Here is a 144,179-nt window from a genome sequence, read left to right as displayed (position 1 = left end):
AGCCAGGTATCCTAGCCACTAGACCATACCGGACTTGGAAAATACGACTTGATGTAGTCCTGAAAAACAATTGGATTGCTATTAAACGTATTGTCTTTCCATAAAACGCTTACAATTAGTTTGATATTAAGTGTTACCGTTTAAGATCGCGTAGTACTTCCCGTATACATTTATATATTTGGATGTTTTGTTTATAATTAGCATAGTTTATTGATTAAATTTTATTTATAGGTAGAGGTAGTCAGAGTCGTAAGTAATTAGATGAGCAGTAGTGAAGCTTATCTCTCGGTAGGCTAGAGAAATTTCACTTCGGTCTGTCTGTCAGCAAGGTAATTTAAAAACCAATGAATTGACTTTGCCTGTAGTTTCTTTTAAATCTCTGGTATTCAAAGTGACCAGACGTCCGGCTTTAGTAGAACATGTCCTCTTTTTTAATGTTTGTCCTTCTGTCCTACAGGCTAAAAAATTAAGTAAAATGTCCGGCTTTTTGGGGACTTTAAAATGTTCCAAAATTATAGCATTACATTACAAAATTCTTCCGATTTCTGAAGTCCCAAAGATAGACCAAAGGTTATTGCAGCGCACACGTAATGCCATGGTATGTGAACTGCTGTTAGATTCAGTTGTATGTTGAGTGTTGTCTATAGTGTCACCCACTCACTTATTTCTATCGGTTCGGCTGCACTGGCGCTACTACCCCTTGATTTTCTATTTATGTATTATGAATGATAGGTTAATTTTGTTGTAATACTTTATATATGTTTTCTGTTATAGTGATAATATCTGGTATATGTCTGTTAGTACAGTTTGCTAACAATGTAATGAATCAATGCAATGAAGTAATTCCAATCATTTCAAAAAATTATTTTCAATTTAATTTTAATAATTTGGGTTAAATCAGTTCTAAACTTTAAGGGAAAATTATAACGATAATTAATTATAACCTTATGAGACAAACAAAATAATAGCCTCAGATAATACTTTTATCCACCAATATATTCTTTAATAATATTTCGATTTATATTCCAAAACGAATTCAATTTGAGCTTTTTATGTACATTATAATATGCTTAAACATAGTACTAATTTAAAATGTGTGTTTTTTCAATAATGCATAATACATTTTTTCGCAAAGTTTATATGATTATTTAAATACTGTCCTCCTTTTTCACACCCAAAAGACCTCCTTTCAGGAATATCTGTCTGGTCACCCTGCTCATGGCGTAGATTCCGTGATGGTGGGTGTCCGTCCGCCTGCATAGGGAATGGCTAAGCGTTAGCGAAGCCTAATCTTTCGCAGGATATCTTAAAAACAGAATGAACTCAAGGGGATAACTCGATACTGAATTGAGCTTTAGGCTTGAAAGTTTAATGAAACTTTATTTGCGGACCTACGACGGTTCACGTGCCTTCATGGTATTTGGCTGAGCGTCAGTGAATCATTTTACTAAGATAGTATATCCAGAACGAAATAATCTATATGGGATTAAACTTGGGTGAAATTTTATTTCTATATAGGCAAGATATTTTTCCTCGCCTGATCAGGCCTGGCATGATTACAAGGAACTTTTAGTCACTTATGGCAGTAGTCAGGTGAAGACCAATGGGATGAACCATATCTAAACAGAATGTCGTTGAAATAATTCCCACAGCATCGAAACTTAGCGAAGCCTGTTACGCGGCTTACGGTCTGAAGTACAAGAAGGTAGAAGAAGTACGCCACTCTAGGTGCCGTAACGGCTTGATGAAGTGGCAAGCAAAACTTTCAATCTATAACTCATTTCATAAATATAAAATGACGCACCATAAAACTCATTCTTGTAGAAACGAACTTTCATGCAAAATTTAAAGTCTACATATAAAACTTTCATGACATCTCTTATACCACATTATACATTAACATTTCAATAAATTTATTGTTTAAATAATACAATTAAACACTATAAAATTATGTAAGTGTAGGTATGTTAGGCTAAATGTGTTAATGTCACGTGTTTTATTCCCTTATCGGTGTATTGAGTTTTTTTTTTTATTTATTCAGCTATTCTCTCGTTACCATCATAGTTGCCCACAAGACCAGTGTTAAATAATTCGCTTACGCTCAGCGAAATTCCATGGAGTAACATGCACTATCATCGAATTTTGGGTAGAAATTAAGCTTCATGCACAACTTCAAGTCCATGGTCATAGTAGGTTTTCGAGATTTCATGCGGACTGACAGACATACAGAAATTAAATCTTTTCAGCTCCACAAGTGATAGGCTTCGCTAACGCTCAGCCAACAATTAAAAAAAACTGACCCATTTAACAATTTAGTAAAAAAATAAATATAAATATATAAACAATTTGAAGTTGATACGGAGTCCTATGTCTCCTTGGTGAACCTGTAACTACTAAAAACCTGTACACGAGAAGAAACTATACTTGGGAGTATAGTTCGCCAAAAGTTTACCTTTTCTTGACACTGCATAAACGTTATTTTATTAATCTTGATTAATTGTTTTTGTCTAGTGATTTACGTAAGAATTTGATGCCTATGATCATGAAAATGTAAATGAAATTTGAGTACCGTTAGTTCGAAGCTGTGCTTTCAATCACTGAAACCTGTAAAAAATGTTTTTGCGTCACCTGGTTGAAATAAATAGCATTCAATACAACAAAATGTATCACCTGACTGTGAGTACGATAACAAATCTCTTTAAACAACCTCATTAGGAAAAGTGCTCTTAAGGAAATTTCGATTCAATGTTTGTTTACCATCATAGTGAGTTCGCTGGGATTTCTAAAAAGTCCACTACTGTGTTTTGTATTCATCATTGTCCTCTACTGAGTTTAACTTAACATTCCAAGTAGCAGGATCTTCTATAGAAAATGAATTAGGTAAGGTTACCTCAACCTGTGATTGCAAAACTAATTTCAAACGGCTGCTGAAGAACTTCAGGCTCATCATTCAGGTTAACGTCGATGCAAAGCTGATCAAAGTGTATATCTAGGACTAGTAATTCTTCTTTAAAGTTATACGAGGTCGATGAAGAAGGTCATGATGAGTCATCTCAGCATTCACAGGTAGGCGTTGAATTAGTAATGTATGTTTCTATTTGAGGCACTTTCTTAAATCGTTTAAGTTGACACCCTGCTTTTCAGGAGCGCGTTTCTTGTATTCAGGTAGTAATTCCACAAGCCAATTAGAAGTGTAGGTGAAGTTATTTGATTGATGAGAGGATATGCAGTAGTGATGATACAATAGGCTGTAAATCAAAGTTTATTTATTTAAGATGTTGTTGATTATTATTTGTGTTTACGCATGTTCCTGATTATTTATCTTTTCTTGCATGTTGCTAGTTATATATTGTTACTTTTGCATTTGTCATATTTTTTATTACTTAGTTGTTATTTAGTTCTTATCATACACCACACATTTATTACTGTTGCTCGTTTTTATATTTAACTATTTATTATTTTCTTTGTTTTTTTTACCTTTTTGTTGATTATTTGTTAACTTACTTATATTTATCACTAATTCGCTGTTTTGTTGAATATTTATTTTTAACACTGTTTGTTATTTAATTATATATGTAAACATTATTAGTGCTATTAATCGTTTATACTATTTTTAACTTATTACGTGTACTAGTGGTGTAATTCCGTTGGAAGAATGAATAAATAAAGTTCCGGCTATAATGGATTTTTACCTCGCTAAACCACTCTGTTACTACGTCTTTTCGTGGCAGTACAACATCTGGATTCTATGTTTACTGGTAGTAGGGTGTAAGCCGAAACGGAATAAAAATGCATGGAAAAGTTAAGTATATTGGCTGGGGTTGCAAACTGAAATAAAGTTCTGATTCACTAAACTGATGCGGTCGTTGTCAAGGACGCCGTAGGTCCTTTCGTGGACCCTTGGTCCTCTGACTGGAAAGGAACCTCTGAAACATGGCCAATTTAGTAGTAGCTGTTCTGATTTTGCTGAAACAAAGTTACAGTATTACCAAATTATGTCCCTGGTTGCGATGGCGGGCTAAGATTTTGCCCGGTTCAACCGTGGGAATATTTTATAATGATAAAAATTCATCCAAATAATGATGCCTCACAAATATCTCTGCGTTTGTTGAATGCAAATTCAATAATTTTCCCTATTTGGTGGTCACATTGATGGTAACTACCATCAATATTAACAAGAACTCTTGAAGGGATGTTTTATGGTAGGGTCTCTTGACAACCGTATGACACTAGTATCTGAATTGGTTTATTTATACTGGGATTTTATGGATGAAAAACTATTTGTTCTAAGCTCAGGTGTATGCTGGCGACAATCACTGCCCAAATAAGTTAAGTTACATGTTCTAAGCTTAAAGATAAACAGGATATGTGATTATTTGTCACAATAACACTGTAGATTTTATAGTTATGTAAGGGTTTTTACCATCCAGTTGAAAGTTTTCAGTTATGCCTAACACGAAGACCTATTCTTCAATAAACTAATTAATAAATAAATATCAAAGATATTCATATTGTAAGCCTACTATGATTTTATAATAAAAGAAAGGAGTTATAGTTATTCTTAAACTATATTGATATTTTATATAATCTAGACCAGTAAACAGTGGGATTTAAGAGAACATTTTTATTGTTATACTATACATTAAATGACAGCAAATAGTGAAAATTACAATTATGAAGAGCTAGAGACAGAATGCAGGAAACTTGAATCCATTAATCAGCAACCCCAGTGACTTGTGTTCAACTGTAAAGTGTAGAGGACGGGCAATAGTGCAGCGGCTGCAAGCTGGAATTTAGGTACCAGATGTGTGTCTTCAATAGGACTTCAGATTGGGTCATCAATAGTGCAGCGGCTGCAAACTGGAATTTAAGTACCTGGTGTGTGTCTTCAATAGGACTTCAGATTGGGTCAGAAATATTGCAGCGGCTGCAAACTGGAATTTAGGTACCTGGTGTATGTCTTCAATAGGACTTCAGAGTGGGTCATCAATATTGCAGCGGCTGCAAACTGAAATTTAGGTACCAGATGTGTGTCTTCAATAGGACTTCAGATAGGGTCATCAATAGTGCAGAGGCTGCAAACTGGAATTTAGGTACCTGGTGTGTGTCTTCAACGTGGATTCAGATTAGTTCAGCAATAGTGCAGCGGCTGCAAACTGGAATTTAGGTACCAGATGTGTGTCTTCAATAGGACTTCAGATTGGGTCAGCAATAGTACAGCGGCCGCAAACTGGAATTTAAGTACCAGATGTGTGTCTTCAATAGGACTTCAGATTGGGTCAGCAATAGTACAGCGGCCGCAAACTGGAATTTAGGTACCAGATGTGTGTCTTCAATAGGACTTCAGATTGGGTCAGCAATAGTGCAGCGGCCGCAAACTGGAATTTAAGTACCAGATGTGTGTCTTCAATAGGACTTCAGATTGGGTCAGCAATAGTGCAGCGGCCGCAAACTGGAATTTAGGTACTTGGTGTGTGTCTTCAAAGAGACTTCAATTGGGTCAGCAATAGTGCAGCGGCTGCAAACTGGAATTTAGGTACCTGGTGTGTGTCTTCAATAGGACTTCAGATTGGGTCAGCAATAGTACAGCGGCCGCAAACTGGAATTTAGGTACTAGATGTGTGTCTTCAATAGGACTTCAGATTGGGTCAGCAATAGTACAGCGGCCGCAAACTGGAATTTAAGTACCAGATGTGTGTCTTCAATAGGACTTCAGATTGGGTCAGCAATAGTACAGCGGCCGCAAACTGGAATTTAGGTACCAGATGTGTGTCTTCAATAGGACTTCAGATTGGGTCATCATAAATAGTGCAGCGGCTGCAAACTGGAATTTAAGTACCAGATGTGTGTCTTCAATAGGACTTCAGATTGGGTCAGCAATAGTGCAGCGGCCGCAAACTGGAATTTAGGTACCTGGTGTGTGTCTTCAACGGGACTTCAATTGGGTCGGGAAAAGTGCAGCGGCTGCAAACTGGAATTTAGGTACCTGGTATGTGTGTGTTCAAAGAGACTTCAATTGAGTCAGCAATAGTGCAGCGGCCGCAAACTGAAATTTAGGTACCTGGTGTGTGCCTTCAACGGGGATTCATATTGGGTCAGCAATATTGCAGCGTCCGCAAACTGGAATTTAGGTACCTTGGTGTGTGTCTTCAAAGAGACTTCAATTGGGTCAGCAATAGTGCAGCGACCGCAAACTGGAATTTAGGTACCTGGTGTGTGTCTTCAACGGGGATTCAGATTAGTTCAGCAATATTGCAGCGTCCGCAAACTGGAATTTAGGTACCTGGTGTGTGTCTTCAAAGAGACTTCAGATTAGTTCAGCAATAGTGCAGCGACCGCAAACTGGAATTTAGGTACCTGGTGTGTGTCTTCAACGGGGATTCAGATTAGTTCAGCAATAGTGCAGCGACCGCAAACTGGAATTTAGGTACCTGGTGTGTGTCTTCAACGTGGATTCACATTGGTTCAGCAATAGTGTGCAGCGGCTGCAAACTCGAATTTAGGTACCTGGTGTGTGTCTTCAACGTGGATTCAGATTAGTTCAGCAATAGTGCAGCGGTTGCAAACTGGAATTTAGGTACCTGGTGTGTGTCTTCAACGGGGATTCAGTATCCGTGTTATAACTTCCAAATAATCAGTAGTCCAGAGGCTGTCAGGCAGGAATTTAGCCTTAATTTTGATATTCTGTTGAACTGATTTGGGTATAGATGTTTGTGTTTGTCTGTTTTGATATACTCCCTGGGGCTTTTGATTCATTTTTTTTTATTTCCATTCTTTTCTCTTCATATTAATTTTCAGTTAGTAGCAGTAGCAAATTTTAATAAACTGCCTTTATTACGGCTTTTTGAATTTATTATGGTATCTCAGTCTCTGTTATCCATATGTTGCACTTCAGATTTTTTTTCTATTTACTAACAAATTTAACTAGACGTGCTTCTTATGTCACTTACAAATTTGAATGATTTTGACTATATAATTTCTATGGTTACAACATTGTCTAATTGTTGATTTTGAAATGATTTAGATATCGAGATATCGGCATGAATATTGTTCATTTGTTAAAGAGTTCTACCCTTAGTAAGACCCGTAGGAACAACTCCAGTTATAGTAATTATGGAATAATATAAAATACTAGATTTCGTTACTTTAAACAAAATTTACAGCTACTCTTAGATGAGAGTGATAATTCATAACAAAATGTTTCCATGAGTACAAAATGCATTTTTTTAATGATAATTATTGTGATAGCCAAATTATTAAGAAATATTGAAATAAACTATTAATTAAAAAGATTTAGATGGATATAAATTAAATAATTATTGCCGCAATAAAATAAAATATTTTCCAGAGGGCATTCTCTCTTCAAAACATATTAAAATACAGCTACTTTTTCATGGAAAATGTTAGTTCCCTTTTTAAATACTTTCATAAATAATGGGTCTCAAATATGATTTTATAAATAAAAAAGGTTATTTTTAGTAGAATAATAAACTAAATTTTGATGTATATCTCTATGCAAGGATTCCTAACATTTCGTTTGCGGCAGGCGCATTAGACGTAGAGTCAGAGTAAAAGCAGTCAAGGTTAATAAGTATAAGCCGCAGGGAACGAATTAAACACTAAAGATTATATTTAGAATATTAATTTACAAAGACTCAAATTTAAATTAACAATACTTTATAAGGAACTCCGTGGTTTCGAAAAACGGCCACAAAACTCTAAATTTCACACTAAAAGTTTTTTTTTAAGATTACAGATTCTTATTAAATTTTAACCACACGAATTATTTACGAATACATTTAGAACAGTTATAAAAGAGCGCAGAGTAATTTGTCCCTTTTCCTGTCGAACTGTCTTATTTGCGTTCGACACAATTGTGTGCGATGTGTTTTCTTCTTCAATTCTATAATTATATTCTTTGACTACTAAAGCAACATCACATACATTAGGCGACGAGGCTGCTCGTCGACCAGCAATCTGATTGCTGGCGAAAAAAGTGTCCGAATATCGCTCAATTTATGGGGCCGTTTCGGTCGGATTTCCAGCAACTTGGAGTTCACTCGGCGATCTCGAGATCCCACTCTATTCCTAGGCGATCGCTGGCGATATGAAGATCGCTTGGCGACCTGATTGCCGAGTGTATGGTGCCAACCGACCATCATGAGCGATGTCTGAACTCCGCGCATGCGCAATACGGTCTCAGAATAGCTAGAAGGCGTTATCAGTTGCATTGAGCGAGTGACTTTTTTCTTAATGAGGGACTACACCAAACTAAGAAGGTGACGAAGATTACTTTCAAACATTCTCAGATAGTTCTTGAAGTTTTTCTTTCGTAATGTTCTTAAAACAATGTAAATAATTTTCTAGTAATATTATAATTTCATATATTAAACGCTTTTGGTACGAACATTTTACTCCATTTTGACTTCAACTAGCGCGGGTTGACCATTGAATTCTTTCTTAGCGGAAATTTCTCCTTGGATTTCAAGAAGATCCAGGTTTCTTGTTTAAACAACGCTAAATAGCTCTCAACGCCTGGAATTACGTCTTGTTTACGTTTAATAACTTTGAGATTGTATTGTTAAAAGGTTTTGTCTTTCTATTTATTGTCATCATGATTCGACACTAATTCAAAACACTCATGTCGATGAGAAATAATGATTATTTGCTATAAGAATACAGATAAAAATTACTATTTGAGATTTAACAATTGGTTGTAACAGTTAGATGAAGTTTGGCTTGAATTTAATAACTTTAGTCACAGGACAGAAGTCGACCAGTTGTGACACGTCAATGGATTTAACAAAACCGAGTGTTATCAGTCGCACCGCATCACCACATTCAATAATCGACTTTTAGTGATAACAGGATTTGTGGAGTTTATCACTGATCAAATAGCGGACATTATACAATGTTGGATTTATTACATTTTCTGGGAGTGTACTGATAAACGTAAATAAATCTAAGTTAGTTGATTATCTTAATCCAATATAAAAGAATACATTAATTTAAATTAGTATATTAACTAATTTAGCAATGCGTATGATTGATACAAATATGAAATGGATTGTTTAATGACTGATAACATAGCTCTCTGGATTAAACAATCAGATTTGAGCAGCGATGTAAAGATACTTGTCATTATATTATTATATTGTATTATATTATATTGTCATTATGTAAAATTTTGGACCATTTATAACATGTAAGCTATGTATAAGTTAATATCTCATTTAAACTATAAGGAAATAAAAACGCTCGGCACTCTCCCCGAGTGATAAAACAGAAATTTCCACTATGTTGAACTTATACAGCAATTACTGCATATGTTTTGCACACATTACATTATTGCCTGAATGTGGGTGTAGGAACCAAAGGATCCTCTCTCTAAGCAATAACTAATTATTAATAACAGTGTCTAATTCCTACGGCTATTCTCTACACGTTTGTAAGGAGAAACCGCGAAACTCTAGGACGATTTCAATAATGTATTAAATCAAGACAAAATAATTGGTTTTTAAAATATGTGTATTACACAACAAAGATAGGTAGTTCAATAAAAGTGAGTATGAATTTTTGGAATATTTTAACATTAGCTAAGTAAAAGAGATAGGACCTCATCACACCACGAGCCTCTCAACAGGATTTGCTGTGGTTGGATGTAAAATATCAAGTCTATAGATCATTTAGTTCTTGAGATATCCTGCGGACATACAGATAGGCAGACATAGAAGAAATGTTATATTCCGAGCAGAAAAAAGAGGAATTATTGTGCCAGCATACTGAGTGACAGGCTTCAATGACGCTCAGCCAAATTCCAAGGATGGACATGCACCAACTTAGAACCAATTCTTATCCATGTAGAAAGGTTTCTTGCAAAATTTAAACTCTACAAACAATATATCATCAACATATTTACGGGTAGTTAGATGTTTTACGTGTTACTATGAACCATGTTGAAATGTCATAGATTGCATTCATTTTGTTTACTGGATTATTTACTGCGCTATGGTCTTGCTCATTGCATGGTTACCAATAAGACGAACGTAAAAATGTTCACTAACGCTCAGCCAAGTATTAGCAGTGTTGGGATTAATATTTATGTTTATTTTAATATGTTTCCATTCTTGCGTTGTGTCAAAATGGGTGGTTTTTCAGCTCAAAATAATAGTCGCTATACAGCCAGGCAAGCATGAGCGACTGTATTGATGGTTGTGAATGTGTATATGACATCTTGGGCATACCAAAATATATCAAATCATTTGTTCCACTTCATTGCTGAACTGAGAACTGTGTGTGTAACCAGTCTTGTTTCGGGCATCGTTTAATCTATTCAGCTGCATTTTCCCCGCAATCTATTGAGTGGGATTTTAATGGAGACACTCATTATATAATCTTATTATGGATGGAGAAAATCTAACTAATTTTAAGTTTTCTATTTATCTTTAATTATTTTTTTATTTTTATCCAACCAGTGATTGTGCTAGTTGGGTTCATTTTTTGCCAATACATTGTAGGTGTGTTACATGAAAGAGCCTAGTCACATTCAGGATGATGTATCTAAGTGAAAACATGCTAATTGAAGGATTAAAGAAAATTTTTTGTTTTTTTTTTTACAAAAAAGTATTAATACTTGATAATGTACATTATAGTACAATATCATTTTTAAATTGTAGTAACTTTTACATTTTTGTGAAAGATCTAATAGCTATAAAGATTTGAATTTATAAAAAGTTTGACACAATAGAATTTTTTATTAAATCTAATTTTTTGGTGATACATATGAAATAATGTAAAAAATAAAGACAGTTGCATTTAGGAATTTTAAAATTAATCTTGAGTGTAAATATGACTGACAGTATACCCTACAGTCTGGTCATGTTAGTTGCTTACAAACATCCCATACATAGCTCTAAGACACAATCACAAAATATCTTTTTCGAATTCCAACATTCAAACTCCCATTTACTAGATCGCCACAATGTTTTCGTCTACAACTGATTTGGGAGTTTATACAATATATTACTTATAATTAAGTCAGATTAATCCTTGAACAGACAACGGTGATATTTTGGATAGAGTTTAAAAAATAACAAAAAAACCATAAAAAATATACTGTAATCTTTTTTCACGCACTCAAACCTGGTTAGTTAAGCCACGGGATTTCTAAAGGTGGATTTTAAATTAATGAAATAGCGTTTTCTAATAATTTTCAACGTATAAGAAAGAAACGTAATCTATAATACTTGTCCCCCGTACTGATAGAATTAGGACATACTTCAATACGTACAATCTGATCAAGTAAGTCCTAAGGCTGCAGAGTGAAAGGCCACTCAGATGAATGATGTATTGTTGTAGAATACTTGGATAATACCTGGCCCAAGACCCAATATATATATATATATATATATATATATATATATATATATATATATATATATATGATATATTATTTTACTCTTTGCAGGAGTAATAATATACAGTATCTATAACCTACTCTTTATGTGGACAATAATAGTGAATAAATTAAACTATAATACTCGGTTAATGTATGTAATTTAACTAAACTTGCTCAAGAGAATTGATATTTCGTTATAAAATTATTTAAAAATTGTTTATATTTTTTTTAATTATAATTTTGTAATACTAAACAGTATTTGTATCCAATAAATTACCCTTTTATATTTATTACCAAATGCAGTCTCAGCCTAGTTCAAATACTTTTTTGTCAGATACATACCAGGGATAACTCTAACGTTTAATAAATATAAAAATGCTTGAAACAAGGGTACGATTATAAAAGGTAACATATTTTATATCAAGAACTTTTAAATTATAAATATATATATATATATATATATATATATATATATATATATATATATATATATGTATGTATGTATAAAATTTTTAAATATTAAAATGCTAAAACAAATTGGGGTTAAGTAAAGAAAAACCCCGTGGGCACTTGTTATTATCATCAGCCATAGCAAATAACTGTCACTGTTGTTATTGACAATAATAAACTTTAAAACGATGACTACCGAACAACGCTCTGATAAATGTTGACAAATCAACAATTATTGGTTTGGAAGGGAACACAAAGCGTTTAGCTGTGTTATGCACATTCAGAAACCATAAAACATTTACCTTTAAATATAAATAAATGTACCCCTAATATTCACAGAGATATGGCTAAAATGTAAGACGACCTGAAATACTTTAAAATTTGTGAACTATAAATTATTAGTTTTCTATAAATTAACGAAACAATTTTAGTACTTTAATTATTAGAACAGGATTGTGTACACCTTAGGAACTTTGGTTTTAAAAGATTATCAATGTTTGAGAATGTCTAGCAAAAGTTTGATAATTGACAATTCATTATATTTATTATGAACATATCGATTCATCTTCTTTATTCATCAGATCATGAAAGATTCTACATCGATTCTTAACATCAATGTACACTCGTTTATTAATTTTATTACAACGGGATTTTGTACGTCTTAGTCAATTTGGCTTCAACAGATAAACAATGAGAATGTCTTGCAAAAGTTCATAATTCATAATATTCATTCATTACTATTCGAAATCCAATTGACTCTTTTTTACGTTGAATAAAACGTCCTTAAATTGAAATTAACTATTATCTTTTCGATTATTAGATATGGATAAACCACTAAAACGTCTTGCCTGACGTTAATAATTTTAAAATATTGTATTTAATCTGTCAAAGAAAGTCGTGTCTATTGTTACTTAGGTATAAGTAAATTATATAGGCAATAGATGACCTTGAAACAGGTCCTATTTCCAGACACTCGCGTCTATCTCGTACTGCGTTTTTGTTTTTCAACACGACCAGGAAGGTTCTACTTCCGTGATAGCATTACGCTTTTACATTTTTTTCAATTTAGACACATGAAATGTTTAAGGTTTTTTTAGGGAGAAGCCTATCCTCTTTTCAGCCTTATCCTAACACTGGCAACAAAGGTTGTGGTGACAATTTATGTGACAAAGATTGAGGTAAGGTTCTTCAAGTCAATACCTCAAGGTGTGGGAGTACCTCAAGACAGCTGTATCGGACCAATTATGTTAATAGGTTTACGCCTATTAATAGTTTTATTGAACACAAATTGTAGCAATCGTCATTATAATAATAATTATTGACCGTCAAGTATTCTTATCCAAATCTTAGGTTTATGCATTTTCAAATTTTTAACGGTTATTTAGAATTTATTTATATATACTACCATTTACTTATACAAATAATTACTGCACTGTATTTTAAAATATATCTTCAAGAATGTAATCACCGTTGTATACAATTTTTAACAGTACACTATTTTAACGAGTGAATTTATAAGTTTTTCACTTTGCACCACACCAAAACGTTGCAACCAAAATTATAATATTGAGATATTTGATGCAGAAATATGTCAAGATTGTAACTAAGCTAGCAGTATTTTTTTTTTTTTTTTTTTTTTTTTTTTTTTTTTTTTTTTTTTTCATGGAAACCGGGAAGCTTAGAATAAATGCAAGAATAAAATACCTCTGTCTACAGTATTTTTACGTAAGGGTAAATTATAGATTCTGCAACTAAACTTTAATTTGTTTGGAAAAATTTGATTTTTATTTTATTTTTTTGCAATGCTATATTTGTTAATTATTAGTACTGAAGTTTGTATCTAATTCTGAACAGGATCTTCACAACAAGATATAGTGCATTGTGTTGTGCCTAATTAAATGTACTTTATTGTTTTATGCTGAATAACTTAAATTAGGTTAATAAACTACATATGCAGACATAATAGTGTTAGTGAAATACGTTTTTAAAGATATCTTAGTGGTATTTACTTCACCGTCATTACAAAACCGTTTCACTGTAGTGAGTTGGTATTTGATTTCTGCAAACTTGAATGATACTGATAGATGATGGTTTATTTGTGGCATCATACAAATTTCCCTGCACGTAATGAGTTTCAAAAAGTAAATGTACAAGGTTTTGAAACTAATAAAAGAACAACCTCCATTGTTTTTTATTTGCGTGAACTCATGTATCTTCATGCTCGAGGCAATTATAATGCTAATAAATAATAGTCCAGTCAAGTAATTTGAATATCTTAACACTTGAGAAACAACTTTACTAACATGCTACGCGTAGCGTAGCTACAAAGAAGTGATTTATGAGAGTCAAGAAAGTACGTCAAGATCAAAGGCACACATTGTATTACGCTTACCAATGCCGCCGTCCACATGTTCATATTCATTAAAAATGCCATAGCACAAGGTTTCCACCCTCCTTTGTATAGCATTGGAACAGTTCTGCCGCGAGTAACACCACTTACAACACTTTCCTCCAAAAATATTGTTTGAGATAAAACGTATTCACCATTGCTGGTTTGAAATCATCACATTAAATAGAAAGAAATCAACATTATGCACCTCGAGAAGAATATTTCCAAACGTGAACAATTTTGTGAGGATTCATAAATACAAATATTATATCAACCAATCATTATAAAAAGAAAGTTAACGAAGAGACATAAATAAATTATAAAAAGTAAAGAAATCTGGGCCAGTCAAATTCTATTACAGACTATGTTCTATGATGAAAAAACAAGAAACGTAAGGGCGAAGACGTATGCCCTGTCTTCCCCATCCATCTTCACATTCTCTTTGTCTCAGAAGACCGCGATACCACAGGAAGTGCAGATATTGATTCCGTTCCCTAATCTCTCGTCATTCCTGGTGCAAGCGGATGTTTTGAGTGGTGCGTCTGGTTCTGGGCAGTAACATGGTTTGGAATTATTCTTACCGGCGTGAACAAAAAGGTACATACTTGGTTTTTGAGCATACACTTGTTCTGTTGAATTAGTTTGGCTGCGACGATTATGGGTTGGTATGAAATGGGTTAAAAATGGAATGATATATTTTCTCAGATTATATTTTTCTTAACTTGCCAAACCTGAAACCAACCGTAAGACACTTATATTAATGTTAAATCGGCGTCAGCTAACCATATACATACCCGCAAATTGGTGACTTTCAGTCTCTTTATCTAGCTATCTGACGGTGATAGAACTATGGTATTTGTGAGTCTGCCTCGGTTTTAAGTATATGAAACTAAGAAACAGGACAATCTGAAGTAAAAATTATCGTTTCACAATTTTGATTTTTTTATACCTTTTCATTTTAAAGTCCACCAAAACTGTAAAGGGTGACAATTTGTTTCTTAGGAAAAGTTCCTCCATCAATTATGAATGTACCCGCAGGATGTGTTGTTAAGAGCAAATTATCTCTCGGTTCCTAGACTATACTAAGTTATACAAACATGATAATTTATAGTTAATCTCATTTACTTTCTGAACACTCAGGACAAATAATTAACAAGTAAGAATGTAACCTTGTGGATATGTCTTGGAAAGACAATACGAAGCTAAAACGATTTTGAGGTTAAATTTGTAAAGAAGTCGAATTTACAACACGATGTGTACAGAGCGTGTATGGGTAAGGACGTTAACTTTGTACCCGTTGTTTGCTTGCCTTTAAATAGTCTTTTAGTCTTCTTTGTGTACACAGTGTAATTCTACCTCTCCTGCCTATAGCGACATATGAAATAACACGCTCTCTACCGCGTTTTTACGTCAAAACATTGACAAAATCGTTACTGGCGTTCCGTGTAAATGTTGATTTACAACTCTTACTCTGTACACGCTTTATATATTGGAGGTGGGAATGGTAGGGGGATTGAGAACCACCTCCCATAAACTACAGACGGTGACTGAAAATTTCCTTTAATCTTTTTTGTTCAATCTGAATCGTAAATAAAAATAAGTATTTTGTGGACCAAAAATAGATTTTGGAAAATCTTATCGATATGAATATTTTAGACATGTAAATCTTATAACTCTATGAGTCTATATGGCTTAAAAGTCTCCCATCACGTCCAGGCTTCGAGTTTTGAAAGAAATGTTGAGTTTTGAGAAAATAGAGTTTTAAAATCTACGAAATAGTATCAAGAAATAATCGACAATTTCACTGTTATTATTTTACACAGATAAAAACGTCTAGATTGAAATAAAAGAGATTGTATAAATGTCTGAAGAACACTGAGAGACTCGAATACAACTGATATCAATTCACTGTCGGCTTGAACAGTACTTTACGCTCAAGACAGACGCGTAAATTGAATTTATTCAAACTGAGCAACCGTTTTCATCTGTTCTGAACGCGTTTTTGTTTGACTTTTACTTATTGAATAGTGTATTGAGCTTGTCCGGATACAAATTGTGTTTGATTTGCTAATTAGAATATTACAGGTTGAAACTTTGAAAGATAAATGTCTTCACTGAGTACCTTCCCAATTTTTAAACTAAAATCTATTCACTCTGACTCCATGACTTACGAGCGGAGCTAAGAGAAGGCTAAGGAAATCACCAGTTCTTTTTCCGGTTGAAATAAAAACAGACTAAAACTGCAACGTTTTCATTTTTAAGTCTTGTAGTTTCAAACAGGTTTTCCCTTACAATTACGAATGGAAAATTCATTTAACCAATGTTTTCTGTTAATTTATCACGAAGTTTATTTAACTTAAGATATCGGTTCATCCCAAGTAAACTCTATATAAATTTCATTTTCTATAATTTCATTATATCCCATAAACCACTTTATCTTTCCTATTTCGCTATCAAAATTTTACGAGTTCCTATGAAAACTGGAACCATCTTGTATGGTATCATTTTAAAACAGCAATTAATTAATTGAGAACATTTAAATTGTAACGATTAAGTTACAAAACACATTAGTTAACAAATGGTAAGCATAAACATTATGACACTTGTGTCAGATATTGAGATACGTTCTATTAATGTTTCTATATTTATTAAATATGCCTTTTCCTCCAATTCCATTCTAAATATCTTGAATAAACAAATATAAATTTTAGCAAGAGACCAGGAGTTACAGGAACTTGAAAAGTGGAACAAATCATTCTGTTGAAAACATTTCGTCACTTATGAGGAAAAATTATATTATAGATATACGTTTCCAAGGAATAATTTCAGAAAAAGCACTTAACGCGTGGAAACCTAAACTAATAAGATCAAAGGGCAATAAAGTTAACTTTCCAGTCAGTTGTTACAATCAGATCGGTTAAGATATTCATTAGGTTCTGTCGGGACTTTTCATACTGGATTTTATTAGTTTGGTTTGCATTTGTTGTTTCTTACGAATGGATCCTATATGTTAGTGTTTCATATTTTAACCTTTTTTTTATAACTATATTTTGGAGTTCAACGTGTACAGTGGTTCAGTATTCGCTATTACGTTGATAATTGTATGGCATTGTGTTATCATTGCAAATTATCCATCGCTTCTTTTTCGTGGGTTGCTAAATGATGTTTTAGTGTTTAGTGCTTTGGTTTTGGTATGGCAAATTTATGTCATTCTGTTATCCTTGAAAATAAATTATCCATCGTCTATATGAAGCTAATAAATGTGCATCTTAATACATCCACAGGCACCTTCATGTTTTGTTGAAGTTTATCTATGATCAATGCCAAACATGAATGCGATGTTGGTTTTTTTTCAGTTAAAGCAAATCTAAAGTGCCACGAGAATACTCTCTGGCCTCGAATATACGGGGAAATTCGTCTTCATTTTGTTGACGTTTCCCTCCTGTAGATCACTCCATGGATGGAAGTAAACAGTGAATTATCATGGATTTCTTGTTTAGGTCCAGTTGTTTTCTACCGAGAATTTCAACACTCTCATTTAAGTTTTAGTTAATCATAAGTTTAATTTTACTTCTTTATATAATAGGCATTGACTAAATAAAACATCTTACTGATGTTTAATGTGAAAGTGTGTTTCAATGCTTGCGCTGATACCACATAATAATGCTTAACAGACTGAAAAAGTCTATAACAACAATGACAACCAATAAGACAATAAATTTTGATTATTTGCATAAGTGAAAAGTTGCGGTTTTAAACCTGCAATTATAGATGTAACCGCTTAATATTACCATAAAATGTCACCAACAGCAAATAAAATTTTACATAATTATTAAATTCAAGTAAAACATAGATATACATTCAATGAAATATATTTGTCCTACAATATGTTCGATAACGCTCATCCAAATGCTATAGAGTGATATGCAGCACCATCGAACTCACTTGTGCTTATTTAATAATGAATATTCGTGTGAATGTTATGTCAGTTCATTCTCTAGACATTGTGCGACCAGACAGAAATGAAATTTTCCAAACCGTCGTGTGATAGGCTTCGTCAACGCTCAGCCAATGACATTACGCTCACAGTAAGTAGTGACTGTATCAAATAGGCTTTACCAACTAACCTATATTTTCACTAAAATTAGGTAATTGGAGCTCTGTCCGTTATAATGATAGATTGCAGAAGAAAACAAAACGTTTCAGTCTTTACTCCAATGTTTGACAATCATATCCGAGCGTAGTCCTACTTAAATATTTGGGCATATTATATTTACTTTGATTGCACACAATGCATCAACATTTCCGTGCAACGACTCACCTTCATGAGATTTCTTTCACAAGGTTTTTATTGACATGTAGACTGTGCTGGTCTAATACGTACTGTAGACTTTCTTGTCACTAAAATAACCCCAAGTAGTATTCTGCAGGAGGTTTCAATCAACCATGGAATGTAGAGACCCGTAAGAAAAAGGCCGTCACTTCATGGTTTATAGGGAAAACCATCGATCTACTTCAAAACTGACGTCTTTAAACTTCTTTATTTGAAGTTTGTTTTTGATGATGGAAGTATTGTGAAGGAAACAGGAATTTTCCAGACATTTACCATCGTTTAGTGATACAAAAAAACCAGTAACACTACGTTTCGAGATCTGCAACCTATTCCTTCCTTAGGTGAATAACTAACCTAACACATAACTATAGTCTGATTAAAATAAACAAATCATACCAGAGCGTTGTGACATGCCAAAGTCAGAAATCATAGCAACCATGGTATGTGTTAATTCCACGTAGACTAACTCTACAACATGTGTTTAGTAATAGCAAACACTACCTATAAATGAACCACAAAATGCAGGTCAGAATAGGTTTGCACTCACCGACCTACCACATAGAACTGAAAATCATTCAGATTTTTTATATCACTGAACGATGGAAAATATCTTAAAAATCCTGTTTCCTTAAGCTTGTAAGCTTTCATAGAGTTCCATAGACTTCATAGTCATTAATTTAGTTAATTTCAAAATATCATTGGCCAAATTATGTTTTTTTATGTATAATAAAGATTCCCTTAGATGTTTTTTCTCCTAGTTATTCACACAGTTTACATACGGCAAAGCGGAAGGAAAGGTTCTCCCAGTCATTGATCCCTATACGAGTGGGAGTACTTCATTGGCGAGTACTGTATCGGACCAATTCGTTAACATTTTAGGCCTCAGGGATTGAAAACGAATTTATGCAATCTTCATTACTATATTATTTTATACATGACTGTAAATTATTTTTATTTTAAACTTAAGGGGTGCGCGAATGCATTTTTTAACTATTTTTTAACATAAAAACCGCCCTTGATGGTCTACTGTCACGTTAAATATTAATTAACATCCATATGCTTAACGAAATATGTGAGGACCGATTGTTTAGTAAATACGTTCTAATATGTTTAAAATATTCGGCTAAGTAGCTTATATAAAACTTTATATAATTTATTTGTACATTATTTTAATTTTCAAATCAAAATGTAATAACTAAAATACACTTTAATGCATTGCTGTATACAGGTATAACAAGATTTTATTTTACAATTACAACGTAAAACTAAAAAGCAGAAAATAATTGAACTGATAAAATACATGTTTGTACATTCTTAAATGGAACATAATAGGTTAAATAATGTCTCCTGTATGCAAACAGAATTATAATCTTATTCAGACTGCACTAAATAGCGTAATATTTAGTTGTAATTAATATAAAGGTTCTTATAAAAATAAAAACAAAGACTTAAATAAATAACTTAAGCTTGAAGTTAGTTATAATTTATGCATCGATTATCCACGTTTTACATCTCATTTTTCATGGTTTGAATTGTACAAGTAGCCTATTTTCATATATAACAAAATTAACTATTACACTTGTATTACAATATAATTGATATGTTTAATCTTTTCGAATGTAGGATATGTTGTTATTCTTTTTTTTTCATTGTGTTTTTAAATATTGTTTAATAATATTATTACATAATGAGTAGTATTAGAATATAACACGATATTGTGCAATTGTTTTCCCTGATTGTGCATGCTTTAACTTTTTGTGCCAAATGATTGGGTTTAGTTTAATCAATTTAAAATAAAATAAAAGAGAAGAGAAAATTTAGTTAGCAAAATATGTTTTAAGGATACCTTAGTCAGATTAATCTTTTGATCAATAAAAATTAATTTCACTGTAGTGAGTTGGCATTTAATTTATGCAAACTTGAGTGATACTAGTGGATGATGGTTTATTTGTGGTCTAATGCAGATATTTTTGCACGTAATGGGTTTCAAAAAGTAAATACGACTTTCATTACTCGTATACAAAGTTTTGAAACTTATAAAAGAACAATCCCCGTTGCTTTGTTTCCGTGAACTCATGTATGTAGGCAATTATAATGCTAATAAATAATAGTCCCGTTAAGTGATTAGAACATCTTGACGCTGGAGAAACAACTTTTCTAATATGCTACACGTAACTACAAAGAAGTGATTTATAACAGCCAGGAGAGTTTACAAAGACCCAAGACACACACTGTAATACTCTTAACATGCCCGCCGTACACCTGTTCTTTTCTTGTCCGTATTCATTAACAATATCATGGAACAAAGTTTTTATCCTCATTTGAATAACGATGGAAAGTTTCTGCAACTAGTTTACAACTTAGAGTTTACCACGAGAGCACTTTCACTTTCAATATAAAATATATTGTTAAAAGAAAAAATTTTGATTATTGCTGGTCTGAATATAATTAAATGAAATGGGATGAAACCAATATTATACACCGCGAGGAGAATTTTTTAAACTTAAACTAATTGAAACTCCATGCATAAAATGGTAGATCAATTACAAGGTCAAACTTTTGTTGAATTTAGACCACTTAAACTACCAACCTTATGAAATGGATTAAAGATTGAACCAAACTGAAATGGTTTTATCCAACTTAAGCTACATTTAGATAAATATATTTACAGAAAGTAAACAGTAAACATAAATATCGAGGATAAATAAACAGTTGTTTTAAGACAGGAAAGATATAGCAATATTACACCGGCGTTTAAAAAACGAATTACCTGGAAACCTTACAAAATTTTAACAATCAACTCTAAACTTGTAAAATACGCATTAAAACTGGTTGCCTGGATTCTAAGTTCAGTCAATTTCTTTATACTTTTAAATGTAAAAACCGTTAAATTTTTAAATAAATTTTTACGATTTATGAAATTTAAAAACTAGAGCTCTACAGCTAATTCAGAATATTTTACAAACAAAACTTCAAACGTTCCTTCACATTAAATTCCAAGACACTATGAATTACAATTCTGTTCAGTTTTTAAAAAGTGTACTGTTTTTAGTTTTAAGATATTATCTTTCGAAATAGCTGTAACGATTTCTCGACTTTGGTTACTGTTGGAAATAGGTACTTACATAAATTATCCAACACCGGTTAATGGTCTGTTCACAAGCAAAGTTAAGAACCACTTCTAACTATAACTTAAATATTCTCTCTGAATAAACGTTTAGCTGTGCTCACACGAAGGTCGTGTACTTCCTTTATCAAAATATGATGTAATACTCTACGTTTAAAATCCATACGCATTAAGTACCCCTTTTTATATACACCTTTGTATGTACACAAAACACTATTATTTTGAAATGAAAGTGTTTTGTTAATTGATTTTACTTACTTAAATTGTTTGAATTTAAAATAAGATGACAAGACAAGTATCCAAAAACATTTTTCCATTAGGAACGGCTCCTATTGCGAACATTTGGAAATAAAAAATATGCACTATGCATTGTCAACACTTGCAACTTACAAGAGTTGTAGTTTGACCACTGCATGTTTCGGAACTGAGACTCCGCCATCATTACGATTAACAGCATTTTCAGACAATATAAGATTAACGTATCATTAGCTGATAAGAACCCAATCGATAAGAATACGCCAGAAAGCACAGGAAGAAGATTAACGTAAAATCAGCAGAACGGTCCATTGTCGACCGAGGTGTGGTCGTGAATGTGTGGAAGGCTTACTGTTCATGCTGATTTTGTTCATTACTTTTTCTGTTAGTCTTTACTGGTATATATTTGTGTAAGTATATGTTGCTCTTTTTTTACGAAAACAACCCTATGTGGATTATTATCGTGTTTTTAATCAACTCAGGAATAGCACTTGGAACTGTTCCGATAAGTTACAATACCATGTATTATAACGATTCGTTAATTCAGTAACTACGTACCTTCGTCAAACAGTTCAAACTGTAGTCATACACTACTATAGTTTTAACTTTTAATAATTCATCTTCTGGTATCGGCGTCAATAAATATTAAAAGCAGGGATTATCCATCTGGAGTCATCATAGTTTAAGATGTCAATTAAAATGCCATTATCGTAGGAAGAATTCCCTTAAAAAATATGTTCAGCAAAAAGTGGTATCTTAACGTGGGAAAAATTAAATTAATTTCGCAAACTCGGCCGCAAAGAAATAATTTATAAGGTAGTGGAAAGTTTGTCAGAACATTGTTATGACCCAAACAACTTAAACACTTGCTCTTTCTTTCTCGTCTTTTCCCTGCAAATTTTATCTTGTGTCTCGCTTTGAATAGAGCCTTCTCTTGGTATTATTTACATCCATTCTACATTGTTTTAATTTAAAACATATCTTTCTACTCGATTCCAGTGCGTTTTTGTAATTAACCTCCAGAAATATTATATGAGGGCATAAACTGATATAGCAAACAAAATTAAATTAAAAACAGCAATGATGATATACATTTGCACCGAATTCACATTATGCTTAAATGTAACATTAAACACAATTTAAATAAAAATAAAACTAGTAAAATTAATTTATTATTTTAGTGAAATTATCATTTATGTATGATTAGAAACGCTTCAGTAGATTTATGATAAGGAATTATGGATAGGATGACGTAGCCTCCTTCTTTCTCTTTGTAAACAGCAGCAATTTTTTCCAATTCGAAAAACCTAATTAGATTAAAAAAGGAGAAGATTACGGCAAAAAGTAGCAAAATACGAATTAAATGTGTATGTGGAAGAACAGTAAAGAGCTAATACGAAACTAGTTTTAAATTAAACAGGGTTTTAAACTTCGTAAAAAGGATTTAGTCAATACGATGAAAGTATAAAAGACAAGTAAATAAAATTGTAAAATAATAAACAGTTGGTTTCTATATGAAACGTATGAAAGGCGTGGTACAATGTGCTAATTAATTGGCTGAGCTTTAGCGAAGCCTATCTCTCGCTGGAAAAATCTAATCTCTGTCTATCCGCACGGTATCTTGAAAACGAAGGGCACTATAGACTAAATTGTGCATGATTGTTCGGTTCCATATAAGGAACACTGAGTTCGATTAAGGTACATGTCACTCCACTGGATGTAGCTGAGCATTGGCGAAAATGTTTAGTCTTATGGGTAACCATGATGGCAACGAGAGAGTAGCAGTATAAATTATTTTGTAAACAAACTCAATATACCCATAAGAGAAACATGTGACATATTAACACATTAGCCTCTATCCCAACACATACAGTATCATTTTATAATGACTTGGTGTGATATAACACCCAATGTAATTTTTAAAATCTGAATATATCACACATGGTATCATGTACCACAATTACAGCAAGATATTTGGAGAAAGATGTCACATGTAGACTTTAAATTTTGCATGAGACTTCATTTCTACAAGAATAAATTCTATGGTAATAAATTATTTTCGAGTCAATTTCTTGTTTGTATGATTGTCTAAATGGTTGTATGTATGTCCGTATGATTGTCTATCCACAGGGCATCTCGAGAATTAAATCAGCTATAGATTTCAAATGTTGCATACAACATCAGTAAACCCTCGTAAAACACGTGGTGTGGTGTACTTCAATCTGGTTAAATATAATGATAAAAAAATCAGTGTAAGTGATATTAATATTATTTATTACATTTTATTACGAGATAGAAAACTTTAATACGAGAATCTACGTCAAGATGGTGTGTTGATGGGGGGTGCGTGTCCATAAAGGTGCAAATGTTCGATAGGTAAATTATGGAACGTATTGATTATATTATTATATATAAGGTTTAAAGAACCGACAGCCTCTGTAAAGGCTTTTGAAACGTTCCGGAACGGTTAAAAAAAGGTTAAACCATTTGCATAAAAATAAAACATACGTAACCATCGAGAACTATTCATTCCTCAAGGATCCCACGAGGCCGTGGAAACCCTTAAATGGAGGCAAAGGTCAAATATAATTCATTGTCTTAGCTCCCCTATTCTTACCGCCAGATATGTTAGCTATCATTTAAGTTTTCTGGTTCACACAGCGTCTAAACATTACTAACACAATTAATGTATTAAAATATATTGGCCTCTCAGTGGAGGGACATTTTCAGTCAATAGATACCACACCAATGCTGCCAATGAAACAGCGACAAATTTAAGAGAAGCTAAAGTACGGAGAGTTTAGACGAATTTTACAACACATGCCATAACCATAAACCATAAACATTCCAACACCATACAAGACTAATATAACAACTTTGTCCGTTTATGGACGTTATGACAACGACAAAAAACTAGACCGCAAAGGTAACATTCAGTATACTGTAAACCAACACAGATCAATATTTATGTACTACCTGAACGTCAAATCCCACAATTATCCAGGTTAGCAGTTTGGAGTATTGATCACATTAATTGATCGTGCAATCAACATATCAGATCACTGGAATGCAGGGAAGAAGACACTACACAAAGCATTACACGAGAATGTATACTTTAAAACAAAACATCATTAAAGACCGAAAAAGAATTAGGTAATTTATATGTCACAATAAAATCATGATCAAAATGAAGAACGTCCAATCTTGTGAAGAAGGTGATTTCGTGAATTCACTGATGATGCGATCATTGATTCCGAAAGGCCTTGCAATAATAAAATATATTGGAAAATATTTGTATTCATTTACCAGTGATAGTAAATTAAATTTTTTTCCAATGCTCTAAGATTCTTCATTAAACTATGTTACATTGCTCGACTACAAGTATACTTTCAGTTTAACGCAAGTTAAAATATACCTTGAATTTTATATCAATGGGGGGGGGGTAAAAGCTGTTAAACACCCACCCACCCCTCCCCCCCTGGACAGGCTATGACTGTGCAAAATGAGAACAACAAAAAATATAATTTACAAACATGATAACATATGACAAATATGATAACAAGATTATATCATAAAATAAAGGACTTTTCGTAAAAATAACAGCCTTGTAACAAGCATTATACTATCAAAGAAATTACATGGCATAATCTTGAAGAAAGTTAACATTAATTAAAGACATAACAATGTAATGATAAAAAAGGTAAAACCCAAATGTGCTGTATAATAGCAATATAATGATAACAAATCCTATTAAAAAAAATAGTGACCATATGAACAAAGGCTTCTATATGCAAGGATGTGACAATAATCATAACAATACATTACGATCAGCAATGACAAGTAACAATAACTAATTTGGAAACAATAAATCATCTCATAGCACATTCTATATATTGCTACTTGATCGTTATTTTATTAATTAGTAATTTCTAAAAGGTTCCTCAGACTACTATAATGTGAACATAATTATAATATATTGATGGTTTAGTAGATTGAAACATATCTAAACCATACACAAACATCTGGAGAAAAGAAATAAGTTACAAGAAATCCAGTAGAGATTAGATAAACATTGACGTGTATTTAGCAAGCTAATTAAACTCTTAACAAACAGGCTTCAGTAGCTTTGAAATATATCCGAATTATGTAAATTATGTTCTCTTGACATAAAAAGAATGCTAATTTTATTAAAAGGGAGAAAGTACACCGAGTGCGTAATAAGGTTGAAATTATTATCTTTACAATACGCTCCTTTACAAATGAGTTAAAATAAGATTATCTTTGTCATTTCCATTTCATAGTGAGACCTTTTTCAGAAATGTAACGATTACATTAAAACAATTTAAATTATCAAAATATGAAAATTATAAGAATGTTATGTTTTAATTTAGACATTTTTTAATCTTAGCAAAATGTTTAAACTACACATGTCATTCAAAGATTTTGGGAGATACGTTTTTAACTTTCTGTATAATTCATAACATTCGTGGTTTTGGTGTAAACGATAAAATTGGTTTAAAATACCTCTAGCCATCTCGATTTATTGTTCACCTTCTATATCCTAATTAAATCATCTTTAAAAAAATTAGTTTCATCTATATAGGTACATAAAGTCGAGTTAGTTACACCATTTGCAGCTTAATATGTTTACATTAAATAGTCTTGAAAACATAGGATAAGCTTGATAGTAACACTTCTTATTTCAACCTTTTCTGCAACAATTAATGTTGACCACAGAGTAAGAAAATATCCAGATAAGAAAATTAAGTTTTAGTATTTAATATACTTTTAACTGTACATTTTAACAAATACTAAGTAGGGAGTGCTTGGGCAGTACTTTAATGCAGATATCTAAGACAAAGTTGTATCTAACATTTACTATAAAATTAAAGACTGTTATAAAACCCATCTTAGTTGCCTTTAGACAGAAGTAGGCTTCTCAGACATGTTTATCTATGTATTTTTCTTGAGTCGGGGAAACGAGGCAAAATCAGCAATGGCACACAAAATACTATGGGTGTAATAAATTACGATGGCCATAAATATATACTGTTTTACATATTTTCTTGATCTTGGCAACAATGGCGTCAGAAATATAATTTTCCCGAGCCAGAAGTGCTCGTACACGTGTACGCCTGCAAAAAATGCGTGCAAAGCCGCGGAAACAACTCCGATCGAACCCCATCTCAATGTATGCTTTCTAGAATACTCTAGGCGGCTTGGAAGCAGTAAACATAATGTTTACAGTGAAAAATAAATAATTCATACTAAGAAATTATAATAATATGCTTAATTTCCACTATATGTTGAAACTTCTCAGATGCACAAAAGGAAATTACTAAGTGTATTTTAAAATTGTGTTAACAACGCGGAGGCAGTAAAGATTGTAAGAGTAGCCTACTATCATATTCAAAGTGCTGAGACAACTTTGTTACGAGATAAGAGAATTATGTAAATGAGAGAAGAAGAAACAGGTGCAATCCAGGGACATAATGCATGTTGTGGTTAACTTCCCCGTGCTTTATAAATCACATACCTTGTTCCTCGGTTTAGCATATTTTACACTAAGTACCTTAAAATACACTATGGAAATTTCTATTTACTCGTAATATTGTTGGCTGCTGAAACTTCACAGGACTCAGGAAGTTGATCATTTTCAAAGCACATTATAGGAATTCTTAATTATATTTCTAATACACTTAGTGTTTGGTTAAGAAGCTAAATTGCTAAATTGGTTCAACAAAAGGTTTTTTTAAGGTGATTCAGTCCCTGCGACGTACGGCAATGAACTACAGCACTTTTAAATACAGAGATGAAAGCGATTTGTTAGGTTTTGTTGGTTAGAGACAATTATAACCTGACTAACCGCAAGAATTTTGATTCTCACTGTTCAAATATATGTTATCAGAACCTCTCACTCCATAGATGCAAGTCTGGGCGCACAATTTTCCTATGTCTTAATTTATAGTATTGGATGAGTTATCTCTTGTGTAACTAATACAATCAAGTACTATTACCAATCACTTTCAATTATGATTTAACAGTTTTGCCGTTTGATGACGTCAAATTGCACAGTGTGGCAAAATTGCAAAAAATCCAAATTAATGTTTCCATAATATTAGTACGTTGGTTTGAAATGTATTATTAAGGATTTATTTAGTGCACTCGATACAATATTCGATAATTGTTTGTTACTTCTTTCTCGTGCAATACAGAAAGAATATTTCAATATTTTTATTTGTAATCTAAAGTGTCCTTTTTTAGTCAGACTAATATGCTACCTGATTGATAAAACGTATTTAAGACAATATTGGGCGTCTTCCTACCGGATTTGACAGTTTTGCGGTTCGTTCATGTCTTAGGCGCTGAATCAATTTAAAACCTCTTGTCTAACCAAATTAGATAAGTTAAGTCAAGTACATTTAAATTGCGTTAAAAAAAATAATTAAAAGTTAATGTGATGTGCTTTAATTACAGACATTTAAAAATAATTCATCCGTTAATAATTCCTCAGGAATTTTTAAATATTTACAGACAATTTTACTTATTATAAAATTAATTAGCCCAATAAAAAATATAAATAATTCCTTTTCATCATACAATTTAAAAAATGCAAGCCTCAACAATTACGTTTTTAGGCCACTGTTAAACTAATTTTGTTTAGAGAAAAAACAAATCATTTTTATTATTCCTTCATGTATTACGAAAATGTTAAGTTTTAGTCAATTTGAAACTAGTTTGTATTATGAAAAGATACAAATTTGAGGTACTGTTTGTTGGCTGAGCGCCAGCGAAGCCTATCACTCGATGGACTTAGAAAATTTAAATGTTGTCTGTTGATCTTTCTGTTGTCATTCCAACAATACCTCAACACTAACTAACCAATAAACTTAAATTTTTCATAAAGCTACATTTCTATATAGACAACATTGAGCACGATGATGGTACATGTCACTCAAAAGATTTGGCTAAACATTAGCGACCATTTTTACATTGGTCTTACGAGTAACCATAATGGCAACAAGAAAATAGTAGAATAAATCACTTTGTTAATGCAAATAAACGGAGTATAATCATATGAGATTATATTATCTTAACTATCCACAAGATATCTCGAAAAAGATCAAACTTCATTTCTAGATAGACATTAAAAACATTTAAGATGATCAAAATGGGAAAATTATAAGAAGTTTATGTTTAATTTTAAACATTTGTTAGTCTTAGCAAAATTTGTAAATTACACACGTCAATCAAAGATTGTGGGAGATACTTTTTTAGCTATCTGTGTTTTTTTTTTTTTTTTTTTTTTTAAACACAAAAAAATCGTGTTTTTGGTGTAAACAACAAAATGGATTTAAAATACATATAGTCATCTCAATTTATTGTTCACCTTCTATATCCTAATTAAATCGTCTTTAAAAACATTTAGTTTTATCTATATACATAAAACAAACTCGCGTTAGTTACACCATTTACAACTTATCTGTTTACATATATAGTCTTGAAAGCATAGAATAAGTTTATAGTAACACTCTTATTTCAACCTATTGTGCAATCAATTTTGACCACAGAGTAAGAAAATGTCCAGATAAGAAAATTAAGTTTTTTGTAAAAATATCCTTTTAACTGTACGCCTTAGCAAATATTAAGTATGCAGTGCTTGGACCAGTACTTTAATGCAGATATATATGAAACAAGTTATTATCTAACATTTACTATAAATATAGAATGTTATAAAACCCTTAGTTGCCTTTTGACAGAAGTAGGCTTCTCGGACATGTTTATTTATAACTGCTAGTTTTTCGAATAAACATCCAATAAAAACAATGCGGATCAAACGACAACTCAATCTACTCGTATGCTTTCTAGAATACTGTGGCGGCGTGAAAACAGTAAACGCAATGTTTACGGTGAAAAATAAATAATCCATACTATGTGTATGACTTGGACACATCCATCCATGAGATTTAGCTGAGCTTCATGGAACTTTTGGCACAATTAATTTCACGTTTGTTTGCCTGGAGGATGTAAAACCTTTTTTATTGTCTAGCCCTCTTTTTCCACAGATCATTTCAAGAATACAATGAGTTATAAACTAGAAATTTTGCATGCTACCTCAGAAGAGCCTGTTTCGCGACACGTGGTGTGGCTGATTAAATACTAGCGCAACAATAACATCTTAATTTAAATATAATGCGTAAGATCTTAGACAAAATCCAAGTCTATATTATATCAAATACTTGGATGAAGGTGGTGAGGCATACTACTCTTTGTTTTTTATCTAGGTGACAAAACGTAAATTCGGTTACACAAGAGTTCACACTTCAATCACTTCACAGCTAAAGAATGGCAATAGTAAAAAACAACAACAAAAACGCAGCAAAAAGCAGATGATAGCATCGACTGGTGATGAAATACACCTAACCTTCAAAACACTGATGACTCAGTGAGTGAATCGATTGTTTCCCAGCTAAGGAATGCGAATTTTTAAAAACCCCAACTGTATCAGTATTTGCATTTAACACCTGAAGAGTTAGATTCCATATATATTTAATTTTACTATACAAAATCTGGTAAAATTAATGATTGCACACATTTCTAATGCTACCAAAGTTGTCTTTTGTTTAATCTTATTGCTAAACTGATAGAATGATCAATTCTGACAATCAGATAAGTGTCCACACAATGAACTTTAAAAAAAAACAGAAATAACGATTGTTTCATGATTCAGACCAATGATTTTTATTACTGTAGTATTTAATTAGCACTTGTTATTATTTATTGTTTACTATTGTTCTTAGGTATAATTTACCTAGTTGAACTCTCTCTCTTTTGTTTACCTCAACTATATGTTTTCTAAAATAACTCATTCATTCATTGGTCAAAAACAACAATGTAGCAAAAGTATGCTAAACCCCACTTTGAAAACACACAGTCATACATACATTCTTTTGTATGTATGTACAAAAAAAGCAAAAATGTTCCAGAATAAAACGATGTTACACGATGGGAACAAAACACGTACCAAACAACGGAACTTATAGTGTTACAAAGAGCAGAGCAACATTGTAACTCGTACTTTGTAACTTATGATTTGTAACTTGTACAATGTGGAGACACAGAGAGGGAAGAATAATGTCCAGCTTTGTTACGGTGCCTTGGCTCCTTCTTCTCGAGAGTGGCTGTAGTTAAACATCCCTTAATGTCTCTGCTACAACCAAAACTTTGTCAACAATGTTCTACTTTCTTTATTTATAATGTCGTTAAAATTACCAAAGCTTAGCAGCTTTATATATTTTATGTTTAACAAAGACAATAAAATTAATACTTTGATTTATTTGAAATTTTTATTTCTCACTATCAAGTAATTAGTTTAGAATGTTTTCATTGTATAAATCCATGTTTACAACAGCCACGAAAATGTAATTTTAGACAAAGATATACTAAATATAGTACGAGGGGTATTAGAAAAATAAGGTTCCCATGATTTTTTTAAATAGACAGCTCTATATTTCTACTTAGTGTTATACATCAATTTAAAACTTAAAAGTTAAGCTATTTTTCCACATAATCACCCTTTCTGTCCAAACACTTTTGTAGACGATGTTCCAACTTTTCTATCCCCATGTTGTAGAATTCTGCCGCCAATCCTTTGAGGAATCGAGTAACCTCTTCCTGGACTTCATTATCGGTACTGAAGCGTTGGCCACCCAAGTGTTCCTTTAATTTTGGGAATAAGTGATAATCACTTGGGGCTAGGTGTGGGCTGTAGAGGGGATGGGGCACAATAGTCCAGCCAAAATTTGTCAGCAGTTCTTGAGTTTGACGTGAGACATGAGGTCGAGCGTTGTTATGGAGAAGCCATCACTGGACAATCTTCCTCTCCCGCGGTTCAAGATCGCGCGTGTTGAACAGTTATGAAGTTTTCCCCATAAACTTCGATTAACTGACAATGAATTTCAATAGGTGAAATCAGTTTTGCATTTAAAAAACATATCACAGCACGAAATTCGCATCTGACGGTAACAACGATAGGGAGCTCCATCTTCAAAGGCAGCTAGGCCGGCACTGTTGGACTTAGCGAGCGAGGCGCGAGTGGTATGGATAGAGAGAGGGACAGCTGATGAGTAAGACAGTGTTGCCAGATTTCTCCCAACATATCGCATTCTGTCTCGGCGGCATAGGGAACCTTATTTTTCTAATACCCCTCGTACTTTACTTTGTCAAAAGTTTACTTTAATTTCGCTTTTGTAGAATTCACACTACAAGTTTCAGGACGAGTCCCATCGTCAGGTGTATAAAAACACGGAAATCGAATAAGTTAAAAATACATAATATAAGATACAATTCAATAAATAAAACATACACACGATAAATATTTGACGAAACACAGTTGGTAGGACTACCGCTCACTCACAACCACGGACACGAACCGACCTGAGAACTGAAGGTTATGTCACTCCTCTTTCCCTACTTCCTGGCCCGTCTTTATCAACTAGATTCTTATCGGTAGTTAATGGTCTACTCTTTTGACCAAAGATCGCGTTAAAATACATAATGGGAACTGAATTGGAGCTTTTTCTTTCATATTTCACAATTTAGATTTCTTATCCTTCCAGGATGTCAAGTTTCCAACCCTTATTGCATACATCCAAAACCTTCAAACTATTATCGATGTCATTCATGTCATGGTTATTTTCAAAAAGGTGTTGAGCGAACGATGATTTTTGTTTATCTGCTCGTGGATTCGGGCGATGTTCCGAATGAAAAACAAACGAGTAAGCCTGTAAGTCCAATTCATTTTTTCGTTAAAAACCTATGAATTTGAAATATAAAATCGAAAACTTAGTCAATTTTATCAGATACCATCTGTAACTGTTGCAATTGATTGTACCCATATTGAAATGAAAAACCAAAATAATTTGGTGACTGTTATTGTAATAGAAAGACGTAGGTATGCAAACATAAGTATTTTAAATACATGTGATGTCCAAAAATTACCAGTATCAATGTTTCATGGCCTGGAATCACTAGTACCATAAAGTCTGTATAAGAAGAGAAAACATGGTACAGCATGCTTTCTGGAGTGGCATACTATTGCTCTATGGTTACCACGCTGTACTATTGCTCTATGTTTACCACGTTTTACTATTGCTCTATGGTTACCACGCTATACTATTGCTCTATGGTTACCACGCTATACTATTGCTCTATGGTTACCACGCTATACTATTGCTTTTTGGTTACCACGCTAGCATTGTTTGAGATTGCATTTAACAATTACCACAGTAAGGAAAGGGTTGTCAGTGAACGAGTATTTGAGCAATTGAAACAACCTGTAATCTTCAATCTTATTATAATAAACCTAGACGAAATTTCCAAATGGTTTGTGGCCTCTGCTGTTTTGCACAGTATTACAAACATGTTAATGATGTTATAGATTATACTTAAGTGGAAGGGAATGATGTAGAGAACATAGAAATTGATGACGAAAATTATTTACCATTACGCAGAAGAGGACACCAAAATAGGAATGAAGTTATGGACCTTCTTTTTGAAATTTTTTAAAAATCGAAATCTTAGAAATGTGGGTTTAAAACTGTTTCAATTCTCAAATAACCTGAATTAAAGTATTCTGTACCTAATCCACAAAGCGTCTAGATACATTGCTCCAATTTATTTTCTTATAGAAATAAGTATTCTTCGTCTAGCTGCTTTGGAAACAACCTAAAACTGTGAATTAAATCATTTACTACACCATACAAAAGTAGATACATTTTCGTTGATTTTTTTAAACAAAACAATTTGACTGTTTTGAGTGTGTTTTCAAGAATATCAATCTCCGAAAATGAATTGACACTATGTTTTCCTCTAGCAGCAATAAACAAATTAATAGATCTCAACAATTTGTGTGGAGTTGAACAGATAAATAAAACTCAACAATTAATTTAATCTATTCAATCTGAATGAATGAATAATTAATTGTTCACATTATCAGTGTCTGAATTTCAGTGGGTTTCCCTTATAAATCCCACGCTGTGACAGTAATTTGTCAAGGTCGATGTGTGTTTGTGACACTGATTAATTACCCTTTATACTTATACTTTCTAAATATATCTCCATTTTAGTTTAATTTAATGATAACATACACATTATTTAGAGAAGTTTAGTTAAAATTTTAACATTACATATTATTGTAAATTCAGGTACATTGAAGGGCAGTTGTTCAAACCAATGAATGTGTGTATTTATTTCTTATAAGTAGAAATCTTTATGCTTTCAACACTTAACAATCGATATTGATTTACATAACGTATTTGAGTAATTTAAACGTATCATTTAATTGGCTGCATTTGCATACACATTTTTTAAATCATTCAAAAATAATACGTTAATTATTTAAATACTATATTGGAGGGTTGCAACAAGACATTTTGGCTAGCAAAATAATCTTACATGTCAATATATAATAAATGATCTATTCCATACAATTTATAAACAACAAGGAAAATTGTCTGTTTAAAGTGAACACTAGCCTTAAATAGAGCAAAGTATTCAAATTAATGATTCTCTTCAACCATAAATCTCAATAGTACAGGAAATAGACCAACACGGACAGAACCTTGTATGTTGCTCTGCTCCTATAGTACAGAATAATGTAAAAAGTTTAAAAGTGTAAAATATAGATTATTAGCATTTTTCTAACTTTAACAACTCCGCTCCACTCAAACATCACTACTATATTTCAAGCAGTGTTGTTGCAAAGCTCATAGAATTCTTTTGTTAGAAGTATTAAAACTACCAGGCCCATCAGGCTAAAGTGAAAATAATAATTTACTGTCTTTTATTTAAAATTTATAATTATATGACAACTTTCATTAAATAAAACTTAGGAATTTTTTTTGCTCGCTTTGGACAAGGAGCTGAGGAAACTCCTAATTGCACTTAGCCCTAAAAGGGCCTTTGTATTTGCTTCTGGAATCATAGAATATTTAGGGTGGTTAAGGTTTGTGGTCTGGGGTCTTCTGTTGAGATCCAATGAGCACAGATAGCAGGCTCTATACCACACTCATATCAGTTTGGTAGAAAAAGAGGCAGAGCTTTGTTCCAGTCTCCTTCAGTCAAAGCAGATAAAAGAGGTACTCCCTTGTGTAAACACAATACACTAGCAATAGTGTTTAACACCAAGGGGGCTCCATCCACTCCAACAGTCATCCTCCACAGTAGAATACATTTATCAATTCATCCTCTTACTTGAATATTTCACCATTTGCAGTTAGTGATGTGCCTGGACATCCATAGAGTTGCCCAAATGAAAGTAACACATTGGTTTTTGCTGTACCTAGTGTAGGTTCAACTTGCATTTATGAGCCATCCAATAGTGAACCCTCCTGAGGAAAACTTAATTTGAAATACATTGTGAAATCTACAATCATTTTTCTTATTGGTACTCCAAAAAAAATTGAGTTTTAAGAAGTACCGTTAATGATCTAAATTCATCACAGTTTGTTTTCAGAGAGATAAATGTACCATTGATGTACTTTATGAACTAATTAGGGAAGTTTTTACTTTTCAGAAATATCAGTTGAGAATGTTACTAAAGCTGTCAAACTATTTAAAAACTCAGTAAATTAGGATATTTAAAATCTATCTAACAGTATGTTTATCATACATTTAACAATATGTATTAAAAAGTGTACGAAAGAGGGTTATTTTAAATGAATTAAAGTTGTTAAGACTGTCCAATTCTTAAGAAAGGCTCTAGAAATCACAGTGAGCTATCACCCTGTATCAATTATACCAGTACTCTCTAAAATTACAGAAATTATAGTATATGATCAACTTGTAACCTATTTAGAGAATAGCAACTATCTAAATTCATAACAGTTTGGTTTCAGAATAGATTAATATACCACTGATGTAATCTACGCACTAATTAGGGAAGCCCTAAATGATGTAGAGAATAAGACCTTTGCTCAAACTACTCCTTCGGACTTGAGCAAGGCCTATGACTGTGTGGAGCATGATATGATGTTAATCTTAAAGTTAAACTATTATAGTAATACTGGTATTTCTAGCAGCAAGACTATTTAACAAATCTTAGAAAAAATTTCTATTTTCAATGAAGACTGGTTCAGTGATTTAGAGGTTGAGATTGGAGTACTTCAAGGGTCAATCCTGGATCCCTGTTTGTCCTTATATAAATGACCTCCCTAGTGCTGTTAAGACCAAATCTGTATTATATGTAACATGACTTTCTTAAATATCCACACAGAATTTGACACGTTACAAGAGCTCATAAATGAAACAGTTAAGAAGCCTCATAGTTAATATAAAATGACCTTTTACTAAATAAACCCAAAACATTTTGTCCAGCTTAAGACAAACCCCTTCTTTCTGCAAGTCAAATTACTTTTTACTTGTTAAATTTCTAGGAATATTTATTGACAATAATTTAACATGGCACTCCCATATTGAATACATTTCCAGAAGATTATACAGAGAAATTTTTTCCTTAAACGCATTGTGAACTGTGTACCTGAGAACTATGTAAAATCTCCATGCCATGCCTTTTTCAATCTATGATCAGTTATAATCCAGTCATATGGGACAGTAACGTTAAAATTAATTACATTCTTATCCTAAAAAAGGCCATCAGGGTAACAACAGGATCACAGTCATTGGTCTATAGCAAATAAATGTATAGTGCGTTTGGTTTTATACTTTATATTTATCCTTTTTACTTTTTACATTGGAGCATTTTACCATTTTAATTTTATAAAATATATGTATTAAATGTTTGACTCTGTCTTTTTGATGCCCATGACTTTGTTAATGCTTCCATTAAAATGGCAATAAATTACAAAGGTCACAATGTCAATGGAATGACGTCAAACATTTCTTTGTTCCTAGGTAGCAACAAGATGCAAAACAACCATTCAGTAAACCAACGATAATATTAGTGTAAATAGACTATTTCATGAGCAGTCAACAAAATTGCCATATATTAGCAACAAAAAGCGAGGGAGAAGATAAAGGAGATTCAGGTGAGGCTCCCTGACAGAATGCTATTCAAGTAATTGACCAGATGGAGGTTCAAGAAAAAGATAACAATTTCCATTTAGAAGGTATTTTCTGTAAAATTTAACTTTTGATTAGTACAAAAAGTGGTCCACTGTATTCAGAAAATACAATCTACACCCATAGTCCAGATAAATAAAATGAAGGAACATTGTGGCAAGGAGGGGGAGAACAGGAGGGAGAAGCAAGGATAACAGTCCTCCCCTCTCTCCAACCCTGGCACGATTGGCTAATTGGTTAACACATATTTTTAAATCTCTTAAAAGTTATGTCCAAACGAAGAATGTCTTGTTATGTTACCAGTAGCATGGATAGAGGCAGTACAGAATGTTGTATTGACATTCTTACAAATACGAAATTAACTTTTTCGGATAAAATTTAATTGGAAGCACCTTGGATTGCTTGTCTAAAAACCAAATATGGTAATATTACTGGCCTCTAGCTCGCCTCTAGTTTCAAGTACCATATATAACAGCACAGATAAAAACTCATCCCACAACTATTCAGGCTGACAGAACATCCACGTAGGTTCAAGGTAGAAAAGCGAGTGAGGTGATAATAAATCATAACATACTGTATTCTTTAATCCATATTTTTGGTATAATCAGCATCACACAAGTTGTGAATAGTTGGCTACAGCAGGTTGTCAAACGTGTCCATGAGTCCTCCCAGCGCCTTCACTATCTTGTCATTGGACTTGGACTTGGGCGGAGCAGGAGCAGGTGTCACGCCAGTCTCACACGGAATACTTTGGATCTGCCAGCCTTGCGTGGAGAAACCCTGCAACAGTTTTGTTTATGTCAAGAAATTAATTATACTTTTCAAGACAGGATTCTGATAAATTTATCACAAGACATCATAACAGTGAAGGAACACAACCTGGATTGCACAATTTTACGATGGATTAAGCGGATATGTGATAGAAAATATTAAACAAACGGTAATACCATACCAGTATGAGTGTCAGGTAGCAGGCACTGTATTTAGGCTTCAGTTCTAATCTTAGTACAACCATTAGACTTTGCTAATACTTCAACTTTCTTAGACCCGACAGTAATGTCAAACCAGCTATAAATTTGTTTGGGCTAGCCAATTGAAAATCAACATATACATCCAATAGAGAAATAAAATAACATTGTTATACTCAGGTAAAAAATTTAGTATACCTATCAAGAGGTATCTGAAACAGCAGACTAGAAGGTCGATGTTTGTGAGACAATTGTACAACAATTATTTTTATTCCCTTCATTTTTTTATTATAACATTGCTACAATAACTTTTCCATTGTATAAAACAAATGCAGGATTTTCTCTCTTAGATAACTTTAATGTTGCAAGATAAGACTAGGATGAGTACTCCTTTTCTCTGAGTGTATTTTTTATTTCAGGACTAAAATAGGTTTCTCTCAATTACTGATGGGCTGATTCCAAATAATTCAATACCAACACCAAAAGAATATGGCCTCGATTCTCAATTCTTAATTCAATTCCGATTCATGTATTATTTGCTACTAAGAATTAATAATTTAGCATGATTCTATGCAACTAATATTACCACTTTCCTACGACTTTTCAAATACTACCACATGTCAATTTTAGATGCTGAACACTAGCGAAGAGTAAATTATAGTATCAAGTACACAAAACACTACCACATGCCAATTACAATAAGAGAGGCTCCCAAACTGTCATTAATTTTAGACCAAGTTTTGTTGGATATGTTGTTCCAAAGATATTTGACAAATTACTAGCAGTTTTTCTTTGCAAGACATTTTGTTATTTTATCTCAGGATCACAAAAGATTATTTGGCTGCCAAAAAAGTCTTGCCTTGTCTTCACTTAGTCTATCAGAAGAATATCTTTTCCTCCCCAAATAACTGTGACCATAACTAGACTGTTCTCCGACATGAACATTTGACCTTCCTGCCCTAAAATACCTACACCATTTCTCCATATTTTAACCATTTATTGACTTATTAACTTCAGAAAACTGCTGTGAAGAATTTCAGAAGAACAAACCCTTTTTGGTTTTATAAACTGAATAACAGAGCACATATAAAAATCTATTAGATTGACAACAAACATAGCAGTATATCACACAACCAGAGATATGTCGGTGTACTGGGTGTGGTATATCAATTCCAGAGTAAATGATGTATACTATCACACATACCTGGTACTCAGAGGAGGCTGGCATCGGCTTGAGGGGAGAGGGGAGGGCGTGACCTGTATCTGAAGGTGACTCCGACTTGTCCAGCAGTGACGTGTGAGCCGCCGTCTGGTCGGTAGAGGTCACCGGTCTCAGGGCAGCTGACACCGAGAAACTACAAATCATAATGTTTTGTGAATTCACAAAAGTGAAGCAGTTGAAAGATGCTTTGTGAACCCAAAGTTAATTGTTTGCACATATAAACCAACTTAAACTAGTTACATATCATATTTAGATGCCAGAGTATTAATTTTTTGTATGGGAACAGTTGAAACCCTTTGAATGAAACAAATATTGCATAGTAGGACTCTTAGGAGTGTAAATAACCAAACTTGTTTCCTGACTGTATCTGAAATCTACCCCATCCTGAAAAAAGGTCATCAATTTAGAAAAACTAAGTACAACTTAGCTATAATAAAGTTTTTTTTATAAAAAGGAAGAGAGGTCAATCCTCTTTCAACCTATAGCTAGCATTGAAAACCTCAGTGCTTGACTCCTGGAGACTGGAGTTATTTGCAGGGGCAGAACAGAATAAAGAGGAGAGTCCATACAGTACAAAGTCAGATAAAAGTCCTATGATCACAAACGGGATTTGACACTAACTCAGATTTAAAGTCGAACATCTTCGACTGCTGAGCCATTGGCTTGTAGTTCAGTTATCAGAATACTGTAGATGAGAGCAGTAGACGACTACATACCACATATACATATTGGTTTCAAACAAATTGGTAGAGACTAATTCCTGACTGAGGCATTGTAAGACACCAAACTGTACCTCAACGAATCCTGACAAAGTCATGCTACACACATTGTAAACAGGTAAATGGCTTGCAAAGATAGAACACCTACAGTAAAGTTTAAGCAAAAAATTTGTATTCAAATTACAATTTAAACTTTTTTGAAATGAGTAAACGTTTTTAACCTTTAACCTTTTTCTAAAAATAATCCTACTTTAACGTTTTCTTTTTTAGATCACAATCTGGAAAATAAATTCTTGTTTATTAATGTTTTCCCTGCAGACCTTGATGCAAACTGTTGGCTTCATTAAATGCTTGCATCTTTTTGTAAACTGTCATATTTTATATTCCTCTCAGTTTTACTCAGTCACTATGTGGTCCTCCAATATGTTTAAATAAGGCCAACAAATCAAAGTTCAATACCTGTGCTTGGGCTCAGTGCCAGAAGGAGGTTCTGTAGGATGGTAGGTGTAAAAGTCCAAGGACTGCAACGAGGCTGTCTCCACAGAATGTAATCCAGAAGGTTGGAAATCTCCACTAAAATCAAAAACTTTAAATTAAAATGCTATAAATTTAGTAATATTTTCAACTTTCAATCTCTCTCCTACCCCACCAACAACCACCTATCCCCTCAATATTTCAATCATTTGAATAAAAACAACAAAATTATAACCTTCACTCATCTTAGCTTAGTCTTGGTTGTATTTTCCTCTGCCAACTTTTTTGTTGTCACATTTGATAGTAACCTAATGAGGAAGGGTCACTAATTTGAATCCACCCAAATACATGGAGCAGCAAGAAGAGCTAAAACTTTAAGTCAGAGCAATTGGTGATATTTAACTCATATGCTCTAAATGTTTTACACTTAAGATTTTCATGAAGACGGCTTATTACCTGACTTTTTATTTACCGTCGAATGTTTTCAATAATAATGGCAAAAAAACTGTAATAATTTTTTTACGTTAAATGTCTAAGTATAACGAGAATGTATGTAGGCTTCACAATTTTGCACAAAAAAAAAATATTTCAATGTTCCATTGTGTACCGCAAGAAATACCTAAAAAATGTATTTACCTTAAAAATTAAACAATTGTGCACCCAAAAGAGTACAAGATAGTCTAAGGTATTTATTTAAGTACAGGATCACATACAACAAACCACCAAGACAGGTGAACAATAAAAACACAATAAGGAAAATGCATAGCAACATGTACCCCATCATGCGTACAATGCGCTTACGATAGCGTGGTGTGTACCCGATTGGGTAGATGACAGCAGTTGTGAAAGATCGTGTGTACTTGATGGAGTACATGTCGTCATGAAATTGTTAAATGTATAACAACATGTAAGGAACAGCATACTCTTATTCGTCTAAAGTCAAAATTATGTTAAATTGAGGCCACCTCACGTACATATCGTCAGCAGCACTGTTGTCTGCACTGAAGTCGGACAGGTCAAAGTCATAGTTGATAGTGTTCAAGGTCGGATCTGGTGTAGCAGCCAGCTGAGCCTCGGGGGAGATCGGTGACAATAAGGTGGGGAACTTCATCGGAGACTCAAGGGTGTCTGTCTTGTTGACGATCTGTAATGATAAATATTCTTCATGTTAACTGAAAATAAAGTGCCCATCATAAAGCTGAAGGCAGAAAAGTCGAATTCTCAAACTATGGTACGCTTATAAGAAAACCGAGTGTGACATCATTGGAACTTATTAATACATTTTACTCTTAAGTAAAGTGGCACAGCTTTAGTTTTTTCAGAGATCTCTTAAGTTCACTACTCCAATGAAAAAGAGTGACATTAATTCATAAACCTGCACACTTAATTCATAAAAGTGCAAAATGCAATAACTAAAAGCTTCAATAAATAACCAAACACATGCCTCAAAACTAAAACAATATTGCTATATAGTAGAACATTTTTTTAAGACCATTAACGATTTCCATGAAGGGCCACAAACTAACCTGAGGTATGATGGGGGGAGGTAGCTGGGTGCAGGCGGGGTCCTCCTCATCCAAGGTCACAGGCTGGGCCGAGGGTCCTAAGCCTCTCAATACAGTCTTCCTGGGCCTTACCACCAAGGGATACTGAGTTATAATGTCCTTCACACGCTTCTTCACTGTCTCCTGTTAACAGTATAACACCTCATGTTTACAGTAGTCAGCTTTTCTTCATCAAAATACCTTAATATTTCAGGAGATAGTCAACACATTATTGTTTGGATTGAAAATTATATCCAGAGTTAAAATTTGACAAACAGTTTTTTTTTTTTATTATTATTTTATTTACATGCTATAAAACAGGATTTACCCTAATAATATTATAGCAGTTTACAAAAATTCCAAAACAGACATCAGTGGCTTGAGTTATAGCTTAAGTCCATAGCACACTTGTTTACTTTTGGCACACAAATAATAATAAAATTTATTTTAAAACATAAAATATGACATTTTGCATTGAACCTCAGTGTTACATGTGTTGCCTACTCCTACCTTGTAATAAGTGTAAAAAACTGTTTTGAGATTGTGACATATGTTGATAGAGAAAATAGAAGATGAGCAGTGTGTGACCATTGAGAATGTTAAGCAAGTCAAAAAAACATATTTCTAGAGAATGGTAAATGGCTTCAAGCCTTTTACGAGTAAAAGATAAACCATATAGCAGTCTAAGCAGTACAGTATATAAATTCATTTATCCTGACCTCAAAATTGTGCATCTCCTCCTTCAGCTGAGCTATCTCCTCCATGAAGACATCCTGCCGGTGATGAAGATCCTTGAACACAGCCTTGTGCTCATTCATCAGGTGTTTACCCTGTGGCAAAATTACATACGCCCTACAGTTGGTGTTAAATATGTCAAATTATGTTTTATGATAAGGTGGAAATTTTTTTTCTGATGAGTTCAGAATTAAAACATTTTTTTATTCTCCTTGCAACTACATCAAACTTGATATAAATAATGATGGTATGCAGAAAGTTTTATTTGAACATGGCACTTTTCAATTGAGTGCTGAAATTTGCACTTTCCAGAAACTGTAATGTTCTTAGAACATAATATGTAATCCATAAACAAAGTAAAGACATAAAATTTAGTTTAACCCTTGCCGAGCGACATATTAAGATAGAAAAGCACTTTACCACGCATATTTTTTTTTATTAAATTTTCATGTTTGTTTTAACATTATAATTACATAACTGCATGAAAAAAAGTATATAAAATGTTTTTTAATTAAATATTTACAAAAATTAATAATTGAAAACTTGATATTTTTCAATCAATAATATGAATAAGTTACAATGCCTATATTCTGTTAGTGAGTAAAATACTTGCATATTACCCATATTTATATGTTTAGAAATATTATTTGTCAGTATAACTCAAATATATTATCTTGAAATGGCTGTGGTGAACGTGTAGTGTAACGTCCTTGGACTGGCGGGGGGTCACGACACCAAGACGAGCGAGGCATGGGAACGGCGCAGCACGACACATGTCCGATATTACTGTCACTAATTTCCTACATTAGAGTCTCTACATTATTTATATATAATTAAAAAACACAACACATAAAACACAGCTGAAATAAACAATGTAAATGTAAGGTTACTTCAGAATCACTGATCACGACTTATTTGTTTTGTTTACTTTACAATGATCGCATTGGAAAAGGCGGGAAAACAAATAACACACAGATTTATTGATACCTGCTGCTACCTACTAAACAGAAAGGTGTACTAAGTGTGCAGGGCTACATTAACAAGTGCTGCTACGTGACGTTGAAAGTAACGTGTGGCGACAGCCAGCTGGAACGCAGCTGGCGGCTGGCGCATATATACGGATGCCGCTCGGCAAGGGTTGAAACAAAATAAGATCTTTTATTTGAAACTACAGTTATTTTTCCACCTTTAAATATAACCTTGTAGTTACAATCCATTGGTTTCTCTTGATACAACTATATGATTATAATTTTTGAGTTTTTCTAGTATTTAAATAGTCTTAAAATTTAAAAAAAAAAACTGTTGAAGTACCTCACACATGATTAGAGCAGTCTCCCATGTGCTGGGGGCAAAGATCTGCCCGGTCATAAACTGCTCAAATTCCTCTTCGTCCATATTGAGGCTCTCGGCTGTGAGATTCTCGATGAAAGACACAGCACAGCACTGAAAACCAACAATTTGATTGTATTATCTTGAATTGGCATTTATTATCAAACTGTATGGATGGTGCTGCAGTACAAAAATAGTCCAGAATGTAAATGATGCTTTGGAATAAAAATATATCAAGAGAAACAAAATGGCATTATAATTTATTTTTTAAATACACATATATACATTATTTTTTATAATAAGTTGAGCTCTAGGCCAAAAAGGGTTAACACGAATTTTGTAGGTGACAACTAGACTACTCATAAATAAAGCACTGGAAAAAGTCAAACATCGAATAAACTCATATTTCCCTGACGTACATAGTTACAATCCAAAGTGAGACATTAATAAACTGTGATATCCATGGTAAACCTTTACAATTCGATCAGGGTAAAACATTACCTGAGATTTCTACAACTCATTCATATAAGTAAAGTTAGCTCTTTGTCACCATGAAAGCATTGTGTTGTAAGCAAAGTCCCTATCACTAGACAGAGATTATTGTTACTTTGCACAAAATCTGAACTGTTAGACCGATAGTCAAAACACATACCATCCAAAAATCATCTCTTAATAAAATTGACCATCTTTCACCAATTAAATTTAATCGATCCCTTTAGTTTTGTACTTTTTGAAGTTTATTGTAGACTCATGAACAAGAAAAATCAAACCCTTTTGATCCAAAACACTTCTTAGTACAAACAACAGGTCTCATTGTCTTTTTGGTAATGTGCAAAAATTGCTTTTGTTGGGAAATTGCATCTCACTACTCTATAAAAATTCTTTTTTTCTAAGAATTGACATGATTTATCCAATCTTCAATCTTCTGATTGCAACATGAAACAATTCTGTGTACGCCTGGAGTCCACAAAAAGTTTCCATCTGACACTACCTTTTTTAAGCAGCAATTTTTCATCTATCTACAATTATTTATTCTGTCAGTTTAAGTCACAAGGTTGGTCACTGTGGTTATCATGAACTTTAATCTACTTTCAGCATACTTTTTATTCATTATGCTGTTCCTGAACACTTCACAAGATAACTTTCAATATTGGTTTTTGGTTTTGTCAAAAATATCATACCACTGATCATATCTCACAAATTACAAAATTTTAAATTGCAGCACACATTCTAAAATGTACCTTGAACAAAATAGAAACAAAACAGATTGTATGTTACAACAGCTAGATGCGTACTATAAGTGGGGTTTCTCTAATGTCAAAATTGCAGCTCCATCTCTGCATATCACCATAGCAGATAAAAACATCTGTTTGTAAAAAGATAAATACTTAGAAAAAATGTTAAAAATTTTACATATTTTAAAATTGCAGCATGCAGATATTTCTGATGAATATAATAACTTTGTAGTACTAATAGTAAAGTATCTCCTTTCAAAAAAGAATATCGTACAATTTTCCAGAATTATGGCAGTTATTCTTGTACATACGTACTAAAAGCACATTCAGACAAATATATAACTTCCTTTTCAAGTTGCATCTTAAATGTTGTCAAAACTTTCATTTATACCTTGCTGCTCTATAACTTTTGAGTGCACATCAAGTCTTGTCCTTCGTATTTTCATCAGTTTTCCTTATTGTTTTCACCATCAAGGCTTGGTTTGATTTATGGTAGCAATGTTTTATTAGCAGATTTTATTATCATCTTGACAAATATTCATTATTAGATATTGTCTTTATGCTACTGATTGATCTTAATAACCTTTCTGTTCTGAAACCGTTTTCTGTTAGTTCTCATTTATGAACTTTGGAGAAAGATTTGGTGAACTTATGGAAAAAGAAATAATTTTGGAAAAAACATACTATTAATTTATACTATGAAAACAATACACATACTTATATCACTATCTCAAAAATATGAAATACAACCAAGAGTACTTCCATTTCACATTTGAGAGTGAAAAAATTGTCAATAGGTAACCTTTAATTATGACTAAATTCCAGCATAACAAACTCAAACAGTCCAAAATGAATCATTTAGAAACTGGACTACAATATTCACTGCAGAACAGAAAACTGTACAAATGGTCAATGGGAGGGGGGAGAGGAATGAGATTGTTTCATCAATGGTGTGTTTGTATTTGTCTTCTTCTTTCAACTCTTAATATACTTCCTGCAAGCAAAATTGAGAGTTTTTATTGGCTAAGTACTAACTTGTCCTGTAATATTGTCAGCTAACAGATGGCAAGCATTTATTTAATATGCTTTAAAATATTACCAACAAGCATTTAAAGGCTTCTTTTTTGAATGGATAGAAAATATCATTACTGTTCGCCATTACGTACATCAAGAACAATGGCACTATGATCTAGATACCACAATCTTATGTGAATAGATATCAGCTGAATAGTTGATCACTTTCTTGTCTTCCTTTTGCACGTCATAACATTCACTAATCACAATAATATTAAGCCTCCAAAACTCAACTACTCAAAATGTCCAGAAAGCAACAACAATTGTGATAAGAGAATATTCGCAACAGATCAAGCACAAAAATCAAGCATTATTCCCAGTTTTTCCGGAACTCCCAGTGAGTGACACATACCAGATTGGTAAAGCAGTAACCACCCTCGCCCGACATGAGTCTGCTAGCATTGCAGAATCGTGTAATGTAGTTGATATTACTCTTCAGACGGGCTGGGTTGGTCTTTAGCACCACAAAGATAAGAGCAGGCAGGAACTCGTCGGCTGAGGCAGGTCCTCCCACCAGCTGCAGAAGCGTGAAGATGTTGCGACAACAACGAACCACGCAAGCCAACTTGTCCTGTGGTGCTCGAGCCGAGTCCAGGCCCAACAGTTCTGTAATTATGGTGCATTTTTAGTTTGTGCCACCGCAAACAGAGTTTTTATAAGTTCTGTAAAGAGCTCCCAGTAAAACACAGTTTGCTTTCCAGCAATGTCCATCGATAGATAAAGGCTTTGAACTGTTCCGAAGAGATTTGACATCAGAAAGAACAGTCAGGAAGAGTACATCTCACAAACCAAGTTCTTCATGTCAGCATTTTCCTTATTTAACTTGCTACATTGATTCACGTTTGATTGTTTTAAAAATTAATTTTCAAGTAAAAGTAATAAACCTTTTTGTATTAAACATTGATACAGTTTGATTTGGTTAATAGATAATCCTCTCAAATAGTTTGGATAATGATATCTGATGTAAAGTTGGACACAATAACGACAACCATAATCATAGTTAGAATGTATTTCAATTACATACTTGTTTTATCAAGACAGTTAATATTGGAAATTACGCATGAAATATTTCATAAATATTCTGTGACCATTCGATGCCTTGTCTCCTGTATTATACTGAATATCTTGTTTTAATAATAAAATTAACCCTTTGCACGCCATAAGCGAGTTTTTTCGCATGTATAAAAGTCCGTACAGCGCCCATAGCGAGTTATATCGCGAACTACATTTTACAACATTAGATAGTTTAATAGTTGTCGAATTTGCCGCTAGATGGCAGAGAAAGTCACTTTTGCTGCCTAGTGCATTAGCTAACGTGCCAACTGAACGTTTGAGGAGTATCGATCGGTAACAGCTGTTTCTTTCTATTCATGTTTGTTTCCCGTACTTCTCGAAACGCCCAAAGCGATTATACTCGCCGCCATTTCGTGAAGCGCCGCCATTTCGTGAAGTTCTATGTCTAGTGTTCCTGCTCACTGACAGTTTATGTTTTTACAGTTTTATTAGTTTATATTACGTTTAGTGCTTGTGAACTATTAAAATTATTACTATAGTAATAACTATTATTTATTATTTTGACGTAACTTGTGAATATATTGCCATAATTATGGCTAACGCAGACGATCCGGACTTAGACGATTTCGTTCTTGGGGTTACATACTTTGGACGATTATTCGTAAAAAAAAACAGAAAACAGTTTTCCAAAATGTGTATTTATTTACTTATCACACATCATATCTACTTCATGTACCGGTCGCTATACGTTTGTAAAAATTATACAGTTTTATCAAAATAACGTTTTCGTTCATTTCATACCTACTGGTCCTTAAAATAGAAAAATATCTATATTTCGTTTTAAAAAAATGCCCATAAAAGCATTTTATGGTTTTTTATTCCTTAAATCAATTACTTAAACAAATAAAAAAATGGCTTTACAGTTTTCAAAAAATTAAATATTCAGTAATTTGGCGCTAGGGCAAAACATAATTAACGTAATTACTTGGCGTGCAAAGGGTTAAGTTCCTTTGTTCTCATAATTTGTCTTATTAACCTCTTCAAATTCAAGAAAACTTACAAATTGTACTAAATCAAAATCACTAATTAATAATATTTGCACAAATCAAATAAAAATAGTTGGTTAAGCATGTAAATGTGACAAGTTAGATTACCAGTGATAGAAGCATAGACTCGGTCCTGAACCTCCGGATCTGTCTCATTGATGCCACAGTCTACGTGGGCAGCACTCACCCAGTTGAGCTGTCTGATCCTAAAAACAAGCAAAACTTAGATAAGAAAAGAGATAAGTTTCTGAACGCTCAACAGTTCATTACAAAGCTTGCAAGCATTAATTGATTATTATACAAGAACTGTTTAAAGATTAACCTTATAAATTCAACACGTCATATCGTAATGTATTTGAGCGCTGTCAAAGCGATAAGTGTGTGAGCTATCTACCCATCCAAGGAATCATGTCAGGATGGCTGTGTGGTGTAAGGCGCTTCTCTCGGACACAGGAATTGGTCTAGAAGTTGTGGGTTCAATTCCCATGCCTGGCATTAAGAACTTTAGCATTCTGTACACACATATGAAATTCACTGGTCTGTGATAAAGCTGGTGGGAGGGCATTGCATTTGCATTTTTTACCACACCATTAAAGTACCACAACATCACCAGTATGGCTCTTTCAATATTGTAAACATGTCCATCTCATAACAAAACTGTCATATGTGAATATCATAAGAGTTTTCATCACAAAGATAGTTAATATACAAAAAGAACATTAGAGCACCCAAAAATAATCCTTATAGTACACCAAAAAAATTTGTATTCTTTTCTTTTACTGATAAACACATTTTTGTCTTTCTAATTAATATTTTATTTGACAAAAAGCATTTGAAATGTACACAGTATTGTGAGAAAATGGAAAGAATGTTAAGAAAAATAAAGCACTCATTGAAACAGAGCACCAAATTTTTAATTGCATCACTGTTACTACCTTCGACTTCTACCACTGCATTATGCTTGAATATTTCTACACCTCAGTCAAAGCACTATGCTACAACACAATGTTAGAAGGCTGCAGTTATCTACTGCAAGATCTTTAGGACAAGCAATATTTGTTATGGACAAGCCAAAACCGGCACTGTTACAAAAAATACCATTGTTGAGCTCAGCTTTAGAGTTTCACATAACTTACTCACTCACTATACTCATTTCAAATCACTCATTTAATTTTTAATTTTAGCACAGTACTTCATTTACTGTAACACAATGCTCAAAAAATCAATCAAAAACACACATCCATGTTCTGAAAAACAAATGTATCTTTTAATTCTTTTGCAGCACAGATTCTAAAAATTCCAAAAAAAAAAACAATATGTTATGGTATACATACTGTTTCAGTTCTGTTTCAGCATCATTCTGTTAAAGCAAACCGAGAGGAGTTATCCTGATTTTTAGGCTTAATACAACCTCTAACACTAAAGAATCCTCATCAGCTTGAACAATCATCCTCTACGTAAACTGGACTTTTCAATCAAGTTATCCCATTATTTCAACATTTGCCATTAGGGATGAGCTTCTTCTGGACATCCATTAGTTTACCCAGATGTGACAACATCAGTTCGTTCTCTAACCAGTGCTGTTTCTACCGACATGTATAAATAAGTCATAAGTAAACCCCCTGCGGAGGAACAGGAAAGTACAAAGAACGCTGCTAATAAATTAAGATTTCACGTGGTTAGAATAAAATATGACACTGAATTCATACAAACCTCTTCTGTATTTGGAGATCTTTGTCTTCATCATTGGTGGACTGTGGGCAGAAGAGCAGCCGGTACAGGCAAGTCATAGCATATTTCTCCAAATAGTCCAGCAGCTGTTCCTTTGTCTCTTGGTTCACATCTGAATATACAAGGCTAGTTACAACACTGTTTTAACTTATCAACTGAAAACCTGTTGAAGTCCCTTTAGGTTCAAATTATTCACATTCCAATGTCCCTCCCAACACAACCTACACTGGACACAGGTGATACCAATGTTGATACTACTTATAATCTGAGAAAACCTATGAATGCACAGGAGTAGCACATCAATAACTGCAAGTGTCGAGATATTGGTATAAAGAGATAACATAACTATGGTGGGAACGGGTGATTCAATGCAAATATTGAGTTTACTTCAATTTCACCTTCTGCCCAGTCCAGCGTCTGAATGACACTGTCACAAACGTCTCCTGGAATCTGGAGTCCACATCCATCTGAAGAGGTCCAAGTCAGTAACAAAGTCATTCAAATTGAACTCATTCAAAAGAGATCTGCCTGGTTACCCAGCAGCCATCCAGTGTTATCTAGATAAAGAGATGTTTTCATTATCTTGTCAGGTACAAGTTCACAAAACAATAATGCTTACTTCCTGCTTATCAGTAGCAAATACTGGAATATCTTAATAGGACACACAAGTGAACTGTCAGCCATTACAATATGAGGCTTCTCTTTTAATACTGTGTATAAATTTAAAACTTTTATATACATGCGAGCTAACTTTTGTAACACACGATTACCTGTTAAAATACTAATAGTTTCTTATGAAAATTCTGAGTTTTAAAAGTGGTGCCACTAAAATTTAAAGCTCTGGTTTTCCAGGATCCAGCCATTTTTCTGGAGTATAATGAACTTTCTCCATTATCTCGTATGGGGTACAAATAAAAATGCTACATTGAAAAAGCAAGAAATACTCAACATCTTACTTTGATAAACTGTACTGGCATCCATCCGTTTCGTGAAGACCTGGTAAAAGTTCTGGGTATGCTCTGAGAGGTCATCAACAGGTACAGACATGTCTTCTGCCTCTCGGCTCAATCGTGCGTACAGCGAGTGTATGCACTTGTGTACATCTGCTTCCACTGCTTTTCCCACCTGCGTGAACAGCTCGGAATGCTCTTGTCGCAACCGATCCACCTCCGGTGTAGCGGGCCCATAGAGTGCCTGTCCCTCCTCGCTCCCACTGCCTTCTGCAACCGTCATGACATGAATTCAAACATAAACAGCAATTGGAAATTTAAACTATTCTATAGAATTCTTAAATCCAATAGGCAAGAATTTTATTTCTATTTTTTTTATCCATCACAATTCATATTTTTACTTATATCCATTACTTTCTTTTTCTATAGGATAAAATTAATTATGATAGCTCAAAAATTCCAAATAGGAATGGAACAGCCTAAACTTGTGAAGCTAATTATGATGTATGCACTATGGATTTATCTGCAGTACAGTTCAGAAACATAATAACGACAAGATGGAATAACCCTTTCATTTGGCAAAAACATAATAATAACGTTTTGTCAAATATATTGCATGTCCTTTGATGAAATTTTCCTAGCGCTGTTGACATCTTGACAAGACAAATCCAGCCCTACTAAATATCAGGTAAGTATCTGAATAATAAAGGTTATCAAAACCCTGGACAAAAGTTCACCCATATTAGTGGAGCACTTAAATTCCAGTTTCAATAATTCTAAAACACAATACTCAACATCAAGAACTGTGTAAGGGCAAGTACAGTTCATTCAGTGGTTTATTTTGCACTGTATAAATTATATAAATTTTGAAACCGATGGAACAATGGACTATTCTAAATGTTTTTTTTTTCTATTTGGTAGAGGAAGGAAATATCATGAACATAAATAGGTGCCAAGTCTATTCATCTCTATTCAAGTCTAAAATTCACCTTATTCTTCACGGGCCTAACCTGGGTCTACATATCACATCTCATCACCCTATGCCTAAAATTGGTTTTGGCATGACAATAGAATTAACATCTTCTCCAACCATCAAAACAAACACAGATGTAGCTGTATCCCAGTCTGAACCAAGCTTCTTGGTGTGGAGAACTCTACAAACGAAATTAAACAAAAAGTGCCAGTATTTCTCTATATGATCTTCACATAGACCAAGTCAATTCACCAAGTATATGTATGGCTTTCATGAAAGAACTTTTCCAACATGGGTAATAGAAGAAATAATGATTCACATAAGTGGGAAATTTAGATAGTGAATCCAGCCTGGTGAAACGATTTGGGCATTCCATACAGATACAAACAAATCTACTCAGTATGCAGATAAAGGTTCACTAAAGCAATTTACAACCTGTTAACTTCTTTATTAAGCACCTTCGCTACATAAAAGAGAATCAAATGGACTACAGTCACCAATTGCCTTCTCCTACTGAAAATGAGACAGACCACATGAGCCATAAGTTCACCGAGAGATAGAACTCATACGGTCTGGGTATTTGTTTATTCCAATCACAGAAGAACTAAGGTACCCGTTTCGTTCCAAAGATGAGTGAGAGACTACGATCAACCATCAAAGGTTGACAATGTGCGTCAATTGCTTAACCTCAGTTGAGCCAACTTAATATATTGAGTTTGTGAAGGGTTGATATATTGATTTATAAAACACAATAAGTAGGCAAGTAGTTTACAATATAATAACCATTATCTACAAAATGTGATATTTACTTTAAAATTTTTCTAAGTGATTAGACCAATATGTAAGTAATTTATTACTTCATGTAGTTTTATAATGCATTGATCGTTCTTTTAATTTACAGTATATAATAATACAAATTTATTGTAACCATTTAAATTTATCAAATAAAAACAAGTAGTAAGAGTAAAAAAATCAAACTAACTTTATTTTGAATAGGGGAAAGATTAAAACAACAACAAAAGTGATCAATGGACATATAAAATTAACAAAATCATAAATATGATATTGCAGAAATTTACGAGATTGGCTGATCATTTTCTGTAATAATGCAGGCACACAAAAAATTCAGAATAAGGTCCTGGTGAATAGAGCCATATATTTCAATTTACTTCATCCTAACCAAAATTACAATCAATTTACAGTTCTTCTGATGACATCAAAATATAGACAAACCTTGTTTTAAGTTTTTAGCAGAAATTATAACCAAAATCCAATGAGTCAAAATACAGTACATAAAAATACAATGTGCTCTAGTCACCACAGCATATTGTTTCTACGAGTAGATAATTATCATTAATAAATTAAAGTAAATACTTTGAATGCTAAATACTTGTGGAGAATACCTTTTGTAGAAGTGGATTTCCTAAAGACATTCAGTTTCAGTAGTGTTTTCTTCTTGTCCGTCTGCTGGCGCTTTTTTTCTTCAAACTTAGAAAACCCTGTAATGGTTGATTTTTGAGATTTTTCACCTCCATCCCTGAAAGCAGATTTAATATAATTTTGAAAATGTAAATGTTCCTGTGTTATCAGTTGCAAAGTTCTTGGATATTGTGGTGGGCAGTAATCTAAAATGGAAAGAACATGTAACACTAATTGCAGCTAAAATAAGTTCAGTTTGTTATTTGTTATGTACTTAAGGTCTTGTACAGGGTTAGGCAGACCACCCATTCACGAATGGCTGAACTGAGGAATCTACTGGATTCATTTTTGGCACAATTTCTCAATCATGCAAGATAAATCCAAACTTTAAATACACAAAATTTTAGTTTTTAAGAGAGCTATTCATAAGTATACCTTGCTATTTGAATTTTTAGGTTTTATGAGTTTGAAATATACTATATTTGAACTATTTAAAAAAATTGGAAATGTGCTGAAAAGTGACCACTATGACATTGACATTTTTAGAAATTGTACTTTTTTGTAATCCTGGATAAAAATTTGGATTTGGTAAAATTTTTAACAAGGTGTAACCGTAAAAAGGACTGAAACATTACAACTTTGACATTTTTACCCTGTGTTCAAGAAAAGAAATAAATTAAAACCTTTTTTCAAAATTATCAGTGAGTAGAGACTTTTAAAATGCGGTATGGCTCGACCTACTTTTATATTACAAAATCTTTCAAAAATTACCTCTAAAGAGAACTGTTCAAATAAAATTTCAGGTAAAGTACAGGTGCAAACAAAATTTCATTAATTTTAATATTACTGTATGATATTGTCTTCCTTACATTTATGATATTCTCTGCCTGTACAAATTAATCAGTCCAAATTTCACAAATGTCAAATTAAAAACAACTACAAACAGGCAGAGAACTCTGTAATACCCAGTCCACCAGTCTACAATATAGAAATTAAATTCGTTTAGTGACTCTGACAGTGCCATAGAACTTAGTTACTTCCATCATTACCTTATAACTGAAACAACAAATGGTTTTCCTCATCCACAGCACTTGGTACCCTGTCTACTAATTTTAAAATGTTTTAAGTTGGCGTTTTTTTTTTCTTTGTTGGAAGCCAAATTGGGAAGGGAATGAATTATGACTAATTTGAAGATATACTGTCTTTTAAAAATAGCCTTCTCAAAAGAGTTTAAAAAAAAGCGGACATGACAGGGAAGAATAGGTCCTGAGAAATTGATGCGATATGACTTTCATACCTGTCAGACCGCTGAAAACTGGACCTGAGTTTCTTCTGCTGCATCTGCTCACGGTGGCATTTTGAGCAGTATCCATCCCACTGGACATTTCCATAGTAGTCACACCCGCTTTTACACTTGAGGTCTGGGCGGTTGCTGCCCTTTATTGCGTACATTTCCTCTGCAACAACAAGCTATGAATTAACCGTGTTCATTGTTTAGTTAAGTCTTCTAGTAATAAACCAGGCTACTCATGAAAAGCATGATATTACATACTCTTATATTAAAGACATACTATGATGTTTGGAGCTCTTTGAAAAGATATTAGTAGCCTAATTTACGGTTTATCATTATTTCTTTTAACTTCCTTAATTATTATTGTTCTTAACTGGTTTACAGAGATAAAATCTTTAAATTTCCGATTACAGGGTAAAGTAGGTATAAAAATTGTTTCATCATCCAAATTTCTATTAGACTACTTATTATTCACTACTCTTGTATAAAATATGTTATATGTATCCATAACATATGCTTTGGAAATTTCCTGGACCTAGAATCATCAAGTTATGTTAATACCATTGTACAAAGATAATAATCTTCAATAGCTATGTTTGTCAAAGGATTACCCTACTAGAGTACGATTAATATTAAAATAAATTTATTTAAAATCTATGATACAAAACAACTCATTATACTAATATTTGGAATTGGACAACAGGAGACCTGTAGGAGGCTTTCACTGACAAAATCCTTACTGTCACTTACCTTTTATATTTTAAATAAGTAATGCATGACATTTTATCCCATAACCAGAAACATAGAATATACTAATCAAATGGATAAGTTCAATTAAGTTACATATTAAATAATGTAAAAGCAACACAAAATTCATTTTTTAAATATTGTTTTTGACCTAATATGGTTGAGGTTTTGTAGATGGAGCTTATATTGGTACTGATAACTTACTTACATTAAAACAAAAAAACCAATCTCCAATACTTTTATTATTTTGTGAGGCCTTTCAATATCAAGGATATATCTTCTTCAGACACATCACAAAATTTTGTGATGTGTCTGAAGAAGATATCCTTGATATTGAAAGGCCTCACAAAATAATAAAAGTATTAAATATTGGTTTTATGTTTTAATGTAAGTAAGTTAAATGGTTGAGGTTGTTTTGATTTTAAATAAATATGCCTAATATTATTAAAACCCTATTTTTTATTCAAACCCAAAACCGAATCTGGGATCCCTTTAGCTCCAGATATTTAGTATAAGAAATTCCAGGTTCGGCGTATTCAGAGAATGTGACAGAATATTCATTCATTCAGACTCATTTCACGAGCTACGTATAATAACAAGAAATATCATGCACTTGTATTTCAGATGTGTATATTGTACTATAAATTGGATTCAAATATCTCATTCATATAGTAAATGACTTCTTCACGGCTAGTCAACCTTTTGCATGGAAACGAAATAATAGTACGTTTCCTCGCAAAAACAGAAATATGACACATGCCCTGGAGAGATCCATAGCATCAAGTTAAAGAACAAAATTTAAAACAGATGCAGCTTTAAAAAATTACAAATCAAAATTAGTGTATTGACAGTTTGGTGCATTCCTCAAATACCACAAAAATACAAACGTACACCAGACCACTTGTTACGTACCAGGCTTTGCTGAAGTTGCATGCAAAATTTCAAATCTATACCTCATTTTATTCTAAAAATGTCCTGGCACGACAGACAGGAGAAAAGTTTTGCCAGCCTATTGAGCTTCAATGATGCTCAGCCTATCTCATGGATGGAATGCCTATGCAGAATGAAGTCACATGCAAAATTTTAAATCCATAGCTCAAAATTTGCTCTTGAGGCGTCTACCAGAAAATAGATACCAAGGCAGATGGACACTTAGGCAAAAGACGAATTTTCTCCAGAAGTCTTAGTGAAAGCTTTGCATAATATATAACATTTCAGGTTTGTCTCAATTCAATCTTGAGTTATCACCTGAGTTATAGACATTCCCAACAATCAGCCAAATCCCATGGAGGGACATCCACCATCATCGAACTATAGCTTACCAATATACTAACAATCAGCCAAATCCCATGGAGGGACATCCACCATCATCTATAGCTTACCGACATCATGAACTATACCCAATATACCAAACCAACAACCACTCAAGGACCATGGGACATCCACCATCATCGACCTAGTTATATCCACCATCATACTACAAATATACTAACAATCAGCCTCCCATGGAGGGACATCCACCATCATCGACACTATACTTACCAATATACTAACAATCAGCCAAATCGAGGGACATCCACCATCATCGAACTATAGCTTACCAATATACTAACAATCAGCCAAATCCCATGGAGGGACATCCACCATCATGCTATAGCTTACCAATATACTAACAATCAGCCAAATCCCATTGGAGGGACATCCACCATCATCGAACTATAGCTTACCAAATATACTAACAATCAGCCAAATCCCATGGAGGGACATCCACCATCATCGAAACTATAGCTTACCAATATACTAACAATCAGCCAAATCCCATGGAGGGGACATCCACCATCATCGAACTATAGCTTACCAATATACTAACAATCAGCCAAATCCCATGGAGGGACATCCACCATCATCGAACTATAGCTTACCAATATACTAACAATCAGCCAAATCCATGGAGGGACATCCACCATCATCGAACTATAGCTTACCAATATACTAACAATCAGCCAAATCCCATGGAGGGACATCCACCATCATCGAACTATAGCTTACCAATATACTAAACAATCAGCCAAATCCCATGGAGGGATATCCACCATCATCGAACTATAGCTTACCAATATACTAAAAAATCGGTACAATGGAGTGTCAAAAAACGCGATAAAACATAACAAACTCTTACCTACTAATCCAACAAAGTAACCTAATTACCACATAATATCACATTGTAAAATGTAAAATGTCTGTAGTTAGTTTGTATAGAACTCTGTTAAATTGATTTTCTTGCTGACATCATGGTTATCCATAAGACCTGTGTAATATAAAGTTCTATTTTGCTATGCTAAATCTTAACTGTGTATTAGGACAGGAAGGGACAAATGCACATGTTACTTTTACATGTTCTAAATATGAAACTTTCAGAAACAAAGAAAGAAATCTGCTTTTGTCATTAAATTGTGGGAGAGACTCTACTAAACCCTCATTTGGTTAATCTTTGTAGTTGCAAATTTTATATTTATAAATGCATTTTTAGTGCACAATCCAAGCTATTGTGACAACACTTTCGTAACATTTTCTTGTAGGCCTACACTAAATTTTCTGTACATATGTAAACACAAACTGAGGTCACTTGTTTTTACAATCATAAGACAGTAGTTTTTTTTTAGAATATCAGTTATATTTTTAGATCTATCAATATAGAGAACTGTAAAAAAATTACAAACATAAACATTTATCTCATCCTGTCCTGGGTTTCTTCAACCTACGTTCCCTCTCTTTCAAACGAACAAGTCTGATGGGCTCCTGGCAGAATATACTTGATATCATTTTCAATCATTCTTGCTTTTAAATCCTCTAAAAATATTTCTGATCTTATAATAAGCCAAAAGTACTGACAAATGTAAAGCTAGTAGGAGAGAAATAAGTTGCCTAAATACACAAACATATGTCGTTAACAGATAAATTGTCAACTAACATTATAGCCTATATCCCACCCATCTATAGAAAACTTTTAACAGTAGTCCTATAGTGTTTTTAATGTGAGTAGCAACAGCAAGCCAACAACGGGGCTGTATGAAATTTAACTCCATAGGCTGCCTACTAATTGGAAAAAGGGAAAAAATCCAATATACTAATTTTTACTAATTTTCAGCCAAATACCATGGACTGACATGCATCATCAACATCAAACTCAATGTTGTATACAGGTATATAGATTGTTTTAATAAATTAACTTATTGATTTTGTTTTAATTCATCAACATGTTTTTTTATCAGAGTGAAGGTATGAGTTTGTCATGCAATGTGTTGTTTTTAAATTATGAAATTGAAAATTGAATCTGGCAGGAAGTTACCTGGTGGTTTGTAAGTGTGGTATGTTGCAACTTACAAGCATATGAAGTTAGAAATGTATGGTTAGGTTAGTTTTGCACATTTTATTAAATTCATTAAATTATAAGGTTTTTTACCATTTTCCGAAGAGTTTATTTTACCGGGAACTTAAAAAAATACATTATTAGAAAGAACAGACTTTATTTGACATACTGTGAAAATTACATTTCATTATGATGATCAGTTCTCATTTTCTGCCTCTCGAAAGAGAGTGGCATCAGCGAGAAAGAGGCCACTAGGTCCCTATCTACTATTTGGTAGACTGTACATACACACATATTATAAATATAAAAAGTTAAGTCGATATTTACGAGTGCTTGCATAATCTGAGCTTGAATTTTGTTACTATCTCGAAGGATATTTTTCTCTTTGTACCAGAGTATAGGGTGACGCTAAAATCTGTACTGATGGCCAGGGGTATTTTTGATCGGTACTTTTCCAACCTCAGATCATGTGCCGTACCAGATTGTTCAACAAGATCTAAAGTCGGAAAAGTTGGACAATCTGTAACATGATCTTAGGTCGGGAAAGTACTGATCGGAAATTCCTCTGGCCATCAGTGTGGGCTTCAGTGGAACAGATCGCTAGACTAAAGACTGCTCTTACTAATAATGTAGTTTGATTACGTACCTAGTAAGAACAACTGTTCCAAATACAGTGTCTTTCTGACAATATAGTACCTACTGCCTGAGATACAGTTCTTAAAGAATAAAAATACCTTTTCCATCTAAAAACCAATAAATGTTGATCATGGAATAATGCAGCTTTTATTTATTTGCACGGTTTTGCAGACGCAATTGACCCAGTTTGAGTTTACTTGTGTATGGAGGATGAGACCTACAAGAAAATGTTGCAAAAATGTATTGATTTAAGCTAAGATCTTGGGTTGTTCCCTAAATATGAATTTAAATTTTTAAAATGTGCCACTACAAAGATTAGCTGACTGAGGGTTTCTTCTTCTTCTATGGGGCGGTCTAATGCCATGCACTTAAGCCTCAAGGGCCTTTTGCGCACCCCAGAAGCACACCATGAGGCCTACCAGTCTATGATTTTAGTGGAGTCCCTCTCGCCATTTAATGACAAAACAGATTCCTTTTCTTTGTTTGTATCCGTTGCATGAGCGATAACTTTGGTGTGTAATTCTAGAGATATTACTACCGTACCATTACATAAAAATTGAAAATGGTAAACATTTATCCATTGAGAGTTAGGCTACTCTTCTTGTTCAAACATTTTCATCTAGGGGAGGGGGCGAATGCTAATCCCCCACGCTTACCCAAAGTGTTAACCTTGTACTACTATTGAATGTAAGTTATATTGCAGTTTTCATTTATTTTAAATATATCTTTTCACCGCATATTAGTCTATGTATTGTATTTTTTAAGGGTTGTATGTGTTTATGAAGCGTTCTTTTCTTTATTTCTACTTATGTCTTAATTTTATTTTTAATTTTTGTATGGTTAGGGCCTACTTTACTATATTTTACTACTGTACTGTTTATGTGTTATCAAATGTCACTTCAATGGTGTATGACATTTATAAAAAGTCCACTATGCATGAATAGGATACATTTTGACCAAAGATCTAAAGACTTACCAATCTAGTAGGTCTAGTGTGGCTACGCAATTAATTTAAAATTTGTTTGTCAAAGAAGAAAGTTGATCCCGTTAACACATTAAAAACTAATACTCTTTAAAATGCTGCCACGACTTCAAAATTCAACCACATTATTAATTATTCTATTACTAACCTACTCCTATTCCATAGTCTGACAGTTCGAGTCATCTGTCAAATTATAAACGAATGAATTGTCAAAGTTTACAGCTGTTGTCTGACTGTAACTCATCACCGTTCCGACCAGACCAGTAGGTACACGACTGCAGAATATTACGGTCAAAACTAATCGATTGTTCCTGCTACTTGTGCTAACTTGTAGCAAATTCGAAATTTTTAATTCAATTCAAAACCGCTTTACTCACTTAGCATATACACATATATACATAGTGTCAGGATTTAATTCATAATTTTACTATATTAAACAAAAACAAGAATACATACAGAAAATACGAGATGTATCACAAGATATAGAAAAAGTTTAAAATACAATTGTTACAGTTGTTTAAAAGGGTTACAATTAAAACAGCTTTTGGCAAAAAAAACTATTAATTATGGAGTACTCTACCTCCAGTATCATCACAGGAATTTATTAAAGAAATTTATAGCCTTGTTCATAAGAAACCTTTTTAATTTTATTTTACATTAATTTATTGAATGTAGCCTCTGACTTAATTTCAATAGGAAGATAACATTTTGATACAATATACTTAGGTTTATTTTTTTTAATTTGTAAGGTATGGGGGCATATTAGTTTAGAACGGTTGTTGGGGTTGCACTAAATGTATTGTTGTTTCCAGGATATGGTAGAGGTATTGTGTCAAACCAGAGGATATGTCTCAAGGTTACTATACAGAAGGTTGTCTCAGTCCGGTAAGGCGTGTGTAGACAATAGCCACCGCGGCACTGACGTCACACGCCGACCTGTGCCCGCGCTCTCTCTGCTCAAGCCTATTGTTTGGGTCGCTAGGGCCAGTTATTTACCGATATATTTTGTATTTGTTCTTGGGATACATTATCCTTTAAATCCTTTTTTTACTATTACGTACTACTGCATGACATAATTGGTGTATTTATGAATATACATTGATCTCAATATTTTAAAAAAAACCAACTTTAATGCATACCTATATTGATTTGTTTTACTTTGAGAATGTTTTATTCCTTTAAGATAGTTTCTACTTCATTTAATAAAAAGTACGTAGCAAACGGATAAATAAATCAATAATTATCAAAATCTCGTGTTTTATTAGAAAATTTCTACAATCAGTATCATAGACTTATGTTAACACTTTTAAGTCGTGAGTTTTTTATATTTCTTTGAAGTTTTCCTGTCTTCACTCACTAGGTCTTTCTTTTAAGAGTCATTTTTTCGTTTAGAAACTTCATTCTAATTATGGTCCTTTGTTTTATGAATACTCTGGCGATCTCTTCCGGAATACAAGGGTATTTCTGGATAACTGACATTGTCATTCGTTTTACGACGCCTGAAAAAAAACCTTTTGTAGTTATAACAGAACTTTAGAAAATACATTTCAACGGGGTTTTCGGTTTAATTTAAATTATATTGCATACTAATAGACGCATCTGTATTTGCTAGCTTGAAAATGGTGAGAAATATTTAGAATATAAATATACATTGAAATAATATTAAAGCTGGAGATGTGAAGAAGTTTGCATACTTTACCTTACTGTAATACATTTATTTGATGTCAATACTCCAAATCAAAGATGATTTAGAATGTATCTATATAATGAACAATAAAACTGGAAACAACAATGATGTACCTACATAAACAAAATTTTAATATATTCTTATTTTTCTTAACTTTAAGTAGTATATATCCTAAATAAAACAAATATAACCGTCCATTTGAAGCCATACAACTAAAGCATTTGAAATATCTCAATTTAAATGTAAATAACACTATAACTTGCTGTAGCTCTTTATTTTATGTAACAAAATTACTACGCCTGCAAATAACATACCATCAAAAAAAATTTATTATTCAATATTTTTCAATTTAAAAAATAAGTTACAAACATGCAAACCTATTTTATTCATAAATACAGTTTCGCTCAGCGCATTGAAAGAAATGAACACTACAAAAGCTTACTTGTTTCTATGAAATATTAGTAATATGGTTCTTTGGAAAGGTATTTTTTATGAAATGATTCAAATTCTTCGTTCATCCACTTTGCTTGGTTGAGCCATTCTGGTGATGGATGAGTCAATCCTCCATATGATAAATGTTTAATCCATGAATCATTCATGCCGATTTCAGGAAATTTTACGTTCTCTTCATCTTGAACTGTCGTAAGATATGGGTAACTTGTTTTTAGCTTCTTGGCCACCCATCCTGAAAGATACTCCAAGGCATCATTTTTACAATCAACGGAGTGGTTGCTTGGTCCTGGTGTACATGGAAGTTTATCTTGTGTCATCTCCACTGAAGATTGACCTGTATCGAAGCAAGGGCATGTAGTTTCGATCACGTTTACTCCTGCTACGCGCAATACTTTACTAACGATTGTTTCTGACGTGTCTTCGTTGTTGTTAGTGTTAGTATTTGCTGTAATAAGCCTTGAGTTTTACCAAGAATGATCATTCGCAGACGGTATATGGTATCTAATGGGGTAGGATGATCGTTTAGTCCTCCTCTCGTTCTAATCTGAGAGAATAGATTCTCTAAACAGTCTTGGTTAAACCTATAAGTGAGAATGTATTTAATGTCGTACGATGTTTTGAGATCTTTTAACAACTCTTTTAGTGATATGATAGATATAATGCACCCATTTTGAAACAACTGTAAGGACTTTTTCCCACAGCATCTCATTGTTGTCATCGTTTTCAACATTTCGTCTAATATTTCATTTTTGAGATGTAGCCTCTAAAAGTGTTTTATAATAATAACATAATATTAATAAACTTTTATCACTTTTAAACATTTATTTTACGTACAATGTTACATTTCGGAATCATTGATTCCATCTTCAGGTACAAATAAGGTTAAGTTAAAATAAATAATTAAAAATTAATTTGTCATTTTAATTATTTATTTTAATAATTATTAAATAAGAATCCTTTCAAAAAGATATCAAGAAATGCATAAAACAAAATTAATCATATTTTTCCGAATAACAAAAAACAGGAATTAAAAATGATGAAACCTTCTGCACCAATCCTCAAAGTTTGCCAAAAAATTCACAAAGAAAACTACCCAATAAGACCATTAGTAAATTTTCAAAATGCTCCTTCTTATAATTTAGCAAAATACTTGGACAGCAAAATTAAAGAACATTACAAATTTAAAACTGACATAAGACTGAAAAACAGCATTGACCTATTAAACAAAATTAATTATATAGATATACCAAACAATAGTAAATTTGTATCCTTCGATATAACAAATTTATACACAAATGTTCCAATCCAAGAAACAAATGCTCATAATTAAAAATAATTTAACAGAACAGAACATTCTAAATACACAAGAAATTGAAGAAATACTTGAACTCACAAAAGTAACTCTAAGACAAAATTACTTTACATTTAACAACAATTACTACATACAACATGAAGGATTACCAATGGGATCACCACTATCCGGATTATTGGCTGATATATTCCTTGACAACATAGAAGACAAATTCATACTAAGCGATAAAAACAAACATCTAACACAAATAATTTATTATTACAGATACGTTGATGATATAATATGTCTATTCAAAGGAAATGAAAGACAAATAGACATGTTCAAAAACTACTTAAACCAAATCCATCATAATCTAAATTTTACCAGTGAAATTGAAGAAAATAATGCAATAAACTACCTTGATTTGACTATAACCAAGATCAACAAAAAACACAATTTCAAAATTTACAGAAAACCGACATACACAGATTTAGTTATTCCTTCCTCATCGAATCACCCATATCACCAAAAAAATGGCTGCATTCAAATCAATGATCGACAGATTACACAAAATTCCAATGACAAATGAAGATTTTTATAAAGAATTAAACATTATTAAATACATAGCCCAAAATAATGGATATAACCAAGCAAGATTGATATATTATTGAAGAATTACAAAAAGAAAGAAAATAAGAAGAAAGAAGAAAAGAAATATCAAATACATTCAATCAGACTACCTCGTAAACATTATCACAAAATTAACAAATCATTTTATAAACAAGGATATCAATTGGCATTCAAAACATCGAACAACCTTGGACTTTTAATCAAAAACAAAAACAATTCAACAAACCAAAATCAAAATTCAAAATTCAACAATAGTGGAGTATACAAATTAAATTGCAACGATTGTCAATCCCCACTATATATTGGACAAACCGGCCCGATCATTCAAAATTAGATTTAATGAACACATAAAAGCATTGAAAACATCATCAAATTCAAAATATGCAGACCATTTAAACAACACCGGCCATACATACACTAACATCGAAAACAATCTTGAAATTTTACACACAAGCAAAAAAAGTCGCTTATTATCTACTTTAGAACATTTTGAAATTTACAAAAGTGCCAAAATTAATCATAATATATTATTAAATGACAAAGATTTTCTAACAAAAAATTTATTATTCGATAGACTTTTAAACAATATACAATGAATGATCTCACATAAAATTAAATACAACAAATTTAGCCACCAAGGTAGTAAAAAACACATGACAAATTAATTTTAATTATTTATTTTAACTTAACCTTATTTGTACCTGAAGATGGAATCAATGATTCCGAAATGTACATCGTACATAAAATAAATGTTTAAAAGTGATAAAAGTTTATTAATATTATGTTATTATTTCATTTTGTTTGCCAAGTCTTGTCCATACGCTCTTTGAGAGTACTCTCCAAATTGTTGAGGACTGTAGGAGTTCATCATGTCAAACCATTTATTCACAAGCTCAATGAAACTGCTTGTGGACTGTGCAACTTCGTAATTTCTTAAGTAATGTCTCAAGGCTGTTGCCGTTGTGTGAGACATTAGTTCACTAGCTTTCCGCACATTTTGACGCTCAGATTTTTGAACAGTGAAATGCGCTGTCGTTAATTTATGACATACTTTTAAATCCTCATTTTCTTCCATATTTAGAATTGTATAAACTGGCTCTTTTTGGACAAATTGATCATTAGAAAGTTCAAAACCAGTATCTAAAAACCAGTTGCGAATTAGTTTCAAAACATGAGGAGCGTCTGCAAATAAGTATACCTTTTCGTTGGAGGAGGGGTTAGGAACAAATTATGTCTTTTTGGTAGTTATTTCTAGCTGTTTCCACAATCCTACATTTCCACCTCCCATGTCACTTACACAAGCTTTTACGGTATAGCCTGTTTCTTTTAATTTCATAATTATTGTCGATAGAATCTCTTTAGTAACTTGTGTGTCGAACTTAACGTAAAGGGGTTGCTTCCAGTTTGCAAAAAGTCCTCGAGCTGAAACAACTTGCATTTGACTGTGCGGACCCACAATTTGGTCGTTCTTGGAGTCGTACTCCATAACTTTTTTGACTTTTATTTCGTCAAATTGCAAAATAATCACACGCTCGTGCTCTTTAAATGAAGAGCTAGCTACTTTGAGATATTTGAACACTGAAACAAACAGCCCCTGATCAATTACAAAACGTGAAGCCCAACGTTGAAGCGTTGAAAGTCATGGGAGGGGAATTTTCATCTTTCTTTTTATAAACAAATAACATCTCTTACTAAGGTACCTTAGAGTAAAAGCCAACGAGATTTCATCACTTGTCCAAGCTACTTGTTTTTTCATGCTAAGCAATACATCAATTTGATTTTTTGTTAAAATTGATTTGAGCACCTTTCTTTAAGTTCACTGTTTTCTTTTAACAGGGTTTCATTCATATCCGGAGCTTCTAAACTGGCTTCATTTTCAGTAGATTCATTGTTTAAAATATACTCTACAATCTGTTTGGAATCCCTGCTCTTAATGCGTTTGTCTCGTTCGCTAGAAATAATTTTATTTTGTTGAATGCTTACACTGTAGCAGTTTCAGAGCATGAAAACAGTGTAGGCACAGCATTTGGCTTTAATAATTTCTTAGGGGCTAAATTTAAAAGTTCTGCTTTTAAACCACGTTCATAACACTCACTTGTGAAATGATCAGAACAAATAACAGAAGTAAGAGGATTAAAATATTTATCCGCCCGTTTACAAAAATGTGCCCACTGTTTTGACAATGACTGATCTTTAGGAAATCTGTGATAAAATACCTTATTACTTTCTTCTGACAACTTACGTGTTTTAACGCGGCTGTTGTTACAAACGGCTACTGCACACCGTTCCCCAGGCATCTCACACACTTAAATCATCCAAACTTTTACAAAACGTGGTCACTAATAATGATAATAAATACATTGAACTGGTTAATCGTAGAGCGTCTGAGCGAACACATGTTAGCGGCACTTGACAGCGGCTAGTGTAGGTGGGGGAGGTCTGAGTGTGACGTGTGCGCCAAGTGTGTGCGCACGCGACTGAGGCAACCTTCTGTATAGTAACCTTGGATATGTCTGACGTTTAATGATTATTCTCAATATATTGACTATTGACTATACCAACTTAGCAGTCAATCCACAGAAACATTAGATTGTTTAAATGTTCAAAGTTATTTTGTGAATTTAAGATATAAATTTTTTGGTAAAAATCACATACAGACAGATAGACGGAAAACTAAACGTTTTAGGACATACCCCCTTATGAAGTTTTTTGCTTATTTTCACGTCTAGAACAAAATACCACAATATTGGAACACCTTTTGGAAACACCCTGTATATCTGTTAATACTTTCAGCTGAAGTTCAAAAAGAGGCAGAAACATTTGTTTACTAGCAAAATCCACGAATGATAGAGATAGAAAATATGGTACATACCTTCATAATGCGCCAAAGAGGCGCAAGAAGGAACGACTATCAATTATCTCAGGAATGTTTAGAATGTGATAGAAAAAGTATACGTAGATATAATAAACTATTTTTCAACAGGAAATTGCATACGAAGCCTAGGGCAACTACTAGTGTGTGTGTGTGTGTTTATATACATATATATATATATATATGATGATGATGATGCATTATTAGTTTAGATATGTGATTAGCACAACACTGATGGGACAACCTTTAAGGTTATCCTGTTAATATAATCATAAGCTTTTCAAACATTTAGAAAGTCCATAATCTTGAATACCTGTTAGACAAAAATTTTAACAAGATAAAATTATGCCCAAATGCGAATGACCACCATTCTCAAACTTGGGAAAGAAACGGTTACATGTTATTTACTCGTTTTTGGCTCGCTGGGGGCTGTGCCCTCAGCCCCTAAGAGGTAGGTTTCACCAAAATGGGGGAATAAGAGGATTTATGTGATAATTTGAATTCGGAGATGGGATTTGCCAGGTTGTTAAATGTAGACCATAGTGTTTATTTATTTTCTGGATATAAAAAAAATTATTTTGAGGGTGTTTAATGACTTATAACCTTTGGAGATACAAAAAGTGACAGGACCTATTTTATAGGAAATTTCACAGTGCACTGAAGTACAATTGGACTAAATTGAAATGTAATAGCCATACCAAGGGTCTACTAGATCCTGGGGGTCATGGAAATCCATCTTCCAGAAAATCTGTCATGACGATGATTGCAATAAGCAAATTTCTATGAAATCTACCTAATAATTTCTAGTTAGAACTTTATACACCCACTATCTGGATACCGTACGTGATATTAAAAAACACAGGTTGGAACAAACAGTATTGTAAATGACACTTTATTGTTTTGCACTATAATGCATAAGAAGTTATGTATAACCATTTCTTTTCAAACTTTTAATGACCGCCATCTTGAAACCTTAAGTGATATTGAAAAAGTAATAGAATAAAATTTGTTTATAATTACTCATTCTGGAGGTCATGACCGGAGAAAATCCAAAATCTCCTAAAAACTCTGTCATGAGGCTGATTGCATATGCACATTTCTACAAAATCTACCACTTTGCTGAATAAATTATAATAACATGTATATAAATTATTATACTAAGTAATTAGGCAGGATGCTGATAATTCTAATTGCTTGTGTGAATCATGAGCCAAAACTGTAGTAGATCGCTTACTCCAGATTTATAAAGGAGAAAATAAAAATTAGAAATAAAATTGTTACAAATTTATTACCTGAAGAACACAACTTTTACAGTCAATTGGCTTTTCTTAATTTAAGTTACTAGGTAATATATTTACAATAATTATATACATTAACCAACTTTTAATTTGTATTACACTATACAAAATGTACAGTTAAATATATACAACATATACAAATTTACAGTTAAATATATACAAAAGATAAAAATTTACAGTTAATATATATAAAAGATACAAATTTACAGTTAAATATATACAAAAGATACAAATTTACAGTTAAATATATACAAAATCCTCACAAAATTACCAGTAGCAAAACATAATAATCTGTTTCCAAATCCTGTTTACTGTAGAAAATTATTTAAATATGTTATTCACAACTCAGAAATAGATGCTAAATTTTACAAAACTCTGACGTCTTGTCTTTTACAAAGTGCTTGGATTAAGGAACACAAATGATTACATAATTATCTGGAAAGACTTATTCACCAAGACCAAATAGCGTAAATGAATGCACCCTAAAATTAATATTTCCACTAAAATTAAAATAGGATACTTTGATCATAAATATACTTATTCAATGTGCACAATTTAAAGCAAAAAATTGCTTTAACTTCATATACATAATTGTATCTCCTGGGGATCTACATCTTTTTCTGCAATTAAATCTAATAAAGCTGCAATCTTTTCTCTAGCAGCTTTTCTTCTTCTATCAGGAATGTTCTTCAATGAAATAATATGGAAAACATCTTGGCCATCTGGACTGCTAGAACTCTTATCTTTGGATTTCTTCAACATACGAAAACGCTTTTTAAAGGTCACATTTGTTGGTGGAGTTGTTACAGCTTTTGCTGGAGGTGGTACAGATGCTAAAAAAAACAAAATGAGCTATTATACAGTTTCAGAATTCATACAAAATTACTTATTTTAAATTATTTCTAAATAAAGTATATAAGTGATTTCAACAGGGATTAATTCAATTGCTCTGCCAAGAATCAAAATAATATCTGTTAATTGCTGGACGAGTATGCTACCACTAAATCATAGAACCCTCAATGTTTATGATTCAATTACTTTGTATTTGGTTGTTTACAGAACATGTTTAAATAACTAACGAGACTTGATAAGAAGACCAAATAACTTGTCAATATTCTTTGAATTTATATAAATGGCAAACTTTAATTGTAACCCTCAAATTGGTAGTGTCTGCTTCTGTACTGGCACCCTTTCTACAGCTGTTTGTGAGCTTTATACTGCCCTGTTATATACCTCTCAATATTCTTCGAATACTCAACTTATTATACACAATATTGTTCTCAAAATATTCCATATGAAAATAATAAATTATCTTTAGTTTTAGTTTCTTATTTTCAAAATATAGTACTTTGGTGTTAAAATGTGCTTGATATGATTTTTTTTATTTGTTTATAACTGCACTATTTTATCATACCTGTGCAAAAGATTTATAAAAATTCAAAAATATAAAAAATATGTACAGTTTTATACTTATATTTTAATAAATTATATTTTATTATTATTTTCTTATCTTAAAATGATTTTGGTATTTAAATATTCTTGATAGTATTTTATTAATTTTTTTTATAACTTTGCATTATCTCATCACATTTGTGTGAGAGGTTTATATAAATTCCAAATTATAAAAAAGGAGCACAATTTTATAGTTACCAATAATAATAATAACTATGTATATATATTTAATTTTAGCGCTTTTATTTTTTTTTTATGTTTAGTTTTTAACAATTTTTGAACTTTTGGGCAAAATTCACTAACATATTTTAGCCTTTTTGTACAATTCTTTACAACACTGATTCAATCTGTATATGACTTATTATACGAGGTCTGTCCAGAAAGTATCCGACTGCCGACCAGTAGGCGGCCGCGGCGTAACCGACCAGCTCGAACCGGTTATTGGGGGGGGAGGGGTGAGCCTATTCCTTCCCATATTAGGCATTGAATACGATCCAATCACTCAGTGAGTCACAGCGCTCTGTTCCGTACAGTACTGCTGTGTGTGTGCGTCGCATTTCAATATGACTGAACGTGTTGAGCAGCGCATTTGCATTAAATTTTGCCAAAAACTTGGCCATTCAGCATCAGAGACGATTACTATGATACAGAAAGTTTATGGTGACGTGTCTATGGGCGATACACAAATAAAAGAGTGGTGTAGGCGGTTTAAAAATGGCCGCATATCAGTGGAGAGTGATGATCGATCTGGCAGGCCTTCAACAGCCAGAAACGCTGAAAATGTTGAACGTGTTCGTGCAGCAATTAATGAAAACCGTCGATTGACTGTCCGAGAGCTGGAAGAAGATTTAGGAATACCAAAATCGTCAGTTTGTAACATTTTACACAAAGATTTAAAAATGAACCGTGTTTCAGCAAAATTTGTTCCTCGGCTGCTGACAGAAGACCAAAAGAACTGTCGACTTGAAATCGCATAGGACAATCTGGATTTGATAAAAAGTAACCCAGGGCTATTTAAAAAAGTTATTACTGGTGATGAGTCATGGGTTTATGGCTACGACCCTGAAACAAAGGCTCAATCTTCACAGTGGAAAACTCTCTAAGAGCAACGGCCGAAAAAAGCAAGACAAAGTCGAAGCAATGTCAAGAAAATGCTGACAGTTTTTTTTTACCAGGCGTTGTTCATCACGAATATGCTCCAAGAGGCCAGACAGTGAATAAGGAGTATTATCTTGAGGTCCTAAGGCGGCTACGAGATGCAGTGCGAAGGAAACGACCTGAACTGTGGACAAGCTGTGACTGGATCCTGCACCACAACAATGCGCCAGCTCATTCCTCAAATCTTATTCAGCGTTTTTTGGTCAAACACAACATCAACCAACTACGACAGCCTCCCTACAGTCCTGATATAGCTCCTTGTGACTTCTGGCTATTTCCGAAATTTAAAATTCCTTTGAAAGGAAAAAGATTTTACGATGTTGAACAAATAAAACAAAATGCAACAAAGGACCTGTTAGCCATTCCGCAAAATGAATTTAAGGAGTGTTTCCGGAAGTGGGAGGAGCGTTGGACTAAGGTAGTGGCTTGTGGAAGGGAGTACTTTGAAGGAGACCAGATTGCCGTTGCCACCGAGTAACGTCAGTTCATGCCAGACGTCAAGGTCAGATACTTTTTGGACACATCTCGTATGTCATTGTTTTCAGGAAAGCTCAAGGAATAATAATATTAGGTTATTATTGTTACTATAGTTTTTTATTTTACAAAAAATAAACCTTGAACTACCTTGATAAGGAAACTGGTTCCAAATCAGCTAACAGTTCTCTCAAATCACTCGATTTGTCCCTAAAATTGAGTGTTTCTTAATCAACCATACTACTAATAACCAATACAAAACATAAACTCAAAATAAATCAATTAGGCAGACACCAAAACACGACACCAGATGTAACTAATTAGACAGTCAGCCCGATCAGCTGGTCACAGTCAGTACAGTTGCTTGTACAAGACGTTTCTTCTAACGATAAATAGAGGAATTAAGTTTGATTTATTGAGTAATAATACATAGTAATAACGATAGCTCGATTGTTCTGCCATCGATTGATACTAGTCTATGTTTTATTATAAAAATTGATTAGTTGATTATATATATATATATATATATATATATATACCGTACAAGGTGTAACAAAACACTCTCACAAACTTTTGAACATTGTTCTACAAACCAAGAGGAGGGAGAGCCTAAACACAACCAATGTTCTAACTGATGAAACTATTTTTATTTAACGTTTGCCATTCTGTATGTGTTTTTTTAGTTTTTATTTTTTATTTCAGACATTAGTCTGAAGATATGAAATTCAAATTTGGTTTACTATTTTTCTTGCAGTCTAAAATCATGGAAAAAGTAATATTATATTATCATATTATGTTTCAAGATGGTGGATGATTTACGTTTTTAATGCTTAACACTGTAAAAACTAAAAAAGATTTGACAAATTTTAAAGAATAATAAACGTTGGTAAATATAGATAAAAACATTTCAATACCTAGATCATAAAAATTGGTCAATAGATAATGTAGATATAAGCTTTTAACAGTTGTAAAGCATGGTCAATAATGCCATAAACGTGTAGACAGTAAAAACTTTGCCATGCATAAAAAAAGTTATAAGTTTACATCTACATTATTTCTTGGCTGATATGTTATTTCATAATTATATTAGTATTTACAATATTAGGCTTTAACATATTCAACCACTCGCCATCTTAGAACGTGATGTGATGGTAATATAATAATAATTTTTTTCTTGATTTTATACTGCAAGAAATATGAAACTACCAAATTTGAGTTATATATTTTTACTGGTTTCTGAAATACAAAATAAAACTGAAAACCACACACATAAAATCAGTAAGCGAAAAGAGGTGAACCATTAGTTGTATTTAGTTTTCAGCTCCTTATAGTCCCTGGAACAATATCCTCAAGTTTGTGTAGAGAATTTTGTTACACCCTGTATAACTTTTCCAGTTAAGTATTTCTTTATAAGTTTTTAACAGTTTTACATTTTCAATTCAGAGTTTTTCATTTGGAATTTTATATCTAATTTTTGTATATCTGCTACTGTAAAAGTCTAGAGAATGCTTTTCTATTATTAATTTGCTTGTGTTTCTTGTAAATTAACTATGATAAGTAACTAGCGTTGGCAGCCTGTCATCATTATTTTTTTCTATTACATTTAAGTGATTAGCATAAGTTTATTGTTTTTATGTATATGTAATGTGCAACCCTTTCTGATAGTAATGAAACAGTAAAAATGCGTCCAAGAATTGACCCTTGAGGTACTCCATATTTCTGAGTTTGTAAAGAGGACTTTACCACTGATAACTGATTAAATTTGGTTACGTACTACAATTCAACATATAATAAATACAGTTCAATAAATACAGAGTAAACCGGAGCCACATCAGATAGCCCAAACCCTATTAATGACTCTAATAATTTATCATGTGACACGTCAAAAGCTTTAGAGGTCTATGATGCTCTTTTTTGAAAGAGCAAATATACGAATCACTAATGACCATTAAATCTTTCAGTCACACTTTCATCAATATAGTCCGGAAACAATTTTACTGGATTTCTTTCCACCCCCTAATTAATACCTGCACTCCCCTTTCCCCTTACCTTTCATAGACCAACTTACCATAAGAGGTCTATTTTCCTCATCTTCTTATTGCACACTTAAATCCTGGCAACTAATTTTGCAGAATTTCTTTCCAAGCCAAGTGTTGTGTGCACTTTCCTCTCTCTTAGCTTTAGTTATGAAAGTAACAGGCTATATCAACTCAACTCCTCACTATTGCTATGGTCTGGCAACTAACTGCACAGCATTTGTTATATCCCATCATCTTGTTATACTCTGGGCTGTCCCTTAATTACCTAACGCCCCAGGGGGGGAGGATTTTGATGCAGTGTTACGTAACTATTTAACTCCAACAATGAATTGCTTAAATTCATTCATAAATTATATCTCCCCCCCCTCCCATGGAAACCAAACAGAATAAAATCTGAATCCTCCATATAAATGTGCCCTTAAATGATAAAGCAGGTAGTTTAAATCTGTTTTGGGCGAGTACAAGTTTTTGAAATTTGAGCCAAACGTTGACAGTACAGATAGAACTTTACGAAACATTGCAGGTAAACATGGTCTATCATGAATCCAAATATACAAGTTGGTAAAAGAGAATTACTTAGTGATCCACCATAGCAGTTGACAGAAAGTGTGGTGCTGTATGGCTGGTGACATGTACAGAAAAGCGTGCGGCAAATGGCAAGCAGACGCTTATCATCTGATATTTGTGCATGTGCATTACAGTCGAGTGTAATAGTATATAATGTAATGTAATAGTATGTGTGTAGTGAGTACTGTGCCGAGCGATGGTGTAGTGATTGTCTTGTTACGTTTTCGTTGCATTTAGATCTAAAAAAGTAGATGTGTTTTAAGGTTTAAAATTCACATTCCGAGAAGAAACAGATAGTTTATATCAATGTTGTACCATTGTGAAATGCTAGTTTTATATTAATAAATCACGTTTTACTTGGGAGTGAAATTTTTTAAAATTATATTACAATTTTTAAAACATTATAATTGAGGGAGGAGGGGGTTTGTGGCAGTTTACGTATTTTTTTAGTGGAGTTAGCATTACTGATACAAGTCCGTTACAAGGGAAGTCTGAAAAGTCTGATTTTAGCATTACGTAATTCAAGGGACGGCCCCTATTCCTAAACTTACTTGATTAACAGACATCTACTTCGATAGATCTCAACTGATTTATGTTTTACTTATATCAGTGTCTATTCACACTGTAATCTTTATAAAAATATTCAAATTTTAACCTGATACTTACAAACATGATGTCTTGATTTATAATGATCCATTAAGTCTTTGTAAGTTGAAAAGCACTGATTTTCACAGAGTTGACAGACTTTAAAAACAGGACGTGTTATATGTTTACTCGTGGTACTTGAAACCTTTGAGTCCGTTAATCCATCAAGTCTCTTCAACGGATTGAAAGAACTGCTAGCCAGTTCACTGAAGTCAACGATGTGCATCTCCTCTGTCTCACCAAGTTGATTGTCTGTCACGTCTTCTTTGGGATGGTCACATTCTCTCATCTGGAAGAAGCATCAGTTGTTATACTTTCACAACATACGAGCGTACCATATCCCTGGATTTACCAACACACCAAATCTAACAATTTGGTTTTTAACTAATCACACACAATAACATAAACACTAATTCTAAAGGTGACTAACATTTTAAAACTTGTAATAGACCACAGCTTGAATTTTAATGAGTTTATTATTTCAACAAGTCAACAAGACATTGAGTCAACAAGAAACATCAATACAAAATATATACAACGATCAACCAATAAATAAGAAAGTAACAGTATAAGATTAACTTGTAGAGTTAACTCAAACAAAACATCTGAAAGTGTTGAGTAACTTGCTACCTCACTAAGGACACACTCTGAAGTCCTCCTAGAGACTATAGAGTCTCTCCTGTCTGGACAAAAAGTCATTTGGTTTAGAATTATTTTAAATTATTTAGTTTTTTAATGTGATGGGGGTAGAGGATAATAGAACAAAAGTAGAACAGTGACTTTTGAATTGAAAACCGTGTCAATTTTTTGAATTACTCCTATTTTGGAAACTAAATACTACAATGTGGTAGTACTTTACTGTGGTGTACTTTCCAATATACACAAATCTTAGTTGGAAGAATTATGTACATATAAGTACAGCTCTATCCACAGATAGTGCCTTCTTTTTGAGATTGAAGATCCTAGCATTGTAGAAACTCCCGATTAAACTTTAAATGATTCTTGACTAAATCAAGACAGCAGTTGTTTTCCTGGAGGCAAACTCTCATTGCAGCAGTTATTTTCCTGGAGGCAAACTCTCATTGATTCATCATTCTCTTTGGTGTTGTCAAAGCCATATTTAATTCAGTCCACATCAATATTAACAAAATCTGAGTTGTGCCCTAACAGCTAGAAGTCATATTAAAAAATTTTTATTTCATCAGTGAGAGCAAATGTAATAGAGGTTAGGAACAATTTTGATGAAAATGACTATAAAGGGAATAGAGTAAATATAATATATATATATATATATATATATATATATATATATATATTATATTTACTATAGGAAAACTACCACATTTTTCAACCTCAATTTGATTGTTCCATTACCTATAAATCAATCTAGAAAAGTGTTGACTGCATTATTGAATTCTTTATTGTTATCTCTCCATGACGATTATACCAGATTTAAAAAAAATGGCAAACACTTTTCTGTAATAAATTGAAGAATATAATACATATTTTTCTGGTAAAAATAAAATATAGTACAATATATTTTTAATATGAAATTATTTTGACACGTTTTTATAAAATTTTGAGTTTCATTCAAAATTGTACACATGTATAATTGTTTTAATTTGTTTGAGCTCTTGTCTAAAACTTGTAAGAGATGGTTTTCATTGTCTCTAAAGTTTTCTTTATTCATTGTTATAAATAAAATACAGTTTATTAGATAAAGCACAAAATAACACTACTTGTGTAATAAACTAATGTCGACAACCGATCGTCAAACACTTATGAACTTGGCAGCAATACTGGAAATAAAAAACAAACAAAAGCTCGTTGCTACGGAAACATCAATATTATTACTAACCCTACAGAGGTCGCATCACTAACAGTTACGTAAGAGGTCGCGCACGGTGGATTCCACCAGATTCATAAGAAAATATGAAACGAACACATTTTACAGTTTTATTGTACAAACTTACATTTAACATGATGAGTAATATGTAAACTTTGTTTTAAAGTATTATTACTATTGTAAAATCGTAAAAATATTTGTAAAAGTATTGTATTTATCAAAACAAACTTCAAAATTGTAACAGAATGAAGTACTGTGGTAAAAATACTTGTACATTAATATTAGGCAACAATACTTAAATAATGTAATTTAAATATAGAAACATGACTTCTAGTATAAAAATAATGTAATAAATGATATTGTATTATATAAAAATATTGTAAAAAAATCTTACAACCTGTAAGAAATTAGCTTAGTTGCAATTAGTCACTTGTGGAATCATCGTCATCTTCTTCTGCACACTGAGAACAAGTAAACATGGTGTGCTCCCTGCAAATGTACTTGTGACAGATGTGAAACGTAGTTTTTACTTTTCCGGTTTTTTCTCCAGTTGCAGATACCACAACGTCCCTCAAGATTTGCTGCAGGCTGCGGCCTCTCCTCCTCTTGAAGTCCCAGCATTTGTGTGACGCTTCTTTTTAGCTGCCTTGGAAGTCTTTCTTCCCCATGACGAGCTACCAAATAATTAAAACAGAGATCTTTGGCGAGACCCTTCAGGAATTCCCTTTGGACAATGTCAAAGTCTCCTCTTTTATGTTTGTACACAATATAACTATTTAGCCAATGGTATTTAGAAGACTGAAAAAGATAGTAAGCGGCCAACGATTGCTTGTTCTCGCAACTGAATACCGTGTCTTATACTCATCAACAACATCCACTCCTCCTTTAGTTGAATTATAAAAGGTCAAAATGAAAGGCTTTTTAGCATCTCCAGACTGAGGGTCAATTTCGTCACTGTGGTGCATGGTAGACAGTAGAAGAACAACTTTTTTTTTCTTCGGGCAGTACGATAGCAGAGTTTTTCCATCTTTGAAGGCAAACATGCTGCTGGATACAGGACGATTCCTTGTATCTATTAACTCAAGTGGTATTTCTTTTTTATTTTTTCGTAGGGTACCCACTAAAGTCAAATTGTGATCGTTCTTGAGAGTCTCGGCGAGGGGTATGGATGTATACCAATTATCCGTGGTAATGTTTCTTCCAGTACCACTCACAGGCTGGACGAGTCTGGAAACTACAGCAAGACTAGAATTCTGTATTTGAAAGGGACCCGGTGGTTGCTTGCCAGCATAAACCTCTAAATTCATGGTATAAAATGTTTTTGCACAGGTCATAGCATGAATTTTCAGACCATATTTTGGAGGCTTGTTTTTTATAAACTGCCGAAATTTACAACGACCTCGAACAGATTCGAGCATCTCGTCAACTGTAAGATACTCAGAAACAGAAAAATTTGTTTTGCACTTTTCTACCAATAATTCAAACAGATCTCGAAATGGGTGCAAGCCTATCAAGCCTCTTCCGATGCTTCCTAGTATCAGCATCGTCAAATCTCAACACTCTGATCAAGAACTTGAACCTTCTCAAGTTCATACAGTTGGAAAAACTCCACGCCTGTACCATCTGTTGCCCATAAATCATATAGATTCAAATGAGAAGCACGAAGGATTCCTGCCATATAAAGAAGTCCTATAAATGCTTCTATTTCATTTCTGGATGTGTCAGCCGCATCACGCTCACAAGTGTACCTAGGACGAACTTTTCGTATACGCTGGTTGGTGCAGGTTACAATGCTACCTAACACTTCATCGGTAAAACAACCTCCAAGCAGCAACAGGGTTTTGAACATCAAAGTTTTGTCTTACACCCGGTAATCGCCGAACTAAGTTAGCAGCAGGTATTCGCACATTCTGTCTAGGACAGTGAACACTCCATTTCGTTACTCCATCTTTACCTGTATATACTGGAGATGCTTCCAAAAAACGGTACTTCCGCTTCCTCTCCTGATTGTTCTGACGCTGTGTCTTCTTCCTGCACTGATACATGATCTTCATCTTCATCATCGGAATCCAGTTCACCAATAGGAGCGACAACGGGCTTATCAAGAAAAAGTTGTCTTCTTATAGCACCTGGATTTACAAGTCTTTCCTCCTCTTGTCTTTCTTCCCTTTTGACACTGTTCAACAAATTCACAAGTCTCTCTTCTTCATTTCTATTCATATTGAAATCAAAATGAAAATAACGAACAATAATACACTACACAGAACAATCACAATTTTAGATACCGCGAGAGGTCGCGCACGGTGGAAATGACAGGTTATACAACGTTGGCAGTACGGCTGATGACTGAAGAGGCGGAAGGGTGGGGGTGGCCACTTGATTTGGTTGCGGGCGAGTCCATCTGAAGGTATAGGGGGGGTGGAGCGTCAAACTAGTTCTGTTCAAAAGTTGTAAGCAAAAATGTAACACCCCGGTGGAAAAAGACAGTGTCGCGACCTCTGAAGGGTTAATACTCTAATAAATGTAAACAGCTGTATACTACTTTATGGTTTGTTTTTACATCAAATTACAATTATGGAGCAAAGCATACAATGCTACTAGACAAATGTGTAATTTGAAAATTCATCGGCTGACAGACCATAACATCATAGTTTATTATTATTATACCGAAGACGGAATACAAATTTTAAAAACTGGGCATTACTCGATACATCAAAACATATTGAGTACAGATAAATGGTTCGTTTGACATTTTAACTGTGTACTATAATAAATATCACCCAATACAGTTTGTCGCACAAAGACGCCAGCAATTTATGAGGTTTTTACCACATTTGATATGCTGATATCACTGCACTTTTTTGTATACCAAATTTGTATGGAAATCCTTTAGACCACCCGGTACACCTTGTATTTGAAGCAATTGATTTCCGAAACAGATATTAACATTTTAGACTATCCCAGTACCTCCACACGATGGTGCTGACCTTCCATCTTCTGCTCCATTGCCTCAGAAACTCTGTATATACAATACACTCTCATTAATCTGGCAGATATCAGACTATGGTATTGCCGGATTAGTGAAAACACCGGATTATTAGAAGGCCATAAATAAAAATGCTTAAAATGTACAAAATGTGTGTTTTATTACACCAAACACTATTCAAAATTACTATTATAGTACTTGAGTAATAAATTTAAATGAAAGAACATTTTCTTTAAACTTTCTTTTTACGTATGTAATAATTAGTTTTTATAGGTGCTGATTCACACTAGAACTAAACATAACCTTAACTTACGGTCCGGTAGGTCTATTTTATTGCAGTAAAAAACTTTAGATTTTCTTTTGTTTCTTGGTTTGAAAAGACATTTTTAATACTTTCTCTTGAAGCCTCTTTAAAACAAAAATAATATTACTATCAGATACATCATTGTCTTGTGCCTCCTTCAAAGAAGTTGCAAAGGCAACCTTGGTCAAAAGCCGGTAAAATAAACCACTCTCATCTGCATTATACACTTGATCGGGAGTTAGGTCTAGTGTCTCCATGATTTGCTTAAACTTTTTCTTGAATAGTTCGACTGCAGCAACATCACATGAAGTTTTTCGCACGTCGCACTTAACAAATGAACTCCGAAAAGTCTTTTTAATTTTTCTATCCATCTTTCACTTGCTTTGAAATTGTTTTTCTCCATTATTTTCTCATAGAATACCTTAGCTTTTTTTTTAAGAATTCCCCTGAAATTGGTGTATGCCTGTTATGTTCTTGAAGAAACCAAGTTATAGGCTATCCTGAACATGAGGAAATTCCCCTTTTTCAATACTGTCCTGGTACTTTTCACATTGTCACTGCTTTTGCAAAAAAACTTAATCTTTTTACTGTTCTTCTGTATGTCATGTATCGTTGCGCAACCGACACCATGTCCAATTGTGAGGTTAGTAAGCTTATCACCTTTATCAAGTCTCTTGTTCTTTTTCTGAAGAATTATGGTTTTACGTTTTCATTTACACTGAGACATTTTTCACTTACCATCTTGAAATATAAATTAAGCACAAACTACAACACTAAGTACAGTAGCAATAACATGGATAACACTGGCAACTGTTAACGTGAACAGCAGGTAAAACCACAAGACAACTGAGCAATCGTAGGTTGTTTGTTGGCACAGTTTTCAGTAATATATCTCAACTTGAATCCCTAATTCTACACCCGCCAAAATACTGGATTAAACTGTTTGTTTAATGGATTACCGAACTGTTGCAGTGCCGGAAGACGCTCAAAGCGAACCCCCAGCATCTTTTCAACATCAGACATGAGATTCAGATTTCAGGAGTCAAGTCTGCAACAGCGTCAAATTTTAGATGCTGCACATAAGATGGAGGTGAACTGGAGCTAAATTCAACATTCACATTGAATCAGCCCTTCCAACAATAGCTGCTATATGTGTACATATTATTTATTTGTTAAGATGAGTTCCAACACATATTTACAAAAAGAATGAAGAGAGTGATTTGACGAGGAACGTGTTCCTGTCATATAAAGTAGTTTAAATTCGGGCAATAGTACAAGTTTAAATATATATAGACACAACTTGTACATTATATAAAACCAAGAAAGCTACTTACAGGAACCAAATTCATTATACGGAAGTCATTCTTCTTGCTAGGGTATGTTAAAAGTTGTTTCTCAACAAATACTGTGTTTTCTTCCTCAGGTTGTGATGCAATAGTCTTGACATAGTACTCGCTAACTTCTACTTTTATTTCCACCTAAGACAAACAAACAGATGTATACTACTGATGAGTATAGGAATCAGTAACTCACAGCATTTAAGGCTGTCACAGAACTCATATTGAAGACAGAAACACAATTTAGTACATTACTTGGCACAGAATCTAATCATCTCATTATGCATGATCACTTAGCAAAGAATCTAATCATCTCATTGTGCACAGTAACTTAGCAAAGAATCTAATCATCTCATTGTGCACAGTAACTTAGCAAAGAATCTAATCATCTCATTATGCACAACAATTTTTATGAACTTTTATGTTGGTGGAAGAAGATGCTCACCGAGGTAATAAAAAATAGCTAGATTAGATTATGATGAATACTAATAATTTTATTATTATGCTAGAATTTGAGTTTCTCAAATACCTAGCATGACACATTTCAACATTACAGAGTTTTGCAGTTTCAAATTACATACAATAATAATTAGAAAATAACAAATTGTATAATTATAAAATTCTCAAACTCTTAACCAGGGAGTGGTCTATCCATTTAGTTTCTAATAAGTGATAAATCTGAAAATACTGGTTCAAAAATTGTTGGCAAATATTTTTTTACTGATGTGAGTAGTCTCAAAAAAACTAATAAGAAGTTCCCCAGATTAGTGTTATATTGCTTATTATATTAAATATTATATATTATTTAGCCTACGCACAGGCTGCTTGCCCATGTAGGCTAATTTCCATTTTAGTGTTAATATGTAATAAATAGTTTACTTAAATTATATAAAAAAACGAGGGCAAAGAAGAAACAAAAGTATAGAAAGGTGTATAACAAAGAAATCTCATAGGTTAAAAAACTGACTATCTGAAGGCCTTGGACCAACAAAATTTATATGGAAGAGACATAGACAAACTTGAAACTGTTGCAAAAAAAAAAGGGCTGATGATCTGCAGCTTAAGGAACTCAGAAAGCAGGCTACATCACATTTTCATTAAGCAATCTAGTAACAAGCAAAAAGCTCTATGGCAAGTGATAAATTATGAAAGATGCCGGGACAAACAGGACTTCAGACTCCATAGAACTAGAAATTGATGGGAAACTCAATCAGACCCACTACTTGTTGCAAACCACCTTAATCTATATTTTACAACGGTAGCTGACAAAACATTAACAGAAATGGGACTCACACAAACAAGCAAACAAACTCAACCAGCCACAGAATCAAATACCTGATATATCGTTATGGCCTTGTACCTTGAAAGAAACAGAAGAAGCCATTTCTAACTCAAACAAAAGCCTTCGGCTGGGGTGGATGACATATCATCAATCCTTTTTGAAAGGCCGCTCAGAGGAACTTGTACCACCTCTGACATCTATTATCAACAAAACTTTCTCCCAAGGCATTTTCCCTAGAGCTCTAAAGTTGGCAAAAAGTGTTTCCAAAACTAAAAAAAGGATCTCCAACTTACAGACAAACTACAGACCTATATCCCTCCTCTCTACAGTTTCAAAAGTGATTGAAAAAAGTAATGTTAAACCAGCTTATAACACATTTGACCAACCACAATGTCCTAACCACCCAACAACATGGGTTTCTGAAAGGAAGATCAACAATTTCAGCACTGATAGAACTCACAGAATTCATTATAGATCAAGTGGAAGATGGAAGCTGCTGTGACTAGCCTTTTTCTGGATTTTACTAAAGCATTTGACTGCCTGGACCATAATATCCTCCTTCAAAAGATGAATAATATGGGAGTCAGAGGAAATGCAGCCAGGTTGGTTTGCAAGCTACCTGGAGGGGAAGAACACAAATGGTAGAAATATCATATACCAAAAACAACACCTCATATCGTGTGTAACATCAACACCACTCCCTCTAAGTAGAGGCGTCCTCAAGGATCTGTCTTGGGACCGGTACTTTTTATTCTGCTAAACCAACGATCTCCCAAAACTATCTCCAAGAGCTTAGCCAGGTACTCATGTATGCTGATGATACTGTCCTCCTCATAGCAAATAAATAAACAAGTACAAGAACTAGAAATAGCATCCTTTATCGCTCTAAAATACAGCAAAAACAATATTGTAATCAGAATGATTTAGTATTAAACGACCATAAGACTCAACAACTAAACTTTGGAAGAAAACAATTGAATTTACAGGACTCCCAGAAGTTGACCTAGATAAATAAAGCGAAATACTTGGGAGTAACTATTGATGACAAACTCACCTGGACACCACATATTGATAAAATTTGTTCAAAAACTTAACTCCTGCGTCTATGTCCTTAAAAGACTAAAGGCTACCAATACTCAGGAGATAACTAGAATTGCCTATTTTGCACTTTTTGAGGCTCATCTTCGATATGGCATAACAGTTCTGGGGCAACTCCTCAGCAAAAAATGTGCAACGTATCCTGGTAATTAAAAAAAAAAGCGATTAGGATCTTAGCCAACCTCAATCCACTCGACTCCTGCAGAAGTACATTTAAAGAACTAAAGATACTAACATCAGTATCCCTCTACATCCAGGAAGTTATTCTTTACACTTACTAATCAAAATCTAAAAAGAACAGGACAGCTCCATTATTACAACACCAGGCATGGAAACAATTTCATTTTGCCGAACCACCGTCTCAGCCTATATGAAGAGAAGCCAAGCTACATGGGACCAAAATTGTTTAACTGCCTTCCTGACTACCTGAAGAAGATCTCCAGACAAAAACATTTTAAGAGGAAACTTCAAGAATGGCTCCTGGAGTGGTCTTTTTACTCGATCAAAGAATTCACTGACTTAAAACAACAACATCAAAATTTGTACAATTTAAAAACCACTTTTGTATATAATATATGACTTTACTACCATGACGCCATTGTATTTCTCCATGAAATTACAAATAAAGAATTTTTGATTTGATTGATTTGATTTGATTTGATAAATAATATTATCCAACTACTATACTTAAAATTAAATTGTTATATTTTATCGCCACTTAGTAAGTATAGTAAAAGGGTACTGTAATTTACTATTTATCAAATGTAAATCAATCTAATATCTATGTGTATATGTTTTTGGAAATAAAAAATGTTTCTATTCTATTGTCACTTTGTTGTTAGTTGTTTAAAATACATGTTTCTATGCAGTACATCTAAAGGTATAAATGTTCTTTTTAGAGGTTTTGATAAAGTACTAACTTGTTAAACTGTTTACATTTAATGTAAATAAATTAAACGCTTGATCCTTGGAGTACCACAAAAAAATCATCATATCTTTTTATCATTTTGACCTGTATTATTAGCTTTCACAAACTAACTATACCTAGTATTGGAGTTTATGTTTATTTGGTAACAACTATGCATATGAAATGTGCTCACAACCTACATGAGTTATTCCAACTCTACATACTCACATTTAAAACAACCACTCTGTTATTACGAGGGCTATTCAGAAAGTAAGGAACGTTTCCACCTGATGCCACCAGGCATGCGCTAATCGTGTATATATTGAAGTTCTCGTATTCAGCACCTCAGTCTGCACCCAATCGTGACAACGGAAAACATCTCCGTGCTGCCCTTTTCTTTATTTTTAAATTGCTGCAATTGAAAATCCCGCCAGTTACGAAGTGAAATCTGTGATTAGTTTATGGTTGGCAAAAAAAAATTAAAACCTATAGAAATTCGTTAAGAAATGTGTGAAGTGTACGGGAACAACGTAATGACTGAAAGTTCTGTCCGGAAGTGGAGGATTCAGTTTATAACTTATCACAACATATGTTTATAATGAAGAGAAGAGTGGATATCCCAGCATTGTGATTGACGATCTGGATTTATGAAAAATTTATGTTTCCCACAAGTTTTGGATTTTATTGTTTGAAATTGTTTCACAGAAGTTTTTTGTGCAAGATGCAAGATGAGTGCCAAAAATACTTACAGATCACCATAAATAACAACGATTTGGGGCAGCTTTTGACGGTTTTAGAGGCCTACCACAGTCATGGTGATGCACTATTGGATCAAATCGTAACAGGAGACAAAATCTGGATGAAACATTAATTTAGAGACAAAATTACAGTTCATGAAATGGGGGCACACAACATCTTCTAAAAAAACCAAAGAATGTCTGCAAACTTAGTTGACCAGGAAGATGGCAATAGTGTTCTGGGACAGGCTAGTGTTGTTCTGTTCTTATTGATTTTCTCGAGAGTGGTTTTAACGATAAACTCTGAGCGGTACTGCCAAATATTGCAAAACCTTAGGAAACAAGTGCTAAGGAAAATTATCAACCAAAATTTTTCTTTTGCATAACAATGCCCAACCTCACACGGGAAATTGTACGCAAGTATTCTTGAACTCGTAAGTTTTTCCTTATGCACCCTACAGTCCTACTCTTTCTCCAAGTGATTTTCACTTGTTCCCGAAACTGAAAACCTGGCTAGCAACACAGTGTTTTGACGACAATGAGGAGCTCCAGATACACGTCACTGAGTGGCTGAGATCACAGGTGGCAGAGTTCTATGACACAGGAATTCCAAAGCTTGTCTCCTGCTATGATAAGTGCCTGAATTTGTATGGTGACTATGTAGAAAAGTAGTATTTTAGTCCCTCTTTCACAAGTATACCATAAATGTTTTTCTTTTAATTGGTTTTTTTATTCTAAAACGTTTCTTACTTTTTAAATAGCCCTTATATTTTAAAAGAAAACACCTCAACACCAAAAATTACATGACAAGGTTTGATTTGGGTTATTGAAATCTGATAATGTGAGTAATGGTTGATCAAGTTTCGTTTTGTAATTTTGTCACATTTTCTTCAAATTTGATCTGTCTTTTCATAAAATATTATAATATCCATATTTATAAATATAAATTTGTTTATATCCATGAAATATTTTAATGGATTGAGGTAATCCAAATGAATCAAAATTCTGCTTTTACGCCAATCACAATACTATTATGTTATGTTACTGTTATGTTGATCTAAAAAATATGCAATACGTACAAATATATGGTTAACAAATGGTATACCACTATCTTCAATTTTTAGTTTTAACAATTGAAAACTATATTAATTTTACATTAATATATAGCCTGCAAATATAAAATTAAGTATTCATATCTGGCTGTATAAATGATTTCTTATTTTTTGGAAACAAAATTTAAAAACTATACAGCAGTAAAGGAAAAATGTTTTAAATTACAGTAAAACCTTTCATATTCTATCTGTAGTAAAATCTGCCATATTATGTCTAATGTTGCCCCAGGGTAGACCAGATGACGTTAAAGATGCAATTCATTTTTTTTAAACACTACGATTCAAAACTATATGAATTTACAAAAATCACAAAAAATGCAAGGTACAAAATCATGTAATGTTTAAAAACAGAAACGGACTAATCTAAAAAATAAATACTTCTGACAAAATGTTACAAACAACGCTAAATATGACTAAAACCAGTAGTGTAACTAAAGACTTGGCTTTGAGGGGATGAATCTGATTTAAAACACTTCACACCATGTGGGTGTATGGAATGAATTTCCATAAAATATAAATGTTTTAAAACTAGATAGACCTAATTCTAAGAAAAAGTTTGACTTCTGTACTTCAAACAATTTTTTTTAGAACTCTTGGAGAGTTCTACCCCCCTCATCTCTCCCATAGTAACACAACTAGTTTTAATTATGATTAGTCTAAGAACAAATACTACAGTGTACTCCAACTCTACGTAAAATTTGCGTGGACACAAAAAAAGTTACTACCTTTTCTGGCGGACAGGATTGTAGCGCCTGTAATACTACATCGCTTGATGCATTCTGGGGCTTTTCCTTCCTTCTCTCCAGAGCCTGTTTTAACTTCTTTGAGTTTAATTTCATGTGCAGTTTTTTTAAAACTTTTTGTTTTCCAGATGAATCAGTTTTTTTTGGCATTAGTCTCCGTTTTTTTACCCTTCTATACATTTTGTACAGTGGAATGCATGGGTCTTGAAGTGGACTATTAAAAAGAGAACTCTTGGTTTTGGATTGTGTCCTACACACAGGAGGGGTAAACGGCGTTTCTTTCAAAGATTGCGGCAACGAGGTCACTTCTTCTAATAAAGGTGTTGTTGGAGAAGAACAAGTTTCCACAGTTGTCGGGATTGCATTTATTTTTAGCCTTGTCTTTAGAGTGCTCGTGAAACTATCATTTGTGAAGTGTTTTTCACACACTAATTTGGCTCGAAGTGCCGCTTTAGTTAGAGAACCGAGAGCTTCGTTCCCACAGCTGGCCACCCACTGCTCACAAATCTCTTGTCTGGAAACAGGGAATTTAAAAAAATGCACACCAGGAGAACGGGCTTGGTTGACTTCACAACCGGTCATGGCACAGGTTTTGCGACTGCTGGACTTTTTCTCAGTACCGATCACAGACTCCATAATTACCTAAAACAATATTCAATTATTTTAGTTTTTCATTTAACTTCCCAGGGCCGTTCCTAGGGTTAGTAACGCCAGGGGCAATCATAGCCTCAGCGTCCCCCTCCCCCCACTAACTTAAATACAAGAAGTAAACATATTAACGTTATCATTTCTACAATTAATTATAACAATATAAATCTTATTAAGGCACATATTTCAATTGTAATTCCATATTATAGTACAAGTAAATGTATATTGCGGCTGTGTTGTTACCATGCTTGTTGCTGTGTTATCAGCCCAAGGCCACGGTGCCCCCTCCTACAGCCTATAACCACTGCACCAGGGGCAGCTTGCCCCCAGTCGTTCCCCTCTTTGAATGTCCCTGAACCCAATAGCATCTTCTAACTCTATATCATTAAAAGCCAACTGTAGTAAAACTCTTTTCATTTTTTCCCTTTAACCCTTTTAAGGCCAATGACCAATTGAGTTGCACTAGTCTCAGAGGCCAGCTCCTGATATTGCTCAGGGACCTTGAAGGCCAGGCTATTTTTGTTCCTTTTTGCATAGTTTTAGTAAATAAGCTGTAACTTCCATATTGCTTAGTAAAAACTGATAATTCTTTTTTTAATTTGTTTGTAAAATTATAGGCTTTAACAGGAAACTATAAGGTTGGTCATATAAAATAAAAAATATTTTTTACATACATGTTTGTATGTAAAATTTGTAAGTGTAATTTACTTTTTTTGGTTTTAACACCTCATAAAAAATTCAAAAGATTGTTTTGCACCCAAGTAACACATATTTTCTAAAACTACATATTATTTACAACAAACATGCCAATTTTAAAGTGCTTAACAATAATAGAAGTGAATTAGGCACGAATTATTCAAAATCTGCAACTGCGGCTTATTTGTGAAAATTGTAGAAAAGCTAGTCTTGTCTTCAGTTTATACACAAAACATCTTTTTTCTTCATACAACTCACAAGAATCCATACAATATAAACACAAAACACTGTTAGTAATTAAAAAGTTTTAAAATTATTATTATTAGGCATATTTACATTGTTTGGTTAATAAAAAGTTTCTTTAGCATTTGTGATTTCCAACACCGTCAATAAACTGAACACCAGTACCACTAGCAAGTAAATTGTTTACTACAGTGTTTTCACTTGTAGGTGATTTGCCTCTCGTTCTTTTGCTCATATTTACACTTAATAGTTCACTGCAAATACTCAGAAATACCTATAACATCGCACAAAATTACTGAATTGCATCAACAAAATATAACCACAACAACTTTAACCTATACACCACAACGCCGTTGTAGTAAGACAGATGATTTCATCGAAATGCATAGATGTATTAATAAGAGAAATGATGCAAGAAACGGCAGTGTTTGCATTTACTCATGAAGCCCACCTAACCCCAAACAAGAAAATATCATGGTTGGTGGCATTTGGAAAGTTTATTGGCCAGTAAACCGGAAATAATGGACGGCCTATTGTACCTATTGTAGCCGTCGGCCACGAACGCCATTATGATCACGGCTACTTATTGTAGCCGCCGGCCATCAACGCTATTTTGACTTATAAGGGTTAAGAATCATTTTAAACGTCATGCAGTTTCAAGCCCTTATTTTTGATTGTGTTGCATTGTACAACAAAATTTGAGATTTTTTCTGAATGACCCATAAAAATATTAAAAAAACTAAAAAGCTAGGAAATGTGTATTAATTATATACTCAAAATGAGAAAAAATTCCATAATTCTACAGCTAAAAATAAGGGCCTTGAAGAACAAAAAGGTTTAACGTATAAATTTATTTGAAATAGATATATTCTTCGGTTATAACACAGGCATTAATTCATCACTTACAACCACATCGGAGCAAGTGAGTGTCGATAAATTCACTTCAAGGCAGCCTGGGCATACCGCAGTAATGTTCAAACATTTGCTACCTGAGTCTCTCACTCAACAGGTAGCAATCCGAGCAATCATTTTTGTCATGCCTAATTTATAACATTAAATAGGTCATCTCTTGTTTAACTAGCACAATCAAGGAAAAAACGAACGAAGCAACTTACAGGAACCGAATTCAATCCATGGGAGGAAGTCTTCTTGCTGGGGTATGTTAAAACTTCCGGCTCAATAAATACATCGTCTTCTTCAGGTTGAGATGTAATAGTCATGTCTGGCTCACAATCCTCGATATTCTCAACTTTTATTTCCACCTGAAACAAACATACGTATTGGAGACGGACACTCACAGGTTTCAAGACTGTACAGAACTCGTATTGAAGCCAGAAATATAATCTCACCACGCACAATAAATTGGCATGAAATCTGATCATCCCATCGTGGAATCTTGAATATGCCATGATGCATCACATTGGATCATCACTATCACTTGAGATTGAATATGATCATCCAAAATCCCAGGGTCTTGAAGTACAAAAAGGTTTAACATATAAATTTATTTGAAATAGATATATTCTTCGGTTATAACAGAGGCATTAATTCATCACTTACAACCACATTGGAGCAAGTGAGTGTCGATAAATTCACTTCAAGGCAGCCTGGGCATACCGCAGTAATGTTTGAAATTTGCTACCTGAGTCTCTCACTTAACAGGTAGCAATCCGAGCAATCATTTTTGTCATGCCTAATTTATAGCATTAAATAGGTCATCTCTTGTTTAACTAGCACAATCAAGGAAAAATTGAACGAAGCAACTTACAGGAACCGAATTCAGTCCATGGGAGGAAGTCTTCTTGCTGGGGTATGTTAAAACTTCCGGCTCAATAAATACATCATCTTCTTCAGGTTGAGATGTAATAGTCATGTCTGGCTCACAATCCTCGATATTCTCAACTTTTATTTCCACCTGAAACAAACATACGTATTGGAGATGGACACTCACAGGTTTCAAGACTGTACAGAACTCGTATTGAACCCAGAAATATAATCTCACCATGCACAATAAATTGGCATGAAATCTGATCATCCCATCGTGGAATCTTGAATATGCCATGATGCATCACATTGGATCATCACTATCACTTGAGATTGAATATGATCATCCAAAATCCCAGGGTCTTGAAGTACAAAAAGGTTTAACATATAAATTTATTTGAAATAGATATATTCATCGGTTATAACAGAGGCATTAATTCATCACTTACAACCACATTGGAGCAAGTGAGTGTCGATAAATTCACTTCAAGGCAGCCTGGGTATACCGCAGTAATGTTTGAAATTTGCTACCTGAGTCTCTCACTTAACAGGTAGCAATCCGAGCAATCATTTTTTGTCATGCCTAATTTATAGGATTAAATAGGTCATCTCTTGTTTAACTAGCACAATCAAGGAAAAATCGAACGAAGCAACTTACAGGAACCGAATTCAGTCCATGGGAGGAAGTCTTCTTGCTGGGGTATGTTAAAACTTTCGGCTCAATAAATACATCATCTTCTTCAGGTTGTGATGTAATAGTCATGTCTGGCTCACAATCTTCGATATTCTCAACTTTTATTTCCACCTGAAACAAACATATGTATTGGAGACGGACACTCACAGGTTTCAAGAATGTCACAGAACTCGTATTAAAGCCAGAAACATAATCTCACCATGCATAATAACTTGGCATAAAATCTGATCATCTCATTGTGGAATCTTGAATATGCCATGGTGCATTACACTGTATCATCACCATCACTTGAGAATGAAAATGATCATCCAAAAGCCCAGTTTGATGTAAGCCAGAGTCACGGCTTTTTGGAGGAATCATAACTAAAACTAAAGTTCTTAGTACCAACCATATAAAACATTAATTGAAATATCACTATATAGAAAAACAAGGAGTAAAATGTGTAACAGATACTCAGTCAAGTATTTTATCTTACCTTCGGAAAGATTTCCTGGCAGTAAACAGTTTCAAAAGGAATATCTAATACTTCTTCTGTTTGAGCAGTACCAACGAGTCTCCCCTGTGAACAACATGTACAGTTTAAAACACAGTGTCAACAAGTAAAGTTAGAATATACTAACCTTACAGATAACCAATATTGTATTAAACAAATGATAATCATTAATATTCAGATGAAAAAACCTTCTCTACATCTATGATATAGATTTAGTATTCTTATAGAATTTAATTAACAATAACCAAGTACTCTTAAGTACCCAGCTGTAGAGAAACAACCTTGAGTTTACGCTATAAGATCAATATTAAAAACTTTCACTCCTTTATTTTTGTTGTTGAAGAATTATAATTGATATTTTATTTTGAAGATACGCACCCAATAGTCTTCTGTTTTATTTCTCGTACATTGAGTATTTTTGAGTATTTAAAAAACTATAAAGAGCTAAAAAGGGTGGGATTTCTTTTTTTTAGAAAAACCAATAATTGTATAGAAAAAAACTAAAAAAGTTTTGATGCGTATTAGTCATATCTAAAATGATTTTCCATCACACTAAGACTAAAAATAAGGGCGTAAAGATGTTTTGTAATATGACATTGTTATTAGTGAACTAAAATCAAGATGGCAGCCAGTTAAACCAGCTCATAATCAACCAAAATATGAAATACAATAAGGATATTTGCTTTTGACCATTTACAATCTAATAATTTTCATTAATTATATAATTGTATAAAAACTATAATTAATCAATTAATGCTTCCACCTGTGGAAATAACGGATGGAAAATGTATTATTCTTCTTCAATAACTTTTATTTAAAATAAAATTACGTAAGAAAAATATTTTGTACTGTTTTGGAAAAAATTATTTATCAATTAGTCGGTACGTGTGTTTTATTATTGATTATTTTTGCAATAATTATTCCTAAATAAAAATAACAATTGAAATAAAATTAAAAACATCTTTATTATAGAGGCAACAAAATATAAAAAAAGAACTACAACAAATTGAGACATGCCAACACTATCTCATTAGCTGAAAATTATTTTAAGTAATAACATTTTTTACAATTGGTTACAAAAAGAGATATAAAAACTTGTTTTTCATGCTTTTTCTTGGCGGTTAATTCTTAAAGGCTTCGTCCTGTATTAGTTCTTCTATTAGTCTTCTTATTTAATGAAATTAAATGCAAGCAATTAATTGGAGGAACTATTGATTGGAGAATTTTACATAACCAGAATTTCCTCCCCCCTTCATGTTTATCATACCACTCACCTCTTTCTCTTCGGCTGTGCGATTACAGCTAATTCTGAAAAAATAAACATATATTACAACAAAATGTAATTAATGCTTGTTGTTACAATTCATTTTAACCCTTTCCGGTCGTATGGCGCAGTACGGCGCCAATAAAATATTTCAACATCGCGCGTATGGCGCGGTACCGCGCGCCATTATGCAAGCCCGTGAACTGTTGCGCTCTAGTGGCCGATTTTTCGAACTTCTAGAGGTTTTCTTTTCTGTTGACAGCTGTTTCCGGCGTGACTCACGGCCACGTGCGTCTGTTGCTATGCGAATGCTAGCCAGTGTTTACTTCTCACTGAGTTCGATCGTGAGTGTTGTTGAGGTTAACGTAATGTTTTAGATATTTGTTTTATAAATGAGTAGGTGTTGTTAGAAGTAGTATAAGTAATAATGTGTTCAGGAATGTGTCTTTTTATGTAAATAAATTATTCGTGTGCAATAAGGAGTTTGAAGACAAGTGTATAGTTGTAAGTTTTGAGCTACTAGCCTCAGCTGAAAATTAGTTTTTATTTAGTTACAGACTAAACAATATTATCTTTTAGTTTTTCAATGAACAGTTATATTTTATGACATTTATCCAGTGATTATAATAAAATGGATAACCCAAGGCCTTCTACAAGTGCTCTTAGTGACACTGCAATTGCAGATGAACTAGGCTCAGCAACTCGCAAGCGCAAGTCCACCACCGACAACCCTGAACGTCTTGATGGTAAACAGCACTTCCTAAGAAGCTTTGAAAATAAGAAAAAAGACTGTAAAGTGTGCAGCAACAGAAAAATTAAGAGGAAAGAGACAATGTTTTATTGCGCCACCTGCACCCAGAAACCAAGTTTGTGTCCTACAGAGTGTTTTGAGAAGTATCACACTCTCAAAACATATAAATAATTATAGAAAATTTGATTTTCACAGTTTAGAAACTTTATAGCCTTTTATTGTAAATATGTAATCTAATTGTTTCCATAGTGTAAATTATTTAGTACCAAAAAAATTTTTTGGTTGTGTTCCAAATGAATTCGATAAAGTGACATATTTAGTGTTATAAATAGTTTTTTATTATACAATGCGTATGTATTCAACCTTCAAAAGATCTTCATAAAAGGTAAGAAACTATCATAAAACATTCATAAAAAGTTATAAATAGGTTATGTGTTTAATTTTTAGAAGGTAATGATAAACTAATATCAAGTTATGTAAAATTTTGTATACATATTTGAATTTTAGATATATATTTTTTAACAATAAAAAAATTACCAGTTTGATAAAAAACTGTATTTCATTTATATTTTAATAATTTTAACAGTCCTAACAAAAAGAATATATTTTTGTTTGGCAAATTAAACATCTACAGTTGTTTAAACAACTAGAAATGTATGCATGCTAAAATCACTAAAAAACAGTCGCGACCTGGCTGAAATCAAGGATAAAAAATTTGCGACCTGAAAGGGTTAATTACTTCAACAAGTGATGAATTGTTTAACTTAGATTTTAATTAGTTTTTGGTAGAAAAAGATTTATTAACCCTTTTTCTTCGGCTCTTGTACAATTGGCTTTTGACACCAATATAGCTTTATTATAGTATGCGTTTATTTCTCTTAACTTGTTAATCTAGCATCAAGCTTTCTCAACGCTGTTTTTAACCTTGATATTTGGAATAAGACAAAGAATATATTTATTCTCCTCTGTGAATTTACATTGTTGCATGAAAATTTTCTTACAACGCTGTGAGTAGCTGACAACATTGGTGTAGTTGGTGGTTTTTATGAATAAATTGTGAATGTTGTGTCATGTTTCTGTTGGTGATTAGTGTTAATTTTTTTTATTTCTGTTTGATAATTTGAGTTCACTTGCTATAATTACTACCTAAAAACTATGTACTACTAGTACTGTTACTAATCTACGTCTCATTTTAATAAGAATATTGTAGGCTGAGTTTGGTATAGTTTTTTTACCAAAAAATATTCTTGGATCTCAGGTTAGTTAATATATTTTCAGGATAATTCTTTAGAATTACTTTTTATTCTCTTTAGAGAAATGCTTACAACTTTGAATAGATTTAAGTTTTACAAAAATTAAGCCCAACAACTGTTTTGACTGAAGTCTGCTTCTCAGACCTACACATGTATTTCTTGATCAGGCTCAACTACGGCCCGCTGGAAATATAATCCAAAACAAAAACCAGAAAAAACTTACAAAAGTCATCAAGCACAGATTGCTCAGCATTTTTAAGCTTATTACAGAAAGAATGAGCTTACTCCAAGTTACACACCTAATCAATTGGACAGGATTTAACAATATACCAATCATTACTGAATAAAATACTCATTAAACTCAAGTTGGTTTCTATTTTGAGCTCCAATGTTGACCAGCTTTGACTTAAGATATATTTTGAGTAGTTGTCAATGAATAACTAATGCTTGAAAATAAAATGTTCAAACTAATTTAATTAATACTCTATACATTTTTTTTATATTGGAAATAATTTTACAAACTAGTAGAGATGTTGATTGTTCTTGGTTTCTTTATGATCAGTCACTAGCAGTGGAGAAAGCTGATGATCGAATTGGCCAGTCAACTATGTAGAAAAGTGAAACTTTTGGAAAAATATGTTGTAGGTTTTTTTTATATTTGGAGAAAACTTGATGCAAATTTATTAACATGCTGATAATAATTGTGTTTGAATTTTATTAAAATTATTTTATAAGAAAACAAGTAGAGATTAAAATAATAAGAATAAATGTTATCATGATAATTTATTTTGTGCTTGGATAAAATTCAAGCACAAAATAAATTATCATGATAACATTTATTCTTATTATTTTAATCTCTACTTGTTTCTTATAGAAAATATAAGTAGAACATTTTTGAAAGAAAGACAAAATTTTTTTTTTTTAACTTGCCAATAAATAACAAAGTTATGACTTTTAATGATTTTAACAGAATTGCTTGAACTGGAATCAGTTTTCTCTAGTACCTATGAAAAATCTTTGTCACATCTGACCAAAAGATTGTCTCGCATTAATATCTTTCATATAGTCCTTTCATTATCTCATGGCCAATGATATTAGCACCTACAAAATAAGGAACAATTTTAACTCATAATCTAAAATTAAAAGTGATGGAGTGACATATTGACATATATGTAACTAATATACACTACAACAAACACAATATACACTGCACTTAATACTCTGATTACAGTAACAAATCAATAATTATAGTAGGATAATTGTCTTCTGTTAACAATCCATAAATTTGGATCTATATGTTATGGTGAAATGTTTCAAGGATTTATAACTTCATCATTAGAGAAGATGGCTTCTTTAATGTTTATAAATTATAAATCAATAAAATCACAGTTAACCCTCCTAGTGATGAATATGTTTATTATGAATGATATTTTGGAGTGTGGAATGAAAAATTTGGAGTGTTTCGCTGGGGGTTTCTTAACAAATAATAAAAATTATTAATTTTATTGAAAATACAACATATTATATACCAAAATATTCATAAAAACATAAAGAACGATTTTGCAATAAATAAAACTACTTACCTTTGTACATATCTTGCTCAAAAATTTAAAAAAAAACTGTTTTTTGAAAAAAAAAAAATTTTTTACTACAAAAACCACATAGTATAAAACTTTCTAGACAAAAATTCGAAGATAGCCAATTTTTTCTAAATTTCATGAAGATAAATAATATATACAGTTTTCGTACAATATTTTACTTGAAAAACCTGTTATGATGGAAATATATACAGTATGTACATGGAAAGAAACCCTTCCATTCACTCTTAGGCACAACTACTATCATGCTTTCTCTTCCTCCCTTGATACTTTGGTCTCAAAAAATGATCCAATTTATGGAAACACTCTCTATGAACACCAGAATTGCATCCTGGACACTAGAATCGTGATCTTCCCCTTTTTTTGTGTGGCCACATACAATACATAGCCGCTCTTGTCTTCCTGGTAAGCGTTGGAGGGAATGGCCTACACCAGGATTTGAATTATAATCATCGGGAAAATTGTCTGCACTGATATCACTGTCACTCACATCACTCATTTGTTCTTCTAAAACATTTCTAATATCTTGTGAACGTAAATTATCCGCCATTTCGAACGTATTACGATCGGGATAAACGAAATAACACCGATAAAACACGCCGACACAACTCATAGGTTAGCGGCGCGGCGGTTAGCGGCCGCGAGTAAAACGTCGTAAACAAATACCAGCTATTTGTTAATTCTTTTAACAATTCATCTGGAGACAGATCTAGAGGAAAGAGGAGACGTTTCTGTACACAATGCAGTAAATAACGGCCCCGAATTTAACCGAAGATAGCCGTGCAGCGATGACGAATTCGAAGGCATGTTTGAACGTCGACGCATCGACCTCTATCATTCATATTAAACAAATGAACGTCGCTAGAGCGGCTTCTATCACTAAGAGGGTTATAAATACACAACACAATACATACATAAAACAATCATCACAAAATAAAAAAGCATACAATTAAAAATGTGTGCAAAGTGTATATGACCATAAAAAATAAATCAAACTTCTGGATTTCTGATGGAAGGAAGTATTCTATTTAAAATCAAGTGATTAGAAAAAATAATTAATTATAAAACAAGAACTACGAATTATAAAATCAAATCCATAATAATTGTAAACTGTAGGATCTGCCAATTCTTCATTTAATGTTTATTTTTAGACTTCTATAACAAATAGGAATACATAAAATAAATACCCTTCTGCAGGCTGAAGCACCAATGAGTTATTGGAACTCTCTTTGTCCTCCATAGATAGGTCCTCTTGCTTCACCTCCACCAGCTCACTTTTTATGCTACAACATCCCACATTATTAGCAAATAATGCACCCATTCTAATAATACCGATAATATAGTACTGCAAAATTATTCAATATATTAACAGTTTTAAATGTCAATCCAACATTTTCTGTCAAACGTCTTACATGAATATTTTACATACTCTATATACGAGCTCAATATAAAAAAAAACACACACAATTCGGAAGCCCTGGCAGTTACATGTACTGGTTATAAAAAAAGATTTACAGCATTAGGAGACTGTTCCTAGTGGTAATCCATTGTTTCATTGTACTGTTAGTTTTTATTTCTTAAAATATAGTGATTAAACACATGGTTGTGCTGTCATAAAACAATGTTTACAGAACAGTTTACATTTCAATTAATATTTCACAACTTTAGAGACCAAGATGGGATTTTTTGTTATTTTAAAAGACCATTAGGGCATAGCGCGGAGAGATATTTGAAATAAGAATAGTTCTATAATCATCCAGGGAACCATAAGAATGATATAAAATTTCAGTTCAATGAGTTGAATATTTTACGTGTGAAAGCAAAACAAACAAATAAAGGCACTTTCACATTTATAATATTAATAGCTTTTTCCCGCGGCGGCTTCGCCCGTGTAGTACCTACCTATATGAAAATTGCTCCGGGGTCTCCGACCCCCGCTGATCCGCTATGTACATGGAGTGTTGTTGTCGTCGGTACTCTGCCTGCTGTGGTGTTTCGGCGGCTCTCAAGCTGGCCTGTCGCTGTGCTTGTTCCTCACGACGTGCCTACAATTAAATTGAATCTTAAAAATAATTTTTAAAATAAATAAAAAAATATGATCCTTTATTCCTAGTACAATTGTATAGGCATTGGACAGTAGCGATTAATGAACAAAACTGTTATGAAAATCCAAAATTCATTTTTACTGATTTGGAAATTAGGTTCACTCACTACTTTGGAGAGGCATACAATTAGCAGTGGGATACTATATGCTGAAGAAAAAGAAAAAGATAATAACTCACATTCAGGAAAATGTTTTCTACAAAAACTCATACCTGAGTCGCTCTTCGAGATGCCATGTAATGGGCATGTTGCAGCCGCAGATAAGATGCCTGCTCTGGTGTCCTGGCATGTCTCACAGCTTCTTGTCGGATCACCTGTTCATTTCTCCTTCGCTCAGTTTCATCAGAGGTTTCCTGACTTCGAGCTTTTTTTTTAGAAAGCGATTGTCTTGAGCTTTGCGACAAATCTGATTTTCTTTTCTTGGGCATATTTAAAGTAGAACTTGTGTACCTATTAATAATATTCATAACTCACATTCATAATTCACAGTATAAATGTATAAAAACAAAAATTTAGTTTTTGTTCATATTTTGGTGTATAAGCTCTGCTTTCATACTGGCAGAGATTAACTCAATAAAGAAATCACTAAAAAAATTAAATTATCATTTACACAGATATTTTCCTTGAATCAAGTTTTTTCTACTTTTTGGGTCCAAAGGAAAAGTCTGAGCGGGAAAGTAATTCCAGCAAGTTCTTCTTACAAAGATGCACACTTTTTACTGCGTTTTTAGATAATAATTATAAAAATATGCTTACAGAAAGGCGTGAAAACATCCATTCGGACCACAAATAATGATAATACCGAGGAGTGATACTCGACTCGACGTATTTTCAGATTTTTCACTTCTTTAACTCAACTTTAAAAGTTTTGTGACAAAACAAACGCAAAGTTTTGGCATAAGTCGCTCGCCATTATCTTTTTATTTTCACTAGTAAGTTGGTAACACCGTTCGAAAAAAAATATTCAATAGTTTATTGAAGAAAAAGGTTATGCAACATTCCAAAATAATCGTTATTGAAGTTTTGCGTTACACTTGTTTTTTGGACTGTAGCCAGGGAAAGAATGAATCGTTAAGGTATGTTAGTATTCATTTCTCTGTTTTTTCCGTAAGCCATTGTTAAAATGTAATATCATAATGTCAAGGAAGCCCACCAGTTTAAAGTAACTTATGTGAAAACATTTATAACTTTGTTCATTAAGGTTATTTTTATAACAGTATTTATTGCATTAGATGATTTTAATTCATCACTGGCGCAATCTGGAGTAAAATTTATATATTAATGTTTTATTTACTATCTGCATTACACTACCGATCAAGAACTGTTTACTTATTATTGATAAAATTTAAATGTAAACAGATGTTTCAGAAAGTTTGTCGAATTATAGCTGTCAACAGCTGTTTAGTGCCAGTTTAATTTGAATTATGAAACGTTATTACGTTTCGTTCTTATTATAACAGTCGAATGTAAACAAACTAATTTTCAATTTGAATTCGACTTTATTTGGTGAAATGAATGTGTTATGGGTGGTAAAAAGCACTCTAAATGTTAATTCAGCCAAAAGCTATACCTGTTCCAAATTTCAGCACAATCCGTATAGCAGTTTCAGCGTGATTCGAGGACAAACATTCAAACTTTCGCATTTATAATATTAGTGGGATTAGGATGACAACTTGAACTAAAAAAATATAAATAATTAAAAATTTAAGAACATATGATTAATATGAGAAATAACCATTCATTAACAGATAATAGAATAGAATAGAATAGAATAGAATAGAATATTCTTTATTGCACATATTCTTGGAGAACAGGGCAAAAGTCATGTTTATGTTACAATTGGTGTATGAGTTAGTGTTTGTCAAAAATTGTGTGTTCTACATTGAACAAATTCTTGGATTGTGTAAATTGGTCGCTCCAGTAGCCAGTTTCTCAAGGATTTATTTACTTATATGATTTGAAGTAAATAAATATAATTTAGACACAAAGTGTTAATACATAATGAATAAAACTTATCTTTTGTTCAAACCATAAGATACTTTAGATTTTAATACTACCTGATATGCCTGTTATACATTTTCTAAATAATGTTGTTTGTATTTTCAGGTACTTTGTAAATAAATACCTTTCAGTGAATAACATTCTTCAAAATTTAGTTGATCCCTAAAGTGCGTTTGTGATTTATTTTGCAATTTCCTTGTTGCCATCACGGTTACCCAAAAGACTAATGTAAAAATGCTCACAAGTGCTCAACCAAATCCCTTGGAGTGACATGCACTATCGTTGAACTCAATGTTGCCTATATGGAAATGACACGCAAAATTTCAAGTCTATAGGTCAGCTTGTTCCCAAGATATCATGCAGAGAGACAGAAATTAAATTCTTCCGCCCATTAAATAATAGGCTTCGCTAACGCTAAGCCTTTAAAGTTCATTCCAAATTTAGCCATGGAACTTTCATTTGCCAATAAACTCGTTTCAAATAATAAAAATAGTCTAAATCTAGACAGTCGCTTTATAAGTTAACTTGATTAGTCGTTTACCTTTGAACGGGCATTGTTAGTCGAGTGCTAAACTCTGTTCCATCAGTCTCTTGGTTGTGGCTCTTGACTGTATCGAAGCAAGGAATACCAGAACTAGTGGTCAGTTTCTCTTCAGTAGCTCCATCAAGACATTTCTTCCAACTGTAATCATACATATTAATTAGATTCTGATTCTGTTTAGCATCTCACGGGTAGACTTAAGCAACATCCACTCGTCATTCGGTTATTTTTATCGAATGTTTCGATCAAATGTAGAATTTGGTATTACAGTTTAGTTAACTTAATGATTTCACAAGTTAACACATACCAACTTATTAATATGCTCGCCACGACATGTACTCCATCGGGTACACGTAATCTTCCACAATTGCCGTTGTGTACCCAATTGGGTACACACCGGGCTTTTGTATAATGCATTGTGCACGTGATGTAGCACACGTTGCTATGCATTTCATTATTGAATATATATTGCTTGTTTGTCTTGGTGGTTTGTTCAATTTTATCCCGCACTTAAATAAGTACCTCAGACTACCATGTACCCCGTCGGTCGCACGATTGCTTCATTTTTAGGGTACAAAAATGGTTTTAAGTATTCTTTGGGATACATGGAAAAAATAGAATAAAATAATTGTTTTTGTGCAAAATTGTGAAGCCTACATTCCTTTCTTGTTATACTTTGATGTTTGACTTTAAAAAATAACCAATGACGGTTTTTTGCCTTTATTGTTGAAAAATTTGACGGCAAATAAAACAGTCCAGAAAAACGCTGATGTTGTGAATGTATTAATTATAGTAATGTCTAATGTGTAAACAATAAACAAGAAGACGTAACTAATTTTTTGATAAATTGTTAAGGGCAATGAATATGAGGAAATTGTGTGAGATAAACAATTACTGACAGTCCCATCTTTGTGGTTTTTTTGTACTGCAGGGAAGTGCGCCTGTCTGGGGAGAATTTTTTTCTCAATTTCACAAAGTGGTTACTCACTGCTATCTGGGTAAGCTATAATACTGTAGCGGTTCTCTGAAAACAAAATTTTGTTATTTTTTAAAGCTATTGTCAAATTTATTTTATGTAATGTATTATTTTTGTTGTTAATGTATTATAATTATTGATGTGTAGGTTTTTTATGAAGAATTATAACGTGAACCTACACTGAGCACAGCAAAAACTGACATCACAGCTGGACAACTGCACGGTTGTTCAGGAGCTGCTCATCAATAAAAACACACATGTTGAGATATTGGTGTAAAAATGTCGTCTAGGTTACTGTCGAGGATGACAAAGTCGGGTGGACCTCCCTTACTGTAAAAGACTGCTGTTAGACTGAACATGAGAGGATATTTTCTCATACCCGCATTTACTAGAAGAGGCTGTAACAGAACTGGGGCTAGCGTCCACTGAAATATAGAGCCGATTCAACCTCATGGGCCCTCACAGGAGTCGGCCCCTACAACTAACCTCACTCACCTTAAAAATACCATCAATCCAGAAGCAAGTACAAAAACCTATTAGATCCAAGTGCAATAAAGGATTTTGTCAGCTGTGGTTATAAGTGAACAAAACCAAAATAAAGGTTCAAATTCTAAGATTATTTATTACATATTAATTATATTATTATAAGTAGTACAAAAAAACAGTGCAATTCTTTGTCTACTTGACTCTGTCAGGAATTCTTTCAATGTGTACAATTGTATATAACACAAAAATCTGGACTTTTTTCCGAGAGATTTCCAAAGTTTCTGTGAGATTTCGGATTTTTCGGCCAATGATAGTTTTTTTTCACACAAAACAATATGGTGTTAAGGAAAGAGTATTTGGAAGCATGGCGTGTTTATCTGAGGATTTAGTCCACCAACATATAAGTTACTCCTGAGGATGTTACAATGCGTATATGCCCTCCTACTGGGCAGCTTTGAAACATTCCAAATCCTTCCAAGTTTTCCAACTGTATTATTTGGTAGTACAAGAATTCTAGTGAGTACATTGCGTGATTCTACTAGTGTATAAGAAGCCGTCTATAGTAACAGGTGAATTGACCTTGGTGTTCATGAAAATTTTGTACACAAAATAGTGTCACATATTAAAATCTTGGATGAGTTAAAATTAACAAGACAGCTTAAAATGTATTTACTTGTAAGACATAATCCTAAATTCACATCACATTTTCATGAGCATAAAATGTCATAATGTGACCAATGTTATTTATCCTCATAAAAGTTTACTTCATAGTCGCTAAAACTTTACGGATATTAAAAGCTATACAGTGAGTGTTAATACACCTAAAAATATATAACGAAAGGTGAGTATACTCTTATGAACTCGTATGCAAGACATACAAGTGTGACACTTAAAAAAAATTTTACATACCTACGTAGATCCAGTACAAAATGTGTACCAACAACGTTGCAAGACATTCTAACATCTTATAAACTTACTATATCAAACTGGTACTACACATGTTAACCTCATGTTAACATATAACAATTTGGAGCAAACAACATGTGGAGATAACCGACACACATCAAAATGGCTTAACCAAAGGGGTGCAGACATTTCCGAACCTACACAAATTGGCTACCAATGTGGAGCTGGACAACAACATATTAACACACATAACTGAACTCATACAATATTGGTATAAAAATAATGTATTAATCAAAGATTAAGATTGAGTTTTAGTTCTGGAATTTAAGCTTATTGTTATTTTAACACTAGAATAAAAAATGTTCATAACAAACTATTAGCAATACTGTTTACAATAGTACTGTGCATAAAATAAATCTTGACTAAGACAGTGGAAACATCAACTTTTAATTACTTATTCATTCTTATTGGACTGAATACAGTTAAAAATACACGTGAATCACTTCATGGAACGGCGAAAGTTAGCCCAATCGGAGATTGATCCGACACAACCCACCCTCTTCACTGATAATGCCTACTGTATTGTATTTGGTTAGTTTCTTACCTGATGTTTTTTCTTTGTCTCCATGCCTTTAATATATAAAATATTGCATGAATAAGTAAAAGCTTTTTAATTGTAAATACATAAAAATATAAATCCCTTAAGAAAGCAGAGGAAATTGAATAAACCAATCAGAAGGATTCTTAAGTCAATGACAGGAGGACTGCTATCCACCATCTTGTTTCTTACAGTCATTAAAAAATTCAATTATGTGGACTGATTTTACTTAAAATATAGGTACCATTTTTATGAAAAAATAACCCTAAATTGTATGTTTCTAGTGACCAAAAAGAACTTATGTACGCAGCTTCAGATCTTTAGCATGCTTTTTCTTATGCTTAGAAAAACTAATGAATTTCAGCTTTAGAATATATACTTAAGCGCACATTAAAAAAAATTCCTTCTCATTGCACATGCAGATTATAAAGGAAACTACTATGGTTAACCAACAGTCCATTACTCAAATACCGTGATTTTGACTCTAATACTGTCATCTAATTTCACAGGTCTGGAATAATAACAAACATGGAATACAATCATAGTTATATCACAACGAAATATCACTTAAGCAGAAATCATCTATCCCTAGCTACTATTTATGTAATATAGCCTATTTCAATATTAAAGAAATTACTCTATTCTATTATTTTTTTAAAAAAATGTTGTTAAATCAGACACCCGTTATAAAAACGAGGTCATGGTATTCCCGAAGTGAAGAAGTCAAGGGGAAAGGTTAAATATACCTTGTGGATTACTTATATACAGCTAGACTTTAATAGGCTGCCTACCCTCCTTATTGGTTATTTTTATCGAATGTTTCAATTTATTGTTTTTATGAAATGATGAATTTGATAGTATAATTTATTTTACTGAACATAAGATGTAAACTTATTAATTACAGTAATCAGTAATATAAGCAATAAACAACAAGTAAATAATTTTTGAAGAGTTTGTTAATGGCGATGAATATGAGGAAATTGTTTGAGATGAACACTTGAAAATTCTTGGAAAACGGTCATGAAAAGTTTGAGGAGTGAAATACTGGCAGACTTTCAAGCAGACCATTTAGGTGATTTTTTTGTACTGCAAGGAAATGCTCCTGTCTAGAGAGAGTCCTTTTCTCCGTTTCACAAAGCGGTTACTCACTGCTATCAGGACAAACTATAAAACTTCTTTGATACTTAGGTCTAGACAAAAGTTAGTTTTGTTATTTTTTAATGCTACTGTGTTAAATTTACTTATTGTGATGTATGTTGTTGATGTATTAAAATTTTATTGTGTACAATTATTATATAATATCGAAGTTAGATAATGTCTTGAATCGGTACTTTGGTATTATCCAGAGGCCACTATTTTTTAACAGTTTCTGTTACAGAAGACATACAAAAACTGCATTATTAGTAAGAACAGGCTTTATTTGACTTACTGTGAAAATTACATGTTATTATGACAATCGGCTCTTGTTTTCTGCTTGCAAAAGGAAGCAAGCAATGTCAGCGAGAAGTACGCATTTTTATTACGCGATCTAAGCAGGTTTAGATTAGGTTATCATAAATATGTTACTAGTAGTACCAAAGTTAAACATAACCTTTACGAGCGTTTACATGATCTGAGCTAGAATTTCAGTACTATCTTTGGCCGAGGGTGCCATTAAAACCCACACTAATAGCCAAAGGCATTTTCAATCGGTACTCCCCGACCTCATTCATCACAAAATTCCCAGATCGTCCAAATTTTCCAACAACAGATCACATTAAGTGATCTGACATGTGATCTGAAGTCGGGAAAGTACCCCCACGTATCAAAGTACAATCCTTCTGAGTTCATAATCAAAGGTATAGCCAATAAAAACAATAGATACGGACAGAGTGGTCACCTTCTCGCCGACATCGCTTCCTTTCGGTAGGCAGAATACAAGAACCAATCAACATAATTACATACAATTTTCTCAGCAAGTCTAATAGTATTTTCTTTCTAATAATGTAGTTTTTGAAGGTCCTCGGTAACAAAAACTGTTAAAAAATTAGTGACCTCCAGATAATTCCAAAGTACCCTTAAATCTTTTGGTAATAACAATCTACTAACAAACGTAGGCCGCTTATAAAAGCCTCTCCAGATTGACTACTGCACGCACAGCAAAGTTACAAAAAAATTGATTGTGAGAAATGATCTAACCCCAGAGGCTGCAGTATAATAAGCGTTCAACACTCAAGTGATCGATATCGAATCATCAACTGGAATGATTTAAACGCATGTTTAATCTATTATGTAATTGTAAGTACTATGCTGCTCAAACTTAGTATAAACAAAGTTGTACTAAATAATCTATAATCTAAAACACATATATTTCTTTAAGATATAAAAATATAGCTTCACTATTACACCATCTTAAAAATCTATAACTTAAATCAATTCGACATTATTTTTCCAAAGTAATTGAAAAAAAGTTAAATTATGGTATTTGAGTAATGGCCGATAGAGACAGGAAATACTGTTGTTTGTCATTACCAATTACAAAACAACAATTTGATTTATTATTTTAGTTTTTTAATTATAAATAATATATTTTCCTTATATATTATTATAAAACTAACTCACTACAATAACAACTAATAAACTAATCAATTTATAAAAGGGTTCATTCAAATTTTATTGTACAACACAAGTATTGGGTACTACGAAACCCTTATCTATAATTTGGTACTAGGCTATACATAATAATATGTACGTTTTATATATAAAAAGTTAAAGATAACATTAACAAGCACTCAAGTGATCTGAGCTTGAATTTGGGTACTATCTTGAGGGATGTTTTTCTTATTTCGGCAGAGGTGCGGGGTGGTCACCGGGGCCGGCACTGATAGCCAGGAGCATTTCTGATTGACATTTTCCTAACCTTAGATCATGTCCCAGATCATCCAACTTCTCTGATGTCAGATCACGTTGTAAGATTTAGGACATTATCTAAGATCAGGAAAGTACCGATCGGAAGTGCTTCTGGTTCACCAGTGCGGGTTTGGGCACCATCCTGCACTGCCAGAAGAGAAAAAAACATCTCTCAAGATAGTACCCAAATTCAAGCTCAGATCACTTACGTGCTTGTAAAGGTTACGTTCAACTTTGGTACTACTAAGAACATATTTACGATAACCTAAACTAAACCAACTTATATATACTACTTAGGTAATTCTAAGCAATATATGGGTCAACCTCGATTTTTCTCATATTACAATATAATGTTCCAATAGTCAATTAGAAAAGGAAATGACTAGAATTTCTTGCTGGAAAGCAGTTATAGGGAGCAGGCAACCGACAGACGGTCATGTGTTTAAATTTGTTTTACATACATTACACCTACATCATATTGTAATATGTAATAACAATTTATCAGTAATTTTTAATAAAAAAAAGAATTATAAAAAATGCTCCTTCTTTTCAAGATCTAATTCAATTGGTGGAGGGGTTGTCATCATGGTGAGAAAGGATATTAAAAGTAAAACAATCTTAATTCCTGCGGTTCAGAATTTACTAAATGAAAAAGAATTTGAATGTTGCCTGTCAGAAATAACTGTTGACAAGTTTTCCTTTATTCTGGTATGTGTGTACAGGTCTCCTAAACAATGTTTTGTAGAAATCTTTTTTTAGACAAATTTGACATCTTATGTACAATATTACATGACAAATTCAAAAATATTATTATAACTGGTGACTTTAATAGTAACGTTTTAAACCAAGACAAAACATATTTTACATTTGTAAATATTTTAAAATCTTATTAATTTGGATTACAAAGTAAAACTTCCCGACTAGAATCACTACAGAATCAGAAACTGCAATAGATAACTTTGTTACTAATATAAATAGTAAACCCTTGAAGATATGTGGAATTATAACTCAGATCTCCGATCATGATGCTCAAATGTTGGAAGTTTTGGGATTAAATAAGTTACAAAAAAATGTATACAGACAGTTCTCTAGAAAATATACACAAAAAAATATAGAATTGTTTTTGAGATATTTAGGTAGTGAAAGTTGGGTCTCAAGTGTACCAAGCTACTGTGGAAAGAAAATATGACATGTTTTGTAATATTTTTTCACACATTTTTGAAATTTGCTTTCCTAAAATTATGGTAACCGATAGAATGTTTGATTTTAATCAGTGGATTTCAGATGACATTAAAATAAAAAAACAAAAAAAAAATTATTAGAATTAGAAAAAGATTTTAGAATGTTTAAAGATAAAGAGTTGAACGTAACAATTAGAAGTTTAAAAAAAAGTCTTAGAGTTGAAATAAATAATGTTAAAAAAAACTACTTTCAAGAAAAAATAACAAGTTTGGGAAAATAAATCGAAAGCAATTTGGAATATTGTTAGATCTGAAATAAATAACCAAAATAAGTCTGTTAAGAATATAAACATTGAAGACAGTTGGTAAAAAAATAACCAACCCTATTGCAGTAAGCAACTGCTTAAATGATTTTTTTCGTCAATGCAGTAGACAGGCTTATAGTACCAAACATACATTTTAATCACACAAATAGGGTAAAACAGTGAAACCATTCCTAATATTCCTAATGGTTTAACTTTTAGATTTGAACCAATTGATGAGCTTAAATTGGAAAAAATTGTAATGGCCATTGAAAACAAGTCATCTGCAGGAATTGACGAGGGTCCCAATAACAATAATAAAAAAGGCCTTTTATTTAATCTCAAAACCACTCACTCACCTTATTAACTCCTCATTGATTTCTGGTATATTTCCTCAAAAGCTAAAATCGCTTAAGGTAATTCCAATTTTTAAAAAAGGAAATCTATGTGATCCTGCACATCATATAGGCCGGTATCATTGCTCCCTGTATTTCAAAAAATTTACGAAAAAGTAGTTTTTATTCAGCTGTTAAATTATTTAGAAGGAATCAATTATTGGGATGAACAACAATATGGTTTTTAGGGTTTGGTAGATCAAAACAATAACAGCAAGTATAAATTTTATTGAAAATATAATTGAGTCAGTGGATAAGCATGATAAAGTAATTGGCATATTTTTAGATCTAACAAGAGCTTTCGATAGCGTTTCACATGACACACTATTAAAATGTCTTAGCAAATTAAAAATTAAAAATAAAGAATTTTAATTGGTTTGATTCGTATCTTAAAAACAGGCAACAATGTGTTGAAATACAACATGTAGCTGATGATCCTTTATGCAAATACAAATATATTAAAACATATCGCTCAAAAACTGCAAACAATGCAATATGGAGTACCCCAGGGATCGATTCTGGGTCCTCTCCTCTTTCTTTGTTATGTCAGGGAGTTGCCTGGATTGGTGCCTGGGGGTGGCTCTGTCTGTAATGTATGCTGACGACGTCCAGCATCACTGTCTCAGGCAAATCAAAGGAAAGTATTGAAATATCCTCATTCGTTGGTCTTTCAAGGATACAACAATTTTTAGCAAGTAAAAATTTACTTTTAAATTCAGGAAAGTCTAATTTTATTTTCGTTTTCCACAAAACAGGCGAGATCAAAGTTAAATCCTCATATCACTGTTTATAATGGAAGAACTGCTTCAAGTGAATAGCACAAATTTTCTTGGAATTACTAATAGATAATAATCTTAGTTGGGACCAACATATTGATAAGATACTTAAAAAAATGTCATCTGGACTTTACGCATTGCGTCAAATGGCTAAGGTTTGTAGCATTGACTTTCTAAAAAACGATCTATTTCTCATTAATACATTCACATTTGGCTTATGGATTAAATATTTATGGAGCAACGACAAAAAAAATTTGGACAGAATTTTAGTTCAACAAAAAAAGGCACTTAGAAATTATATTACATTTGAAAAATACAGAAACAGTTAAAAAATACTTTGAAGAGCTTGGAATTCTGACAGTTTATAGCTTATATATTTTCCAAACCGTTCTTTATGTTAGACCAATACGACAAATCAACAGACAATAACAATGAACATAAAATATAACACAAGATTAAACAGAAGAGTAGAAAAACATACATTAAACTTTTTTGAAAAGAAAACTACATTCATGGAACAAAATTTTTTATTTAATTTGCCAAGGGATCTGAGATTAGAACCAGATCTTGGCAAATTCAAAAGGAAATTAAAAGAACATTTGTTAAAACTTCCTTTATATTCACTTGATGAGTTTCTTTTCAGGATAATTGATTTATATTTTAATGGTTTTGTGTGTGTGTGTGTGTGTGTGTGTGTGTGTGTGTGTGTGGTTGTGTGTGTGTGTGTGTGTGTGTGTGTGTGTATGTATATGTATGTATGTTTATATATATATATATGTTTGGATAAATAAACTTTATTGGTAAAATAGTAGTAGTCTATAATACTTTGAACAATTAATTGTAAAACTGTTAATTACTAAGCATAAATTATGTTAAACTAATTAATGTTATTTTTGACCCTATTCAATGTACAGTGTGCATTTTTACTTGAATAAAGTATTTATTGATTGATTGAATCACGCACGATGCCTGCCCGCTGCGCAGCGCTTTGCGCTGCTTGCTCTTTTAGAAAAAAAATTAACTCGAGTAGTTCCAAATTTGAAGCCCAGATCACGTCAGTGCCCCTGATCACTAATAGCCTAATTCTAAGCAATATATGACCGTCTGGCGGTTGCCTGCTCCCTATAACTGCCTTCCGGCAAGAAATTCTAGTCATTTCCTTTTCTAATTGACTATTGGAACATTATATTGTAATATGAGAAAAATCGAGGTTGACTATATGGGTCTTGCTTAGAATTACCACTACTTATTGTGTGCGTATAATATATACTTATATATATATATATTTATTTATACTTTTCATAAGTAGTATATAAGTAGATAGTTTATAAGTAGATACGGAAAAATTGACTGCCATTTTTAATAATCAAATCTTACTTATATATAAAATTGAAATATTACCTTACGTGTATTATTTGAAAGTGTTTACAGCTGTCGATATATATTATTTAAGTTATTTGTTCAAAATAATTAATCGGTACCAGTAAGATTAAACGCCGGGGCGGCAAATCACGAATTTGACGTTACCAACGTATTCTGCTCACCCTCCTGAACAAAAAATATATATAGTACTATGGGGTGCAAATGACAAATAACATGATTTTAGGGGGTATATTGATAAGTGGTAAAGTTTCTAATGTTTTAATGTTCAGTTTGTGTGCTGTGTCTGGATAATCTATTTACTTGAATATTATCTGCGGCCGGGACTGATAGCAGCCTGATAGCATACCTGTTATCTGAGTTGTCCGGGGCATAGGTCAGTTCTACACAAGATATCGTGTTCAGTAGGTCGGATTGAGTGAGTGAGTTTACAATGATGAATCAACCATCCACTAGTTCAACCAACCCTAGTGAATTGTGTGTGTCGGAGTGTTTCGTAGGGCACGTAAAGAGCTTACGTTTTAACCGAAACGAAATTATCTCTTTTTTAATAGAACAGGGCATTTTAAAAAATGAGTGTATTTGTTCGTCGTGCGGTCGAGTGGTGTTTTTAAACCGGGAGACTGTGTCGTTTCGTTGTGATAGACCACTTTTTTGTTGCTGCTGTTTAGCTATATCCACCAACACACTAATGGTAAGTGTTCTCTGTTAATATCCATCTATATATTTGAGTTTTTAATGATTTATTTAGTTTTTAAACTTTACATAATTGCCTTTGCATTACATTTCAATTTATATTTTTGATCAGCCCCTCTAGAATTTTATATTTTACTGATAGGTACTATCTCGAGGGATGTTTTTCTTTTATTGACATCAGCGCGGGGCAGCACCGAAGGTGCCTGCCGAAGCCCGCGCTGATGGCCGGAGGCACTCGTAATTAATTTTTTTCTCGAAATTAAGAAAAACATTATTAATTTTGATCAAAATTCTGCTCATTTCTGTAATTTCTCATTTACGTTTGCAAAGATGGCGGCGCAAACCGATGACGTCATCACGAGGTTCAATCATTGGCCACAAAAGGTCACGTGACGCTAGACGTGGATGTAGAACATGGAGATATTACTGGAAAGTTATTTAATTTTTTATTTTCTAGAACTTCGTTATTTCTCATTTCCACCCCATCAAACCTTTATACTTTTTTGGTATTTATTTACAATACCGTGACCATGAAAAATGGACTTTTTTTCATGGGTTGGGCATTTATAGCCAAGTGTTATTATCACAGGTGCATATAAACTGGGGGGAAAGTATATCATTGTATTATATTGATGCCTTTCGGGCATTATTGCATTAAAGATGGAAAATAACCGACAAAATTTTTGTCGAACAAACACTTGAAGGGTTAAGGATCAGGGGCATCACGTGATCTGGGATTCGACTTTTGCAAGCTCGAGTTAATTTTTTTTCTAAAAGAGCAAGCAGTGCGCAGCACTGCGCAGCGGGCAGGCATCGTTGACAGGATTAACGTCATCATTTCAGTAAAATTGCCAGAGGTACTGTCAAAAACAGAGTTTTTCAGAGGATTTCAAAAAAATCGTAACTCCTTTGATTTTCGTTGCCGACGAATTTTTTCTTCACTATTGTTTTCAGGAAAAATTGTAGTTTTCAGGAAAAAAAAAAATGAACATACCTTTCCATGGTCACGATTTTGTAAATTGATACCACTTTTTTTTATATAGGACGATTCCAATAAGTTAAGAACGCAAAACTCGTATTTTTCCCGCCCCGGCGGTTAATATGATAATTACCAATTAATCAGTATCGATTGATTACATCGGTGGTTATGATTAAGTAATACTGTTTGCCAATTTCGATATAAAAAAACGGGTCCGCTTATCGTACCCTACCCACAAATGCTCTTAGATGTTAGGTTATGTTCATGTGATGTCAACAACATTCTAACTCTTACTGGGTTGTGATTGTGAAATATTATTTTCATATGGGAAACCAAAATACTTAGAAGATAATAAAATTTAGACATTTGCACTAACCAGCAGTAGAATTAATTAAATAACGACCACCATAAACACTAAACACTAGGCAACTAGACAGCCACTTGACTGAACTGATTTGACAGTGTGAGACTGAAGAGAGAGAATACTAGTTATTTTTGGCATAGTAAATAAAAATCATAATTAGAAAACTGTGATTCTCTAGACCACATTAATGACTAAAGTCTAAACGGATCCAAACCTTAGCAGTTCTTGAAATGAACCGCGAATAAAATTGATAATTTACCTGATAAGCGGTTAGCGTCCTCAGAATCCAGTTCATCATCTGCATTCTATCATTTTAATAATTCGCAATGTTTTTGTGCCGAGATTATATTCATTAGTCTACGGAGGAAGACAAAAATAAACATAGAGCATAATACAGTTTATTTACTCGATCTATGAGATAAATCACCTTTAAAATATCTGATTTCTAAATTTAGTTCCATAATCCATAACACAATCAGACCACTAAATCAATCATGTAAAATATCAAGTATAAACTGTCAATGTCAGTAAAGTAATCGAAGATAAAAACGTATAATTACCATCCAGAGTTTCTGGTCTTTGACTAAAAGAATAGACCTTTCACCTAAATAAGGATTGAGTGGCTTACGGTTTATGCCAACTAGTTCTATCGCTCTGTATTTTCAAACCTCTTTCCGTAGTTTAGTACAGCATACATATATTTAAATTACATTTTCAAAGCTGGATGTTGCAGGATGCAGCACAATTTAATTGCAGGCAATCAATGTGACTGTGCCTGGTGGTTTGTGGATAGATAGATAGCAGGACCCTCGGACGATCAAATATAGCATTACAGTTTACTGTTGGGATCAGTAGACTCAAGGTCATGGTCAAGTCGTATATGATTGTATATGAACATATGAATGGCATTGTTGATTGAAGCTTATATTGTATATTTTGACATGCTAAACATGATTTATAGAGTTATAATCCATCTCAGTCCGGTTGCAGCCCTTTTTCCGACCACCAAAATAATCGAGAGGAATGACGAACTATAATTATATAGTGGTAAAACTATACTAAAATAATGGAACAAACACTATTATATTTTCTTTAGTTAGTCAATATGAAACGTATTATTTACATCTGGTTTTATCAACAGCAATATCGTTACAAGAACACGCTGGTGCATTATAAATAGTTAGTGTAACACATTTTTTACAGCTAATGAGTTAATGTGCATTAGTCAAAAATGTACGGTTATAGTTCATTTTTTATGAAATCGAGTTTTTAGTGCAAGCAGAAGACTAAAAAAATGACAGTGTGCCATACGATACCATTCGGGGAAGAAAGGTTAAGCCGCGTTTACACCGGGAGTTAATAACACGTGTTACCAACAAAAAGTCAATAACATTTTTAAAGAGTTCAAAAATTCACTGTAACATTTGTTAATAACACGCCAAAACCCATGTTAATAAACACGATTTTTTGTTATCCACCGAATGTCGGTAAAGATCAAAGGAAGGGTGTAACTTTTGTTAATAACACATGTTACAGTCGCCACGGGCGTTGTAACTTTTGTTGGTAACATGACCGCGCGCACACTACCGGACTAGTTGTGAGTTTCTCAGTTGCAAGACAGGAGTGATTGTGCGCACACCGACTTGTTGAAGTGTTTTTGGTGTACCAGTTGTTATAACTGTTTTTTTTTATTTGTTGTTTTTACTGTTGCACTGTTTTGTTCTCAAAATAGAAAACTTGTTAAGTGAAGCGGAATGGCCGAGGGAACGAGTTTTTCAAACTTATAGAACTGTACCGCGAACAAAACTGTTTTGTGGGACCCTACTTGCAGAGAATTTAAGGATAAGATTTGAAGAACAGTGCTTGGACTGAAATAGCCATTGCAATGAAACTGTCAAGATCGGAGGTTTTCAAAGACAGTCTAAAAAAGGGAAAAGTGGTTTCCGGGGCTATCGGGAGCAAGTGGTACGCTTTCGACGCTTTGCTATTTATCCAAGATACGTAAGGTCACTGCTAGATTTTCTTGTACTGGGATTGCTTTTCTATAATTTGTGTCTTGCTTGCCAATTACATGTCCTAACATAACTATTAAATGTTCAAAGTCACTACTGGCCATGCACAAAAAAGTTCTTGATGCTTCCATCACACCGCAATTCACCTGATAGGGGGTCAATGTCATCCTCTTGCAGGTCATTCAACATATCACTGCCACTGTACACTGATCTTGCCCTTAATGATGGTTTTATCCAATATCGTTTTGGTTTCCTCTGTTTTGACAGAATGACGCATGCAGCTGCAGCAAGAACCACGTCCTCTACACTCGACATCTACAAGACTGAGGCTGTGGCGGGGCGGGGCGTTCATAAAGTTAATAACAAATGTTACACTCAAACTGGTGACACTGTAACTTTTAGTTATTAACTTTAGTTACTGTAACCTTGTTAATAACTAAAAGTTACCAACTTTTTGTTATTAACTCCGGTTGTAAACGCGGCTTTATAGTCACATTCTTCTAAAATGTCAGAATTGCATTTTAACAGTTCCAAGTGTCACTTTATAAAACAGGTAAGAAATATTAATTTGACTCATTACATGCTATGCAGTACTTTATTACAAATGTATTATGTAATAAGAAAATAATATTTTCCCAAGTAAAATTTAAATTTGTATGTGTAATCAATCAGGACCTTGATCATTGTTGCTAATCACAGAGCATCATCAATGGGTGAATCATCTACATACTTCATGTCACTGCCACCTCCTTTGTGCATTTCATCAAGATTGGGTTTTTCGTAAAAAGCTTGAGCATCAGGATTGGCCAAGAACTGTTTAAGGTGTCACAGATCTTTACGTTTTGCAGGTTCGAAATGTAATTTTTGTTCACATAGGGTTTTCAGCTTCTTGGGATCACTTTTCTTCATACGTCTATTTATTTCCTGTATTTCCTCCACATTGGGATTCTTAACATCCCCACTTAAGAAAATTCAAAGTAATTAGCCTGGTATAAAATAAATCTTGGGTGTTCCTTGTCAGTTTTTAAAATTGTAACAGTGGGAGTTGACATTGCATTTTTTACATTATAACCCTGATAATAAATCTGACGAGGATTGAAATTTGACATCAACGTCACAGTTTTTAATTGTAACAGATGAAAGTTTGTGTTTCCTAAGAACATATCTCCAATTATCTGGTGTCTTAGCATAATATTTTGCATATACAAGACTGATATCTTTATCTCCTTCCGTATATGAATGTCACCTTATAGGGAAAATATCTTTTACACTGACAAAAACGTTTTACGATGTGAACAATGTAATGCCAAAAGCGCATTACAGTATAGTTCTTGTTTTATCGCGTGCACGACTCACAGAAAATAATAATCAGACTTACTTTTGAGCTAAGTACTTTATTAAAAAATTGTTCTTCAAAGAGCAAACGTCATATGTTCCTTTCGAGCAATACTTTCGTCGTACGTTTACACATTGAAGTCGGTTCAGATAAAATATGGACATTAAAATAAAAGAAGTTCGAGTCAAGGCAAATACTGATTCTGTGCATTATATTCTCCCAACATGTTACTTTGTCGTTTATGAAGCAAAATGACCTAAAACACTTAAAGCGTGAACACTTACAATCCTCACCAACCTCGTGAGTAGTGGCACGTAGTTTCTCCATAAGCAGCACTCACTTTTACCTATATTCTTCTTATCCTTTATATTATTTAGCACGCTAATCCCGTCTACACTGCCCGAGTCGCTTAGAGCTCACTTGGCATTATGACTTTTCCATCGAGAATTGGATATGAAACAATAAAAATACAGCTGTACGGCAGTTGAGGTTAGGTCTTTGATCAGTACGGTACAGCAACAAAACAAACAGCAATCTGATTTAACCCTTTTAGTGCCAAGCATAATTTGTTACAGTTATACTGAAAGTGCCAGGCCTTCACACACCTGTCTGTACCAAGATTGCCAGCCACTTTTGGCCCAAAAAAAATTACTCATTTTCTTTAAAAAACTCTAACTGGACCATTTTTTAAGATAAATTCCTATTTCTTTTTTTATATTACTCCTAGATAATTGTATTTTTCAAAAAATATAATTAATTATACAACCAAATTTTTTTATTTATTTTTTTTAAGTGTAAAAAATACTCAGTAAAAAATAAAAAAAAATATATATTTTTTGAGTTTGACTTGAAATACAGTACAGAAAAAAAATCACATTAGCACAACATATAGGTACATGACTCATATTCCTCATTTAATTTCTGAACAAAAATCTCAAAATTGGAAAATGCGTAACTAAAAAAACATGTAAAATTTTACTTACCAGGAAAACTTCCATTTTGTGAATTAAATGTCAACACTAATGTTTTGGTTACTATAACAATATTAGTTAGTCAACCTTGCAAATATTTCTTCACTCTTTCATTATCGTATCTTGTTTTTGAAAGAATAAAAATTAATTGTTCACTTATAAACACAAAAAAAATAACAAGTAAAAACTATTTACATAATATGTACACATAGAAAAATCATAAACAAAAAAAAACTCAGCAGAAGTGTGAAGGGTAACACTTTGTGTGTGTGCACCCCTCTCTTGTTACTTAACACACACATACAAGGATTTTTTTTCTTTTTCCTCCTCCTTTTAGGGCTCTCAACACTACAAACACAACAGTTTTTTTTTGCTTGTTTTTTTACTTTTTTTTAAAAAATTAAAAAAGTAAAATTAAAGTAAATTAAAAAAAATTAAATTAAACAAAGTAATACTTTGGAAAATATTGTTTTATTGTGATTCCAAAACAACTACTGATATGTTTAGTTTAATTACTAAATATATTTTTAATCTTTTTTTTACAAAACGTCCTAAAAATAGGTACGCTGGCAATCTATGCATAATTAAACTGACGACGTCCTAAAAATAGGACGCTGGCAATCTTCCATACATTATCCAAAGTCCTAATTTTAGGACGTTGGCACTAAAAGGGTTAACAAGGCATTCTAAAGAGGGGAGCAAACTTGAACTCTGATCTCTATAGCCTGTCGGCGCTTAGACTATGATCGCTCTCGCTAAATACTCAGTATTATTACCCCTTAATAACATTGGAACTATAATATTTCTTGCCCGAATAGAATCATATGAACATTCTGTCAAGTATGAGCCATTAGTTTGCACTGAAAAGTAGATTTCGCAAAAATGGACTAAGATTGTTCTTAACCGCGGCTCTTCATATGTCTTACACTAAATTCTACTGAGCTGGTTAAGTGGAAAGAGGTATTTATAGTCCTTGCTTCACTTCTAACAAAGATAATTTGAGTTACTTTAACTTTAGTGGTAAGGTTATATAATTTAAAATATGTTTTACTTCCACAAGTTTTATTACGAAATCTTGTTGTCAACCTCGCTTATTTTTGTGGATATCGAAATAGGATTGTATAAAAACGGGTTAAAAATATTAATTTTGTTTCTTACAGAATTTTTAATTACGTTTTTTCAAGCCTGGTACATACACTTAAACCGACAATCTGTCACTATATGTATTATTGTTATAAGTGTTGTCACTGTCAGACAACTAGACAAAAATATTTCATGTCACAATTTTAGTGTCAGTATATGGTTAGCTACGCCAGTTTAGATGATGTTTTTTTAAAACTATCTCTACTTAACGAAAATTATGGCAAGTATAGTGATGTAATTCAGCTTGATATTGATTTTCTGTATTTGTTTCGATGTCGGTTCAGTTATGGAGCGTGATTTATATTAGTTTGAAGTTGACCGTTAGAGTGGCAATGGGGCTAGTAGAAGACGTAATTGTGACGGTTAGTTATAATGATATTGTCATAACGTCAATGATTCGGAATGCGCCCTATTGCTATTCATAAGTGAAGACGTTCGGACCATGATCGACTTAGTGGCACGCAAAATAATTCGTACTCGCTAGTGCCATTTAAACCACAAGTGGATCTGCAATAGGCTAGACAGCATTGCAATACATCGCATTATACTCAATTACTCGTAATTGGGCTCACTTTAGCTGTGTGTGTGGCTGCAATACAATTGCCGTACTGAGTAGGATGTTTAAAAGCTCCATGGCATTTGTTTTTGGTTGAATGAATAACTTGGAAATCATTTGGACATTTTCCATTCTTACCAATGAGTAGGACTCCGTGGTGAAGTTGCCAAACTGACGGAAGCGGGACGGCTGTTGGGATAGTCTGGACGAACTGGAACAGTACCAGCGTAGAAACATCAGGATCTTCCGAGATCGAGGAGATGAAGGATGAGAATACCGGGTACATCGTGGTTGACGCCAGAACCAGCTCGGCTTAAAGCTCTTATCTGTGTCTTTTAAAATTGTACAGCTCCTTTCTTGCAATTAGGACAAATGATTTATATTATTTGAACCTAAATGAATTTGAAGCATTATTAAGATTTGTTTTACATGTGGAGTTATTAATTTTGCTGGTTTAACACAACTACTCTATCTGTTTCTGGACGTTTGTATTTATGGTACGATTAGACTGACTACGTTGTCGCGAACGCGGGTTTTGTTGTGGGGGGTGGGGGGGGGGGGGGGTGGGGGGGGGGGGGGGTGGGGGGGGGGGGGGGTGGGGGGGGGGGGGGGTGGGGGGGGGGGGGGGTGGGGGGGGGGGGACCTTGGTCACCCCGCCCTCCGCTGAGGGACCCGCAAAGAAGGCTAGGAGGGAAACCCAAAAGCCCGAAGCCCCACGATCCCGAGGCCTCTGGTAGCACACCCAAGGTACCTACAGAGAGGTCGCAGCGATTAAAAATGGCCATAGCCCTCGAAGGCTACCCCGGGAAGCGAAGCTTAGTGCAGAGCAAGGAGAAGCCATCGAGGACGCAAATTATGGAAGAAATCCAACCCCTGGAGGATGGTTCCGTTCCATCGTTTGCGGGCACCTACCTAGAGAAAGGTGTTTTTAATTTGCTTCCTGCATCAACGAACACACCAAACGTTGGCTGGAAGAAGTTATCCAAAGAATAAAACCTCTGGGAGATGATATCTCTCTGAGAGTGGGTCTGCGTAAGGACATCTTGAGGTCCACCAGGGTGTTTTTCAGAGCTCACCCGAAGCTTCTGAAGAAGACAACCTGAAAAGGTACTTGAGATGTTCAATAAGCAGAACCCCAACCTGAATGTAAACGAGTGGAAAATCCTTCCATCCAAGCCAGACCCGAAAGGTTACGGATTCGTTCTGCTTCCTGGACGAGGTCTGCTACAAGGCTGTGAAGGCTTCCAACTGTAGAGCCAACTTAGGACTCTGGCAGGTCTCAATTGTCTCCTCGACAGTCAAGGACAATGCCACGAGTTCTACAAATCAACCTCCAGCACAGTAGGGCTGCCTCGGCAGCCTTCTGCCAGTTCTTCCTCCAGGAGGGAATTGATCTGGCACTGATTCAAGAACCATGGCTTCACCAAGGGAGAGTGGCGGGCCTAAATGAAACCAAAGGTAAGTTAATTTACTGTACCTCTCTAAGGAATGTCAGAACCTGCATCCTGTTGAGGAGAGGCTTGGATTTTCTAACCCTCAACGAATTCTGCTCCAGAGATCTCACTGTGGGCACACTGACCTGGAAGAATGGAGGTATAGTGCAGAGCACAATTGTAGGCTCCGTATACTTGCCATATGATGCCAGGGAACTCCCTCCATCAAGAGACCTAGAGCTCCTGGTGGAAGAAGCACAAGCCAGACGTCAACAACTTCTTCTAGGTTGTGACGCCAACGCCCATCACTCTGCTGGATGGGGCAGCACCAACACTAACCCTAGAGGTGAGGCACTTTTACAATTTCTTCTAAGTAGGGACCTATTTATATGTAATAAAGGTAACCGCCCTACGTTCGCAACACGAATTAGACAAGAAGTTATTGACCATAACAATCTGCACACAAGGAATACTTGGAATGGTTGATAAGTGGCACGTAAGCGAAGAGGCCTCATTATCGGATCACAGGTATATCCTCTTTAACTTGCAAGATGAGGCTGCAGAGGTCCTCTATCGTAATCCCAGGAGGACTGACTGGTTGGGATATAAGTCTGACCTTCAGTCACAGTTGGGATCGGTAGGCGGAAGGGTGCGATGCTTCACAGACATAGATCAGATAGCTTCTGACCTGCAGAATGCTATAATCAATAGCTTCCATGACAATTGCCCATTGCGACGGGGGAGGGAAGAGTCGAACCAATAGTAAGTGGTGGACTGCAGAGACCTCGCTCGCAAAAGGGCTAATGTCAGGAAGCTGTACAATCAATGCAAAAGGAGCCGTATCTGGGAGTCCTATCATAGAGCTCTAAACAGAATACAGCCTAACAATTAAAAAAGCAAAACAAAGTTCCTGGAGGCAGTTTACACAGAAGGTAAATGAGTTAAGCGCGGCAGCTAGACTGCAACGCTTGCTAGCCTCAAGTCCAACCGGTCACTTGGGATCTTTAAGGTCCCAGGGAGGTCAACACACTTCCGGGTCTAGTGATAGCCTCAAACTTCTCCTTGAGACTCACTTCCCTGATTGTATCTTTGAGAATGACGACACTCGGAACGTCTGGTAATCACGAGGCAGGCTCACGGCCAAGAGCTTGTCGTGGTAGCTGGGCCATTGCCAGAAGGATTGTCACTCTCTCTAAAGCCAAATGGGCAATTTCTAAATTTGCCCCTTTCAAAATCTGCAGGAGGGGATGGAATCTTTCCGGCCCTGCTTCAACAAGGGCCGGAGAATCTCCTTACCCTTCTATGTGAACTATTCAGGGCGAGCCTAGCCTATGGGTACATACCACAAGTCTGGCGTCTCAACAGGGTGGTCTTCATCCCTAAAAAAGGGAGAGCGGACTACTCTGTCCCTAAATCTTTTCGTCCCATCAGTTTATCTTCGTTTTCTACTGAAAACATTAGAAAGACTGGTGGAGAGGCACCTGAGAAAGGGAGTTCTCTCAGACACTCCCCTTCATCGCAACCAACATGCATACCAGCAAGGCAAATCCTGTGAATCAGCACTGCACCAATTAGTCAGTAGGATTGAGGATAGCCTGTCCGCCAAGGAATTTGGCATTGTGCACCTTCATAGACATTGAAGGAGCTTTCGACAATGCCAAATTCACTGCAATGGTAAGTGGAGCACCAGCGACGTGGCCTCGAGCCAGCTCTGTGCCGGTGGCTTAGGGCCATGCTGTGCTCCAGACGGATCAGGGCCGATCTCAATGAAGTATCGCTTGTGATCGCACCCACAAGGGGATGTCCTCAAGGAGGCATCCTGTCACCTCTACTGTGGAATCTAGTAGTAGATGGTCCTACTTGAGGACCTTACTAACAACGGAATCTATGTCCAAGGATATGCAGACGACATAGTCCTTATGGTACAGGGAAAATACACAAATGTTGTTGTTGATATCATGAATACCAACCTTCAACATGTACACAACTGGTGTCAGAGAGAGGGACTGAAAGTAAATCCCTCTAAGACAGTAGTTGTACCATTCACTAGAAAAAAAGAACCTAGAGTCTCTTTCTTCTAGGCTGAAACTCGCATCCACTCAGCTGGAGTGGTCAAAGACAGTCAAATATTTAGGACTGACTCTAGACCATAAGCTTACGTGGAATGATCATCTTAATAATATCCTGCACAAAGCAAAGTGGGGGCGCTCATGACGTCCAGGAGACTTGCAGGAATCTCATGGGGCGTAAAACCCCATATAGCACTATGGCTTTACAAAGCAGTTGTAAGGCCTCAAATCACTTTATGGTTCATTAGTCTGGTGGACAAAGGTGAATCAGGTAACTGCCAAAGCCAAGCTTGAAAGCTTACAAAGGCTTGGCACAATCTTTGTAACCGGAGCATTCAGGAGCAGTACCCTCAGCGACCCTCGAGGTGGCTTTAGGACTTCTACCTCTTGATGTTCATATAAAAGCTGAAGCGCGTAAGTCCAGCTTATCGGCTGATGGTTGCTGGCTTGTGGAGGAATGGCGCGTCTAACGCGAGCCATGGCGCCATCACTGAAGCTGTAAACCCAAGCGCTATTCTCGAAATGGTCTCCGACACAATGAGAACGGAGTTTCGTATTCAATAAAGCCATTCTCTGTTGACTTCTACTCCAGAGATGAGTGGAAATCGCAAGATAACATCCCAACAATAAGAAAGAGCTTTGTCTGGTACACGGATGGCTCGCTTATTAAGGGGTAGTTAGAACTGGATTATGGAGTGTTTAGTCAATCCCCCTAGAACTGCCCTTTTCGCGGCAGTTTGGGTCGGAACTGCTCCATATTTCAAGCCGAAATCTATGGTATCCTAGCCTGTGCCAACCTAGGCCTCACCAGAAGGTACCAGGAAATGAACATCTGTATAATGTCAGACAGTCAGGCAGCTCTTAAAGCTCTTGACTCCAACAGCATTTCATCCAAGCTTGTGTTGGGAGTGCTTTAACACTCTCTGCAAGCTTGGATCACGCAACTGTGTGCGTCTTGGTTGGGTACCGGGCCACACAGGCATAGGTGGCAACGAATGCGCCGACAGGCTTGCCAAAAGCGGAGCAAGCATGGCCATTACACCGGTCCAGAACCGAGTTGTGGTATAAGCAAGTCATGCCGCTTATCAAAGTATAAACAAATGGTCCAGGAAGACACACACCGCTTGCGGTGGCAGAGTCACCAAGGACAAGCACTCGGCAAAAGACTGCTTGCCGATTCTAGCTCCGGATTCACCAGATGGCTGATGGGGCTGGGGAGGGATCGGGTTAAGCAAGTGATTGCCTTGATCACTGGACACGGCCACTTCAGGAAACACCTAAACACTCTAGGTTTACGAAATGAGGACTCGGAGTGTAGACTCTGCAATAAGTCTGAAGAGACTGCAAAACACATAATACTGGGACTGTGAGAGACTGGGAGCAAGGAGAAGGGCTCTTTTCGGTGATAAACAACCAGGCGACGAACCAGATGCTAGTATCGGGGAAAAGCTTCTTAGCCTAATTAAGGGCACGAAGATAGGCTTACCCCTCTAACATCAAAGGGGCACACAATAAGCTCAGGTTGGACGTGTGAGGATCTAGGAATCCACCCCAATATCCCAAAGGAAAAAAAAAAAATGCCTTTTCCTCCAATTCCATTCTAAATATCTCGAATAAATAAATATAAATTTTAGCAAGAGACCTGGAGTTACAGGAACTTGAAAAATGGAACAAATCATTCTGTTGAAAACATTTCGTCACTTATGAGTAAAAACTATATTATAGATATACTTTTCCAAGGAATAATTTCAGAAAACGCACTTAACGCGTGGAAACCTTAACTAATAAGATCAAAGGGCATTAAAGTTAACTTTTCAGTCAGTTGTTACAATCAGATCCGGTTAAGATATTCATTAGGTTCTGTCGGAACTTTTCATACTGGATTTTATTAGTTTGGTTTGCATTTGTTGTTTCTTACGAATGGATCCTATATGTTAGTGTTTCATATTTTAACCTTCTTTTTTCACAACTATATTTTGGTATTCAACGTGTACAGCGGTTCAGTATTCGCTATTACGTTGATAATTGTATGGCATTGTGTTATCATTGCAAATTATCCATCGCCTATTTTTCGTGGGTTGCTAAACGATGATTTTTTCTTTAGACAAGTTTATTAGTTTTGGTTTTGGTATAACTATGGAAAATTTATGTCATCGTGTTATCCTTGAAAATAAATAATCCATCTTCTGTAATTACTTCCGAAATAAGCTAACACATTTGTATCTTAATACGAGATGGATGTTATTAAGATACAACTCGTAAGATACATACTCGAATATCCACAGACAACTTCATGGTTTGTTTAAGTTTATCTATGATCAATTCCAAACATGAATGCGATGATGTTTTTTTTTCAGTTAAAGCAAATCTAAAGTGCCACGAGAATACTCTCTGGCCTCGAATATACGGGGAAATTCGTCTTCATTTTGTTGACGTTTCCCTCCTGTAGATCACTCCATGGATGGAAGTAAACAGTGAATTATCATGGATTTCTTGTTTAGTTTCAATTGTTTTCTACCGAGAAAATTGCAACAGTCTCATTTAAGTTTGAGTTAATCATAAGGTTAATTTTACTACTTTGCATAGTAAAACCTTGACTAAATAAAATATCTTACTGATGTTTAATGTGAAAGTTTGTTTCGATGTTTGGGCTGATATCACATAATAATACTGAACAGACTGAAATAAAATTGTATAAGAGGTAAGTTTTAAACACTACAATCACTCTCAGGACAATGCTGAGATATATTGATAAACTTGTAAAATTAATGTCTGGAAATTAATAAAACTACTTTACTTATGTAAGCTTCGTAAACGGAACTCAAAGTCTATGGCGACAATTAAGTCAAGAAATTTTGATTATGTGCCTAAGTGGAAAGTTGTGGGTTATACCCTGCAGTTATATATGTAACCGCTTAATATTACCATAACATATCACCAACAACAAATTAAAATGTAATAGAATTATTAATTTCTAGTAAAAACGTAGATAAAATTAATAGCATAGAACGTACGTCCGTTTTAACAGTTTTGCTTATACGAAAAGAAACGATATTACAAAGATTCATAAAAAGTATTTTAATCAGGTTATATAATTTACATCCTGTATTTCAGAAATTTCAAATTATGAAAAACAAAGTTAAGTCTTTTACAGTGTCAGTTTTCTCAATATGCTATAGGATTTTCCCTTATCATATTTACAAGGTAGGGAGTAAGCCACACCAAGTATTTTCGTAACAACCGACTTCACCATTACGGTTATTCATAAGACCAATGTAAAAAGTACATTTTTCATATAATATCATAATATACTCAGCCAAATTGCCATGGAGTGATATGCACCATCATTGACTCACTCTTGCTCCTTTAATAATGAATATTCATGTAAAATTCTAGGTGTTTATGTCCGTTCATTCTCGAGACATCGTGCGAACACACACAGAAATGAAATTTTCCAAACCATCGTGTGATAGGCTTCGTTAACGCTCAGCCAATGACATTACGCTCACAGTAAGTAGTGACTGTATCAAATAGGCTTTACCAACTAACCTATATTTTCACTAAAAATTAGGTAATTGGAGCACTTTCCGTTATAATGATAGATTGCAGAAGAAAAACAAAATGTTCCTGTCTTTGCTCCAATGTTTGACAATCATATCCGAGCGTAGTCCTACTTAAATTATTTGGGCATATTATATTTACTTTGATTGCACACAATGTATCAACATTTCCGTGCAACGACTCACCTTCATGAGATTTTCTTTCACAAGGTTTTTATTGACATGTAGACTGTGCTGGTCTAATACGTACTGTAGACTTTCTTGTCATTAAAATAACCCCAAGTAGTATTCTGCAGGAGGTTTCAATCAACCATGGAATGTAGAGACCCGTAAGGATAAAAGGCCGTCACTTCATGGTTTATAGGGAAAACCATCGATCTACTTCAAAAACTTACGTCTTTAAACTTCTTTATTTGAAGTTTGTTTTTGGTGATGAAAAGGTTGTGAAGGAAAACAGGAATTTTCCAGACATTTACCATCGTTTATTGATACAAAAAAAATCTGTAACACTACGTTCAAGATCTACAATCTCTTCCTTCCTCGGGTGAATAACAAAGCGTTGTGACATGCAAAAGTCAGAAATCATAGCAACCATGGTGTGTGTTAATTCCACGTAAACTAACTCTAAAACATGCACTTAATAATAGTAAACACTACCTATAAATGAACCACAGTTTGCATGTCAGAATAGGTTTGCACTCACCGACCTACCACATAGAACTGAAAATCATTCAGATTTTTTTGTATCCCTGAACGATGGAAAATATCTTAAAAATCCTGTTTCCTTAAGCTTGTAAGCTTTCATAGAGTTCCATAGACTTCATAGTCATTAATTTAGTTAATTTCAAAATATCATTGGTCAAATTATGTTTTTTTTATGTATAATAAAGATTCCCTTAGATGTTTTTTCTCCTAGTTATTCACTCACAGTTTACATACGGCAAAGCGGAAGGAAAGGTTCTCCCAGTCCATTGATCCCTATACGAGTGGGAGTACTTCATTGGCGAGTACTGTATCGGACCAATTCGTTAAACATTTTAGGCCTCAGGGATTGAAAACGAATTTATGCAATCTTCATTACTATATTATTTTATACATGACTGTAAATTATTTTTATTTTAAACTTAAGGGGTGCGCGAAATGCATTTTTAAACTATTTTTTAACATAAAAACCGCCCTTGATGGTCTACTGTCCACGTTAAATATTAATTAACATCCATATGCTTAACGAAATATGTGAGGACCGATTGTTTAGCAAAACACGTTCTAATATGTTTAAAATATTCGGCTAAGTAGCTTATATCAAACTTTATATAATTTTGTTGTACATTATTTTAATTTTCAAATCAAAATATAACTAAAATAACACTTAATGCATTGCTGTATACAGGTTATAACAAGATTTTATTTTACAATTACAACGTAAAACTAAAAAGCAGAAAATAATTGAACTGATAAAATACATGTTTGTACATTCTTAAATGGAAACATAATAGGTTAAATAATGTCTCCTGTATGCAAACAGAATTATAATCTTATTCAGACTGCACTAAATAGCGTAATATTTAGTTGTAATTAATATAAAGGTTCTTATAAAAAATAAAAAACAAAGACTTATATCACTTAAAGCTTGAAGTTAGTTATAATTTATGCATCGATTATCCACGTTTTACATCTCATGTTTCATGGTTTGAATTGTACAAGTAGCCTATTTTCATATATAACAAAATTAACTATTACACTTTGTATTACAATATAAATTGATATGTTTAATCTTTTCGAATGTAGGATATGTTTGTTATTCTTTTTTTTTCATTGTGTTTTTAAATATTGTTTAATAATATTATTACATAATGAGTAGTATTAGAATATAACACGATATTGTGGCAATTGTTTTCCCTGATTGTGCATGCTTTTAACTTTTTGTGCCAAATGATTGGGTTTAGTTTAATCAATTTAAAATAAAATAAAATAGAAAATTTAGTTAGCAAAATATGTTTTTAAGGATACCTTAGTCAGATTAATCTTTTGATCAATAAAAATTAATTTTCACTGTAGTGAGTTGGCATTTAATTTATGCAAACTTGAGTGATACTAGTGGATGATGGTTTATTTGTGGTCCTAATGCAGATATTTTTGCACGAAATGAGTTTCAAAAAGTAAAATATACAAAGTTTTGAAACTTATAAAAGAACAACCCCCGTTGCTTTGTTTTGCGTGAACTCATGTATGTAGGCAATTATAATGCTAATAAATAATAGTCCCGTTAAGTGATTAGAACATCTTGACGCTGGAGAAACAACTTTTCTAATATGCTACACGTAGCTACAAAGAAGTGATTTATAACAGCCAGGAGAGTTTTACAAAGACCCAAGACACACACTGTAATATACTCTTAACATGCCCGCCGTACACCTGTTCTTTTCTTGTCTGTATTCATTAACAATAGCATGGAACAAAGTTTTTATCCTCATTTGAATAGCGATGGAAAGTTTTCCTGCAACTACTTTACAACAACATAGAGTTTTACCACGAGAGCACTTTCACTTTCAATATAAAAAATATTGTTTCAAAGAAAACCTATTGATTATTGCTGGTCTGAATATAATTAAATGAAATGGGATGAAAACAATATTATACGCCGCGAGGAAAATTTTTTTAAACGTAAACTAATTGAAACTCCATGCATAAAATGGTAGATCAACTACAAGGTCAAACTTTTGTTGAATTTAGACCACTTAAGCTACCAACCTTATGAAATGGATTAAAGATTGAACCAAATTGAAATAGTTTTTATCCAACAAGAAAGCTACATTTAGATAAATGGATTTACAGAAGGTAAACCGTAAACATAAATAATTGAGATGAAATAAACAGCTGTTTAAAGACAGAAAAGATTTAGCATAATACAACATATTTCATACCTTACTTTACCTGTATTTAAATATTATAGTCTCTGACGTATGTAGGGGCTCTTCTTACCCTGCAGTAGCGACGAATTGTTGGCTGCTCTTGGAGATGTGTTGACTGTGGAGTCTTCAGGAAATATTGTAATTTTCAAGATGAATTACGGGGCCTCCTTTTGCTGATTATTATTCAATTCTTGGCTACTCGATCTCCTTGTATGAGATGAGCTACAATCTTGATTTGTGTTTGTAGATGCAACATCGAAGTCTGAAGATGCTAGTATGATCAAAAGTCCCTTATTTTGTAGAATAGCTTCAAGTAGCGCGCAAGGTGACGGGTTCATATAGCTGCTGCTCTCCCATCGATTCGGGCGTAGTCTGGGTAAGTTTTAAGCAGTTGTGCCTGCTCAACCACAAATCCGTATTTGTTACTTCATCACTTGTCTCCTGACCAGTACCGGACCAGGATTCATCAGCCACTGGGATTGCACCCATAAAAGAACCTCCTTGAAAAAGGCGTTCGTGTGAAGTTTCGTTTGCAGCAGTACATAATACGGAACGAATACGGTGCAAGGCCCGGAACAATATATTCCCACTGTTCTGTCTTCATTCATTTACTTTTCAGGATAAGTGAAATCATTGTCCAAATGATTCCGTTGTAACACTCTACTTGAGAATTACCTAGGGGATCGTAGGGTAAGTAGCGACCTTGTAGCAATTTCTTTTTAATGTAAGAAATCCTGTATTTCTGTGGACATGAAGGCAGAACGTTGATTAGAATGAATACATGCAGATATTTCAAAGACGGTACAGATTTACGTCAAAGCTTTGATTACAGAAATTGATATCTTTAAAAACTCGTCGACGATGATTAGAATTTGTTAGTATTTGTTCCGTGCAACTGAGGGAGTCACTCCTTTGAAATCAATATAGACTCTTAAAATGTTCCAGAGCGTTAACCTAATGTAGTTGTAGGTTGCGTAGAATCTTGGCTTGATTTCTGCGCAGACGGAGCATGTAGCAGTCATCCTACGCACATTCTCTATAGAGTAGGGAAGATTCTTGCTTTCCGAGAAGTGAAACATTCGCACAATACCCGGATATCCAATATCTGTGTGCATCTGATAGTTTTTTCAAATTTCTGAGTTGAAATAAAAGAGGAAACTCGAGAAAAAATATCTACTACAACATTATCTTTGCCACATCGGCAGACAATATCGTAAGAGCTATGGTACCTCCAGTGGACACTTCAGGATTTTGTTATTGTTTATTTTGCCATTATTTTTTTGGTTGAACATGTACAAAAACTATCTGTAATCAGTTTTGAATCACCGTCCAATCAGGAATGTCTCCACTTTTAAAGAGAATCAATTATTTCAAGGTCTTCCTATTCAATTGCTGGCAGGTTTTGTTCAGATTTAGTGAGGGTTCTTGAGAAGAAACGTGCAGGTCTGCCAGCTTGTGATAGCGTGGCTGCTATAGCGTAATCAGAAGCATCTGTTTTGACAGTGAAATGGATAGTCTGATAGTAGTGTTTTGATAGTCTCATCAACTCCTGTCACACTGGAACTCGCTATTTCTTCTTATAACGCCTTGAAGGCGAGCTTTCCTTCGCTATTTAAAGAGAATGAATTTTCGTTAGTGAGAAGCTGAATCTTATCAGATAATTTAGATATCCAAAAGCATACCAGGTCTCGTTTAAGACGTGTATTGTCGTTTGGGTCGGGAAATTCTGAAAGAGGCTTCAATCTGTTTGAATCAGCGCGTATATACATGTTTTCCACAGTGTATCCCAGATCCGGAATGCTAGTTTGTGAGAATTTACATTTGTGTTTATTTCAATTGTATTTCTTGATTGTTTCCATAAATCTGGAAAGATTACGATCATGTTCAGCCTGGTTTTGACCACCTACAGTAACATTATCCAGAAAAGTAAATGTATCTGAAAGATTTTCTGTTCTATAATCTGATCAAGTGTTCTTTGAAACACCATTTGTAACGCCAAAAGGAATACGTGTGTACTGGTAAAGTTTTGCTTTAGCTTCAAATGCCATGAATGATACTTCTTTAGGAAGAATTGGAATTTGATTATATGCTTCTTTTAGGTCAATTGTACTAAATACTTTGGACTGAGCAATGTTTGATACAAATGACTCTATATGCGGCAAAGGATATGCTTTAAGTTGTGTGAACCTTTTTAAAATTTTGTGAGGAGTCAATGCACAAACGTATTCTGTATTCATTAATGATGACAACTAATTATTGGGCGACCTACTGGGTTCAATTATTCTTTCCGAGAGCAGTCTTTTAACCTCATTTTTTGTGAACTTGCTGTCCTCTTCAGAGTAGCGACGGGACTTAATTGCAATAGGTTTTTTATCAGCGGACGTATTACTAAATAGTAGCGGTCACAGGACTTAGGTACTAAGGTTACATACAATCAAGGGTGGGCGGCCTCCACCAAACTATAACTCTTAAATTTAATGTTGGTGAAGAATACCATGTCCTATCACAACATCAGAGCATAAATATGGTATAATTAGGAGTGTTGCTTGCGGATATTTATGTCCGTTAAATTCCATGAGGACAACACAATGGCCAAGTGTAGAATATATATTTGGTGCTTCGTTGGATATTCACTAGTGTTGTATCTTCTAACAGCAGTCTCAGATATGAAAATATCAGAGCTCCCTGTGTTGTTTCGACTTGACTTCCATTGATAACCAGGGGAACTGATGTTTTGGAAAGACATTTTTGAGATGCAGCCAATGTGGATTATGTCATGGAGTTTATTTCGGTCCTTTTGCTTTGAAAGTTTTTGTACTTATTTACATTGGATTGCTTTGAAGAATTACATACTGTGGCGCAATGTCCCTTTTACTCACAAATATTGCAAATCGAATCCTTAGCGGACATTTCTTTCGTGGGTGCTTAGGTTGGTCCACATAAATAACATTCTTTTTAAGTGAGGAGACTTGATGGGAAGACGAGTAAGTCACCAATTCAGATTCGTCATCGTTGAGTCCAATCTGTTCAGTTGATGAAGAGAATTAGCAAGGTATTTAAGAAAGAGCTTCATTTTCAGCCACCTCTAGGTTTTTTTTATCTTTGCCGGATAGTTTGCTAAGTTAATCCCCTAATGAAAGCGTCCTGAATATATTCGTTTTTGTTTTCACCAGCTATGGCTGCCTTAAAATTTCATACTTTTCTGTCTTCTTTTAGTTTCACAAATAGTGGTCGATATTTTCACCTGGTTCTTGTCTTCTAGTCGCCAACTGGTGACGAGAGTATATCTCATTAGTTGGTTTTACACAAAGTTTTCAAGGAAAATTATAGCTTCAAGATACCAATCAGCTTCTGATAGTACTTCATGGATGGTATAGTTGACAAAGTTTACAAGAAGCTTTAACTTGTCTTCCTCAGCAGCCCATATTTCTTCAGTAACGTTTTCAACTGTTACTTTCCAGTGCTTCCATTTGCGATCAGCATGATGTTCATTGAGTCTAGACATAAGCGTTCTGGTTATAGAACTTTTCCATTGATTAGACGCACTTAATGTGAAAATCACTTGTAATATGATTAATACAATTAAGTTGAATAAATTGTAACCAAATGGATGAAAGTTTGATCCAAACTGAAATGGTTTGGTTTAAACCATTTAGATAAATATATTTATAGCAAGTAAACATAAATATTGACGATAAATAAACAGCTGTTTTAAGACAGAAAAAATATAGCATAATACTACATACACCAAAATGTTAAAAACGAACGATCTGGAATTGTAACAATCAACTCTAAACTTGTAAAATACGCATTAAAACTGGTTGCTTGGATTTTAAATGCAGTCAATTTCATTATACTGTTTAGAGTACAAATGTAAAAACCATTTAATTTCTAAATAAATTTTTACGATTTATGAATTTAAAAAACTAGATCTCTACAGCTAATTGAGAACATTTTACAAATAAAACTTCAAACGTTCCTTCACATTACATTTTAAGACACTATGAATTACAATACTGTTCAGGTTTTATAAAATTTTACTGTTTTTAGTTTTAAGATATTATCTTTTGAAATAGCTGTAACGATTTCTCGACTTTAGTTACTGTTGGAAATAGGTACTTACATAAATTATCCAACACTGGTTAATGGTCTGTTCACAAGCAAAGTTGAGAACCGCTTCTAACTATAACTTAAATATTCTCTCTGAATAAACGTTTAGCTAAGGTCACACGAAGGTCGTGTACTTCCTTTATCAAAATATGATGTAATACTTTACGTTGAAAAATCCATAAGCATTATGCTCCAGTTTTTACATAAACTTATGTAAGTGCTCCAAAACACTTATACTGGATGTCCCAGAAAGGAATGCACTTTTATTTTGGGGAAAGCCGAATGTCCAAGAGAGATAAGATAAAGAGCTTATCAGGGCTTTGTAGCCATGCCCGCGGAAAATCATTTGCCATGGATCGCTTTACCGGTGAGCAGCGTGCTTTCTGTGTATGCGAGTATTACCATAACGTAACGCTTTCTTATGTGACAGTTCGACGACACTTCCGCGCTCAATACAGACTTCATGATCTCAACCAAACGCCATCAGTGAACATAATTAAATGTTGGGTGCGCAAATTTGAAGCTACAGGATCAACTATGAACCCTCGTCCCATCGGTCGCCATAGAGAAGTGCGTTCTGAACAAAATATCGAGCGTGTCCGAGATGCTGTGGAGGATAATCCACATCGATCAGTAAGAAAACACGCTGCTGCTTTGAATATACCCCGAACCAGTATTCAACGCATTTTGAAACAAGATTTGAAGTTACACCCGTACAAAATCCAGTTAGTACAGGCATTGAAAGAGACTGACTACCCGCTTCGGCTTAACTACGCAAACGAGATGCTTCGTAGTTTTTAGAAATTTCAATAACATAATCTTCAGTGATGAAGCACATTTCCATGTCGATGGATATGTGAATAAGCAAAACTGCCGTTATTGGTCTGCAGAAAATCCAAGGGAGAAACACCAACGCTGTTTACATTCCCCGAAGGTTACTGTCTGGGCGGGAATGACTCAAACAGTCATCATTGGGCCGTATTTCTTTGAGGATAACCAAGGGAACACTGTGACAGTAAAATTCCCAGCGATACATAAACAATGATTAATGATCATTTACAGCCGTTCTTGCAGACGTTACCTCGGGCTAACAGGCAAAGATTGTGGTTTCAAACAGGACGGAGCTACGTGTCATACAGCAGGAAACTCCATGACTGCAAATAAGGCAGCTGTTTCGTGGGAAAGTCATTTCCAGATTTGGTGACATCAATTTTCCTCCGAGAAGCCCAGACCTAACTCCACTGGACTTTTTTTTGTGGGGGTATCTAAAAATTCGGGTGTACAACAACGCTCCTGCTACCCTCGATCATCTGAAGCAAAATATTCGTGAGGAAATTGAAGACATCCCACCAGAACTCTGCCGTCGAGTTTTCGCAGATGTAAGGTTTCGTTTGGCGGAGTGCCGGCGCCGCAGGGGGTCTACATCTGGATGATGTAATCTTTCACAAGTAATTTCCCTGAAGTGTAAAAACAGGTAATCCTGGGATAATTGCTGTAAAATAAAGCCATTTTTTCTGTTTTTTTTCTTTTTAAAAGTGCATTCCTTTCTGGGACACCCAGTATTAGTAATGAAAATGTCTTGTGAATTGATTTCACTTACTTAATTTGTTGGAATTTTAAATAAGATGACAAGACAAGTATCCAAAACATTTTTTCATTAGGAACGGCTCCTATTGTGAATATTTTGAAATAAAAAATATTCACTATGCATTGTCCAACACCAAAACTAAGAACCCGCCATCAGAACGATTAACAATATTTTCAGACAATATAAGATTAACGTATCATTAGCTGATAAGAATCCAATCGATAAGAATACACCAGAAAGCACAGGAAGAAGATTAACGTAAAATCAGCAGAACGGTCCATTGTCGACCGAGGTGTGCTCAAGAATGTGTGGTAGGCTTACTGTTCATGCTGATTGTGTTAATTACTTTTTCTGTTAGCCTTTACTGGTACATATTTATGTAAGTATATGTTGTTCTTTTTTTACTAAAACAACCCTGTGTGGTTTATTATCATGTTTTAATCAACTGCAGAATAGCACTTGGAACTGTTCTGATAAATTACAATACCATATGATATAAAGTTTCGTTAACTCAGTAACTACGTACCTTCGTTAAACAGTTCAAACTGTAGCCATACACTACTATAGTTTTGATTTTTAATAAGTCATCTTTTGGTGTCAGAGTCGATAAATATTAAAAAGCAAGGATTATCCATCTGGAGTCGTCATAGTTTAAGATGTCAATTAAAATGCCATTAGCGTAGGAAGAATTCCCTTAAAAAATATGTTCGGCAAAAAAGTGGTATCGTAACGTGTGAAAAATTAAAGTAATTTCGCAAACTCGGCCGCAAAGAAATAATTTATAAGGTAGTGGAAAGTTTGTCAGAACATTGTTATGACCCAAACAACTTAAACACTTGCTCTTTCTTTCTCGTCTTTTCCCTGCAAATTTTATCTTGTGTCTCGCTTTGAATAGAGCCTTCTCTTGGTATTATTTACATCCATTCTACATTGTTTTAATTTAAAACATATCATTCTACTCGATTCCAGTGCGTTTTTGTAATTAACCCCCAGAAATATTATATGAGGGCATAAAACTGATATAGCAAACAAAATTAAATTAAAAACAGCAATGATGATATACATTTGCACCGAATTCACATTATGTTTTAAATGTAACATTAAACACAATTTAAATAAAAATAAAAGTAGTAAAATGAATTTATTATTTTAGTGAAATTATCATTTATGTACGATTAGAAACGCTTCAGTAGATTTATGATAAGGAATTATGGATAGGATGACGTAGGCTCCTTCTTTCTCTTTTTAAACAGCAGCAATTTTTTCCAATTCGAAAAACCTAATTAGATTCAAAAAGGAGAAGATTACAGCAAAAAGTAGCAAAATACGAATTAAATGTGTACGTGGAAGAGCAGTAAAGAGTTAATACGAAACTAGTTTTAAATTAAACAGGGTTTTAAACTTCGTAAAAAGGATTTAGTCAATACGATGAAAGTATAAAAGACAAGTAAATAAAATTGTAAAATAATAAACAGTTGGTTTCTATATGAAACGTATGAAAGGCGTGGTACAATGTGCTAATTAATTGGCTGAGCTTTAGCGAAGCCTATCACTCGCTGGAAAAATTTAATCTCTGTCTATCCGCACGATACCTTGAAAACGAAGTGAACTATAGAATTTAAATTGCGCATGACTCTTTATTTCCATATGAGGAACACTGAGTTCGATTAAGGTACATGTCACTCCACTGGATGTAGCTGAGCATTGGCGAAAATGTTCAGTTTTATGATTAAAACCATGATGGCAACGAGAGAGTAGCAGTAAAAATTATTTTTTAAAGAAACTCAATATACCCATAAGAGAAACATGTGACATGTTAACACATTATCCTCTATTCCAACACATACAGTATCATTTTATGATGACTTGGTGTGATATAACACCCAATGTGATTTTTTAAATCTGAATATATCACACATGGTATCATGTATCACAATTACAGCAAGATATTTGGAGAAAGATGTCACACGTAGACTTTAAATTTTGCACGAGACTTCATTTCTACAAGAATAAATTCTATGGTAATAAATTATTTTCGTGTCAATTTCTTGTTTGTATGATTGTCTAAATGGTTGTATGTATGTCCGTATGATTGTCTATCCACAGGGCATCTCGAGTATGAAATCAGCTATAGATTTCAAATGTTGCATACAACATCAGTAAACCCTCGTAAAACTCGTGGCGTGGTGTACTTCAATCTGGTTAAATATAATGATAAAAAATCAGTGTAAGTGATATTAATATTATTTATTACATTTTATTACGAGATAGAAAACTTTAATACGAGAATCTACGTCAAGATGGTGTGTTGATGGGGGGTGCGTGTCCATAAAGGTGCAAATGTTCGATAGGTAAATAATGGAACGTATTGGTTATATATTATTATATATAAGGTTTAAAGAACCGACAGCCTCTGTAAAGGCTTTTGAAACGTTCCGGAACGGTTAAAAAAGGTTAAACCAACTGCATAAAAATAAAACATACGTAACCATCGAGAACTATTCATTCCTCAAGGATCCCACGAGGCCGTGGAAACCCTTAAATGGAAGCAAGGGTCAAATATAATTCATTGTCGTAGCTCCCCTATTCTTACCGCTAGATATGCTAGCTATCATTTAAGTTTTCTGGTTCACACAGCATCTAAACATTACTAACACAATTAATGTATTAAAATATATTGGCCTCTCAGTGGAGGGACATTTTCAGTCAATAGATATCACACCAATGCTGAGAATGAAACAGCGACAAATTTAAAAGAAGCTAAAGTTATAGGTCCGCGTTAAAGATACCACATGTACGGAGAGTTTAGTCGAATTTTAAAACACATAAATGCCATAACCATAACCCATAAACATCCCAAAACCATAAAAGTATAATAGTATAACAACTTTTTCCGTTTATGGACGTTATGACAACGACAAAAAACTAGACCGCAAAGGTAACATTCAGTATACTGTAAACCAACACAGATCAATATGTATGTACTACCTGAACGTCAAATCCCACAATTATCCAGGTTAGCAGTATGGAGTATTGATCACATTAATTGATCGTGCATTCAAAATATCAGATCACTGGAATGCAGGGAAGAAGACACTGCACAAAGCATTACACGAGAATGTATACTTTAAAACAAAACATCATTAAAGACCGAAAAAGAATTAGGTAATTTATATGTCACAATAAAATCATGATCAAAATGAAGAACGTCCAATCTTGTGAAGAAGGTGATTTCTTGAATTCACTGATGATGCGATCATTGATTCCGAAAGGCCTTGCAATAATAAAATATATTGGAAAATATTTGTATTCATTTACCAGTGATAGTAAATTAAATTTTTTTCCAATGCTCTAAGATTCTTCATTAAACTATGTTACATTGCTCGACTACAAGTATACTTTCAGTTTAACGCAAGTTAAAATATACCTTGAATTTTATATCAATGGGGGTGGTAAAAGCTGTTAAACACCCACCCACCCCTCCCCCCCCCTGGACAGGCTATGACTGTGCAAAATGGGAACAACAAAAAATATAATTTACAAACTAAATAACAAGATTATATCATAAAATAAAGGACTTTTCGTAAAAATAACAGCCTTGTAACAAGCATTATACTATCAAAGAAATTACATGGCATAATCTTGAAGAAAGTTAACATTAATTAAAGACATAACAATGTAATGATAAAAAAGGTAAAACCCAAATGTGCTGTATAATAGCAATATAATGATAACAAATCCTATTAAAAAAAAATAGTGACCATATGAACAAAGGCTTCTATATGCAAGGATGTGACAATAATCATAACAATACATTACGATCAGCAATGACAAGTAACAATAACTAATTTGGAAACAATAAATCATCTCATAGCACATTCTATATATTGCTACTTGATCGTTATTTAATTATTATTAATTAGTAATTTCTAAAAGGTTCCTCAGACTACTATAATGTGAACATAATTATAATATATTGATGGTTTAGTAGATTGAAACATATCCAAACCATACACAAACATCCGGAGAAAAGAAATAAGTTACAAGAAATCCAGTAGAGATTAGATAAACATTGACGTGTATTTAGCAAGCTAATTAAACTCTTAACAAACAGGCTTCAGTAGCTTTGAAATATATCGGAATTATGTAAATTATGTTCTCTTGACATAAAAAGAATGCTAATTTTATTAAAAGGGAGAAAGTACACCGAGTGCGTAATAAGGTTGAAATTATTATCTTTACAATACGCTCCTTTACAAATGAGTTTAAAATAAGATTATCTTTTTCATTTCCATTTCATAGTGAGACCTTTTTCGGAAATGTAACGATTACATTAAAACAATTTAAATTTTCAAAATATGAAAATTATAAGAATGTTATGTTTTATTTTAGACATTTTTTTAATCTTAGCAAAATGTTTAAACTACACATGTCATTCAAAGATTTTGGGAGATACGTTTTTAACTTTCTGTATAATTGATAACATTCGTGGTTTTGGTGTAAACGATAAAATTGGTTTAAAATACCTCTAGCCATCTCGATTTATTGTTCACCTTCTATATCCTAATTAAATCATCTTTAAAAGAAATTAGTTTCATCTATATAGGTACATAAAGTCGAGTTAGTTACACCATTTGCAGCTTAATCTGTTTACATTAAATAGTCTTGAAAACATAGGATAAGCTTGATAGTAACACTTCTTATTTCAACCTTTTCTGCAACAATTAATGTTGACCACAGAGTAAGAAAATATCCAGATAAGAAAATTAAGTTTTAGTATTTAATATACTTTTAACTGTACATTTTAACAAATACTAAGTAGGGAGTGCTTGGGCAGTACTTTAATGCAGATATCTAAGACAAAGTTGTATCTAACATTTACTATAAAATTAAAGACTGTTATAAAACCCATCTTAGTTGCCTTTAGACAGAAGTAGGCTTCTCAGACATGTTTATCTATGTATTTTTCTTGAGTCGGGGAAACGAGGCAAAATCAGCAATTGCACACAAAATACTATGGGTGTAATAAATTACGATGGCCATAAATATATACTGTTTTACATATTTTCTTGATCTTGGCAACAATGGCGTCAGAAATATAATTTTCCCGAGCCAGAAGTGCTCGTACACGTGTACGCCTGCAAAAAATGCGTGCAAAGCCGCGGAAACAACTCCGATCGAACCCCATCTCAATGTATGCTTTCTAGAATACTCTAGGCGGCTTGGAAGCAGTAAACATAATGTTTACACTGAAAAATAAATAATTCATACTAAGAAATTATAATAATATGCTTAATTTCCACTATATGTTGAAACTTCTCAGATGCACAAAAGGAAATTACTAAGTGTATTTTAAAATTGTGTTAACGCGGAGGCAGTAAAGATTGTAAGAGTAGCCTACTATCATATTCAAAGTGCTGAGACAACTTTGTTACGAGATAAGGGAATTATGTAAATGAGAGAAGAAGAAACAGGTGCAATCCAGGGACATAATGCATGTTGTGGTTAACTTCCCTGTGCTTTATAAATCACATACCTTGTTCCTCGGTTTAGCATATTTTACACTAAGTATCTTAAAATACACTATGGAAATTTCTATTTACTCGTAATATCGTTGGCTGCTGAAACTTCACAAGGACTCCGGAAGTTGATCATTTTCAAAACACATTATAGGTATTCTTAATTATATTTCAAATACACTAAGTGTTTGGTTAAGAAATTGCTAAATTGGTTCAACCAAAGGTTTTTTTAAGGTGATTCAGTCCCTACAACGTACGGCAATGAACTACAGCACTTTTAAATCCAGAGATGAAAGCGATTGGTTAGGTTTTGTTTATTAGAGACAATTATAACCTGACTAACCGCAAGAATTTTGATTCTAACTGTTCAAATATATGTTATCAGAACCTCTCACTCTATAGATGCAAGTCTGGGTGCACAATTTTCCTATGTCTTAATTTATAGTATTGGATGAGCTAACTCTTGTGTAACTAACTCTTCAAGCCTAATACAACCAAGTACTATTACCAATCACTTTCAATTATGATTTAACAGTTTTTGCCGTTTGATGACGTCAAATTGCACAGTGTGGCAAAATTGCAAAAAATCCCAATTAATGTTTCCATAATATTAGTACGTTGTTTTGAAATGTATTATTAAGGATTTATTTAGTGCACTCAATACAATATTCTATAATTTTTTGTTACTTCTTTCTCGTGCAATACAGAAAGAATATTTAAATATTTGTATTTGTAATCTAAAGTGTCCTTTTTTAGTCAGACTAATATGCTACTTGATTGATAAAACGTATTTAAGACAATATTGGGCGTCTTCCTACCGGATTTGACAATTTTGCAGTTCGTTCACGTCTTAGGGGCTGAATCAATTTAAAACCCCTTGTCTAACCACATTAGATAAGTCAATTCAAGTACATTTAAAGTGCATTTAAAAAATAATTAAAAGTTAATGTGATGTGCTTTAATTACAGATATTTATAAATAGTTCATCCGTTAATAATTCCTCAGGAAGTTTTAAATATTTACAGACAATTTTACTTATTATAAAATTAATTAGCCAATAAAAAATATAAATAATTCCTTTTCATCGTACAATTTAAAAAATGCAAGCCTCAACAATTACGTTTTTGGCCACTGTTAAACTAATTTTGCACAGAGAACAAAACAAATCATTTGTTATTCCTTCATGTATTACGAAAATGTTAAGTTTTAGTCAATGAAACTAGTTTGTCTTATGAAAATATACAAATTCGAGGTACTGTTTATTGGCTGAGCGTTAGCGAAGCCTAACACTCGATTATCTTAGAAACTTTAAATGTTGTCTGTTGATCTGTCTATTGTCAGTCCAACAAAACCTCAACACGAACTAACCCATAAACTTAAATTTTTCATAAAGCTACATGTCTATATAGACAATATTGAGTACGATGATGGTGCATGTCACTCAAAGGATTTGGCTGAACATTAGCGACCATTTATACATTGGTCTTACGAGTAACCATAATGGCAACAAGAAAATAGTAGAATAAATCACTTTGTTAATGTAAACAAACTGAGTATAATCATATGAGATTATATTATCTTAACTATCCACAAGATATCTCGAAAAAGATCAAACTTCATTTCTAGATAGACATTAAAACATTTAAGATGATCGAAATGGGAAAATTATAAGAAGTTTATTTTTAATTTTAAACATTTGTTAATCTTAGCAAAATTTGTAAATTACAAACGTCAATCAAAGATTGTGGGAGATACTTTTTTAGCTATCTGTTTTTTTTTTTTTTTTTTTTTTTTTTTTAAACACAAAAAAATCGTGTTTTGGTGTAAACAACAAAATGGATTTAAAATACATATAGTCATCTCAATTTATTGTTCACCTTCTATATCCTAATTAAATCGTCTTTGAAAACATTTAGTTTTATGTATATACATAAAACAAAGTCGCGTTAGTTACACCATTTACATCTTATCTGTTTACATATATAGTCTTGAAAGCATAGAATAAGTTTATAGTAACACTCTTATTTCAACCTATTGCGCAATCAATTTTGACCACAGAGTAAGAAAATGTTCAGATAAGAAAATTAAGTTTTTTGTAAAAATATCCTTTTAACTGTACGCCTTAGCAAATATTAAGTATGCAGTGCTTGGACCAGTACTTTAATGCAGATATATAAGACAAGTCATTATCTAACATTTACTATAAATATAGAATGTTATAAAACCCTTAGTTGCCTTTTGACAGAAGTAGGCTTCTCGGACATGTTTATTTATAACTGCTAGTTTTTCGAATAAACATCCAATAAAAACAATGCGGATCAAACGACAACTCAATCTACTCGTATGCTTTCTAGAATACTGTGGCGGCGTGAAAACAGTAAACGCAATGTTTACGGTGAAAAATAAATAATCCATACTAAGTGTATGACTTGGACACATCCATCCATGAGATTTAGCAATTTCGTGGAATTGCTAAATTGAATGCTACTATTTAGCAACTTCATGGAACTTTTGGCACAATTAATTTCACGTTTGTTTGCCTGGAGGATGTAAAACCTTTTTTATTGTCTAGCCCTCTTTTTCCGCAGATCATTTCAAGAATACAATGAGTTATAAACTAGAAATTTTGCATGCTACCTCAGAGGAGCCTGTATCGCGACACGTGGTGTGGCTGATTAAATACTAGCGCAACAATAACATCTTAATTTAAATATAATGCGTAAGATCTTAGACAAAATCCAAGTCTATATTATATCAAATACTTGGATGAAGGTGGTGAGGCATACTACTTTGTTTTTTTATCTAGATGACAAAGCGTAAATTCGATTACACAAGAGTTCACACTTCAATCACTTCACAGCTAAAGAATGGCAATAGTAAAAACCAAAAAATGTAGCAAAAAGCAGATGATAGCATCGACTGATGATGAAATACACCTAACCTTCAAAACACTGATGACTCAGTGAGTGAATCAATTATTTTCCAGCTAAGGAATTTAACACCTGAAGAGTTAGATTCCATATATATTTAATTTTACTATACAAAATCTGGTAAAATTAATGATTGCACACATTTCTAATGCTACCAAAGTTGTCTTTTGTTTAATCTTATTGCTAAACTGATAGAATGATCAATTCTGACAATCAAATAAGTGTCCACACAATGAACTTTAAAAAAAAAAACAGAAATAACGATTGTTTCATGATTCAGACCAATGATTTTTATTACTGTAGTATTTGATTAGCACTTGTTATTATTTATTGTTTACTATTGTTCTTAGGTATAATTTACCTAGTTGAACTCTCTCTCTCTTTTGTTTACCTCAACTATATGTTTTCTAAAATAACTCATTCATTCATTTGTCAAAAACAACAATGTAGCAAAAGTATGCTAAACCCCACTTTGAAAACACACAGTCATACATACATTCTTTTGTATGTATGTAGAAAAAAGCAAAAATGTCCCAGAATAAAACGATGTTACACGATGGGAACAAAACACGTACCAAACAACGGAACTTATAGTGTTACAAAGAGCAGAGCAACATTGTAACTCGTACTTTGTAACTTATGATTTGTAACTT

At 33.6% G+C, this 144,179-nt stretch overlaps 2 protein-coding genes and 1 non-coding gene across 5 annotated transcripts in view; all 3 read right to left on the bottom strand.

Moving 5' to 3' along the window:
• The window catches only part of Trnae-cuc, a 72-nt gene extending 39 nt beyond the window's left edge, over nucleotides 1-33 (bottom strand). The window contains exon 1 of the tRNA in view: nucleotides 1-33. This exon is cut by the window's left edge and continues 39 nt beyond it. This is a non-coding gene — a tRNA (tRNA-Glu).
• A 37,553-nt stretch (nucleotides 34-37,586) lies between these two features.
• On the bottom strand, nucleotides 37,587-60,760 carry LOC124367565 (rab5 GDP/GTP exchange factor-like). Of its 3 annotated transcripts, none has more exons than XM_046824500.1 (14): nucleotides 60,641-60,760; nucleotides 54,764-54,923; nucleotides 53,451-53,584; nucleotides 51,081-51,344; nucleotides 50,107-50,236; nucleotides 48,502-48,599; nucleotides 46,686-46,939; nucleotides 44,007-44,138; nucleotides 42,680-42,790; nucleotides 41,943-42,104; nucleotides 41,391-41,560; nucleotides 40,402-40,515; nucleotides 39,206-39,356; nucleotides 37,587-37,813 (listed from the first exon to the last, which is right to left on the bottom strand). In XM_046824500.1, exons 2-14 carry the CDS (start codon nucleotides 54,916-54,918, stop codon nucleotides 37,667-37,669), a joined length of 2,022 nt encoding a protein of 673 aa, XP_046680456.1. In that variant the 5' UTR covers nucleotides 54,919-54,923; nucleotides 60,641-60,760; the 3' UTR covers nucleotides 37,587-37,666. The 3 variants fall into 3 exon arrangements, with proteins under 3 accessions (XP_046680456.1, XP_046680457.1, XP_046680454.1); XM_046824501.1 differs by having other exon boundaries at nucleotides 51,081-51,341; nucleotides 60,487-60,706; XM_046824498.1 differs by having other exon boundaries at nucleotides 60,487-60,703.
• Nucleotides 60,761-68,694: 7,934 nt separating this feature from the next.
• LOC124368110 lies at nucleotides 68,695-104,403 on the bottom strand. Its single transcript, XM_046825385.1, has 14 exons — nucleotides 103,831-104,403; nucleotides 101,460-101,600; nucleotides 99,130-99,367; nucleotides 98,717-98,859; nucleotides 98,002-98,097; nucleotides 93,223-93,256; nucleotides 91,931-92,014; nucleotides 91,420-91,566; nucleotides 90,766-90,912; nucleotides 90,113-90,259; nucleotides 87,393-88,052; nucleotides 81,529-81,672; nucleotides 75,080-75,347; nucleotides 68,695-69,556 (listed from the first exon to the last, which is right to left on the bottom strand). Exons 1-14 carry the CDS (start codon nucleotides 103,875-103,877, stop codon nucleotides 69,303-69,305), a joined length of 2,550 nt encoding a protein of 849 aa, XP_046681341.1. The 5' UTR covers nucleotides 103,878-104,403; the 3' UTR covers nucleotides 68,695-69,302.
• Nucleotides 104,404-144,179: the final 39,776 nt, after the last annotated feature.

Source organism: Homalodisca vitripennis, chromosome 8, assembly GCF_021130785.1.
Source record: "Homalodisca vitripennis isolate AUS2020 chromosome 8, UT_GWSS_2.1, whole genome shotgun sequence".
Lineage (NCBI taxonomy): Eukaryota > Metazoa > Arthropoda > Insecta > Hemiptera > Cicadellidae > Homalodisca > Homalodisca vitripennis.
Note: the sequence above shows the minus strand (reverse complement) of the source record. Positions and strands in the feature narration are given on the sequence as shown.

Bases quoted from the DNA above. Each gene is read 5' to 3' on its own strand.
- LOC124367565 (XM_046824500.1), bottom strand. From the start codon at position 54,918: ATGTACGCAATAAAGGGCAGCAACCGCCCAGACCTCAAGTGTAAAAGC. The intron at 51,345-53,450 runs GTATTCTCCACA...TGACGGTTGCAG, and splicing joins GAAATCCACTTCTACAAAAG to AAGGCAGTGGGAGCGAGGAG. The intron at 50,237-51,080 runs GTAAGATGTTGA...TTGTATATTCAG, and splicing joins TGCCAGTACAGTTTATCAAA to ATGTGAACCAAGAGACAAAG.
- LOC124368110 (XM_046825385.1), bottom strand. From the start codon at position 103,877: ATGTCTTGCAACGTTGTTGGTACACATTTTGTACTGGATCTACGTAG. The intron at 101,601-103,830 runs GTATGTAAAATT...GTATGATTACAG, and splicing joins TTTGTACTGGATCTACGTAG to TTGGAAGAAATGTCTTGATG. The intron at 98,860-99,129 runs GTATGAGTTTTT...ATTTAATTGTAG, and splicing joins CATCTCGAAGAGCGACTCAG to GCACGTCGTGAGGAACAAGC.